This window comes from Azolla caroliniana, unplaced genomic scaffold, assembly GCF_043228905.1.
Source record: "Azolla caroliniana isolate FFs.n. ecotype wild unplaced genomic scaffold, voAzoCaro1.0.p SCAF_4, whole genome shotgun sequence".
Taxonomy (NCBI): Eukaryota; Viridiplantae; Streptophyta; class Polypodiopsida; order Salviniales; family Salviniaceae; genus Azolla; species Azolla caroliniana.
In genome coordinates, this window is record NW_028230439.1 from 19,993,800 (window position 1) to 20,136,550 (window position 142,751).

The 142,751-nt window shown below is 39.2% G+C and overlaps 11 protein-coding genes, 1 long non-coding RNA gene, 2 other non-coding genes and 1 pseudogene across 21 annotated transcripts; 7 read left to right on the top strand and 8 right to left on the bottom strand.

Moving 5' to 3' along the window:
• The first annotated feature begins 7,317 nt into the window (after window positions 1–7,317).
• On the top strand, window positions 7,318–14,006 carry LOC147865295 (cyclin-dependent kinase C-2-like). Its single transcript, XM_087318073.1, has 12 exons — window positions 7,318–7,483; window positions 8,836–8,917; window positions 8,995–9,085; window positions 9,263–9,292; window positions 9,383–9,492; window positions 9,596–9,668; window positions 11,439–11,559; window positions 11,674–11,791; window positions 11,987–12,126; window positions 12,228–12,285; window positions 12,392–12,462; window positions 13,150–14,006. The coding sequence occupies exons 1-12, from the start codon at window positions 7,374–7,376 to the stop codon at window positions 13,616–13,618; spliced, it is 1,473 nt and encodes a 490-aa protein (XP_087174199.1). The 5' UTR covers window positions 7,318–7,373; the 3' UTR covers window positions 13,619–14,006.
• Window positions 14,007–14,932: 926 nt separating this feature from the next.
• LOC147865296 (U6 spliceosomal RNA) lies at window positions 14,933–15,037 on the bottom strand. Its single transcript, XR_015529736.1, has one exon. It is a non-coding gene; the product is annotated as a U6 spliceosomal RNA (small nuclear RNA).
• Window positions 15,038–16,769: 1,732 nt separating this feature from the next.
• On the top strand, window positions 16,770–20,590 carry LOC147865297 (4/1 protein short form protein). 2 transcript variants are annotated; one of them, XM_087318075.1, is made up of 8 exons: window positions 16,770–16,996; window positions 17,130–17,235; window positions 18,513–18,568; window positions 18,812–18,889; window positions 18,972–19,045; window positions 19,221–19,354; window positions 19,642–19,803; window positions 20,231–20,590. In XM_087318075.1, exons 1-8 carry the CDS (start codon window positions 16,919–16,921, stop codon window positions 20,389–20,391), a joined length of 849 nt encoding a protein of 282 aa, XP_087174201.1. In that variant the 5' UTR covers window positions 16,770–16,918; the 3' UTR covers window positions 20,392–20,590. The 2 variants fall into 2 exon arrangements, with proteins under 2 accessions (XP_087174201.1, XP_087174202.1); XM_087318076.1 differs by lacking the exon at window positions 18,812–18,889.
• Window positions 20,591–23,321: 2,731 nt separating this feature from the next.
• Window positions 23,322–33,186, top strand: LOC147865298 (arginine-specific demethylase JMJ20-like). 3 transcript variants are annotated; one of them, XM_087318077.1, is made up of 8 exons: window positions 23,322–23,628; window positions 30,403–30,558; window positions 31,150–31,306; window positions 31,624–31,747; window positions 31,859–32,009; window positions 32,098–32,154; window positions 32,242–32,353; window positions 32,541–33,186. In XM_087318077.1, exons 1-8 carry the CDS (start codon window positions 23,410–23,412, stop codon window positions 33,149–33,151), a joined length of 1,587 nt encoding a protein of 528 aa, XP_087174203.1. In that variant the 5' UTR covers window positions 23,322–23,409; the 3' UTR covers window positions 33,152–33,186. The 3 variants fall into 3 exon arrangements, with proteins under 3 accessions (XP_087174203.1, XP_087174204.1, XP_087174205.1); XM_087318078.1 differs by having other exon boundaries at window positions 23,323–23,628; window positions 31,630–31,747; XM_087318079.1 differs by lacking the exon at window positions 23,322–23,628 and adding an exon at window positions 29,586–29,925.
• Window positions 33,187–35,128: 1,942 nt separating this feature from the next.
• LOC147865299 (uncharacterized) lies at window positions 35,129–42,819 on the bottom strand. Its single transcript, XM_087318080.1, has 9 exons — window positions 42,577–42,819; window positions 41,036–41,213; window positions 40,648–40,735; window positions 40,405–40,577; window positions 39,358–39,445; window positions 38,997–39,206; window positions 37,560–37,630; window positions 36,739–37,106; window positions 35,129–35,972 (listed from the first exon to the last, which is right to left on the bottom strand). The coding sequence occupies exons 1-9, from the start codon at window positions 42,692–42,694 to the stop codon at window positions 35,554–35,556; spliced, it is 1,713 nt and encodes a 570-aa protein (XP_087174206.1). The 5' UTR covers window positions 42,695–42,819; the 3' UTR covers window positions 35,129–35,553.
• Window positions 42,820–48,587: 5,768 nt separating this feature from the next.
• On the top strand, window positions 48,588–55,322 carry BRCA1 (breast cancer susceptibility1). Its single transcript, XM_087318657.1, has 16 exons — window positions 48,588–48,725; window positions 48,972–49,025; window positions 49,127–49,197; window positions 49,802–49,957; window positions 50,095–50,153; window positions 50,289–50,316; window positions 50,358–51,085; window positions 51,161–51,229; window positions 51,307–51,423; window positions 51,534–52,127; window positions 52,214–52,314; window positions 52,418–52,601; window positions 53,083–53,313; window positions 53,507–53,672; window positions 53,853–53,971; window positions 54,669–55,322. Exons 1-16 carry the CDS (start codon window positions 48,658–48,660, stop codon window positions 55,008–55,010), a joined length of 3,087 nt encoding a protein of 1,028 aa, XP_087174783.1. The 5' UTR covers window positions 48,588–48,657; the 3' UTR covers window positions 55,011–55,322.
• A 1,068-nt stretch (window positions 55,323–56,390) lies between these two features.
• Window positions 56,391–59,990, top strand: LOC147865301 (tyrosine-protein phosphatase RLPH2-like). Its single transcript, XM_087318081.1, has 4 exons — window positions 56,391–57,069; window positions 58,488–58,555; window positions 58,642–58,809; window positions 59,689–59,990. Exons 1-4 carry the CDS (start codon window positions 56,475–56,477, stop codon window positions 59,887–59,889), a joined length of 1,032 nt encoding a protein of 343 aa, XP_087174207.1. The 5' UTR covers window positions 56,391–56,474; the 3' UTR covers window positions 59,890–59,990.
• Window positions 59,991–62,604: 2,614 nt separating this feature from the next.
• LOC147865302 (ATG8-interacting protein 2-like) lies at window positions 62,605–65,159 on the bottom strand. Its single transcript, XM_087318082.1, has 4 exons — window positions 64,836–65,159; window positions 63,568–63,776; window positions 62,974–63,076; window positions 62,605–62,886 (listed from the first exon to the last, which is right to left on the bottom strand). The coding sequence occupies exons 1-3, from the start codon at window positions 65,122–65,124 to the stop codon at window positions 62,984–62,986; spliced, it is 591 nt and encodes a 196-aa protein (XP_087174208.1). The 5' UTR covers window positions 65,125–65,159; the 3' UTR covers window positions 62,605–62,886; window positions 62,974–62,983.
• Window positions 65,160–68,907: 3,748 nt separating this feature from the next.
• LOC147865303 (RNA polymerase Rpb7 N-terminal domain-containing protein) lies at window positions 68,908–74,491 on the bottom strand. Of its 3 annotated transcripts, none has more exons than XM_087318085.1 (8): window positions 72,574–72,682; window positions 71,734–71,881; window positions 71,544–71,639; window positions 71,118–71,205; window positions 69,782–69,845; window positions 69,617–69,686; window positions 69,431–69,520; window positions 68,908–69,083 (listed from the first exon to the last, which is right to left on the bottom strand). In XM_087318085.1, exons 2-8 carry the CDS (start codon window positions 71,842–71,844, stop codon window positions 69,036–69,038), a joined length of 567 nt encoding a protein of 188 aa, XP_087174211.1. In that variant the 5' UTR covers window positions 71,845–71,881; window positions 72,574–72,682; the 3' UTR covers window positions 68,908–69,035. The 3 variants fall into 3 exon arrangements, with proteins under 3 accessions (XP_087174211.1, XP_087174210.1, XP_087174209.1); XM_087318084.1 differs by lacking the exon at window positions 72,574–72,682 and adding an exon at window positions 74,404–74,491 and having other exon boundaries at window positions 68,909–69,083; XM_087318083.1 differs by lacking the exon at window positions 72,574–72,682 and adding an exon at window positions 74,404–74,491 and having other exon boundaries at window positions 68,909–69,083; window positions 71,734–71,897.
• A 1,322-nt stretch (window positions 74,492–75,813) lies between these two features.
• LOC147865304 (uncharacterized) lies at window positions 75,814–77,994 on the bottom strand. Its single transcript, XM_087318681.1, has 2 exons — window positions 77,896–77,994; window positions 75,814–77,725 (listed from the first exon to the last, which is right to left on the bottom strand). The coding sequence occupies exon 2, from the start codon at window positions 77,692–77,694 to the stop codon at window positions 76,042–76,044; it is 1,653 nt and encodes a 550-aa protein (XP_087174807.1). The 5' UTR covers window positions 77,695–77,725; window positions 77,896–77,994; the 3' UTR covers window positions 75,814–76,041.
• Window positions 77,995–85,327: 7,333 nt separating this feature from the next.
• LOC147865305 (uncharacterized) lies at window positions 85,328–90,652 on the bottom strand. Of its 2 annotated transcripts, XM_087318088.1 has the most exons (4): window positions 90,155–90,652; window positions 87,227–89,837; window positions 87,056–87,132; window positions 85,328–86,256 (listed from the first exon to the last, which is right to left on the bottom strand). In XM_087318088.1, the coding sequence occupies exons 1-2, from the start codon at window positions 90,585–90,587 to the stop codon at window positions 87,880–87,882; spliced, it is 2,391 nt and encodes a 796-aa protein (XP_087174214.1). In that variant the 5' UTR covers window positions 90,588–90,652; the 3' UTR covers window positions 85,328–86,256; window positions 87,056–87,132; window positions 87,227–87,879. The 2 variants fall into 2 exon arrangements, with proteins under 2 accessions (XP_087174214.1, XP_087174212.1); XM_087318086.1 differs by lacking the exon at window positions 85,328–86,256 and having other exon boundaries at window positions 86,715–87,132.
• A 17,428-nt stretch (window positions 90,653–108,080) lies between these two features.
• On the bottom strand, window positions 108,081–108,153 carry TRNAR-UCU (transfer RNA arginine (anticodon UCU)). Its single transcript has one exon. It is a non-coding gene; the product is annotated as a tRNA-Arg (tRNA).
• A 12,703-nt stretch (window positions 108,154–120,856) lies between these two features.
• LOC147865307 (uncharacterized) lies at window positions 120,857–121,615 on the top strand. Its single transcript, XR_015529733.1, has 3 exons — window positions 120,857–121,065; window positions 121,163–121,228; window positions 121,329–121,615. It is a non-coding gene; the product is annotated as an uncharacterized LOC147865307 (long non-coding RNA).
• A 5,439-nt stretch (window positions 121,616–127,054) lies between these two features.
• On the top strand, window positions 127,055–131,281 carry LOC147865308 (protein disulfide-isomerase like 2-1-like). Its single transcript, XM_087318089.1, has 11 exons — window positions 127,055–127,296; window positions 128,426–128,510; window positions 128,589–128,686; window positions 128,784–128,839; window positions 129,734–129,851; window positions 129,952–129,979; window positions 130,054–130,145; window positions 130,281–130,437; window positions 130,566–130,690; window positions 130,865–130,964; window positions 131,044–131,281. The coding sequence occupies exons 1-11, from the start codon at window positions 127,118–127,120 to the stop codon at window positions 131,110–131,112; spliced, it is 1,107 nt and encodes a 368-aa protein (XP_087174215.1). The 5' UTR covers window positions 127,055–127,117; the 3' UTR covers window positions 131,113–131,281.
• Window positions 131,282–134,453: 3,172 nt separating this feature from the next.
• Window positions 134,454–141,076, bottom strand: LOC147865309 (cyclin-L1-1-like; annotated as a pseudogene). Its single transcript, XR_015529639.1, has 11 exons — window positions 140,696–141,076; window positions 138,611–138,692; window positions 138,367–138,507; window positions 138,095–138,264; window positions 137,614–137,881; window positions 137,078–137,531; window positions 135,867–135,905; window positions 135,634–135,770; window positions 135,418–135,518; window positions 135,040–135,155; window positions 134,454–134,900 (listed from the first exon to the last, which is right to left on the bottom strand). The product of XR_015529639.1 is annotated as a cyclin-L1-1-like (transcript).
• Between the last annotated feature and the right edge of the window lie 1,675 nt (window positions 141,077–142,751).

A 142,751-nucleotide genomic window follows, 5' to 3' on the forward strand; every position in this document is an offset into this window, starting at 1 on the left:
ACCCGACTGAGGAGAGTCGGATGGTGCAGGCCCGGTATGAACCGGATGAGGAGTACCCGACTGCGGAGAGTCGGATGGTGCAGGCCCGGTATGAACCGGATGAGGAGTACCCGACTGCGGAGAGTCGGATGGAGCCCATCGAGGCTACATTTGTAAATAGCCGAAAAGTCATATTAGTATAAATATGACTTAGGGCAAACCTTTTGGATGTTGTTGTCATTCTTGTTGTTATTCTTTCTTGTTGGTGCAAGAAGAAATAAGAGCGCGTAATTGTACAGAGAGAGTGAGAGAGAAAGAGAGAGAGAGACGAGGTCGTTGCCTCTGTTGTAACCGCGCCGCCTGTGGTGAAGATCTGAGAACACGAGGTCGTTGCCTCAGTGATCTCACTGTTGTATACTTCTGCATAGTGACAGTTTGCAGCTCGTGGGCTGCCGTGGTTTTTCCCCCTATTTTGGGGTTTTCCACGTATACCTCCTGTGCACCATTTCTCCTCTTTTGTGTCGCGTTTCATTACCTGTTTTCTGTGTATGAAAAGAATCTCGGTTGTGGCCGAGCATCGGACATAAGGAACGTCGAGTTCTCTACAAGTGGTATCAGAGCGAAATCGACACAGAAAATGGACGAATCGTTTGGCGGCATGTTCAAGCTCACCGGCTCCAACTATTCAGTGTGGAAGTCGAAGATGAGGGACATGCTCGTGGTTAAAGACCTCTGGCTGCCGGTTCAGTTCGGGGACAAGAGACCGGACAAAATCGACGCCGCGATATGGGAGGTGATGCACATGAAGACAACGGCGTACATACGGTGCTTCATCGACATGAGCCTGTACAACAACTTCAATGAAGAGAGTAAGGCTCATGAGCTCTGGGAGAAGATCGGCACAATGTTCCAGAACAAAAATGCTGTCAATCAGGCGTCGGTATTCCGGAAGCTTGTAAGACTCCGGTACCAAGACGGCCACAGCATGGCGGAGCATATGAATGCCTTCCAGGGGCTGATTCACCAGGCAACGTCATTGGAAGTACCTCTTGCCGATGAGGTCCTAGCGCTACTCCTGCTCGGTTCCCTCCCGGATAGCTGGGAGACGTTGGTTGTCACTTTGGGCAACGCCGGGCCGGAAGGAAAACGGCTATCCCTAGCAAGAGTAAAGTCGAGCTTGCTAGATGAGGAGGCTCGTCGGAAAGACAAAGATACGAGCTCCGACTCCAAAGCGCTCCTTACCGAATCGGAACGCGGAAGACATAGAAACCGTAGTCCCCAGAACCGGGAGAAGTCGGGGACACGATCAAAGTCAAGGGGGAGACCGACTTGCTTCTATTGCGGCAAGCCGGGACACTTCCAAAAGAACTGTCGGCATTTCTGTAAAGACAAGGAAACCGATGGTACCGATTCGAAGCAAACCCCGAACCGGAACGGTACAGACCGGAACGGTAAAGACCGGAGGGGTCCGGACCGGAAGGGAACGACGGCAATTGCGGCAAGTGAAGAGGAGTTGATGCTCATCACCGAGGAGAGTGAGATAAACCATGCCGGCGATGAGATGACCTGGGTGGTAGACTCCGGAGCGTCGTTCCACCTTACCCCGGACCGGAAATGCTTCTCATCCTACTCAGCCGGTGATCACGGCTGTGTCCGGATGGGGAATGAAGGAACATGCCGAATTGTCGGCATAGGAGACGTGTGGCTGACAACACCAACCGGATGCAAGTTGCTGTTGAAAGATGTCCGACACGTTCCGGAAGTACGTCTGAACCTGATATCAGCCGATCGGCTAGATGATGAAGGCTACACGGGTAGCATCCGGAACGGTGTCATGAAGTTCAGCAAAGGGAGCCTGATTGTGGCTCGGGCCCGGAAGGTAAACACACTGTACCTGATGAATGCCCGATTATGTCCGGAAGAAGTGAACGTGGCTTCCGACACTGCCGGTGAGCTGTGGCACAAGAGGCTATGTCACATGAGTGAGAAGGGGATGAAGAGGCTTGGAGACGACAACCTCATTCCAGTGAAGAACGTGCATTTAGAGAAGTGCACTGATTGTCTGGCCGGCAAGCAGAACCGGACCTCCTTCCGACCAAGGCCACCGATGAGACGTAATGCACCACTGGAGCTGGTGCATACGGATGTGTGTCAAGTAGACACGAAGTCACATGCCGGAGCGCAGTACTTCGTGACGTTCATAGATGACCACAGCCGGAAGCTGTGGGCCACACCGCTGAAGACGAAGGATCAGGTGTTATCCGTCTTCAAAGAGCTCCACGCGAGAGTGGAAAGAGAAACCGGTCGGAAGCTGAAGGCGGTTCGAGCAGATAACAGAGGTGAGTACCGGGGGCAGTTCGGGGAGTACTGTCGCTCGAAGGGAATCCGGCTCGAATTTACCGTGCCGAAGACGCCGGAGCTAAACGGACTGGCCGAGAGGATGAACCGGACCATAATAGAGAGGGTCCGGAGTATGCTAGCGCATGCAAAACTACCCAAGGAGTTTTGGGCTGAGGCACTGTCGACGGCGACATATGTGATAAACAGATCACCCTCAGTACCCTTGGACGGAGACACGCCACAGAGAGTATGGACCGGTAAGGAAGTGTCCTACCGGCATCTAAGGGTGTTCGGGTGTCTCGCGTACGTGCATGTAGCAAAGGACCGGAGAGGAAAGCTAGATCCAAAGACCCGGCCATGCATATTCCTCGGTTACGGTGACGACGAGTTCGGCTACCGAGTGTGGGACCCGGTCGACAAGAAGGTATTCCGGAGTCGAGATATTATCTTCATGGAGGACAAGACGCTCGCCGACTGGGAGTCGGAGAAGAAGATAGTGAACTCCGAGTCGACCGGTAAGGATAGACTCTACAATGAGCAGGCCCAACCGGCAAGAGACCGGTTAGCACTCGAGGAACCAGCCGGTTACGGTGAGGATACCGAACCGGCAGAAGAAGTAGAGGAAGCTGAGACCGGAACCGGTCAAGACCCCGAATCGGATTCAGATGAAGAGCAAATGGAGGAACCGATTACCGAAGCCCGAAGACGTAGATATCCTCTCAGAGAGAGAAGGGCACCCCGGAGATTTCCGGATGCAGAGCATGTCCTGCTAACCGATGAGGGGGAGCCGGAAAGCTTCGAAGAAGCGAAGGAAGACACCCACAGCAGAAAATGGTTAAGTGCCATGCAGGATGAGATGGATTCCCTGCATGAGAACCATACGTACGAATTGGTGGAGCTGCCGAAAGGAAAGCGGGCACTCCGAAACAAGTGGGTATTCAAGTTGAAACCGGGAGATGCCGGCAACCCCCCGAGATACAAAGCCAGGATCGTGGTGAAGGGGTTCCAGCAGAAGAAGGGCGTGGACTTCGACGAAATATTCGCCCCGGTAGTAAAGATGACCTCCATCCGGACGGTGCTGAGTATAGCAGCAAACTTGGATCTCGAGGTAGAGCAGCTGGACGTGAAGACGGCATTCCTTCACGGCGACCTCAAAGAGGAGATCTACATGCAGCAACCGGAAGGATTTGTGGAGAAAGGGAAGGAGCACCTGGTATGCCAGTTGAAGAAGAGCCTGTACGGACTAAAGCAGGCTCCCCGGCAATGGTATCGGAAGTTCGACTCCTTCATGACCGATCAAGGGTACCACAAGATGCAGGCCGATCACTGCGTGTTTGTGAAGAAGTTCGAAGGAGGGGACTTCCTGATACTCCTCCTGTACGTGGATGACATGTTGATCGTCGGACGAGACCAAGGAAAAATACGGATGCTGAAGAAGGCTCTCAACCGGACCTTCTCAATGAAGGACTTGGGTCCGGCAAGACAGATGTTGGGGATGCACATCATTTGGGACCGGTCAGTGAAGCAACTATGGCTGTCACAGGAGAAGTATGTGACAAAGGTGCTCCACCGGTTCAACATGTCAGATGCAAAATCGGTCGGATCGACACTTCCGGCAAACTGCAAGTTGTCCGGCAAGCAAAGCCCGAAGACAAAGGGAGAGAAGGCAGATATGATGAAGATTCCATATGCCTCTGCCGTCGGGAGCTTGATGTACGCCATGGTTTGTACCCGACCGGACATTGGATACGCAGTCGGAGTGGTGAGCCGGTTCATGAGTAATCCCGGCAAGCAGCATTGGAACGCGGTCAAATGGATACTCCGGTATTTGAAGGGCACTTCAAATATGTGTCTCCGATTCGGCTCCGGAAAACCCCAACTGGACGGTTTCACCGATTCGGACATGTCGGCTGATGTGGATACCAGCCGGTCTACATCCGGGTATGTGATGACATATGTAGGGGGAGCTGTCTCATGGCAGTCGAGGCTGCAGAAGACGGTTGCATTGTCAACCACAGAGGCGGAGTACATGGCGGCTGTGGAAGCCGGCAAGGAAATATTATGGATGAAGGACTTCATCGGGGAGCTCGGTATCCGGCAAGAAGAATACCGACTCTACTGCGACAGTCAAAGTGCCATCCACCTTGCTAAGAATGCGGCCTACCATTCCCGGACAAAGCATATCCAGCGGAGGTATCACTGGATCCGGGAAAGGGTAGATGACCAGGAGTTCACATTGGCGAAGATCCACACGGCCGAGAACGGGTCAGATATGCTGACCAAAGTGCTGACACCCGACAAGCTGGACGCATGCCGGAAGAGGATCGGGCTGAGAAGACACCCCATGCCGGAGTGAAGGGGGAGTTTGTTGGGAAACAGGTCCCTCCGGATGGGAAGAACAGTGCCGACGAACAAACTCGGCCAAGGCCGACAGGCCGAGGCCGACCCGGTATGAACCGGATGAGGAGTACCCGACTGAGGAGAGTCGGATGGTGCAGGCCCGGTATGAACCGGATGAGGAGTACCCGACTGAGGAGAGTCGGATGGTGCAGGCCCGGTATGAACCGGATGAGGAGTACCCGACTGCGGAGAGTCGGATGGTGCAGGCCCGGTATGAACCGGATGAGGAGTACCCGACTGCGGAGAGTCGGATGGAGCCCATCGAGGCTACATTTGTAAATAGCCGAAAAGTCATATTAGTATAAATATGACTTAGGGCAAACCTTTTGGATGTTGTTGTCATTCTTGTTGTTATTCTTTCTTGTTGGTGCAAGAAGAAATAAGAGCGCGTAATTGTACAGAGAGAGTGAGAGAGAAAGAGAGAGAGAGACGAGGTCGTTGCCTCTGTTGTAACCGCCGCCTGTGGCGAAGATCTGAGAACACGAGGTCGTTGCCTCAGTGATCTCACTGTTGTATACTTCTGCATAGTGACAGTTTGCAGCTCGTGGGCTGCCGTGGTTTTTCCCCCTATTTTGGGGTTTTCCACGTATACCTCCTGTGCACCATTTCTCCTCTTTTGTGTCGCGTTTCATTACCTGTTTTCTGTGTATGAAAAGAATCTCGGTTGTGGCCGAGCATCGGACATAAGGAACGTCGAGTTCTCTACAACAGGGGGGGGGGGGAGGGATCAACGTTACAATGTGACAGTTATGAAAACCCCTTTTCTTGTCAGGGATATCTCTTCCACGATCTCCTCTTTGATTACCTCACCTACCCATCACGATCCTTTCCTACGTGCGACTTAAAGTACACAATAAATTCTACCTTTCATGTCCTATTTGCACTTTCTATTTACACTTTGTTTTCCCGACTTTCCTAATGTGCATACGAACAAATCCCCTTTATGTGTGCACATGTGCACATGCCCAATTCTCCCACTTTTGGTAGATTTTCTTGCCATTGCCCAAAATCTTCACGACAATGCATGACGATCAAACGTGGGAACCCGAAGAAAATGTCATTAATGCCCTTGAATTTATATAAAAGTTTCATCTTCGATACCCCTATAAACCAAATCCTAGTTCATGCATTGTGACTCGTGGAACTCGTCATCTAAGGAGGGGATGATGTCACAAAATGTCAATATCAATATTCAAACATGTAACCATTAAACAAAAGTCTTATACTCTAACCATCACACCAACTTATTTAAATTCAAATGTTTTCATATTATTATTATCTAGACTTATGGCACTAGACACAATGGATAACCGCCAAATGGCATACAAGTACACCAAGTGGCACATAGTGTGTATGCCAAGTGGTGATCATGTGTAATCCTATGCGTGCTATATAAGTGGTAGATCTGCTTAGTGTTGAACCATTCCAATTCAATGCCAGTCTTCAACACCCTTGTCATCTTGGCCTTTGGGTAATACAAATTCTTGCCTTCTTGTTTTGCTATTGTCTTCATTTCTTCGAAATCGACGTTGTCTTCGAAGCTTCGGTAGTGACAAGTGATACACGAGAACAAAGTGAAAGCCAAAACAAGAATGCAAGAAGAGATGAGAATTGTCTAATTTGAAGGGTTATGTCTAGAAAATAGTGGAGGTCAAGGTCTAAGATGATCTAATTGGGTGTTCAATATCGATTTAATGGGAAGAATGATTGTGTTGGATTAAGAAGGCAATGTGAAAATTGATTGAACCTCATGGGTTCATTGTATGATTAGCTAGGATATCATTGTATTCGGAGAAGATTGTAGAACTCTTGCTTGGTGTGGGTCAAAGTAACAATGGGCCGCATTTGTATGCTCTCAATCGGAAATTGCGAGAACTCATTTCCCCCTCCATTGAGAATTTTCCGAGCACTAACCAAATATTTATACACTTCTCGAGTGACAAGTACTTCAACCACCAACCTAGTCTAGCGACGATCCCAACGAAATTCTTGGTGCAAAAATCCAAGCATCCAGAAGTGTTTCTTTCTGTTGACTTGATAGGGCAGGAGAATTTGTGAATGCGGAGGAGAAGGGCCGACTAAGGACGAAACTTAAGAAGTTTGGCCATAAGCCAAAATTTGTCGATTTAAATCGAGCCTAGGGGTTTCCTAAATCGGCACAGCCCTAAAGGAAGGATCTTGTGAAAGGAAGAAGTGGATATAGAGCTGAGGCCATTTGTTTGTTGAGGAGAAGGCGTTGTTTTAGTCTTTAGATATATATGTACATACATACATTCATTATTTCGTACATATACATATATCAAGCATAGTACGTAATATACTCGAATGCATTGGCAAACATTCGTCTTCGTACGAATTCAAAAGAATGCGTATGATATAAAAACATTCTTATATATTTTTTTTACACTTTTTACGTTTAACTTTCTTACCTTAAAAAAATAAAACTTTACCTTACCATACTCGAATGATGGAAACATTCGCGAATGTGTATGAACGTATGGTGCGTATGGTTCATACTATGCTGATATATGTACGTATATATTTAGTTTCGGTAAATCTCTCAAAATCAAAAGACCAAGCAAAGCTTGTGATGAGAGAGCGGGTCTGAACATTCTATCACACACACACACACAGAGACACACGCAGAGAGCGCCATGGCTTCGGCGTCTGCAGGACAGCTGAATTTAGAAGAGGCAACGTCGTGGGGCTCAAGGAGCGTTAACGTTTTCGAGAAGCTGGAGCAGATAGGAGAGGGCACTTACGGGTGAGTCATTCCACTCTGTTTCTTCTTCGACTCTCTCTCTTTTGATTTGATCTATGTGTATACACACATACACACACTTGGCACAGTGTATTGGACTTCTTAGAATGACATCCCCACCTGATAGGGAAAACACAAATTCTTTGCAATTGAAGGTGTTGGGAAACATCTCATCATTTGGGATGGGAGGATAAAGTCTATATTTGAACTCACTCTAAGCATATGGCACACATGGGCTTAGTTAGTATACAGATACCAGGTTGGGATCCCAAAGAAGAATGCTGGTTTTTTTAGACAGCTAGGATAAAGATGCATTTTCCTAGAAATTCCCAAACTACATGATCTCAATTGCAAGAAATGTCAACGTTGCCATATCCAATTTCAGAAGGTAGATTGGACATTTGCATATCATTAAAAACTTCTCCTAAGTGAATATGACTTATGTAAATCACAAACTAATTGGTATCCATACATGGATGGTAGTATGGATTAGTAAAAAAGGGGGATTCCCAAGCTTCAATAGTTGGGTGCAGATGGTAGTGCTGGTGGTGTGCCTGTCTCGTCTTCCTTTAAAGCTATTTATTTGGAAGGTTATCTTGGGTGGATTACCTCTAGAGTTTGTGTTATGGCAAAGGGGTATTGCTTATGTAATGCATTTGTTTTTATATGGTTATAGTGGAACATAATTGACATTGCTTCACCAGTTATCTGGTGTCAATATCTATTTGGAAATTTACATTGTGGTGCGGGACTCTTTAATTGGAATGTCAAAGCCCCCTTTCCAATGGGTGTTTTCTGAAGTGGAGTTAGGATTGTCTTCTCTACATTTTCAGATTGTATTTGAGTTCATAAGATATTATGGATTATGACATTGTTTGTGTATGCGGAATGTCCCCTTTGTCTTTGATGTCCAATATGGGGTTCAGAGACTCATTGGTGGTTAAAATGCATATTGATGTGGTAATTCTTGTTGGAGAGTTTAGGGTGGTTGATTCAAGAGAAACCAAATATTTATAGATTTGGAAGGTCTCATATATACCATTTTCATGTGATTTTATCCCACATGAAGTTATACATCCATAATAATGTAACTAGAGACAAGGGATGTCATGGTGTCCCTAATGGGTTTTGTGGTGGGTCGATAGGATCTTGTTGTCCTATCAATTATTGTTCTACATTTCATAACCACTACAGTACTATTTATCAAAGAGCACGGGGAAGCTGTGTGGCATTGATGCATGAAGTTATGATGCTAGATGATGGAAATCATTGTCAAATGGCTGAGAAATTAGTGTGATTTGAGCTCAGATGTATGAGTAAATGAAATTATGCCTTATGTTTCCTTCTTGTTACAGGCAGGTTTATATGGCCAAAGAGATCGCTACCGGTGAAATTGTGGCTTTAAAAAAAGTTAGAATGGACAATGAAAGAGAAGGGGTAGTTGTAAAATCTGTATATAAAATGGTTATGAGGCAGTGATAATTTTGATAAGAGGTTTGTGATTTTCTTTGTAGTTTCCGATTACCGCAATTCGAGAAATAAAAATTTTAAAGAAGCTGGAACATGACAATGTGATCAAATTGAAAGAAATAGTAACTTCTCCAGGTTATTTTTACGTTCTTTGAAAGATTTCTGAGATTGCTAAAGTTTTGGATCTTATGTGTAATTTAAAGAATGATTGCCTGTGGCATCTCCTGTCATTCATTTAATGACATGGGAGATAAGGGGGGGGGGGGTAACTACTTGCCATGAAGGAAAGAGATATTTACTTTCTGTTTTCAGGTCCTGAAAGGGACGAAAAAGGAAATTCAGGTAGATTATATGTGATATATTTTGTTCTGATTTCATGTTCTATGGGCTGCCATATGATTGTAATGGATTATGTATGGAGGTACATTACAGAGGGGAGCAAATACAAGGGTAGCATATACATGGTGTTCGAATACATGGACCATGATCTTACAGGCTTGTCTGATCGTCCAGGGATGCGATTTTCTGTGCCGCAAGTAAAGGTATACAGTCTTTTATATCATTTATTATCTAATAAATAAACATGATGTATTCTTAGTAACAGATTATGAAGGATTCTGTTGCCAATGTTGCAACATACTGCAGTGTTACATGAAACAATTGCTGACTGGACTTCACTATTGTCACATAAATCAAGTCCTACATCGGGATATAAAAGGCAAGCAGATTAAAAAATAGAATAAAGATTTATATTGAATCTCTAGATATTATGATCCTAAATGAACTTCTTTGTAATGGGACTGCTACTTTTATTTTGTTCCAAATTTGTAGAGGCACATAGTAAATCAATTCGTAAAACTTGGGATTCCATTCATAAAACTGCTGGATGTTGTGTTATGATAAATATCTGGTTGAGAAAACATGATATAACTGATGCTTGGAAAGGTGTAACTTTATGTTATTACTTTGTGTAAAATATTTAAAGTTCAAAGCAATGCAAAATCTATTAATTCAATCAACTGCTGAAGTTGGAATGGTAAGTAGTTGCATTTGAGTTTTTTAATTTGTAGATGTTTGCTATCTTTAGCTCTGGATTAAGTTTTCGTTTGGATAGGTAGAAACTGCGTCAACCTCCAATGTATGAAAATTAATTGATATAAACTTCAATTTTTTGACATAGGAATAAATGACATGATTTGCAGATATTGAAATAAATTAAGAGAAACTGACGCAAGGTTTTCTTGTTAACCTTGGTAGCTACCAAGCACGAAATAATCTGTTCTATGTCATATTTACTTTTTCTTGAAAGGTCATAAATAGAAAAGTAGAAATTAAAGCTAGCTCCCAACAGAAGTTAAAGCTGGCTCCCAACATACTCCTGAAGCTAATGCTATGGTGTTTGTGTCAACTTGTTACAGTTTTGGTATGGGATTTGCCCTGGACTAAACCCTAAACTCTTCATAAACATACTCTCTGCTATCTCCTACGTCCACACCACCTTACCTCTCACAACCCACTATATCCTATGTAATAATAGTTCCCTCATTCTTGTCCCTTAGGATATATTTGTTCACTGACGACACTAATAAATATATAGTTTGTTATATATTTTGGCAAATGGAAATGTATTGCAAAATTAAAAATATCACTTTTATTGAAAAGGATAGTTTCTTTAATGAATTATTAATGTTTTAGCTCATCTTTGAAGAGGAATATCCTGGTACATAATTTTCGTTCCATGGAGGTTTTGAAAGTGTTAGTAAGTGCTAGATTTCACTCATATCACTTTTTAGAGAAGTGATGGAATCTGTGTTCATTACTTCATTTAGAATTATATGAACCTTGGCCTACTCGTGAGTAGGGATGCCTTGCCATAACATCTTTTCCTCATTGACAATTGAGTTTCTCGTGTAGCATAGATTTGCATCGCCATGGCTGTGACTAGTTTTTATAAGTAGATTCTTTAATTTCTACTTTTTGTGATATTATGTAGATTGTTTTATTTTGGCAAATGGAAATATATTGCAAAATAAAAATATCAGTTTTATTGGAAAGGAGAGTTTCTTTAATGAATTGTTAATGTTTTAGCTCATCTTTGAAGAGGAATATCCTGGTATGTAATTTTCGTTCCTTGGAGGTTTTTAGAAGTGTTAGTAAGTGCTAGATTTCACTCATATCACTTTTTAGAGAAGTGATGGAATCTGTGTCATTACTTCATATAGAATTATATGAACCTTGGTTTTTAGAAGTGTTAGTAAGTGCTAGATTTCACTTATATCACTTTTTAGAGAAGTGATGGACTCTATGCTCATTACTTCATATAGAATTATATGAACCTTGGCCTACTCATGAGTTGGGATGCCTTGCCATAACATCTTTTCCTCATTGTCAATTGAGTTTCTCGTGTAGCATAGATTTGCATCGCCATAGCTGTGACTAGTTTCTATAAGCTGATTGTTTAATTTCTACTTTTTGTAATATTACGTAGGTTCGAATTTACTCATCGACAACAATGGAATCTTAAAGCTTGCTGATTTTGGGCTTGCAAGGTCATATACAGGGGATCAACAAGCAAAATTAACAAATCGTGTCATAACACTTTGGTACAGGTGCAATATTGTGGGTGTATGTTCCGTTTCTCTGAATTTTACATTTTCTAGCTATGTGTTCTAAGCTCCTCTTCGAAGATCACCCCGTTGAAATATCGCTCAATCTGTGCATAGACCACCAGAGCTTCTGATGGGGTCAACAAAATATGGTCCAGCTGTTGATATGTGGTCAGTTGGTTGTATATTTGCTGAACTTCTCTATGGAAAGCCTATTTTGCCAGGGAAAGATGAGGTACAATTAAAAATGTATCCTATCATTTTCTTCATAGATTTTTAATGTTTTGTTATTGCATTTTCCTTGGCATATAAAAAAAATCCCATTTTGCATGAGAAATATGAGGCATGAGTAAAAGCATATATCTTGTTGTTTGTTGTAGATTCTTGTCTGTTGTTAAAGCTGATGCATCTTTCTTTGATGTTATTGCAGATAGAGCAGCTAAATAAGATATTCGAGCTTTGTGGGTCTCCAGATGAGACAAACTGGCCAGGTGTTTCCAAACTTCCTTGGTTTAGTCAGTTTAAGCCGGACAGAGTTATGAGACGGCGAGTGAGAGATGCTTTCAAACAGTATGTGCTCAGTAAATCATGCTGAATAAGTTAGCATATATTTTGAAGGATCCTTTTGATTAGGAGTGCCTTTCTGAAACTAGAGTTGGATGTTAGGACAGTTTTGACCGGCATGCTCTTGATCTCGTGGAGCGTCTTCTCACACTTGATCCATCACAGGTTCAATTATGGAATAAATTATACATTGGCATTTATTATCTCGGGCTATTTTATTGTTTCTTGATGGGTTTTTATCATCAATTCCTCTTCATTTAAATTCAAACAGAGAATGTCAGCAAAGGATGCCCTTGATGCAGAATACTTTTGGAATGATCCCTTGCCATGTTTACCAAGCAGGTTTTTGGCCATCTTCTTGAAGTATTAAATAAATAATTTATTTCTTTAAGCCAATTTAACTTGCTAGTTACGTAGAAGTTTTAAAACATATTCTTATCTATAACTAAGAGGGGAATCCGAATGGCATGGCGTGAAAGGTGTGCGTCTTTATGCCATCCTGATTTACACTTGCTTTTAAACCATTTGGACCCAGGCGTCTTTCACATTAGGGCGAAGGAATTAGGTAAAAATATGTTGGTTCAATCAGAAATCTTTCATTTTAAAAGACTCACTGATGCTAGCTGGTAGAAAAACTTCTTTTCCATTACCTCCGGCCACACCACTTTATGCCTTGGTAGAAAAACTGTTCGTGTGGAAGTGGTACCTTTTTTGTTTTTAATTCATTGTTTATGTAGGGAGAGCAGAGAGAAAGTGTAAATGAAAAATAGAGATGGAAAGAGTATGGTTCTTCTTACCCATCATGTGTGAAATATATGGTGATGGAAGGTGTTTTTTCCACCCGTAAGTGCTCATAAAGTGATGCAATTTCCTGCGTTGTAAGCTTTGTAGTAGAAACGGGAATTATGGAGGGTGTGGACATAAATACGTTTTGGATTTAAGTTATGCAGCCTTATAAATATCTTTAATGCCAGGATAGCTTAAGTAATTAAGACTTTGTTTTTCACTTGAATGGATATTTCTGTTCAGCCTTCCAAAATATGAAGCATCACACGAGTTCCAAACCAAGAAAAAGCGTCAACAACAAAGGCAACAAGAAGAGCTATCAAAGCGGCAAAAGACACAGCATTCTCAGATGCACACTCGGCTTCCACCAGTACAAGGCCATTTACCAATGAGATCAGGAGGCCAAACTACTGTTGCTGGTGGTCATCATCATTATACTGGACAAAGGGGCAGTGGGCCTCAAAATAGATATGTACAGCCTGGGAACCGAGGTCCCACTGGTGGAAGCTATAATCAGAACAGGGGGGGGGGTTCACTTAGTGGATTTGGTCCAGTTCCAGGTGGTAATTATGGCAGTGCTCCTTTGAGTGGTCCACCAGGACGAGGTAATAATCCTGGTGGCTATGGGCAGGGTGGAGCTTCTTATTCAGGTAACACTTCAGGTAGGGGACCGAATATCCCCAGTAGTGGACGCTCCCAGCCATATACATAATGGCAGGAAGAGGACAGCCATATGGATGAAGACTACGAAAGAAGACATATTGAACACTTTGATTTGGACAAAACAATTCATGGAATAGGTGATGTTTCCGGTTGGAGTGTGGGCTGGAGGAGTTGGGAAGAAAAAGGTCACTACCTGTACTATGTAGTATCTCGACTTGGACGTTTATTTGTTTATTTTGCACTTAATTCTTCTAATTTGTATAAACAACAAATATCCCAGCCATATGGATAAAAATAAAAGCAAAACATATTTGAACACTGCAATTCGGATAAACAGGAAGTGAGTGGTGTTGTTGGAAGACTCGCTGGAGTAGTTGATAATAATTTGTACAATGTGAAAAACTGACTTGGAATTTGAAAATTTGCCCATTTTTGGTTGTCGGGTTCAATTTTTCTGATTTTTTTAAGTACATATGGATGTAAAGGAAAAAAAATACACTTTTTAAACACTTGAATTTTTATAAAAAGGTAGTGCGACTAAAAAGGTTTTTTGGATCTATGAGGATTACTTTTGTGTGTTATATGACCTACTGTATAGTTGGTGAAACTTGCAGAACAAAACATATTAAGGCTATAGGTGATTGTTAGTACTACTCATAGTTGTATCATATGATGGTAAGTGTTCTTGGATTTTTGTGCTATTTCTTGTTTCTTCTAACTATTTCTATTTGCAGATTTTATATTTGTATATTTTCACATTTGTTTGTTTATAAGAATAAGAGATCTAATTGTAGGTTTATTGACAAACAAGAAGCTGCCCAAGTTTGGTTTATATCTTGAGCATGCAAGAATTAAGTGTTGTTCATCATATACTAGTTTTTTGTTGCATGCCAATATCATCATACTTGCATGATGATGATGTCATGAAGCTGCCTCAACACCTAACTTGTGTGAGCAAGTTAGAAGAGTGTTAAGGCTGATTGGCCTTTGAAGATGGGGGAATAACATGAAGGTTACGTGAATTTGGTTGGTTGGCCTAAAAATGAAACCCGTTTAGTCTTTCTTTAATGATTCTACACTTTGCTTGGAAGGTCCAATTTCCCTGTGTTTCTTTGCCATTGAAAGAAAGGAAGAGGGGAAGAAAGGTGCAAGAGAGAGAGAAGAGAGCCTAGATGGATGTAGTTTAGTTGGTAAGGTCACCTAATGTAGACTAGGAGGTCATGGGTTCAACCCATCACATTCTATAGTGCCATCTAGTGAATAAAGAGATATGTATGAAGTATGTAATAGAGAGGTGAGAAAATTGTGTTCAAACCCAAATGTAGTGCTTGTAGTGACTTACCTCTAGGGTAAGCTAATTATGATAAAGAGATTGATTGATTGATTTTTGCATGTCATCCTTGCGTAGCACCCATGCTAATCTTCTCTATATCGTTCCAAATTTATCAATGTCCCAAATATTGTTGCAACCTCTCCGGTTCATGTTGTGGAGGAAAGGAGAAACGATGGGAGTTAAATGGATTTCAAGGGACCATATGGCTACTCCTAAACGGTTAGGTAGTATACCAATACTCCATTAGGAAATGCATTTGATGGTTCATAGAGTTGCTTTATTATGAGATGTGTCAACAAGATAACCATGGATATCTATGATGCAATATTTTATTGAGCATGAAGGATTAGTGCATGTGAAAACAAAGTTTCAAGCATCGTAATGGCCATTACTCAATGGATGTATTCCTCTAAAGAGTCAACATTTTGTATGCTGACAACAGTGGTAAGGTCATAGCTAGATGGATTATTGTTTTTTCAGTGAGCACCATCAAGTGATAGAGAATTTTGTAATTCATTACAAAATGAATTGCTCGTTTCTTCTCAAGTGTTGTATTGGCAAAGGAAAGAGATGCTAAGATCTCAATTCAATCTTTTATTTCGATTGGGAGTTGTACATCTGGGATGTGGTTGATAATGAATCTCAAAGGTTGTCGGAATTTGAAGTTGCCAAACGATGGTTATGTATTCCCCCAAATTATGGATATATTTGGGAGAAATTACAAGATATATCATTATTGTTTGCATACTTGCCATTGAAGACGAATGTTGCACCTTGGGTGGATTGGCAGTTACATGATGGTACACGCTTGTTATAGGTCACTACAAATATATTGTATCATGATCATGTAATGGCATCATTATCTTGGATATCTCCGAAAGCAGAAAATATGTGGAATGTATGTAAGTCGAATGGTAGGTGGTGGCAAATATTACAACGTGGTTGGCATTCCTATTTCCCATTTCGTGCAAAGGTATTCATATAGAGAGTCATGATTGGTGGGCGTCCATTAGATTCAGCCTTAAAGAGACAAGGACTAGGGTCAAGCAACACGTGTTTCTTTTGCACCATTCCGTTGGAGGACAAAACACATAGATTCATCAAATGTCCTATAACGTGTATCATTTTGAAGTACTTATCAGACATTTGGCAAGTTTTAAGCCGTTGTTATTTGAGGGCCTCAACAATGGGTTTTTTCTCGGTATGTTCAAAATGGTCCAAATGACGCGATGGAGATATTATTCAATTGATACGATATTGGGGATTGCAACACAATTGGAATATGTGTAATGCTTTCATGTTTGATAGTAGACATGGGGTGAAGGCCTATCTATATGAAGAAGTTGAAAGGTAGAGTCTTATTGGGAAGATATATATGAAGAAATTGGAAAGATGCGCCTCACTTAAACAAGGGCAGACAAAAATTTTGGGAAACTGGGGAGCATTTTGAGAAGATAATAAATCGGACAAATCCAGGGGTATTTAGGGGAATAAGGAAAATCTCAGGGGCATTTGGCGGGAAAACGATGGAGATCATGATTCATAATACGTAATATACTCGAATGCATTGGCAAACCTTCTTCTTCATACGAATGCACACGAATGCGTATGTTATCAAAACATAGAATGTTTTTTTTTTTTTTTAACACTTTTTACCTTAAAAAAAACTTTATCTTATAATAAATAATCGATACAAAAGTGTGGTATTTACCATATATACAAAAGTGTGGTATTTACAGAACTTTGAGGGTGTTTTCCATACGCGAAAGATTGAAAACATTCGCGAATGTTTCATGCTATGATGGAGATGACTCAGGAGTTGGTTCTTCTTCTTCTTCTTCTTCGAAGCTCCCCCATGGCTGCTACTACTGTTTCTCTGGTCCACTTCTTCGCCGGAAATCTTCATGTTTTGGCTCTGAATTTCTGCCATCGTTGATCAGAAATCCTCATTTATTATTATTATTATTCTTCTTCCTTCTGTTTCGTGTTTCTTCTTTCTTCTCCTCAGGCGTGCAAATGAGCTGCTCTACGCTATTGGCGCCATCTGATGAAGAAATGACATCTCTCCTTTGTCAATTCGACGTCTTGCAGGAAGTAATACGAAGAAAATATTTGATATATCCAGTGTTTGATTAAGAGCGCGAAATCCTCCTCGAATGTGTTAAATGTTGATATGGAACGCCATACTGAATCTCAATTCTATCTCCTTGTTTTCTTAATTAAGCAGAGGTACAAGGAAGCCATGGTTGAAGCTCGTACCTTGAGATTGAAAATTTCACTGGAAACTCAGAGACGTGAAGCTGCTGAGACGTTGTGCAGTGACACTGAGCTAGGTAATCAATAGAGTCCATGATCAATCTGTTCATGGAAAATTATCAGAAGGTTGATGATGAAGCAGTACTGTTTACTGCAGGAAACTGCAATAATCAATGAATCTGTTCATGAAACCTCAGAAAATGGATGATTTAGTAGGAAAACATGAAAGACAGTGAGTCTGTTCACAAACAAATTTGAGTCCTCAAATTTCATTTCTTATTTCTAAAGAAAATCAATGTATAACAGTCCTCATTCTGTTGATTGAAAAACCACAAAAATATGATGACCAAATACTAGTTATTATCGATTGTTAACAATGTTGCTACCTGTTAATGAAAAACTCAGAAGACCAATGGTTAAATAGTCCTTAATTGTGGGTAAGAATCTTTCCTTCAATAACTCAGAAAACGATGGTTAAGTAATCTTCTTGTAAGTAAGAAACTGTTCATGAAATACTAAGAAAATGGATGACCAAGTAGTCGTTGTGTTTGTAGATTATAATAGGCCATGGAATCTGTTCTTGAAAAGCTAAGAAAATGGATGATTGAGTAGTTTTCTTGATTGTAAGTAGGAAACTGCTAATGAAACACCTAGAAAACTGTTGAGGTTAGAATATGGTTATCTGTTTTTCTCAGATTAATGTTTTTAACCGTTGCTGTAGTATGCGAGAACCCTTGGCTTCACTTCTTTGCGTCTGTTCTGGAGTTGTAATTAGCCTGTCTTTGCCATATTGTTCCACCCATTCCATTACTTATGTTACAAATGAAGTGAAATTCTTATGTTTTATTGCCAAGCCGAACTTATTTGAAGCTATCTAGGGATTATTTGTCACCTGCTATCATATCTGCTATCCACATGGAAGGATTAGGTTGCATATAATGGTGTTTTTTGTGTGTCTGAGTTGTTTTTTTAAGTTTTACTTACATCTTTTCCTATTTTAGAGGGATTCTATAGGTCTTTGAGTGTATGACTTCATGTGTTTGTCTTGTTATCGTCCAAGTTTATGTGAGTATGATTATAATCTAGCCAAAAAACAACCATGGTTTACTGGTTTGTCTTGCGGATTCTTATGTTTAGATGGTTTGAAGCTAATGTATAAATTTCTTCCATGTTAGTTTATTGTTTAAGTCTCTCATTTAAGCTTCATAGATAGTTTTGTGTAACTTTTGTGTGTTTTTTATTACAGGTTTTGTATATCTTTATAAATTTTACACTAGAACTCTATAGATAGCAAAATAATTTGCTTGATCGCGAATATGATGAAAGTACTCATAATTAATTGTTTCCTCTACAGAAAAGCAGAGGCTGCTGAGAACCCAGGCAGAGACATTCAACAAATTGTTGCAACAGGTGAGCTTTCATCTTCAATTTGTTTCCATTCTGCATAAGCTGTAAATGTCTCTATTTTGGTCGTAAAGTTGCGAGTGTTTTTTAGGCATAATCCTGAGGTCTAGATTACTTGCAAAATTAAACATATCAATTGTTTGCATCGTTTATGTGAATATATGGATAACGCTGTAGGATGTTCTGTATACAGCTTACTAACTCATATGATCTGATATGACAACACATTTTTTCTCAATTTAACTTCAGCTAGAGTTCCGCTCGAAGCTTGAGGATGTTGTAAAGGAGTTGAACTCTTTGAAGCTACAACTTGCAAAGAAAGAAGAAGTATATGAAATTGGATTAATCTTGAGCCTGATGTTCGATTCCATGAATAACTCTTGTATCTATTCGCTGCTTAAATCTATAGGAACATAAGGGCATCCTAGATGCGGTTAGTGAAGAATATCGAGCAGAAAATAGTGCACTTCACAACCAAATAAGGTAACAGTTATTTGAAAGTGCACCTTTGAGAGACCATAAATCAGTAATGCATGAACAGAATCAGTAAAATCCAAACAGAAATCAGGACCTAAGATATATAGTATGTGGCAAATCCTCATTTGAAGTGATTAGTGAGTGATCCACCCATGAAATAGCTTAATGTTGATCTCATCAGGCATAGCCAAGAAGAACTAACACTAAGGGATGCGGCCGTTGCTCATCTTGAGCAAGAGCTTTCATGTGTTCATTCTGCCATGAATGAGCTTCGCCAAAGCTCGTTAAAAACATTGGATGACCAGGCATTAACATGTATGGTAATTAAAAAATCTCTTTTTCGGGAGTGAATCTTGAAGGAAACATCTTTGATTGATGATATAATTACTTACATAGTACATGTTATTGAGAAAAGAGGGATGAACTGACCATAGAATAGTTCATATAGAATATACGATTGCACTTTCGGGGATATTACCAAGGGCATTTGGGGAAATAAGAAAGATTAAGGGGTATTTCTGAATTTTCTCTTTCTGCCATACTTTTGCACGCTTGTGCAGATAAAAATCTAGCTAATGCTGCCATATATTTTGCATCGTCAGATCAAGCTGAGATACAAAATCTGAATCAGAAACTTCAACATCTTGTGAGAGAGAAGGACATGCTAGAGAAACATCTTTTACAAGAGAAGAATATTGTAGAAGACCGTCTTCTGCAGGAAAAGGATGTTCTTCAACAGCGGCTTTTTGATGTGGAGAAACAGCGTAAGAAGGCCATTCCCTACACCATTTTTTATTGAAGGATTGCATTGAGTTTTTCTGCATCCTATTTTGATGTATTATGTTTCTCTAAATTCCTATTTTGATATCTGGTTACCCTCATTTGATATGTATTAGCTCTTTTCCATCCTTTAAATAAATTAGCCTTCATTCGAATCTTATTCTAATATATATTTTCGGCCAAACACTGAAATACCCCTGGGTTTTCATTATGCCCCCCCCCCAACCTACTTCCCTGAACAAACCATACATTGGTTAACGCCTGAAAAAGAGAAAATGGGATTGAATCCATAAAGGGCAGTTAGAGGAAATAAAGAAAAAGTTGGGGATGATGCCAAGTTTTTTTTGACATATTTGTTAGGTGCTGTTGTTTTGCCTATTCTGATGATATATGTTAGGCTTTTTTGTGCAGTCATGATTGAGAGAGCAGATCATGAGAAGCGACTGGTGGAATCGAACTTCAGCAGGCATGCTGAAATCTATAAACATAAGATTATGAAACTCAGAAAAGAGAATGAGAGTTTGAGGTTGCAGCTGCTTGGTAACAATAGTCATCATTTAGATGATAGATAACGGTGAAAAGGTTAGAGGTTTTAGAGAGCAATTTTGTAGTGGTTTTGCTTGCTACATGATTGTGTTTTTTTGTTTCCCTTTGGTAGATATACCTTAGGTCATACATAATATCTGAACATCAATTCTTATTTTGCACATTTGTGTGTGCGTTTGTTTGAGAGATCATCATTCTTATAACCTAAATACTAGATTTTAAGTAGATGGGTTAAGAAACTTATTCTTTTGCCATGAGATTTTCTAGTTTATGCGCAGTTAGTAAGATAGGTTGTATGTTTATGGATAAAGAAACTTAAAATCTTATGGCAAAATGTTTAAAGTCTATAGGGTTTATGTATATTGTTAAGAAACATAACATTGTTATGCTTTAAGGCTTTCTAATTTATCCAGTCACTTGATATAGGGTTTTATGCATATGGTTTGAGAAACTAAAAACCTCATGCTGTAAGGTAATATAGTTATGGACCATGGTATCCGTATTCATTGAATATAGGGTTATATATATACATATATATATATATACATATATATATATATACATATATATATATGTTTTGTAATTGATCCATAATCTCAATACAGGGTTTTATGTAAGAGTTTCTCAAGCTTTGTTTAACATATCCATGCATTCTATTTGTTAAAACAATGCATTCAAATCTAACTAGTGTTGTTAAGTTAAATCCCCGGTACAACATCATGATTTTAATTTATGCATCTGAGGATTGTGGCATTTTTATTGTGTTGTAGGACATGCTTATAAATCAATTTTGGTGTTGAAATATGTTTGTGACGAGTACTAGAAGTTTCCTTTGAAGCTTGTATATTGTTAAGATGTGGGATATTTATTCCATTTGCCTAAATTTTTGTTGTTGTAAATGCTTTTCAGTAGGGATATGATTTGCAAGGTTTAAACATGAAGAAAGTATCAATGTTGTATTTAGGGCTTGGTTAAAATTTTAATGACATGAAATACATTGTAAAAGTAAAATGGACATAGATGTGATAATTTGGTCGTGCAAGTGTATACAAAAACTTGCACATGCATAGACTTACCCAAAAAGTTTATGGTAACATTGAATGAGATATAAAACAATCCTTGTACATAGTTGAAGGACCATGGTTTGGATCATGGAGATAGCTCATTATATAGTATGTCTTGGGTTAACATATGATTATATTCACTTCAAATTTGTTTTGTCGATAAAATCTATTCTTTTATGCATTACATGATCATGCAAACACTAGGAAGTGGGAAATTTGCAATTTTGTTTCAAGATATTGGAATCCACACTCTTGCATCTACACCCTTGCTCCCTGTTTACAAAAGGATTCAACTTTATATTGGTGTGAGAATTGCTCCTACATCTCATCCATGATTCAAGCGCTATTGTCAAATGCTAAATTTTAGTTCACATAATAATGTGAAATTGTTGTTCTCCTCCCACATGTAGAGCAAATATATATTGGCCTATACCCATTGCCACCATGCCACCAATCCATGTTGGATTGCATGTTTTGAGAAGGCTAGATGAGGGTGAGCACAAGGACATTTCGATGAAAGCTGAACAAAAGTACATTATCATAGTAAATTTGAAGAACATAATGCTCTAGAGTGGAATTTGTAATAGCTTTTATGGAAATCCATTTCTCCTTACTATAAGAAAAGGGATAAAGCCATCAATCCCTTTATTTGCTATCTTTGCTAGTTTTGAACTAGAAAATATAATATTTTCCCCATTTTCTTTGCAAATGACAGATTTTCCCATTTTAGTGAGGTATTTCCCATATCTTTCTCTCCCTTGCAAAAATAATGTCTTGCACCACATGCGTCTTTGGGGGTTCCTCATGATTATAGTTTCAACTCAAGGACTACGAATAAGTGAATGAAGCGGAAAACTTTGAAAATTATCCTGAGGCTCTTCATTTTTTCTAGCTTTTTTTTTTTCCAAAAACATTTTTTCTAGTTTTCCATTAGTTGAATTTTGATAAAGGAAAATGATACAAAATGACCAATATATATATGTATCATGTATGTATGTATGTATTTGCTCAAGTAGCATTGGAAAGGATGTGAATCATGATTAATGGCATTCTCGGAAATAAAGAGGATTGTAGTACATTTGCGAGAGTATGGGACAGAGTCACTCGCCTCCTTGCGGCATGTGAAGTGGAAGGAACAACCTTGTGGAGTGTTGCGGCATGGATTGACCACTCGGCTAATAGGTGGACGGACACCTTCAATGCGGATAGTTGGTGCTATGTATGCACAAGAGGCAAAATCGTCAAGATCCGCTTTGAGAGAGACTTGTTGTCCGCATCCCCTAGGTTCCTGGAAATTTGGAGGTTGATCGCAGGCTTCACCTTGTGGTATGTCTGGAAAGCACGATGCCTAAAGGTTTTCCAAGATATGGTACAACCCCCAAAGGAAGTGATCATGCATATATGGTTCGCGCTTATCAGCTGCCTACGAGGGCAATTGGACGAGGTTTGCAACCACTCCAATGATGTGGCCATTGCCCGTTTGCGCTTTTGGCAAAAATGGCAGAACACGCCTATGGTGACGCTAGGAGGAAGTGGCCCGAGGTGGAACTACCAGCCCCCACGCTGGTTGTTTCCTTCTCACATGCCACCCTCCCTTCGTTGTAGGCCCCAGGAGTCGGCTCATACTGACCGACACTAAAGGCCACTGCTTTTAGTTATAGGTATCTACTTACTTTAGGTAGTCGGTTTGAAAGACTATGTAAGTAGTCTCATTTTCTTGATCTTGATCGGAGGGAGATTCCCCGTTTTGTGTATAAGCTTCCTTGTATAGTCTCATTGTAATCACCCTTCCTAACTAAGGGGAAAGTAGCTTCATTTTGAAACAAAAAAAAAAACGAACTAAGATCCTAAGGTCATTTTTGTAGATGAAGAAAAATTCAAGGGCAATTTGAGAGTTTGCGCAATTAAAACAGACTATGTATTCTCACAGAAGCAAAGAACCTCCTCGTACTATTCAATCAGCATCATCAGACCATAATTATGGAGAAGCTTAAAGTTGTGGCTGATGTACCTGTTATTGATGGTAGGTCTACTTCATACGACGAATTTAGAGAGAAATTCATGAAGCCCAACCTCCCTGTTCTCATTACTGGTCTTCAACTTATGCATCAATGGCGAGCTTGTAAGGAGTGGGTCACTCAAAGTGGTCGTCCAGATCTCGACTATCTCTCCACCCATTTTGGCAGCTCCAGAGTACAGGTATTATGTTTCCTTCTTTTTGCCTCGTTTCTTTTTACAAATATTGGTTCTTGTTGAGTTTTAATCATTTTCTTTTGCACCAATTTGCTCTTTAGTAAAGAGAAATCATTTCCTTTCCAATGGATACAAGTTAATCTAGGGATAACAGGCTGAAAAATCGTTCTTGAATGTCTGTTAACAAATTTGTTCTTAAATATGATTTTTTTTCACAAAGTTTTTCTTATGAGAATGATTATTTTACACATTGTTCTTACATGAGACCATTTCCTTCTCAAGAATACGGGTTTTTTCTCTTCATTGGCCTCATTTCCTTTCACAAAATTTATGAATTTCCTTTGAGACTTTAAGTCTATCCTTTTGGCATCATTTCCTAATGTATTCTATATGAGATGTCTTCTTCACGAGATTTGTTATTAAACTTCTTAGTGAGATTTATGGTCTATGCATTTTTCCTCATGTTTGAAATTTTGTAATATTGTGACTTATTTTGTAGGTAAATTGCTTTTGTCATATTATAATATGCCTTCTTAATGAGATTTTTGGTCAAATTCTTTTTTACTCATTTCTTTTACAGAATTCCTTTTTTATTATCTCATTCTCTTCAATGTGTGTTGCTAATGAGAATATTTTCGCATCAATTTCCTTTATAATTACCTTGATATGACTTTATGTCTATTCCATGTGATATTCAATATGCTAATGAGAATATTTTTGCATCAATTTCCTTTATAATTACCTTGATATGACTGTATGTCTATTCCATGTGATATTTTAGTCTTGGGAATCACAAGGGCATGGGATCGTAAAATATCATGGAAACATTGGATCCTAATAGCATGAATCTAAGCTAGTGTAAATATATATCATGCTTGTTAGATATAATAAGAGGACAATCAAAGAGCTATGATTTTGTGCATGTGGTACTGCCCTCCCAAATCCCTAAACTCCAAGAGAAAATGGACATTGGACTCCCTTCACGTCATACAGCCAATAAAAGCCAATTCAGAACTATAGTTGGGATAGCCCGTTCCTGAGGGACTTGTATATTCTGATGCACTATTAAAAGGTATATATGACACATCGGAGTAAAGAAAATTTGGAATTCAAAGATCTTAATTTTAAGCTTGGAAAAACTCAAATAGAACATGGTAAATTTAGTCCTCAAGTTAATGCAATTTGGGAAACCCTACTTTTTGGCAGATTTAGTACTGTGGAGTTTCTTCGGCAAAATAATCTTTAATAAGATGGAATATGTAGAATACTATTAATTGCCACATACATGCTTTTCAGTTTCAAATAGACACCATCTTATCACCAAGTTCAAAAGCATGTATCAAATCAATCCTCGCTAAAAGCATGATGCAAAATTATACTTGTAGATGATGACAATGACAATGATGATGATATTGACCGACCAAGCAATGTAGTGTTGACAACAATGAAGGTTTGGCGAAGTAGCATTGATGAAGACAACAAGAGGTGCTAAAAATGATGATATCAAAGATGAGGCAATGAAGTCGATGATGATGAGGACGCGTCTCTGGAAGCAAGGACTATGACTATGGTGACCATGGCATTTCTAGAAGCAACGACTAGTATGATGACGATGTCTCTAAAACCAAGGATGCATTACAATATTCTCCAGAATATTCTAGAACCCTCTAGAACCTTCTAGTTCTACAACTTTCTAAAGATATGTGACCAGAGAGTATTTCTAGATCAAGTACATTATATACAAATACATTCTCATATCACGATGGTTGAGCATGACATTTTCTTGATGTGAGGTTGCAGGTTCAATCCTCACCAACTATGTATTTTATGTCACTATATCGTGACACTGAACACCCACGAAAATGCTCCTTGGATAGAGGTAGTGAAAAAGATAAAAGGAACATCAGTGGATAGAATGGAAATGATGAATGATACATTAGAAGAAGCCAAGAGGAAAGCTTGTGCGTTGCATGTAGGAGTGCCCACAAGAAGATGCCAAGAATCTTGGAACAAAGATTGGGGCATCAGATATTCCATTTGCTTTGGCGTGGAGGATGGGAAGAGATGAGTCTCGAGCTAAAGCCCTTATTATCCGATTCATGGATATTGACAAAAAAAAGCTTTCTTATCTAAAAGAAAGGCACTCAAGGGTGAGAAAATATGCTTAGATGATGATCTCACTCCAGCTCAAGTGGCACACCGCAACGAAAATGTACCACGAGTACTTGATGCAAGAAAGGAAGCAAAATGGGATATATATATAGGTGGTAAGTTCATTATTATGGGGAAGAGAACTGCGTGACCATATATGGCCTATGAGACCCTACACATGACTATATAGAATCGCAACAACTCTCTACAAACACATGTCGGGTAGTTTGAAGATAACTTCAAAAACACAGATATTGTTATGGCTACAGAGACCCACCAATGCATGGCTAGCAAACTCCCTAATGTACAAGGATATATACGGGAGTCAATATGTCGTCCCCAACCTCAAACACCGGGAAGCACTAGAGGTTTGGGCTCCATGATAGAGTGCATGTTGTGCATAAGGACATAGATGCATGTATCATGTGGATACGAATCAAAAGTGGGAAGCTTAGGGAGCTATATATTGCAATTTGCTACTTTCCACCTGCCTACTCAAGGTTTACACCTCTCGGTGAATCACCATATTTGCCATTATATGATATTATCATAAGATTTGCTACTATGGGGGACATAATACTATAAGGAAACTTCAATGCACGAACTAAGGATGAACAAACAACTACGTTTGAAGCCAACAATGTTGTTTATGGAGAAGTTATGGCAGAAGAGGTTGGTCTAAAGCGACAAGCTCAAGATATGAGTATAACTGAACATGGCAAACACTTTCTAGCCTTAGGAAGTGCACATGGATTTGTGATATATAATGGATTGTCACAATGACCTGGATTGGATGCTTTGACATGTTGGAACCCAAAAGGAGGTGCAAGGATAGTCGATTATCTAATGGGATCTCCATCTCTTATACCTGAAATAAGAGAGTTCACTATATCTGGTAGACCTATTGGCTTGGTAGCAGATCATGCATATCTATGCTTTGAGGTAAAGGAGGTTAATATATCTTTCTTCTTTCTTTCTTTCTCCCCGCGTATAGTAGAAACTTGACTTCCACTCTATGTCATAGAAGCTTCCAGCTTCCAGTATAGTCTTGTTGTGTCTTATTGATCTTCACATGCTTCCACACATGAAAAACCCCAACGTAAGCTCTCCAACAAATGATAGAAGAGCTTCCCACAAGAGGTACCATAGTTACCCACAAGTTCTATGAGAGCAGTTTGCCAAAAGGAATGACCAGATCCAGAGAAGTAAGTCTGCATCCGGCCATCAAGAAAACTGCCGACAGAAGAAGAGAAGATCTTACACTCTCTGTTTCCCAACAACATACCGAAGAGGACCTGTGGAATGGCTTCCACTAGCAACATCTTCGAAGTCGAGAAGTTTGATGGAAAGAACTTTGCATTGTGGAAGGAAATGATACAAGATGCGATGATCCAGTCACTTTCCGTTCATGTAAATTTGAAGCAATGAAAATTAATTATGAGATTCATGACGAGGAGCTTTTGGCTATCGTGGGCTCTTTTGAACGTTGGGGCCATTTATGGAGGGTTCTCCGTATCAGATCATTATCTACAATGATCACAAGAAGTGACATTTCCATAATGCTCAAGTCTTGAATCGTCAACAAGCTCATTGGGCACAATTTCTTACACACTTTGATTTCTTGATTGTGTATCACCCTAGAATACATCAAGGAAAGTAGATTGTCTATCTTGGCACTCTTACATGGCACTTTAACAGAACCTACTTTTGAGCATCAAAAGCAAGTGTTCCTTGGTTCTAATTGTTTATGGGTGATGGCAACTAATGCCTTATTCAACTAACGCCTACATGCACCCATAGATTCCATGATTATTGATTCAATTTGCGGTGATCTTGATGCAAATCAATTCACACAAGATATCTTGAATCATATGATTCTAGATTGTGCTTCTTGTTCGAGGTTTGAGGGTTCTTGTAAAGATTATAATTAGTTTTGTTGGCATGACAATTTACATTTTCGAATAATTTACTTTATGTCCCTAATGGTTGTTCCTAACTCCTAATTTCACAACATTACCATGACATGCCAATGGTCGGACATTTTGGAGTCATCAAGACTTCGGAATTAGTTTCTCGAAGCTATTGATGGTCGCATCTTCATAACTTTGTTGAGGAGTTCATTCGTAGTTGTGATGTATATTGTTGGTCCAAGTGTCCTTGACATTGACCATATGGGTTACTCCAACCCGTACGAGTTCTTGATGTTCCATGGAAGTCTATCTCTTGGATTTCATCATTGATCTTCCATCTTCCAAAGGTTTTGATGTCATTCTTACTATTGTGGATGGCATTTCCTTCCATGTACAAAGGCTATCAATAGTCAAGAGATAGCATATAATGTTATGCATGAAGTATTTTGGCATCATGGTCTTCTTGATTACATGATTAGTGTTTAAGGCCCAGAATTTGTTTTGAAATTCTGGAAAAACTTGCATGTGCTACTCCAAATTGATTGTAAACACTATTCGAGCTATCATCTAAAGCTTGATGGTCAAACCAAATATACCAATCAAACCTTGAAATAGTATCTTCATTGTTTCATCAATTACCAATAGGATGATTGGGTTAACTAATTGCATTTTGCGGAGCTTGCTTACGATAATTCAATTCATTCGCCATCATGACTGTCCGTCCCCATTGGACAATGCTTGAGCATCGAAAATTCTCGAAAATGCAGAGGATCATCTACGTCAGCTCCAAAAGATTCACAATACTCTTTCTCGTCATTTACATCATGCTTAAGTCACACATAAGAAATTTGCAAATCGTCATCATCTCGACTAATCACCAAAAAGACCCAAGTTTCATGTTGAAGATCATGTATGGCTCTTACGACGTGATGTAAATACCACAGGCCTTGCAACAAGTTGGATTATCATCGTATTGGTCCATATGTAATCTCTGACCAGATCAATAACATTTCTTTTCATCTTGATCTCCCTCCTCATATGCGTCTTCATCCGATGTTCCATGTATCACTTTTGGAACCTTATGCTTTGAATTGTATTCTAGAATCATGGTGCTCCTCCACCTCCTATTGAACTTGATAAAGGTTCAGAATATTCGGTGAAAACCATTTTGGACTCAAAAGTTGTGCGCCAAAAATTATATTATTTTGGTATTTGTTAGGTCATACACGTGTGCATCGAAGATGGGAGCTTGTTGAGAATCTCCCTAATGTCATAGAGTTTCATCATTGATATCCTAATAAGGCAAGCCTAGTTTGTAGATTGCGATTTGTGGAACTTGTTATCCAGAAAAGGGGATGATATTATGAACATATACCAAAACTCTAAAAACATAATAGAGATTTGAACCCATGAACTCTTCAAAGATGTGTAAACTTAACCATTAGGATAAATCATATTATATTTTATATTTTTATAACTTGTATTTGATCAATTAGAGTATAAATGTAATACTATGAAATGTCACCACCTCGCACAAGCTGATCATAATGCATGATCACCAAGTTCATGCTTGCACGAATGCCAAGTGGCAATCATGCATACTTGCTAGGTGGTGAATATGCATGTGTACAAACCATGCTATATAAGCATGTGTTCGAGCATTGATGAACCATTTCGGTTCAATACTAGTCTTCGGCATCTTCTTGTAATCCTTGTTCTTATTGTTGATGCATTGTCAATCTCCTCTTATTTCTCTATTCTCATTATCTTCTTCAACTCGATCTTGTACTTGGCTACGGCCTTGACAATAGCTACTCCTCATTTGGGGTGCTATCACAAAATGTGCACTCTAAGAAAAAATGTGGGGATAAACTAACAACTTGGGGTTGATTATTGATTATATCTAACACACTTTCAACCACCTAGTTATGAAGATATTGCACTCATGGACTATTGAATGAAAACTAAAGAAAGCACTCTTTAGATTGAAGCAAGTGCCATTAGCGTGATACTAGAAGACCATAGAGCATTTGGATACATGGTATTGCTTAGACAAATAGTCAAGAAGTGCATATATTTTATCACTCGGAAGTGTTCAGTGACCTAGAACATTGCATTATATGCTACAGAATCCACCTCAGCATTCTAGTGACATATCTTAGAATCCATCTCAGCAGTATTCATATAGCCAGAAACAAAGACCAAGCACACAGAGGTGTATTACCACTTTGTTCAGGAGAAGGTCCTAGCAGGTGTCATTGACTTGCAATACATAGGCACATATGAGTAGTTGACCTATATTTTTATGAAGACTGTAACTGCAGATAAATTTCGAGCATTCAAAGTTTTGGGTCTTTGGGTCAGTGTGCATAGAGACAGGGTCTTTGGATCAGCCCAAAGTTTTGGAGACTTAATACATATTTAATGCATACGTTGCTTGGAGTTAATACTCAATATTCCATTGTACTCAAATATCTTTGGAACATTAACATATACCTTTGTATTTTGCATAGTAATAAATGGATTTTGTCCTTTTTGAATCACCTAGTCTTCTTCTTAACCTATCTGAGTGTTCTGTGTTTTTAGTTTTCTGGTCGTGTTGTATCAGAGCATTGAGCTACATCGGTCTAACTTCTTACATATATATAAATGAGGACCACACTATTATTAAAAAGTTTTCTTAAGATATGTTTGCATAGAAAGCTTTAAATTTTGACAGGTTGCTGAATGCTCCATCAGAGAGTTCACAGACCAGAAAAGATTGGACATGAATGTTGCAGAATTCATCAGTTACTGGAAGGAATGTCATGTAAAACTACAGAAGAAAGATAGGTTGTCCTCCTTGCTGTACTTGAAAGATTGGCATTTTTTAAAGGTTTGCACTTGGTTTCTTTGTCAAAATTTTCTGATTCAAATATGTCAGATGAAATTTTATGAAGCATAAGCTCTATAACCCTTCAAAGCATGAAGAACCACATGTATGTGCAGCCTCATTTTCATCTTACATTTTGTTAACAATGAAGAGTAAATCTTGCAAACATCATTCCACTGTTCTGAACCCAGGCAGTGAATCCTTTGTAGTAGGTTGAGAATGGCAATAGAAATTGTGGTTCAATTACTTATAGCCTTCTAATGGAACATAGGGAGCTTTTTCATTCTCATGGCCTCACCTTGAACTGCAGATTCATCAAAGTTCAAGAAACTCGCCAACTTCATTTAGTTTTTGCTGTTTCATTGGGCCCCAATTCCTGAGCTAAGTGATTTTTTAAATCCTTCTTGTATATCATGTATTGTGCCCCTTATTCATTTGAAAACATTTTGAGATAAATTCAAAAATGTGGTAAGTAAACAAAATCCTTTTGTAGATTGTAACTCAAAAACTTCTTTGAAATTTTATTAATTTCCTCAGTTCGATTAAACTGCTTAATAATGATGTTGCAATGAATATAATCAAACATTTTTCCAGGACTATCCTGAGTATTTCCCATATACAACACCAACATTTTTCATGGATGATTGGTTAAATTTCTACTTGGAGAATTACCAGCTACATTTATCTAAAGATGGAGTTGAGAAAGATGCATGCTCATCAGACTATCGTTTTGTATACATGGGGCCTAAAGGTATCTAACAAAAGATAATTAATATCATGTGTACTACATAGATGATAATCTACAATTATGATCTTTTGCTAATCAAACATTAGGTCTTAAATAATAAAGCCTCATTTTGGTCTATCTTGATAAGATCTAGAATAGAAACGTGTTTATTTAGGCTATTTAGTATTGCACCTTCCAGTTTAAAACAATTCTTTTTTATTTGAAGATTATAGTTAAACTTTTTAAGTACCTGTAGTGAAAAATAATCATTAGAATTGATTGCTTGTCTAACTTGGAGACTTTTGTCAATATAGTTGTTGATACTTCCTAATTCTCGCAAGTTGCAGGAACATGGACACCATTGCATGCAGATGTCTTAAGATCATTTAGCTGGTCAGCAAATGTATGTGGTAGAAAACTGTGGCATCTTCTTCCTCCATCAGAAACTCGTTTTATCTATGACAAGTAAGCATACTTGCTTTATGTTAACTTTTGATGGTCATAAAATATCATATATTATAGTTTGACATCACAAGCTATTTAGATGATGCTTTCTCCTCATTGTGCTGTGTTTAGACATGGACGAAATACAGTTTATGATATTTATGGGGATGTGTCCGTAGAAGAGTTTCCTAAGTTTCAGCAAGCAAGCTGGCTAGAGTGTAGACAGGAAGCAGGACAGATTCTATTTGTCCCAAGTGGATGGTATCATCAAGTGACAAATCTTGTATGACCTTATTTTTCGCTAAATTATCTAATTTAAGATGATTTGTAACACGTGCATGTGTAACCTTAACTGCTATCTTCTGAAACAGGAAGATACCATATCTATCAACCATAATTGGTTCAATGGATACAATCTTGATTGGGTGGTTTGTGTTTGATTCTATATGTTTGTGCTCCTTGAAAACTCATTGATCTTTCCTTGTTATGGTATCCCTCTGTGTTGTATGGTGTAGAAGAAACTACTTTTGGCTGATGCCGAGGAGACAATGGCGTCAATTGAGGATATAAGATCAATTTCAGACAACTTTGAAGAGCTCTGTGAGAGGAATTTGGCAGCAAACTCAGGTTGGCTTTTGATGAGATAATGTATTCCAGGTTTTGTTTCTGACCCTACGAATGTTTCTGATGTTAAACCTTTTTTCTTTATTCTTTGTAAGTTCTATATTATTTGTATTTTTATCTCATATGCCATTATGGTTTTTGGAGACATTAATATATCTTTTTTCATTTGTTTCTTTGTCTTCGTTTGCAGGGATGAACCTGACTGATTTTTTTGTGTTTTTAAGAAGAATGTCATTCTTCTTCTTCTCATTCATCAGGAATAGCAATATGGAGAGCGAAGACGATGAATTAGAAAGAGAGAATTGTTGTATAGAGTCATTCTCTACTAATCATATTTGCATGAATTTGCTTTCAGAAGTTCTGTTTAACATTAAAGCAATTGGTGGAGTGGTCGACTTCCTTTGTTCATCCAAAGTTTATCGACCCTGGGATAATCTGGATGATAGACCAGCTGAAAAGAAAAAGGAAGACTACTTCATTGGCAGTGAAAAGGAAGAGTGTATCTTCTCTATGGATTCCCTTGAGCATTCAGAATACTTCAATTTTTTGATAGACCTATGCGTAGGTCACAGCAATCAAGAAAGCACAATGGAATGTTCAAAGTTGTACAGGATTGTTTCACTCAAAAATGAAAGATTGAAGAAAAGAGTTTTTTATAATCTTGGTAACACGATTAATGGTACCATCCATCTTACTAAAAATATCGCTATTGAGAACAGGGGAATGTCACCCCAACAGTTAGCTCAGCTAATTAGTACTATTTTAGATCATCTCCATCAAAGCAACCCAAGGATGCGTTAAATGAATTTAATTACATTTAAAATAATCATTTTTTTAACATTTCTGAAGGAGGTCTATTGTGATATTGTGGATTAGTTGTGCTGGTTCTCAAGAGGAAATTTTAGTTTTTAGATATAATTCTGACATTTTTCCAACTTAGTTGTAGCACAAGGATAACATGGGATTGCAGAGTTCTCATTGAATTTTAGCTCTAGCAAGCCTGAATTGATAAATGGGTCAATTTTGTCCTTTAAGAGTGCAACAAGTCCTTTCTTTCAATTGTTAACTAGATTTATTAGCTCAAGAATGTCTTATCCTTTGCAGTGAGCTTGCTCATGCTACATGTTTTAAGAAATAATTAATTAAATGATGGAAAGGACAAGATTTGGCACATTTCTTGAACATAAGATAACTTTATTCTGATGGATAGCTCATACCTCTTTACACTTGAACTTGAATTCAATCATCTTTGGCCATTGATCATGGGTATATATTCCACAATATACAATTAGACTTTTTTATATTCAACAGAATCTAAACAGCATACGAAGTTGTGACAACCTAACAAAGTTGTGTCTAGCATTTTGATTTTTCTTTGCAGCATACAAAGTTGTGTCAACATAACGCTATGCATTAAAGTTTAGAAATTCAGTAAAAAAGAGGCAAGTATCTTGTGAGATAACATGGGCATCCCTACCAACTTTCTCACCTTGAGAAGGAGGGGTGTAACCTAGTGACAATGCATACGCCACATGAGATTCTGATTGACTTGCATCTTATGTTACATAACCTTTGTTTTATGGTAAAGCAAACGTAAAGAGAGCCTCACAAGCTGTAGTTATCTTAGATTATGTCTTTTCTTGCTTTATGCTACTTAAAGTTGAGAATTTTGCACTTCTGAACTATAGAGTACAGGATTAATCATAAAAGAGGCATGACAATAGTACAAGTTCAAATTTTCAATTAAGTATTTGGAATAAAAATATTTCGTTTAGTGTCTTCAAATTATAACTTTCTGATCAAATTCTTTGGGTTTGCAGTGATCTGTTCATCTACCTTTGAAGGAATGCCATTATTGGATGGCCCATTATGTTTTTCTTGCGTGTGTGGTTAACCTCAAATAGTGTTATGTATGTATTTGCATTAAGTTATTTTACCAAGAAAATGTGAGTGGACTGTTGTTTGAGCTATGCTAATCTTTTGAAAATACTTCACAACCGGCATCTTAAAAGCATGTACAACAGAGAATGGCTGCTATCAAATAATTGAGGAACATGAGCAAGACTGTATGTAGAGCTCTTATGTTCTTGGATCGTATAAATGTTCCATTGATGAGGACTTTTGACTCATTCTTAGAGGTTTTTCAAAATTCATGGTAGTATAATAGGCATCATGTTGAGCTGCAATTTTCATCTAGAGTTCCTAGATTGTTTATATATTGCATAGAATCTTCATATGCTACCATGGCCAGCTCCGCATCTGCTTAAGATAGTGATGAAACTAGAGTCTAGAAGTTCAGGGCTATCTTAACCAAGACAAGTAGATGTGTCCTTGGTTTTTTTGGTGGTCCAGGTGAGGGATTGAGACACCAAAATCAATGAAACTTACAAGGAGCACTATGGAGAAGATAAATTTGTGAGGCTCAGAATGAAAGGTAAACCACTGGTCATAATATATGATGTGGTGGATAATGCCTTATGCTCTGCTTCACATGTAGAAATAGATGAACACTGCCTTTTGCTTCTTACTACTGCATGAATGTGCTCGGATCCAAGCGAAATGATATTATGATGTACGTTTTTTGTCCTCTTATTTTTGGCACAATCTAGAGTCACTGTAATGAAGCAAGCATAATGTCGTATGCTGTAAATAAACTAAGTATTGTACCTTTGACATAATTTATAGCTCTTTCATTTACCCTAACAAATCAACACTTTCTTCACTGGGCATGCTTGACCAATAGCAATTATTGCAATCGAAGACAGGATCACCTTCATATCTATACAATACACATACATTAATAAAGTAGAGTGAGTTATTGCATTACAATCATCATCAATACAGAAAGAGCCAATGCAAAATATTACTAGTGAAGTGCTGATAAATCATTAAGTTAGAGAAAATGCAAAGAGCGGCTCATTTCGACTACTCTCCATGAACACTAACCATATGATACAGTTTGCCCATTTGTATTCCACTTGAATAAACGGGATAGTGGGGAAAACAAGAGATCTAAACCCTGGTCTTTCGTATGAGATATCACAGCCACAGTAAGATTCATTGGTTTCCATGAGGGCATCAAATAAAAGGTCCGTCCAGTGAATAGAGGGAAAGAATGTGGTTTGAATATCATAATAAAAGGTCAGGGATTTCATCAGGCATTATCATGGACATGTAGCTAGCAGCACATTCCATGCACATTATCAGGGGTGGCAACTCCAATGCAATGCATCTTTGATCCCATCTTTGTAGGCTCCTAGACTATGGTCTGATAAAAGAGACTTGGACAAAATGATCTTCCTAAACCTTGATTTCGGGTTCAATCCCTTGATAACATTATGCCGCATTGAAGCTGAAACGTCTTTCTCAGAAACTCTTTTGCTTGTGATTTTACTCTCTGCAGCTGTAATCTTCTTCGCATCTGCAACAAGTTGCAAGGAGCGGCCACTTGAACTTGATGATGATGTGTTTGCTTCTTCAATAGGAGTTCGTCTTATATGATATAGAATACCTGGAACGACCAGACTGCAAGGTTTGATGGGAGCTCCATCACTTTTGATTGTGCATGTATTTGAAGACGCTGGTTCATCCACAGGAAAATCTGGTGATTGTCTAGCAGAAGCTGAAAAGCACAATTTGAATCACTTGTCAGGAACAATGTCACTTCCATTCATTTGGTTTTATAGCTGACACTACTGTAAATTATAGACATGTGAAAAGCTACAGCAAGCCCCTAGATTTGGATTGTAAATACATCACTATTTATTAAGTTTAATGTTGAATGATCATAAAGAATTAGATAACAAAATGAAGTGAAACTTATTTTATGATGAGAGATTCATGTGAGTGAATAAAAGCAATGTCTCAAAAATATTAGGTAGTGGAAACTATGCAACACCACTCATTTGAATACTGAGGTTTAAAATGCTAGAATGACAAATTAGGGAACTATATATTGATAAAATCATTTGAGAAATAATGAGTTGATGTTAGAATTTATTTTAAGCTACAAACTCAAGAAAGAAAATATCATTTAAAGAGGACAGTTAACCAATGAGAGCACTTTTCTCATTGTCAAGACTTGACTCCTTAGGTGCTGCCATAGCAAAAAATGGGACAAATATGATTTGTCATACAGACCACAATTTGAAACACGCTCAAATACAATTGATTCACTGAATTAGTTAGCCAGATTGCAACGCAAAACTGTTCAACAAAACTCTGTGCTTTTCAGAATGAGGTTTCGTGACTACATATTAGTTTTCAAAAGACAAGCGGAAGCGTGTACAACCCAAGGCTACAGTAAAATACCACTACCAGCACAGTTTAAGTCTTATCTTCAAGGGCAACTTAAAAAATGAGGTTCAATAGTATTTCATGAATATTACCTGGTGTATTTAAGTATGACCTGATTGCAGATGATCCTATTGATGACACCAATCCCAGAAAGGTTTGAGGTCTAGGAGTTTGAATGCCCCAGGTAGGTGGGGGGGCATAGTATCCTTGTGCGTATCCATTCATATATTGCCCAGGTGGAGCATAGTATCCTCCTGTAGGATATGGACCAGGACGAGGTCCGTTTATACCAGCAATAAAGGATTCCACCATGGCAGCGTAGCTTGCACTCTTTGCATGTTGGATGAACGTTCCAGGTGTATAGCCCAGAGAACGTTCCATGTTACCTAATGCAGAGTTTGTACTGTTAACCAAAGAAAGCATCTTTTTTGCAATGCCACCATCTTCTAAAACATGATCCCTGCATAAGAATTATAAGAACTTCACATACCTTTTGGAACAAAATGGTTGACACGGATGTTTTAGACATACAACAACAGCAAAACGAGTTGAATGGTTTTTCTCTTTCACAAGAAATGCAAAAAACAAAAAAATTGATGAGATTCCATTTGTAGAAAACATCAAACAGATCCTGACCTAGACCTATAGGGACTAGGATATCCATTGCTTTTAACCCTGTTTATATAGGTTTGTGGACAGATTTACATGCCATAATCCCAGAGACTTTGACTTCTTAAACCATCTTGAAGGAGGAAAGACTTCCTAGCCTAGTCTTGCAGCAATTACAAAGCAAAACATTTTATTGATGAAATTAAGGCTGAGTAGTTTTTGTTATATAAATGGAAACAGGTATCATTTAAAAAAGCCTGTGAGCATTTAGGTACTTGGTAAGTTCCAGACGTATGCGCTATACCAGTCTGTTTCCAATATCTCCGAACGCAATTCTTCTAAGGCTGCTACACTTACACGAGTAACAATATCATCCTGTAAATCAAAAAAATGGATTATATATGTCAATAGACCCCAAAAAATGTGCTAAATATTAACTCAAATAGTGCATTCTATTAATGTTTCTTCGAAATAAACTGAACTTTCAGTGTGAAAATCCAATGCAAGAGAGAGCCTGCATTTTTTCATCAGATGGTCATGATTGAGAATAACAGTGAAATGGAGTAATTAAAATCATCGGAGCAAGAACACTTGGAGAACAAAGCAACGTAAGAGAATCAGTGGAAAAAGCAGATGGAAGGAAGTAGCGAAGGTGGAAATTTCATATAGGCAAACAACAAGTTCCTCAAAGAATCTGAATACTCAGAATATCAAAAAATAGAAATAGGAAATTAACAAACAGGACGAAATGTTGACTCACCCCATGAAACATGAGTACTATTAACTACAACACTAACAGACAACATTACGACCATGAAGGCAAAGGAAGCCCAAACTGACCACATTTGGTTCCAAAGAGAAGCTACATGGCAGGGTTTGCAGTTGAAAACAGTTAGTTCACTGGTTGGAAAAGAAAAAGAAGATTGACATGAGCTTACTGCTACAGTTGCGGTTGAGAACAGTTAGTTCCCGACTGATTCCAAAATAAAAAGAAGATCAAAATGAGCTTACAGTCGGTCATGTCATCAAAAGTAGGGGGTACGAGTGGTCACCTGAGCCCAGAAAATTGCAAAATAGATCAAACAGCGTGTATAGGGAAAATAGACTACAATAAAATGAAAAGAAAACCAGAGGAATGGACCTTCCAATGGGAGGCAACAGTTCCAAAAAGAGAAATTTACAGTAGATAAAAGGAGCATCAATTGTGCATCATGACCTGACAGCAAGGGTGTCCCAAACCCTGACATGACAAATGTAAAGTTGAAGATCTAGGATTCTCTCATTCATTACCTATCCGAGACATCGTGATCACATCCTGAATCCTAGTACCTGCTTTAGTATTTCAACATGCATCTATCTCTAGCATCTTCATGACAGGAATCTTCTGAGGTTCTTCAGCCTCCATCTGGAAAGGAATTCATATCTGATACTCTTCTAAGCTTAGAGTAAGAATTATGATCATCTAATTGCTTGGAATCGTTGTGTTCTTTTAACAGTTAAGGATCGCCTCTATGATCATCAATTCTCACCCCTTAATTGGAATAATGTCAGTAAATTTTGTTTAAAACGGCAACAATCAAAGGCACACAACATATAGAAATATTTGCAACAACATGGTTCTATTTCTTGCTGTGTCCTAACATACACATTAACAAATTAAAATCGATGCAGAATGTAATGCACATCAATAAATAAAACTGCAGAGTCTACGAATTTCAGCCAGACATTTTTCATCATAAACCTGAAGGACTACATTCTTTATGAAGGGTGCATGTTCAGAAAGAAGCTTGTCTACACAGGGTGGACATCCAAATCCCCAGCATTCAATCATAGAAGTTGGAATCTCGAGCCTTGATGATATACCACCATCAACATGCTCATAGAATAGAAATGCCAGCAAACATGCAGCACCTGCTCCAAGGGAATGCCCAGTCAGAACCAATTTGTATCCCTGTTGATAAAATTAAAAAAATGGAGAAGATATCAAAGCCTATAATTTTATGAAAAGAAGAATCTATGTCACGGAAAATCTGCCCCTCATTTTTATGAAGAGAACAACTTATTTACAGGATAATAATCAAATATGTGTCAATGATACTTACTTGATTCTCCCACATTAGATTTTTGAGGTTTTCAGTCTCATTATCTGCAATCCAGCGAGCTGCAGACAGTATCCCAGAATGTGCATACCTGTAAAGATAACATTTTCCATACTTGATGAGATGGAATATCAAGTGAATACAGCAATTGCAATACAATCATTATTTCACTATAAACTAGAAGGTCTGATTATGACAGTGAAGTAATATCCACCCTTTTTGGGATGTACAGGTATCATATCATGCTTGCTTTTCTGCCTATTGTGATTTTGCAACTAGAATTGATTTTACTGATCCCTTACGGATGAATGCCTTTTGCAAATGTGGACATGAACTTGATTCAGTTTAGTGGTAGGAAACCTCGAATTTCAGAGAGAAACCACAGAAATAGTATCAGAAAGGGTAGGTTTGAAAGGCAAGATTACCCAACTATTGCAGTAATTTCGTTTACAAATTCATTTAAATATTTATAACATGAGATAGTCAAGGGTGCACATTCAATCATAGTAATTTTGGACATTATAACTCTTTGCACAACATGATGATCAAATTTTATCTACAAAATGACATGCTACAAGTGTATCTACATTTGCAAATCTTGTGTTTCTTTAACATCATCATCTTGCACACATGTTCATCACAATTTATCGACAAAATGACATGCTACAAGTGTATCTATAGTTGCAAATCTTGTGTTTTCTTAATATCAGCATCTCGCACACATGTTCATCACACACACATATCAAACTTATGCACTTCATGAGAAGTAACACAATGTGATTTCTTTTAGGTAGTAGTCCAATGCAGAGATTTTCTTTTAGGTAGTAGTCTAATGCAGAAATGTGCAGCAGGCCTACACGTTACAGCAATATCATGACTTTATCTGCAGTAGGTTTCCATACCCTAATATAATACAGGGCTCCCTCATATGAATCCATTCAAGATATTCCTCTGGTATAAGTAACACATCACTCATACCATCCAGTTATATTAATAAAATCAAACCTATATGATTTTCTGGGCACATTCTGAATTATAACTGAGACCTACCCGCCTTCGAAGGCCTCACTATGAGGTTGAAGATCCGTTAACACATCAGTGGCAGCATAAGTACCACGGATACTCAGCACCACACGCCTTCTAGCACTATCAACAGCAATAAAATATGATGGCTTTGATACAGAAGACTTGCTCACATGTTTCCTTATCTGTTCCTTTTCAATCTGCTTAGAATAAAACCAACATGTTAGAAAAATACCCAAAAAACAGAACCTGTTAAGAACAAGGACTCGCCTTCAAGAAATCGATGATAGACTTCTCATCAGCAAGATAAGATGCCCACGCCCAGTCCAACCAATACAATAGCTCTTCAAGTTCCTTTCTATAAGCATACCAAAATAACAATAAGATGAAGCAGCAATAACAAATTAATTATTAATTTATGCTGAACAAAGCAAAATGCCATCATGACTGCCTGTGTATTCAAGTAATTACACATGTTATCGTTTGTGGGTGCAACTACCCTTTCAGGGGATGGATTAAAGGAGTGACATATAAAAGATTAAATGCAAAATGTGTGCACCACATGTGGATATGCATGCGAAAGCTCTAAGTGGTTTTGCAAACCTTGGATCAACAACATTCATAAGAACCCTTAGGAGTACAAGAAGTCAAAACTTACTTTTCTGAAACAATACATCCATCAATGGTATCTGTGCTTTGTTCAAGTGCATGTCGTGTCGCTATTTTATATAGACCTAGGGTTAGATCTGATAAATCCCATCGACTCATTCCAGAAACACAATTTCTGATGCTCTTTGCGACTGCAACAAGCGAGCCATCATCTGAAGTTCTATCTCCTGACATGAAAATAAGAAGATCTGAGACAAATCTTCAAACTCCAAAAAGAAAAGACTGGGGATTCGAACAGTGCAAACATGCATTGCCAACACAAACGTCCTTTGTCAAAAAATCCTTAATCGAGAAATAAGCTAGAAATACATAGCCTGCAATCAGTGGCTGAAAATTAAGAATTCCATGAAGTTTGTTCAAATTATTCATTAAAAGAATATCACAACGGTCTAAAGATTTTTCTCTAAAACATTTTATAATTTAGAGATTGATGTACCTTCAATTTCAAAATTGAAGGTTATCTTCAATGGTATGAGAAATTCTCGTATCTTATCTACTCTCTTTATAAATCCATTCATCAAAAAGGCATCATCATGCCACAATGCACAAGAATTATCTGACTACATATTACTATTGCAAGGTGTTCAAATTTTCAAAGTCCTTATGAATTTCATCAATTAACTACATAAATACGATCATTTAAAAAATCATGACACAATTGAGGATCCATTCCATCGTCTTCAATATTATAACATACTCACAAATTTTATCCACTATGCTTATGTATCATCATACCATGATTATCTTACATGGTATTTATAATTTCTACTATATCATCACCAATCTGAACACAGAAAGCATCATTTGAGGACAAGTACCTTAACAGAGATGGCCATTCCATGGTCACAATGCCCTCATGGACCACACCTACTTTAATATCAAAACAATCATGCCTTACTGTCCATGATATTCACCTTAAAAAATATCCCTATTCAATGGTGTACAATGTCCTCGTGGATCTCATCTACAATATCATAAAAAAGCATCATCCCCTACCATTTCTAAAAATAATTACCTTAACAAAGATCATCACTCCATTATATACAGAGTTTCAATGTCCTCAAGCCCCATGGTCACAATGCCCTCATGGACCACACCTACTTTAATATCAAAACAATCATGCCTTACTGTCCATGATATTCACCTTAAAAAATATCCCTATTCAATGGTGTACAATGTCCTCGTGGATCTAATCTACAATATCATAAAAAAGCATCATCCCCTACCATTTCTAAAAATAATTACCTTAACAAAGATCATCACTCCATTATATACAGAGTTTCAATGTCCTCAAGCTAGTCATGACTATCATTACCAATTTCGAGGTTATTACCATGACAGATACTATCATTAAAAATGTATGACAAACTATCCCTTTCAGCATTGGAACTTATATTTAATGTCGTACCATTCCATGATGGTATGGAATGTTCTTGTGGATCTCATATAATTTATCATCACAAGGCATCGTGCCTTACAGTTTCATGACGATTACCTTTAGATAGATGATTATTCAAGAAAAGAATATACCTGAGAGGTAGGAAGAGAGGGCAGGCTGAAGGCATTCCAGGATCGATGGCGCAGGAGGAGGAGGAGGAGGAGGAGGAATCTGAGGTTGAGCCTGAGGTCGACGAAAAAAGAAGTCCATAGCTCCTTCCTTCTGATTCTTCTTCTCCTGCTCCTCCTCGTCTGCTTCTTCTTCTACTTCTTATTCTGTGACTGATACGCTTCCGTCTGTGTCTGTGTCTGTGTCTGTGTCTGTGTCTGTGTCTGAGTCTGTGTCTTCTCCCTCTTCCTTCGCTGTGGCCGCAGCGGGGATGATCGCGTGCGGAAGAAGCCCAGTTCAAATTCTCACCATCACATTCCTCCCACATATGTTTTTATTTTTTTGTTTATTTATTTATTTATTTATTTATTTATTTATTTGTCTATTTAATATTTATTTATTGATTTATGTGTCTATTTATTATCATTTTTAATCTTCTTTTCTTTTTGTTTATTTATTTATTTATGGGGTTCCTAGATCACGTGGAATAGCACCACAATATGTTGTTCTTTGTTGTTATGGGGGGGGGGGGGGGGGGGGGGTTAACACCACTGTTGGTTTTTGTTGATGACCGACCTCCATTCGGGTTGTGCCCGCAGTGCAAGTTGGAGCTTCCTATCCGATTCTCATTCGTGACCTTTCTTCGGATTCATGCTGCTTTTCTTATGCACGACCCACGCATCGCTTAGTTGTTCATGACAAGGCATCCATATCGATACGATATATTTTTGTACAACAAATGGGTCATAGAAGAAGCGTCTACGTTATCTAATGGTCCCTTCTACTTCCTCCCGTTTACTTTGCTAGTTAGTGAACATGATTCCTAAATTGGATAGGTGTTGGGGTTAAAAAGGTCTACCAAGGCAAGGCCCCGTTTTTTTTAATGGTTCTAGTTAGAGGATGGATTGGTAGAGCATTGGAACATTGGTTATTGCCTACCCCAATCGTTGGCACTTGGCAAAGCACCTTGCAAATATAGGTGATGTCCTTTTGTATCATGAGCCAATCGAAGGAAGTTCTAACATGTTTTCCAAGCTATGTCTTTGTAGATGACATGCTCGCCCATAGCCCATTGTGTGCTTCCTTATAGACGTTATTTCTTGTGGTCGAAGATATATCAATGCTAGATATTGTCCTTTCATTTGTAGTATAGGGTCTCTTCGAAAATACAACTTATTTTGGTTGTGTATTACAAGGCATTTGCTCTCATCTCTTCACGAGCCTAACAAGTATTGAGTCAGTTTCTGAAAGCCCAATCATTTCCAAAATCCATTAGTTTGGGTCATCACTAAACATTGTGGTATAGTTGTCGAGTATGGTACTATGAAGAAGGTGTCATTTACTCTCTTGCATGTTTCAACTTACTAGAGTAATGATAATAGTCCACAACAACTCTTGGACATGTAGAAGATTGAGAATCGAGTTCATGTAGGACTGACATCGAACATGTGAACATCATACTATTGGTGCTTTTGCTATCATGTACAAAAAAGAAGAGTGATCAACGAAGAAGGTGAATTTCTAACACAAGAGGCAATGGTGAAAGAAGGCATTATAGCTTGAAGTATCGTTGAAATGCACCTAATCACTAAACCAATAATAAACATGTTTGTCTTAATGAAATAAATAACTACTAGATAGAGACATTTCATATGTCTCAATTAAATATATATTTGATAAGTGAAAAACATTACATAGCTAAAAAAAAATTTAGTGAAGAATCTTCGTGACAAAAGTTGCTCTTGGTGGATGAAAATGGAAGAGAATGAGAATTAAGATGTAGCCTCATAAGGTTGGCGCCCCCAAAGGTCTCTTCCACGTAAGAGCTTCTACCCCTTTACACAAGTTGGAAACTCTAAAAGGTCCCTTGCACATTACTAGCCCATTGGACATTCGCCATTACTACACAATAAAGGGTAATTTCCCACAAATTACACTACAATAATGTTTTTTGCATACAGTTAGGTAATGATCAATATTAAAGTTTGGAAATATTATACCTTATAGGATATTAAAGCCAATGAATATGATGTTATCTTCCTTAACACAAAATTGGAGAGTGTTCATCCAACGGGATTGTTGGTGCATTTCATCAAGGCCATATTGATAAATTCTTCTTCCTTTTCAAGGAGTGAGTGATGTAAAGAGACCAAACTGAACATGAGATTCTTGTACAATAGAATAAAACAAATAATTATGAGAGAGGGAGAGAGAGATCGTGTATGCAAGACAATATTTATAATAGCAACAAGGCAGAATTGTCAATAAATCAATCAACATCACAAAAGTGGAGAAGGGGTGCATTATATTGGGATACCCTCTCATCACCTTCTCACTAACTTTTTGCATCGATGAAAGTAGGAGCATCATCAATAGACAAGCATACATTAGCTTTGCTCTTTGCATCATTCATGTGGCCCCATAGGTCATTGTACTTGTATGACACAATTCACTCGTGGAAGCTATTGACATTCAATGCAAGTGCATAAAAACATATGACATTTGAACAAATATGCCCAAGTGTTTTTATGTGTCTCAACATGGGCCCAACATGTTAACTTGTCCTTATCATAAGAGCGCAAGTGTCATTGGTTGATTGGTGTGGCCCATCTCATTGTTATTGCCAAATACATTGTCTTTTTGTTGATATGTAGTAGTTCTATTGTGGTCAGTGAGCGTTGTCAATCCTTCTCATGTTAACGCCATGTTGATTTTATGTATCGAGTTCTATTTGATCTCCCAACAATGCAATACAAGTTACAATGTTTGTAAATGACAAGTATTATCGTATGATATTGACCAATTATGATGTACTCCACCTATATCATTGGATTATGTGACTTACCCATCTATTCATATGCCATTAACGGATTTTGGTGGAATATTGCATGAAATTCAGGAGACGTGTGGAGATTCTACATAATGTTTAGAGCTAAAAGGTTAATATACAATTATCTAGATGCATTTTTAGCATATTGTCCTTAATCCTCATTGATTTTTATGTTATACACTTGGTGCCTCTCGAAGTTTCAGAAATGTTGCACTTAGTATTTTGTGCATTGATGTATGTATGCGTGATAGAGATAAAAATGCAACCAATGGGAGCACAATGGCCAACTATGTGTTATTGGGTTGAGCATTGCACTCCTTATTTCTAGAGTTAGTAATGACGATGAAAAATACATCAAACTTACGGGTTTATTGACTCGATTTGTTTGATGCCAAGTCTCTAAGTTAGGTAATTTCAAGTGTGTAAGATGTTAGGACAACCATAAAGGTAATGCAAATTGTGAAATATATGTAAGCATGCATCTTTATTTCAAGGTTCCATGTAACTAAGAGTCGATTTAAAAAGGGTTTATTTGCAAATGTTGAATTGCATTTACAATACATGGATGTTTCGTGATTGTCCTCGTTGGGACAAATACTCAAATGGTGTATGTGGTTAAGCTTGTGATCAAGGTTTAGTCGTGTCTTGAGCGACAAGGTTAATGTTATGTCTATTATTTAAGCTATCATTTCTAGATCATGCATGACCTAAGATTTTGCTTCTTAAGTATTTCACAACATCAACACTAATAACTTTTGGTCATGCAATATGGATGAGATTTAAATGAACACATGGGACGGATAGGTCTTTCTATCACAAATTGGAATACCTTCAAGCAATCGGTGTTCCAAATATACCAAACGATAGTGTTACTTGTCATTTGCCATATTTGAAATTCACATGGCGCTATTAGTGGATTCAAGAGTATAGTTGTTATTTGCATCATAATGTGTCTTAGAGAAAGAGCATATGCAACATCCTCCTACTCATATAACATTGGATGGTCTTGTATAATTGCTCACAATACAACCCCCCATGTATACACCACTCGGGGAGGTACAAGTATTTATAGTTTTAAGGTTCTTTTCCATATTTCCATCACAAAATCACAACTCCACAAGCAATGGTTAGGAGTCTCCGATGGATGCACACAAAACAAAGTTTACCAGAAAGTTGGATAGAGATGGTGCATTCATGTAAGAGGTTCTTCAGACAACATAAAGGGGCAACACTCGACGTGCGGGTTATCATGGTGTAGACAAAAAGAAACACTCGAAGAGAAAAGACATCAAAATGTATGGGGGAGGTACATACACACACATGTGTATAGAGAGGGAGAGAGAGAAAGAAAGGTATATTACGTCTTCTAAGGTCAAATTTGGGCCATGAGCCAATTGGTTTACAACAAAATAGAATATTTACCCATTCATCGAAAATATAAAAAATAAAAAATAAAAATAGAGCTTAAGCTAAATAGTTCTAGTAAAATAACAAACATGTTCTATGATGAAATAGCTTTATACTAGGCCTAGTTTCATTTCTATCAAAATCTCTCGAAAAGAAACAGGAGGTCAAAGGGTTTCGATGTGGATGTGGCCCCCCGTGGTCCCAATGTAGAAGGTACCCCAACCATAGCTTCTAGTTGGCATAGCTCACGCTCCCTTATCTTTGTAATCGTTTCTACTCCACGTCGAGTTGTTTTGAAGCCCAACATCCGAGGGTATTTGGTTGTTCTTTGCATTTATGCTTCCTCAAGAGAGAGATTGAGTGGTGTAAGTGTACCCACATCCATCGTCTCCCCTTGTTCCTGAAAAATTACACTACTTACATGTTGATGAATATTAAAAGGGTTATGGTTAACACTTTGTAGCTTATTCTCCCTATGTTGTTTTAGCTCTAAGATATCCTTACCTAGTCTCTTTATATCTGGGGTATCTAATAGTTTGGAGAGGGTCCTAATATGTCTTGGTATTCCACCCTTATCTTGGTATAGGTTGGACGCTTGCGCGTAAAGTGATACTCATCCTCTATCTCTATGTGACATAATCTACAGAGCCTTTCCTCTCTAGGGACTCGATTAGCCCAACCATTCTCAATCTCAAGTTAGTGAGATGATATCCTAAGTTGTCCAATGGCCACCCTTAGTGCATTTGATAAGAATGTATCTAGATATCTTGGTTGTGTAATAAAACCTAACTCGGAGAAGCGCAAGAAGTGTTCCGTATAGTACACCATTTTAGATGGGAGTGGCTCTCGTGGGGTGATCAATGTATATCAGGTGTAAATTTGCCATATATTCTTGGTGTATTACTTTATTATGGTCTTCATAAGATATACGGTTTGATCAACCCATGATTGTACTTAAGGGGAGGTAGGTTATTAATGTCTATGTCATTTGCAAGTAACCAACTCACTATAGTGCTATACCAAGAGTTAGAGTTTCTAGACACATATAGGGATCGGGATGCCTCAAAGGCTCGACTGGAGATCCTATATTGTGGTTGGCTATGTATCCGATGAATAAAAACTACCACTTGGAAAAGTGCTTCTACTAACATCAGGGGCAAACTGAACTTTGCTGTAATAAAGTCATGCGGTACTGTCGATTTGCTTCGGAGTTGACGTGATCGCATCGTCACCAAAGGTCTCTCTAATTGCGTCCACATGAAAGATGGTAGACCTGGAGCCCATACTATTGATGCATACACGAGGGAAGGGGTCACTAATGAGTCGAAGAGCCATCCCTTAGTCCGTGGCTCTTGAAAGTATGCTTGGTGGCATTGTCTCTCTAAAAGTGAGAGGGATGCATAGCCTCTCGTTGGCCTATCTTTGGCTGCCTGGGTCATCAAGAATTTACCAGAACGAGCACTAAAAGTGACTCCCAAGTATATATATGATCCGACTACCTCAACTGGTTTATGAGAGAGGAGTAGGTGACATTTACTCCTAACTCGGGACGATGTATGAGAGCAAAAGCATACATGTACGTATACTGCTATACATATACATATGCGTATGCGTATGCGTATACGTATGCGTATACGAATGAGAGAGGAGAGAGGAAGGCATTGGAATTGGAATTTGGAGGGAAGGGAAGACTGAAAGAGATAAAAAGAGTTTCAAATTTCAAAGCCATATTTCCTCTCCCTCTCTTCTACAGCTTCTTCTTCTTCTTCTTCCTCCTCCTCTCACTCACTCACTCTGTCTGTCTCTTTCTGTCTCTTTGTATCCTGCGATGGCTGCTGTGCTACCCGATTCAAATCAACTAGATCGTCTCGGACGCGAGCTCAAGTGCTCTATCTGGTAGATCTCTTCGTCTTCTTCTTTAATCCCCACACAGACCCAGACACTCACACACAGACACACACACATTGTTAACTTAGAGGGAAGGGAAGAGAACAAAAGAGACCGTGGAGTAGAAATGAACACAAGTTAAAGCGAAAGGAACCAAAATGAAGGGAAAGGGAGAGAGAGAACCGATTGATCTTTTTGAGACAGAAATGAGTGAGAATCTATATTCATGATAGATCTGATTTGTTGATGTTGCAGCTTAAGCTTATTCAAACAAGCTTCTTCTCTCTCTTGCAATCATACCTTCTGCAGGTAATGCTATTTTCCGAAAACAACTCCTTTTGTCTATTTTATCCGTGCTATGTTACACAAAATGTAAAAATTATAATCTGATGACAAATATATGCTTCCAGGTCTTGTATTTTGCAATCTGTAAAGAGTAGGCCTACATGTCCTCTGTGCAAAGTTCCAACCACTCGTAGAGGTGAGTCTTTCTTTACTTCTGGGAAACCTTGGGATTTTACTAGTCCTAATTTAGAGTTTGAATTTGTATATCTTTTATAAGGTTTCTTATCACCATTTAGGGTTTTTAAGGGGTCAAGAATTATGATGTGTAAGAGATATTTAAATTTTCTTAGGGTCTGTAAGGGGATTCTTCTATCTTCTGTTAAAAGTAGAATTGTGCGAGATGAATCTTCATTCCTTTTGTTTAGAAATCAGAGTTTGCAATCGTTCAAGAAATAAAATAACGGTTTTGCAAGTGACTTAAAAGATGAAATTAGGGTTTAATCAGATCCCAAAAGATGATTATGGGTTTGTAAATGTTGAAAAACTCAAATTAGGATTTGTAGACGTAAAGGGACGAAATTAGGGTTTGTGAGAGGTAAAATGAGGGTTCACAACAGGATGGAAAGTGACAATGTCGTTTGTGAGAAGCGAAGATATAGAAATAAAGTTGCTAGAGAAAATAAATATGAAACGAAAGAGATCAATATATCTTTCAAGGTTTTTTTTATGGGTCAAAAGATGGGAATTGAGCGTTTTTCCTGTTTGTTTTTTATAACCTTTGTGCGTTTTTTCTTCTTCAGAAATTCGGCAGGCTCCTCATATGGACTCTCTGGTTGCAATTTATGTTAGTATGGGAAATGCTGCTGGAATGGATTTTATGGCATCTCAAGCTGCACCAGATACTTCAATAAATCCAGGCAAGTATAACATTCTTGGATTTATCTTGACTTTACCTTGAAAATTTGTGATGGATTTTTCACAAGCTAGGTTAACTTGGTGTTTATGAGTTCTCAGTATTTAAATTTCGGTTTGCAATATTTTTGCGTTCAACTAGCTTTGCAGTAGAAATATATGTTTTCCACAATTTCCCCAGTGACAGATGAATTTCTACAAACTTTAGTGTCTTTATCAGTTCCCAGTATGCAACTTAAGGTGTGATTTAGCTGTTTAAAATTTCAGGGTTCATTTTTTGTTTTTACATATTTCTTAAGCTTTACATAGCTTTATGATAAAAATGTTGCTAGAAGTTTTTTAATCTTATAGTTTAAGTTCTGTTTTAAAATTTAGAATCATCATTTCATTACATTTATAACAGGTATGCATTAATGTCAATATGTCAGTAATATTCTCCTTTTCTAATTGCTGATTATCCAGATACAACGAGACCTGAGCCCTCTAATAAGAAGAGGAAAGTTCTTTCCAACATCACCAATAATGAAAAGCGAATGAAAAGCAAAACACAAGGTGAACAAAAATCTCCAGAGATTTCATTTAAAGGGCATATTCTGGCGAAAAAACGGGTTCAAGTTCCTAAGCCCTCCTCCATGAAAGGGGAATTTGGATTAAACAAAGACGAGAGTACTCCCAAAGAATGTTCAGCTAAAAAGTGTGAATTTCCTGATTATCATGATTTGATGAGTCTACAAGGCATTAATGTCAAAGGGAAAGAAGAATCAGAAGATTTGGATACTGTTGCATTAGATATTGAAATGCCCAAATGCAAGAAGGCACCTAAAGGAAGGAAGAGCAAAAAAGCTTGTGGAAATAAGAGAATAACTAAGAAAAATGAACAAAAAAAAGCCGATGAAGTGAATGCCTATAGTGAAAGTGAAAGGAAAATGAATGGTCTTGACGAAGAATATACGGAACCACCAAAAATTAATATTAAAACTAGTCAGTTAGGCAGTTCTCCAACAGAAGAAGACACCAGGAGAATCAAACTTGATCCTTTCTTTTGGTTAAGAGATGAGAATTCACAAGACAGCGAGGAAATACATGGTACTCAACCCATGGCAAGCCTTTCTGTTGCTCAACCTACTTTCAGTGATCTGAAGGATAGTGATGATGATATGGATTTTGATGAGGTAAGCCATGCAATCCTGCAGATATAAAATTTGAATTTCAAAGTGTCAAATTGACAGAGCATTTGTTGTATTCAGGAAATTGCTTTAGTACGACCTGCTTTCAGTGATCTGAAGGATAGTGATGATGATGTAGCTGTAGATGAGGTAAGTTGTGGTGAGGTTATAAAGTTACTGAATTTAAGTTAAGAGAGATTCATTGATAGGTCTTTTGATTCATTTAGGAAATTATCAAGGATGATGCTACTGTGAATGCTGGTGATGGTTTTGCTGATCACTTCAACTCTAACTGTACAGAACAGACCCCAGAAGCACTCAAAGGCAACTGTCCAAAAGAAATTGTATGTTGATATGGTTATATTACCTTTTATGAATCTAATTGACCTCTAATAGTACATTCATTCCTGCGCACACACATTCAATGACTGATGTTGACATAATTCAACTACAGAATTCAAATAAAGAAGCTATAGCTGGCATTTCACTGGAGAATAAGGAACACCATGTGTGTGAAGTAGAACTTTCATGTAATAGTGGAGAATTTGATTCTCAGGACAAGTTCCTGTCACCATGTGAAAGCAATGGCAAGCAACGGCATTTGAATTCAACAATGAAAGATCTTACTCTACGGGGATGTATATCATTAAACAAAAATACTCTACAAAAGCAAGATGATATTGCTTTAGGGGGCTTGAGGGATGCTCTGAAGACAAAATGTTCTGAGACATTTTTCGATGAATCTCTAAAGACAGAAACAACTTCAAACTGTAAAAGGAAAGCCAAGACATGTGAAGCATCAGGGAAGAGAAGAAAATGTGCTTTGATAGAGAAAGCTATTTCTATTGAAAAGAAGGATGCACTAGCTACCAATGGAAAGAGAAAATTAAATGAGAAAAGTGCCCAAGTTTCTTCTCAGACTGGGCAAGCTCACCCCGATAAGTTGGAGACAGAGAAATCAATGATTCAAGGTCCAATTCTTGAGATGAACAAATCCAACATTTATCACCCTGAATGTATTTTTTGTGGAAGCTCAAAAGATTCTGAGGTAAGAATCAAAATAGGTCTTTGTGCTCTTTTCAAAGATGATTTGTAGCAATGTAAGTATACCTGGTCTTACTCTATGGTATGCAGGTCACAGGTCCAATGAAACATTATAGTCGGAATGGAGTTCCTGTGAAAAAAGTGAATGCTGAAGCTAAAATAATTCATGTGCATACCAACTGTGCTGAATGGTATAATGATCATCCCACCGCCCTCCTTCAAATTTGTAATATCTCTTTTGCTTTAGGTTAGTTCTTTCTTAAATACTTCTGACGTTTCTTGGAAATTATTCAGGGCACCTGATGTTTACTTTGTTAATGACGTGGCCAAGAATCTTACAGCAGAGTCTGTGAGAGGTCAAAAGATGAAATGCAATTTTTGTGGAAAGAAGGGTGCAGCATTGGGTTGCTGTATTAAACGCTGTAAAAAGAGTTACCATTATCCTTGTGCAAGAACTCTCACATGTAAATGGAATGAGGTATGCATTCGCTGATACCTCGCTAGACAACTTTTCTTCGTTGTTATTTCTAGTTTGTAATTTATCTTACTCCTAGTTTGTAACTTATCTTACTCTGAACCTTTACAAATGAATAAGGCAGGAATTTCTATAGTTTGCTGACTTTTCTTTATTGACATATTTTGTTTGTAACTACTTGATCTTATCGTTTGTGATGGAATGAGGTAGGAATAGCATTGAACTCCATAGCTGCCTAACTTTTTTCGTTGTTATTTCTTGTTTGTAACTTATCTTACTCTGAAACTTTGTAAATGGAATGAGTTAGGCAGCTCCAAATTTATGTAAGTAGCATTTCATTATAAACATATCTAATTTATAACTTGTCTTGCTTCTGACTTTTGCAAATAGAAAGAAGTATTATTCATAGCATTGAAGTCCTTCGCCAGCTTCTTCATTACCATTTCTAGTTTGTAACTTATCTTACCCAAACATTTTGTTGTAGGACAAGTTTATCATGCTATGTCCTGAGCATGCATCTGAGAAGTTCCCTGGGAAAAATCAGAAAGAAATCTCAGATGTCACCGAGCAGAAAACCAATGCAACCAAGAAAAGGAATGCAATAAGTCTAGCAGAAAAAACTCAAACTGATAATAGCTTACAAACTCTGAAATGGCAGTGTGGGGCAACTAATAAGTGGGTTCTCTGTGGATCTGCTTTAGACAGTGCAGGAAAGGTATGGGAAGATACTATTTATTAACTAGATTAATTTGAAAAATGCTAACCTAATAACATTCTGTATGTCAAACATTTAATGTTGTCTATAATGTGATCTGTATATAGTTGTGTATTGTGTGATTCTTATTAAAGTTTTTTTTTATGGAATTTCATGACCTTTAGATGCCTTTCAAAATCTGTGTGCATTTCAGGAACAAGTAGCATCATTTGCAAAGCTCACGGGTGCGAGTGTCACCAAAACTTGGAATAGCCATGTGACACATGTAATTGCTGGTACCGATGAGCATGGTGCTGCCCGTAGAACATTGAAATTCTTGTTAGCAATCTTAGAGGGAAAATGGATTCTGAAATTAGATTGTAAGAACTCCACCACTGTTCTTGGTTGATTATTTTGAAGTTGATTATACTTTCACTATACCCATCTCATGCTCAATATATTTTTATCATTGCTGATTACACTCAAAATTTGATTGTTAATTAGGATTTTCATGCATTATTGCCATTGTTTCTGCTTACTCTATTGTGCAATGTAATTAGGGTTGAAAGCCTGCACAGAAGCAAGCAAACCTGTGAACGAGGAAGCTTATGAGGTACCAAGTGACATCCATGGTGTGCTTGAAGGACCAAAGAAAGCTCGGTTGCGTGCGTCTCTCAAGGTATTTTGCACTGTCTATATTCTGTGTTTACCATTATTTTTTTAAAGCCTATCATATAGGAATCAGCCCTGATTTGGTTTGAGGGGAAGCGAAGCGTTAAACGTGGTTTTGCCATTGGAGTTTTGGTTTGGTTTAAGTTCCTAGTTTTTTAGATGGTTTAGTTTGGTTTGGCTGACCCAGTTTGGTTTCTATTTAGTTTGACTAGGTTTATACAATTTCAAACATTTTTATTAGTGAATTCTTAATTTTAATATTTAAAATAATGTGAAGACTTTAGTTTAGTTTTTTAGGTTATATTTAGTTTAGTTTTTTATTAATGGTTTGACGTAATAGTTTAATGGTTTGGTTTGGATCTAAATATGTTGTGAGCATTTGAGTTTAAGTTTGAAGCTTTTGAAGAGGCTATGTTTGAACGGCTTAGGTGTAGATAGTTCGGTTTAAACGGTTTCAATAGGTTCAGTTCAGTTTGGTTTAGGTTCATGTTTGATGTTGATGGTTTGGTTGAACCGTACCAAATCGGGCTGATTACCAGTATCATACTGTCCATTTTCTACTTTTCCTTCATTTGTCAAAGTAATGCATTGTCTTTCTTCCACTTGTTCATGGTCATGTTAAGGCATTTTTCACTGTTGATATTGTATGTTTATCATTATTCGAAAGACAAAATCCTAACCAAAATACTGCAAATTTTGTTTAGGGCACTAAGCTCTTTGAAGAGTTCCAATTCTACTTCATGGGAGATTTTTTGCCAGATTATAGAGGTGATCTGCAAACATTGGTCACAGCTGGTGGAGGTGTGGTTCTCCATAGAAAACCAGTTACCTCAGTTGATGAAGCCTTACAGAAAGAAACAGTCATTGTGTATAATAATGAAGCTTCTATAGGCATTAGCAAAGCTGAGGTAACAAAAGTTTTATGTAGAAGACAGGTAGAGGCAAAGGAGCTAGGCATGTTAGTGAAGAATGCCCATGTTGTTCCTCATCACTGGATTCTAGATTCCATAGCTTCTTCTGAAGTACATGCATTCCCGTTGAAATGAAGGAAATCCTTCATTTTTACTACTTGTGGGCAAAGTAAACAACTCCTTATTTTGTATACAATTACATTTTGCCTAGCCTTGTTTCGGAAATACATTAGGATGGTCCATCTCTACCAGAAAAGAACCTCAAAGCCACCCATTTGTTTTCTTAATTGGGCACAGCTTAGGTAACTACTACATACGTATTTGTCTTGTTCTAGACACCGATTGGGGAGAAGTTCTAATAGCTGATCATTTTGTAATGTTATAACTTATAATGATAACCGATAAACTTGATTTATTGTAATATTAACCTTGCTATATTGAAGGGTTTCAATGAGCATAGAGTAAGTAAACTTGTGTATAATTGATTAACATAATGTTGAATATCTTTAGGTACGACATGGCGTAAGAGATTTTTGTATGTGTTGTATCCTACCTACCTATCTCTATTCTTTAACTATGCGTTTCCTTTGCTCATTTGCATGACAACAAACACTCAGGAACCTTGAGCTTGACCCAAGGTATGAACACATTGCCATCTCCATAACAAAAAACACAAGAGTAACCTTGAGCTTGATGCATATATTGAGACATTGCCTTATCAACATGGATTTAGATGTATGTTTCCATTCCTAATTTGGAAACGTATATAAAAAATGGAGGTGCTCACTGTGCAGATCAATAGTCAATGGAGAGGTTTATTGTGCAGCTCAACAATAGACAATGTGTCTTGTCAATTAAAAATTTGATGCCAAGATGTTTGATTCACTTAGCAATCACGTTGCTTTCACCCAACAACAGATTAAAGAACCATATGTTCACTCTTGTGAGGCCATCACATCTCTTGTTCACAAGTAGGTCATCCATGCCTACAATTGTAGAGATGAATGTGCTTTCAATGTTTCATAAGTTCACAACTATACAGTCCGTCACCACACTCCAAGGGGTGCTTTCACATCTGATTCATGATATATCTATCTCATAACTAAGGTCTAAACAAAGAATGTGTATAGATCTTAGAAGCATCATTATATAAACGTCAATATTATGTGGAAGTACATTGAAGTATATAAAAAATGCCTTATGAATGCAAAGATAACTTTTCATTACTGTCTAAAGCGCAATGTTCTTTTGGAAACTCTTTTTATACATGATACAAAGCACAATCTCTTTTGATGTAGGTATATATGCTTCAACTTGTACATTCTTTCGCTATTATTATTATTATTGTTTGTTTGTTTGTTTGTGTGTGTGTTTTACGTCAAATTGAGGTAATACATGTATTGATAAAAAAACCAAGAGAAAAGTTGTTGAAGGTGGGCCTTGAACTCATGACCTTCCTATTCCTCTTCTCTTCTCTTCTCTTCACTTCCTCTCCTCTCTCAAGAAACAGAGACGTAACACTCTGCACCTCTGCTCTTCTCTCCTCCTTCCGCTTTTCTTCTCTTAACACGAGAGAGAGAGAGAGAGAGAGAGAGAGAGATGGGGCCCGAGGCCAGCCCGATCGTCTGTATCGGAGATATCCACGGATACTTTGGAAAGCTAGAGAGGCTATGGAGAAACCTTGAACTCCGCCTTGGGGCCTCCTTCCACAACTCCACAGTCATCTTCCTAGGTGACTATTGTGACCGAGGACCTGACACTTCCCGCGTCCTTGATTTCCTTTGTGATCTCCCGACTCTTTACCCTTCACAGAAACACGTCTACCTTTGCGGCAACCACGACCTCGCATTCGCATACTTCTTGAAGCTTCTTCCGTCACCTAAGCCACCTCTTCCTCGACGTGATTCCTGTAACGAGTCTTCGATCGATCGTGGTTTTGGTATTGAGTCTCTTCTTGATCGTGATTTTGGTCTTGGCCTTGAACTTTCCTCTACTTGGGATGAATTCTCTCACAATGAGGTGAGAGAAGGATGGTGGTCAGGCCCTGGTTATGAATCAATGCATGTACAAGGTCGACGCTGGGCAGGCATTATGCAAGAGAAGGTGAATGTGAAGAAAGGGACAGAGTACCAGGGATCCACCTACGATGCAGCATCCACCTTTGCTTCTTATGGCTTGCCACATGGAGATCCGGGTATGTATGTCATTGACTAATGATTATAGTGGATACCATACGTGTATGTGTGATCATTTTTTTATGTTTGTTCTACTTCACATGGAGCTTCCCCCACTAGTATAATCTATCACAAAAGATAAATATATATATGTACGTATGTATTTGATTGTTGATACAAGATGAAGCTGATAGCTTGCTTTATCTTGGGGATTTTATTTCAGGAGAGGGGGAGGAAATGGGGTTCACTAAATGGAACCCCTTTTTATTGCAATCATTCAAGGGCTATATAAAAAACTCTGTTTTTGTTGCTTTTTCAAGAACAAAATTCACCTTTTACTATCACTCTCATGTCTTTTAAGTGGTTCATTGTTTAAATACTTGGAGCAAGGATGTTGGGAGAGAAGACGTTAGGCACTTTTGAAGATCAATATGATGAGAGAGAAAACTTCAGCCATCTTCAAGCATCAATATGCAAGTATAAGTTCATATGTGGGTCTTGATGGAGTTCAAAAACCTGATGTGGATTGAAGATCTTTGATGATCCACATTAGAACATTTCTCCAGGGAGTCATGGGGACAATTAAAACCTATTTAGGTAGGGGCCAATGCATATGACTTTATACATAGCATGCAGTCAAAAGTAGCATTCTCGGTCTAGTAACAGAGATCAACATGGCATCATTACCATCTCCACACTATTATTTTGAATATGTCTTCAAAAATAAGTATGAAAGCACATGTTATTTTGCTAACAAGCTCAAAGAAAGTATGTAGCTGCATTTTGGTCTCATCAATAAACAATCGAGAGATGGATTGAGCAAACTTTGTAGTTATACTTATGCAAGCTTATGAAAGGAGTTTATCTGCCATTCATTATCATTGGTTGGAACACCAATGTCCGCTGGGCTTACCAATACTCCTTTAGTTTTAATGTATATAATGAATGATATCTGTCTATCACTTTTATGGTAAGTTATTTTGATATCATCCTGATCTACTCCAAAATGAAGAACATAGAGAAAGTTTACCGGAGAAAGGATCATATGCCACATTAGAGAAATCATATTTCCATCAAAACCAAACTCTAGTTCTTTTGATATTACACTTCTATGGATCGTCAAGAATAATATAAGAGATTGAATCCATGAAGGAGATTATAGAACCACCTATTGAAAATACCTTTTTTAGTGGTCAAAATTTGTTCTAGGCAGGAGTATAGTTGATATATGATCTTTACTGAACTTGGCTTCTCTTCACAAAATCTGGACAATGAATACAGCTAGTCACAGAACTGAAAATGCATTTGTTATTCGGGGTAATCAAACTTCTAAAGAGTCTTGTTATTCCATGTATTTCTGAAGTGTTAAGAGCAATATAATGTGCATATGCAGAGGATTGATACTACTTAGAAAACACTCGGGTACATTTTCCTGCAGGTCTTAAAGACACCATGCCAGCAAAACACAAGAAATTTCTTCAAGAACTAGTGTGGGTTTATGAGCAGGTATATTTTGGAAATATTATTCAATGGCTGATTTAGTACAAGATAAGTAATGTTTATATTCATCTAGATGTGTCATCTAATGCTAGGATGTGGATGAAGAAGTATTTGGCTTTAAAAAATTGATTGCGGTTCATGCTGGTCTGGAGAAGTCAAAACCTGTGGAAAGCCAGATGAACATCCTTCGTGAGAGAGATGTTAAACTGCCTAGAGTTGAACCTCTTAGTGGAAGGAAGAATGTATGGAATACTCCACCTGTAAGTATGTCATGTTTTCTTGAGCTGCATTAATGTGCTTTGCATGCTAAGCACATAAAAAGGCATATGTTGGTATGCATGGCATTGGACACAACCACTGTATGGCTCTAATATGTATGGGTGTACAGAAAAGCATAGCACGTCCTTTGTATGTTTCTAGTATGGATGGGTATGAAACATCCATTGTATGGCATGCATGGGCAGGTAGCATGGCATTCATATGTGCATGGGATGTATGGGTATGACACAACACCATTGTCTGGCATGCATGAGTACATGGGAAGGAAGTGATATAGGTGCATGTCATGTATCCTATCCATGGGCATTGAGTTTGGCTTTAGATGCTTTGTCAGGTAATGTTGAAGTTGTTACACAGGCATAGCAATGGGCACGGTTCGGTTTCAAGGCAAAGAAACTGAACCGTCTATATAAAACAAAAACCAAACCAAACCGTTTAGGGAAAAATTGAAACCAAACTGAACCATTTAATAAATAATTTAAACCTAACCATCTAAATCAAACTAATTAAAACATTTAAATAAACAAAAATACATTAAATTAAATAAGCATTTAAGTTAAATTTATTAAATCAATAAAAGAAACTTTAATTGAACCATTAAATTAATAAACTATTAAGTTAAAAAAAAGTTAACCAAAAACCTATAAACCTTTAAACCAAACCTATAAACACAAGTTTTAGAACCGAACCGAACCGTTTATTGAAAATCCAAACCAAACTAAACCACTAAATTTTTTTGGAACCAATAAACCGTTATGGTTTAACGGTTCTGTTTGGTTCGAGCCGAAACTGTGCCCGTTGCTACACATGCACATTATAATACTTGCTGTAAGTTTGATGGTAAAAATACTAATTTGCAGGAACTGGCTGAACAAAGAGTAATGGTTGTGAGTGGACATCATGGTACAATCCATATAGATGAGCTTAGACTCATAATTGATGAGGGAGGTGGACTTCTCCACCTTCCAGTTACAGCCATTATTCTTCCTTCAAGGGAAATGGTTCGGGACACCGATAAAAGTAACAAAGGAGAAAGTAACAAAGGAGCAAGCTCATGTTGATGGTTGCACTGGGATAGCTTGTAATAATACAAGGTTAAAATATACTGAAAATTTATACGGATGCTATCTTTGTATGAAGAAAACCTGCAAGTTTGATCCTACACAGATCTGTCATCCAAAATTAAGTTAAAAAAATTTAATTTTGCTAATTCAGGAGAAACTTTTAGGGCCGTGAAGATAAGTGTTTCCTTTATAATTAAAATTTTGATGGCGAATTAGAAATTCAATGCAAGCCTGAGAAAAGATAAGCATGCAGTTTTTGACAAAAAATTGAGTAAACTTTTGTAAAATTCCAATAGGAAACTGCTGATGCTGATTAAGTTCCAACTCTATGTAGCTACTATGTCCAACTGTCCATGTACGACATATTATCTCAAAATTTCTTCTTAAATGGTATGTCAGGATGTTTACTGTGGCTCTGCATGATTGCTCTATGAATGTTTGATGAAACTTCCAAAGTTTGAATGTACACCTTATCTTCGTAACAATAGATTCTGGTTGTATTTAGGTGCTTCAATTTGCTTGACATTGTCAAATACCTTTATCATCATTAACTTACATACTATAATTATATGCCTAACTGATCTATGGTTTGCATGGATGCAGTTCAGACCGTGGCACATACTGACCGGCCTAGTAATGCCTTTATTCTTGACAGGATCAACTGTGTATTATTAGACGAGTTGCACTATCAAACATGAAGCTGGAGAATTTTTTCACCTACTTAAAACCAAGTGCCTAGCCATTACAAAGATTCTGGGTGACATTAGTTCCTTAATTCTGGTAAGTGGTGATTAACAAGGTAACCAAACGAAGTGCTTGTGGCATAATGGACAAGGCACTTGACTTCTAATAAAGGGATTGTGGGTTCAAATCCCACCTTGCGTGCTACACCAATGAGAGGAAAACATGCTTGTCTTAAAATAGACAATAACATGACATCCAATTCACACCATGCTTGTCTTAAAATAGACAATAATATGACATCCAATTCACACCGAGACTAAATAATAACATAACCTTGAATTTCTTGCAAGGTAACCGGTGATTAACAAGGTAACTAAACCAAGCCCTTGTGGCCTAATGGACATGCCACTTGACTTCTAATCAAGGGATCGTGGGTTCAAGTTCCACCAGGCTTGCTACACCAAGGAGATGTAAATGTGATCCAATTCCTCATTGAAATCCATACACCAAGACTAAACTCTAACATGAACCAAATCAGGCGCTTGACTTCTAATAGACAATACCATGACATCCAATCCATTGTGTAACAACCCTCGCAGAGATTGAATAATAGCATAACGCCGAATTCCTTGCAAGGTAAGTGGTGATCAACGAGGTAACTAAATCAAGGGATTGTGGGTTCAAGTTCCACCAAGCGACACCAAAGAGATAATAGACAATAATGTGACATCCAATCCCTTGTGCAACAGCCCACACTAAGACTGAATAGTATCATAACACCGAATTCCTTGCAAGGTAAGAACTTGTCTCGGGAAGGATTTCCTGCTTAGATGCTTTCAGTGGTTCTTCCTTGCCAACTTAGCTACCCGGTGCTGTTGCTGGCACACAACCAGAACACCATAGGTTGACCCAACCTAGTCCTCTTGTACTAGGGTAAGCTTATCATAGTTCTCGGCAAACCAACGGTAGATAGGAACCAAACTGTCTCACGATGTTCTAAACCCAACTCACGTACCACTTTCATCAGTGAACAGCTGAACCCTTGGGAACTTATTCACCCCTAGGATATGATGAGTGGATGTCGAGGTGCCAAATGACTGCATCGATAAGAGCTCTTGGGAGTCATCAGCCTGTTATGCCCAGCGTACCTTTGATCCGTTGAGCAAGAGCCCTTCCTGATTACCAAGATAACCAAACCAAGCCCTTGACTTCTAATAGACAATACCGTGACATCCAATCCCTTGTGTAACAACCCTCATTGAGACTGAATAATAACGTAACACCAAATTCCTTGCAAGGTAAGTGGTGATTAACAAGGTATCTGAACCTAGTGCTTGTGGCCTAATGCACAAGGCACTTGACTTCTAATTAAGTTGAACTTCATGAGTAACTGCACTCCTTTTCATGCTCAACATGAATATAAACCTAGAATATAGTGATCATTATTTCCTTCATTCCAAGATGAACTGTTAGTAACTGCACTCCGTAATTGTTATTAGGAAACACTTGAAACATTTTTGCTGTAAATTTGAAGGACTACAACAGTAGTAACCATGATTTTTCCACAAGTTTTAAGACAGTACCCATGATAAAACCCACCATTTGGAATGTATATAAACCATAAGCAAGATAGGTTATTAACTCCACGTTTCACTGTCCATTCAAATCCGGTTTCTTTGCAAAAAAATACAGTTCAAGCTTATCAAAATTATTTAACATCCAAAACTTCACACACAATCTTGATTCAATCATACAACAAGAGAGAATCTGACACCAATCTCGAGTTGCTACCACATCTATTGGAGCTCAAATTTATTGGAAACTTGTGCCAGATTCAATCATATACAGAGAGGAAGAATCCAAATCTTTTTAGAACCCAATGTTATTTTCTCAATATTAGAATTTCTTATTCAAACGAATTGCCTTGCGAGAATGACCTTTTTGTACCTTAACATAAATCCCAAACAAACATGTATAACGTTATAGACAGAGAGACAGATAGAGAAGCAGAGAAAGACAGAGGCATGCTCCATACAATAGCTGAGATATTTTTACATACCATTTCCAGTTTACATGTGTATGTAAATATATCAAAGTGAATTCATATTGAGCATATGTAGGTTATTCTTAATTGATGAACATCTGATTAGAATATCTACAGTTCAATCTATTTTTCACTGGGCAAAAAAACATGAGCTATATACTGAGCAGCTATATATATATTCTGTACACCAGAAAAAGACTATCTACCAATATGATTGCCCTGTCAGCAACTTGCCAACATATAGCAGAGTCGATGCATGAGCTATTCTGCATCAAATTATCACCCAATCATGATGTATCCTTAGAAATCTTCAAAGTACCTAATCTAGTTAGAAAAGAAGAAAAGATGCATACCTTTTTTTAATTAGAAGAAGGAATTTCTGGTCAGACCCACCCTACGGCGTCCAGTCATTGCTTCCTTGAGACGGTTTACTTGGTATGTCAGGTCATTCAGCTTCTACAGAAACGTACCTATAGTTAGAGCTGAATGATTTAAAAAAAAACTTATTCATTGTGCAGATTAATTCATCCTGTGAACAATGATGACTCAAACAGTTTCAGCATGCTATACTGGCAGGAGTAGATCTAGCTCAAGTGAGTCATAATATTGATACATGAAAATTAAATGCAATAGAGAGAGAGAGAGAGAGAGTTAATATCCTTAGAACGCATTCAGATAAATTCACAGTTGCAACACTGGTTAAGAAGACTGTTTATGTGGTTGCTAATTTTTTACAAGGGTTTTTATGATAGTGCAAACCTTGAAATATTTCACCACTCACAAAGCCACTCATCTAAAATTTTCTTTGTTAACCACCAAAAACTTCAAAAAATCCACATCTATAATAAAATGGCATTACAACACTGGTCCCTCTTCATTGACCATTAGAGAAAATGCAAAAAGTATAAAGACATAAACAAATTCTTAAATTTCAGATCCTCATTTACCTCTTCTTTGGCATAGAGATCAAGTTTTAACTGTTGGTTGTGGGATCGCTCCCGTTGCAATCTATATCCTACAACCACAATGCCGAAAAAAGCAGCCACGAGAGCAATAGACCAGACAGCATTTGATTTTGACTGAGTGCCTTGCAAATTAAGAAGTATTGAAGGTCGTCTCCACCATGAAACCTTTGAATTCTTATATGGAACACGATCTGCATGCAAGTTGAAAACAAAAGCAAAAGCTTTGATTGAAAAAAGTTCCATGGCTATGCTTAGGTTATTAAATTTAGCTTGCATTCATGTCACAAAGAGCGCCCCGGAACCCCAGCCAGTACACCAGTTTTAGACATCTATCTATCATCCTTTATCACATGTCCTATCATCAATATCACCCTGAATTTTCTAGGTCCAATGGCAATATTCACTGCACAAAGTTTATCCAGAACCTTTCGCTGATAAACAGGTTCTCATATTTACCGAAAATAACGACTTTTAAAGAGTTTCTGTTTTCTGAAACAAAGTTATCTGCTTTTAGGATCTGTGACTATATTTAGCTTATTTCCCTGGTAAATATATCCTAGTCTTCTGTGCCAAATAGTGTGTGGTAGCCATACCTCTCTTTAAGCCGAGATTTTGTCCTCAAAAACAAAATTACTTGTGACATAACAAAACCGAAGAAGACATGCTCTTCTAAAGATCAATGAATAAGGCACTTCTTCTAACTGGTTGATCATTCCAAAGAATAACATGCTTCTTCTGTACAATTCAATTTAAAAATGAAACCACTGCACCCTAGGTAGGCAGGCAATCCCTTCCTATTTTTCTACTGTAAACAATGGGTTTGTGCCTGTAACAGTAGCTCCCTTTCAAGAAGTACTACAAAAGGCTCTCCATACAACCTTCCGATCAATACTTTAGAAGAAGACAAAAAGTGCTTCTTCCTCTGAATTATTGTCAGGTATTACGAAAAAAAGACTGCAAACAACAGATTCTCTTTGCAAACAGTCAAGAAGATCCTTATTCTGACCACTTTCTTAAGCCGTAAAATCTAATTCTCGTGTAGTGATCCTTGCGAACTGTGAAGAATATCGTTATTCTAGCCTATTCATTAACAGCAATATGCTTCTTCTGCAGAACTCTTCATCATCAAGGGTGTGACATATCTTAACAAAAAGGAGAATCAAAGGATCTCAGAAAGAGAAGAGCAGTACTGCTCCTTTTACACAGAGACTCCATATCATAAAAGCATCCACATAGTTTACTCATTCTACCTGAAACCTCGACGTTCAACAGCGCTTTCTCTTCCAATGGAACATCGATATCTTCTTGAGCCAAATCCTGAGGCTGAAACGGAGGATCTTTATGAGTAGTAGGAAACTGTAAAGCTTCAGCTTCTGTTCCGGTGGCTGGTAATTGATCGCTGCGTTTCTGAACGGGATCGTCTTCTGGAAGCGAAGGAAGAGCTAAAGACGATGCAGACATGGTGGACATGGACAGGACCTCCCATTCGTTGGGATTCTGGGAAGAGGAGGAGGAAGAAGAAGAAGAAGAAGAAGCCATTTTCTGTGACAGAGGAGGAGAAGAGGCAGCAGAAGAGGAAGAGGCAGAGGCAGAGGAGTCTTTTTTGTTTGTTTAATTAAAATTTTACATAATTCAGTTATGTATGTATTTAGTTTGTACATATGTACTAGCAATGGGCCCAGTTTCGGCTCAAACCGAACCGAACATACATATTATGTACAGACATTACATACATACATATTTTTCTTCAATGAGACAAAAGAAATGAACAGATTTTACCAACATTTGTGTGTGTGTGTGTCTTTGATTTGTGTGTGATTGATTGTGTGTGATGGGTAGGCATGGGGGGGGGGGGGGGGGGGGGGAGCTACAAGAGCACAGAATGGACTGTAGAGAAGGAGAGTTGGACGGGAATAATATATGGTGAGAGTTGGACGACAATTTTTGTTCATTGAAGCAGGCCCCAAGTCTTGCCCTCATTGCACTCCTTGTCTCGCCTCTGGGCGGCCCGAAGGAGGATTCGGTCCGAACCTTCCCTCTCTCTCTCTCTCTATGGAAGAATATATATCTCGTTGGTAATTACCTAGGTTAGATGATAGGTTTGCTTGATCTGAACTCACATACAAAGCAAAAAAAAACTTGTTGGGGGTGAGTTTGTCAAGGTAACATGTTGCTTCCTCATTCTTGCTTCGTGCTATGGTTCAGAAAGGAGAAAGTTTGCTGAATTACAGAAATTTGCCAAGCATGTTGAAGGGATTTTTGTGTGGAGAATTCAAGTCAACCTTATCCTTATGAAAGTAAAATTAGGGAACATTTTGAGGATCCATTCCTTCCACAGTGTAGAGAATTCTTCAGCTAATTTGAATGCACCAGCATGTGTTGATTGTTCAATTGAAGAAGGTCAGGATGAATCATCCTCAAAAAGGGGTTTTGCTAGACGTTCATTACATGTAGGATGGCCAATGTCATTCTTTTTAGTCTTTCACTCTGCTTCTTTGTGGTTTGTTATAGGTTATCATGGCTAGAGCCATTGTAATGTTTTCCGCCTAAACATTTCGATATGTATGTAGAAGTTCTACTAATGAAGAATAATTTTTTTGGAAAAAAGGAGAAAGTTTGCTTTATGGATGGACGAAGGAGTCTATTCATACCTAAACTCATTTTTAGGGCATGGATGTTGTGTGGATTTATTTGGAACAATATGGTCTCTATATACCATACCATATTTATGGAATGTTCTATGACAAAAATTTAGGTGGAACACTTCCAATAAGCAATTGTTATCGTGATACCTTAATTGTTGTCCTCCCATGTGTTACAAATAAGTCTCATATGCATAAATAAGCCCAATATTATAATTTACAACCCTCCCTTTTGGTTCTCATTCTCTCCTCGTTGCATTCCCTAAGAGCCATGTTCCTCCATTTAGCTTTTCCACACTAACTTATTGACATATACATATTTTATACTAAATAATTATCTATTTAATTGAGACACCTCATATATTTCTCATGTATTAACTATCTAGTTAATTAATACAAACATATTTCTTAATTGTTGTAGTGATTAGATGTATGGTAATTTTAGTTTAGCTTAAGAAACCCTCAAATCTTTCACAATTGCATGGAGTGGAGAGGTATGTGCTTTTATATTTTGAAGTTTGTAGTGGTCTCTTTACCATTGGGGAGCGACATTGTCGTATAGTTCGTGCTCGATGTGTCGAATGTTTTTATATCGTGAGGCAATTGATTTACGACAACTTCCCCCAATTCCTTAGTTAGCCCATCATGAAGAAGGCAATCCCTTGGGGACTTGGTGGTGACCTCTTTGGAAGTGAAACATGACAAGGTATGAGTCGTATTGGTCCCTTTGGGCAAACTTGATTTGACAGTCCAATCCCTCTCAATACACAAGATGAAGCAAACCTTTGTCTAATTTTTATGTAATCCAAACTTAAAGGTGAAATGGTCTCATACATGCATCCCTCAAGATTCTCATACGAAGCTTGTAGAAACGTGAAATAATCATCTACTGAAGCATGCACTACTAGTTGTCAGGCAGATGGAAAACGTAGAACCACATTATCACCATTAGTTACTACTATAATGGGATTAATAATTATAGAAATAGCTTGTAGAAACGTGAAATAATCATCTATTGAAGCTTGCACTACTAGTTGTCAGGTGGATGGAAAACGTAGATGCACATTGTCACCATTAGTTACTACTATAATGGGATTAATAAGTATAGAAAAAAGCAATGGGCTAAGTGAGTATCATTGGCGAATATATCTTCTGGGGGAAATATATGATGTAACTCCATTAAGTATTAGTTGGGATACAACATCTTTCTCTAATCAAAATGTAAGGCATTACTTAGGTGAATCAACTTTGCAAATACTTTTTTAATATATATTCGAAAACCCTTGTAAATACCTATTATAAACCCCACCCCAATCAAAGAAATAGGTTACCCATCCTTAAGTTGTTGCATCTTAGCATGATCATTGATGATAGCTTTGACATTACAACGAAGAAATAATTGCTTGCAATTGAATTTTGTTAACCAGAATCTTCCCATCTCTAGTGGTGCATGAATTAATAACGCAATACAACTAGAGAGGAAGTGAGAATTGTTGAAGAAACCCTCATCTCCATTGGGCATCAATTAACCAATGCCTTGAATGAATAAACTTTATGTTTTGTGGAGTTATATTCCATGCATCTAAGTTCCTCAATGAGAGAATTAAAATGAGATTGAAGGAAGAGAGAAGAGTTAAAGCATAATGGGTTTTGCAAATCAATGATTTATACATGCCAACTAAATGATTGCAAACCTCCAAACAAATAGGGAAGTGACCGGAAGACCACACATCTTGTAGAATTCTCATACCAACTAATGATAGTAAAAAGGAAGCATTGTGCATCACATAAATTCTATCCAATAGATTCCATGTTTGTTTGCATTATTCAAATTGGAAGGTAAAACATGGATCACTCCCCGTGCATCTAACTGAAGAACCTCAACAACCATGTGCCCCAAGTAGTTGCTTGTGATCATCCATGATTAAAGGTTGTAATGTAGATTGTGATGCATCAGCGTATGTTAAAATCACTCATTCGTAACCTTGGGCAAGCCACACGTGAACCACATGGGCCATTACGCAATACATTCAATAGTATGGTTAGGAGCATAAACCCCCCACTGACCATACCGTCTCACCAAAATGAGTGATTTCTATTGTCAAAAGTGAAAACACAAATTTATAGTTATTGTATATAAAACCCATTGTTACAACTTTTGTGGCCTTTCTATGTAGGTAGAGGGACATCTTTTAAAGCCATTAGAAAACCTAAATATGAATGATCGCCACACGCTCCAACATCCAAAAATTTCAAATGAGAATGCCTTTCAACTTCTTAACATAGGCTCTCACCCCATGTCCCCATGTCGTTGCTGCAACATCCAAACGTTTCACATGAGAATGCCATTCAACTTCTTAACATAGGCTTTCACCCCATGTCCCCATGTCGTTGCTGCAACATCCAAACGTTTCACATGAGAATGCCATTCAACTTCTTAACATAGGCTTTCACCCCATGTCCTCATGTCGTGTGTGTGTGTGTGATGCACACACAAACACATGAGTTGAATACATATTATAACTACTTTTTGACTCCTCCATGCTAGGGAAAAGAAATTGAAATAATTAGCAACACATTATAACATTAGATGTAGAAAAAAATTTGCAAATCTATTTGAACAATAATGATCTTCTTTTTCAATTTCTTTTTACTTAGTATTAGTAACATTTATTTTGGTTTGTTATTCTCAAAGATGAGACAACACATAAGATATAATCTCTTGTTTGGTTTAGGTACTAATGACTAACTACTATATTGGGTGTTTCCGAAATAGTTATCACAATAAAGGTCATGATGCCAAGCATCCTAGCTCCACCATGAAACAAGTCCCAACCCATCAGCATTGATTAGCCCCTATATAAAACAAACCAACAACACAGTAAAAAATAACCCATTATTAACAATGAATCTGAAACATCATATTATAGCATTTTGACCACTTCAGTGTTATCAAAACACAACTCAGAGAACCTTGCATTGAACAGAGGTTGTTAGATATCATTCATTCATTCATATATTTCATATACAATTCATGCCTTCTTATTTCCCTAAAAGAATCTCACACGATGCTTTGATGCTACACCGAATGTGGATATATATATCAATACATGCATTTATAGTGAACCTCACACCATGCAACTACACAAGTATAACTAAGCTTTTGACTGTTATATAGGAATTAAAAACATCATATAACATACATGTATTTCCATTGGAGCAAATGGTTTGGCATTGCTTTCTTGTTCAATAGGTATTGGAGGATACTTTATTTGCTCCACTCGGAATCGAACCTTGAAATCCACATGGAAAATTTACACATAAGGAAAAGCTGAGAAGATTTCATAACCCTCTCCAAAATCTTTATAATGTATCAAATAACTACAAACCTCCTCTTCCAAATCCATGAACATGTCTGTATCTTGGTAGCTCCACACCCATAACTTCTCCTCTTCATCACTGCAGTAAATAAGATATTTGGGTGATGAGAGAAAGGCAAGTAGAAGCAGCATTATAAGTATCCATATTCTTATTATGAATGCGTTATATCTTACAATTTTGATGGATGTTGCAAGAGGTGCTCTGGAACATGTATATCCTCAAAAAACCCTAAAGACACTGTAATATACAACAAAAATAGGAATTCAATATTGAAAAACATGTGGTTCCTGTTCAGTTCTCATTCTATAAATCTGCACATGATTTGTTATTATTGTTCCTCATTGGATTGGTCATGCTAATAAATCAACATGGAACCAATTTATTCACATCATGCATCATACTACCTTCTACAAACTACTAAGGCTTTCCATCTTATTTCTTATTTCTTATTTCTAGACATATACCCTTATTCCTTACAAAGGCATACATTTCCAGATTATACAATAGAATCTTTAGTTTTATCCATATTCTTTGCAAATGAAGATACAAAGACCTTTCAAATTCTTCTATTTCAGGGATGTAACATGTCCTTCTCTTCGTCTTCATTGTAACACGGTGGCCTATGAGACGAGCATTACAACCATGTGAATACTCCAGAATCCTAATAAAATAAAGGAAATTAAATCATATCTAAACTAGATAGATCTGTATGTAACTAGGCTGTGATTGAGGTACAATGATGTAGGGACATTGGTACAAAATATGCGGAGGATATAACGTATAAAATAAACACATATCTAGGAGAGGAAGAACATGAGTGGATCAGCCCATGAATGCTCTCATAATATGATCCTGTATGACATCAATGTCCTCTGTTGTCAGCCAATCAGCTGGGGGGATCATGCTCAATTTTGGGTAATGATAAATCCCACGGGGAATGTTTAAAGACAAATGAGAATCAGCTTTTTATATTGCCAAATAGTACAAGAGGGTGTGCCACAGGTAGATGACTATGGGTTATCATCCCTCATCCATCCTCAGCTCCACTAGGTTTTGTGAAATTTGAACATTTCTGACATTAAATTTAGATGCTTTTATATGCCGTTGTAACATTATACATATTCCTCTATGATATACTATACATGGTACTCCAAGATAATTTTGATCTACATTTGTTTTTACTAAATTATTGCTACATGCAAATGTTCTACACAGTTGATGTTGGAAAAAACTAGGAATAATATCACTAAAGCATCTAAATAAGCGCTCATGGTGTAAATTGTCGATGAATAACAATAGCATCTTGAATTGTATTTGGCTTCTATTAAGATTCGATGCACATAACAAAGTAATCACGCCAAACGGATGAAGGTCGCATTTTTCATTACTGCATTGAAGCTATATAAATCACTGGTTCTTTTTATTGAGACATTACCATAAAAAATCGGAGATGTTTCCTACATTAACATAAAGTACATTTGACATTGAAACGCGGTTTAAGGATATTACAGTGTAATCCTGTTTTGTCACATTTCTTCAGCTTGGCAACCAAGATTTCTCCAACAAAAGGTTTGAACATCACCAATCGGAATTCCACCTGAACCACATGATTACAACATTCATTAAGTTTTCAAATGAACACTATGATCACAACATACATTCAAGACTTCAAATGCTCTCATGGAAAAAGGATAAAGAAGTTGTTATTCATTCCTTTTTAATTCAGACAATAATAACTACCTAAGTAAATGCCATTAGCACAGCATATGTTTAGGATGTGAAATGTTCACATGCAAAAGGGATAAGAAAAAGTTATTTTCCTTTACTGTTAATGAAACTCAGTTACACCAACCTAGCCCTATAGATAATGGGGAAATGGCTTCTCATTAAGTTGCATGCAGAAATCAATTCATGAAAGTGTAAAAAAGAAACTACCGTATATGTTGGAGCGCCATCTCCTGGGAAAACAAAGCCACCTTCTAGTGATTTGATATCATAAAGAGTGACCACAAGCCCTAAATCTTTGATAACCTTGAAGAGAATGTAGATACAATCTTGATATTATGAAACATTAACTTATGCAAAAGGATAGCTAAAGTACCAAATAATTTAAAGCATCACAGACCTTGTTAAGGAAGAGCTTCTCAATTTGTCGCTTGATTGCATCAATCAAAGGAAGGCTAAGGTCATGTGGAGGTACACGAATGGTGTCTTGAATTGTTGAAATTTGAAACATCCTCCTCCTTCCTTTGCAAGAGGGAGCTCAATACCCCCTAGTAGGCCATACCACTATCTATCCTTAAAATATGCCTGAAAATCCAAGATATTTTCAGATAAAGTATAAACTATTATACTAACTTAATTTTGAGAAGGGGAATGATAGATTTCCAAACCCATTCATCCCCTATCTCATCATGAGAAGTTTGGGACCAATTCTTATTGATACGTAACTTTTAGGTCATTTGGGCATTGTCCACACATGGCCAATGGCCAAACGTTATAAAGATAATGTAAATGCCTATAACCCCCCAAATTGGGGCAAAAAATATAGTAAAGATGTGTCTAGAATCCTCTTGAAGGGAGCTTTCACATGGAAGGGTCAAAATATACAAAAAAAGAGTCCTTGGGACCCTTATCCCCAACACATCTCTCCAACAAATGGTACTAGATCATTGCCTTGACTAACATTGTTGTTTAATGGGCCATTGAATTCACCATGGAGAAAATATAAAGATTTCGTTGTTTGGGAATTATGCATGATAAGCCCTCATCCAATAATACATTAATGTCTAAATTTCTGATTAGAAAACTTGAAAGGGAACAAAAACAGATAAACATACACAAATTTTCTTCTACAGCCTAGAAACCTGTAAATTAGTTATATCCTGTTATTTCATGCATAAATGGGAAACTCTAAAGATTTAATTATACTCCTGTTATTTCATTAATGAACAGGAAATTCAACTGATTAGTAAATAAATATTTTCTGTGCAAGTTTAAGTCATCTCACTCTAAGCAAGGCTCATGACGATTAGCATCAAGAGACTAGAATCTTAGAGCTTTTAAGTCATCCAAAATAAAATATTAATAATACTTAATATATATCTTCTAAAAATGACATGTAATGTTGGATCCAAACTGAAGGAGGCAGAAAAGGAAGCACTTTCTGTCACTATCAGATGGAAGAAACTCTCCCGCCATCAAACATTTTGCATAAAGTGATAGAAAGTCACAGGAAACTGCAAAAATATACTGATGCGACTGTCGATCCCCTTTCAAGCTGACATAAAGGTAATAACAACAAATCCTAAACTCTGATTCACAAATTTAGGAATAGAACCTATGCACTCCAAGCATCCTCAGTATGATAGACATACTTACCCTAAGTCATATCTAGTACAAATGACACCTAAGGCCTTGATTCAAACTAAGAAGAACAATGAAGAAGCCTTTTTTCATCACGAATGTGTAGACAAAACATCTACAACCATCACACACTTCAGATGAGGTGGTTTGGAGTGAAAGTGGAAAATTTTAGATTAGTACAACTGTCAATCACTTTTCACACAGACATAAACATAATAAGATATATTAGTTGGCCTGGTTGAGATGGGGGAGATGTCTCTTTTTTCTTGTGAACCTCTATATGCTTTGGGAATCTCTACAGGACACATCTATTGGGGAGCCGTTTTGTGGTTACAGCATAAACCAAGTGTGCATTTATTCTATGAGAGGTTTCTTCTAACCCAATCTTCATGCCCACCACTGCCAGATACTCTAGAGGCACCATGGATATGTTGTCTTCTGATGAGACAGATCATTACCATAGGCATACTATTTTCTGTACAGTTGCTAGCTATTATTACTCCGTTGTGTATTAGGAAGATTCATTGTTCTCATATTCTAGGCGGTGACATCATCTACCTTGGCAATTCCAGTAAATGTATGGCATGTGGTGATTCACACCACAAGGAGTCAATGGGATGCTTCGGGCAGATCATCAAGGCCAGCATATGAAAGATGGTAGAGTTTCTTTGCTTCCCCTTAATGGTTTGTTCAACATGGTTTCCATCAGCAATGACTGATAATTGAGAAATTGTAGTTAGTATCTACTACTTCTGTATGCTGATCAGAATTTTGGGGCACCACAGTTTCGAATAGCTAATGTCAATACAGAGTCCTGCAACAAAAGGCACATAAAATAGGTTGATGCCAATGTCTATCGATTTCCAGACCTGCATAATGGTAATCAGAATAAGACCTAAGACCGGAATCTCAATGGGGGATTGAAAACACCATGTAAATCTAGTTTGTTGAAACTTCAGGCTGCATAGGTTTCATTAAGCTTAACACCTTTCCAGCTTGAATACAGCATCCTCACCAAGTGTTTGAGTTTCATGGAAAACGCCAAATGATCTATCACAGATGTAACGGCTATCAATCCTTCTACAAAATACATTGAGAAGAAAAAGAAAGCAAAGCCAACAACTTGGGACACCTCCAAGACAAATATTATTCATGAAGTGGAATGACAAAGGAACAACGGAGAATCAAACTTCATTTGTTTGTAGAATCTATCCAGTGGAATTTTATGTTTCAAAAGCAAAAACATGCTTACATATATGTACATTACATACAAATTATGATTCGGGGCCTAAGAGACAAATTATGATTCGACATATGGGTGAATTCATCGTTATTCATACTGAAACAAAAGTAAAAGCTTTAGCTTTCCTAAACATTCATGACAATGATCTTAATGCATGAGAGAGAGAGAGAGAGAGAGATGGCACACCTTATATTGTTTGTCTGACGTTTTTAGGTTGGAAAGACAGACAGAGAGCGCTCAGAGGCGTTTGTTTACATATCCAAAGTGTAGCTAGTTAAAGAACAATACAGACAGACACACATACACAGAACAGAGTATGTATGTATGTACATATATGTTGTGTCATACATACAGACAGACAGTGTGTGTGTGTGTGTGTGTGTGTTTGTGTGTTAATTTGTGTCTCAATGCCCATTTGGTTAAACCCCAAAAACAAACACAAATAACTCATAATTTGGTGAATTATTCATCACAAATCCCTTTTGTATTTTCAAGCTTTCCGCAAAGTCCCCACATCAGCAAGCTCTACGACCCGGAGATGATTGTTATCATCTCATTCGAAACCCTTTTCGAGTTCTATGCAACGGGGAACTCGATGAAGAAAACCAACCCCATATGTTTTTCTCATACTAGAGACACGTGTATGAAGACAATGAGGTATTGGTGTGAACCAATGGTCTCTTCTGTCATCGGTAACTCTTGGGATGATTTAAATGCACCAAATTCGGTGTTTGTTGATGTACGATACCATATCGGAAGACATTAGAGGTAGTAATGAATTGTCCAACAACCCCCATATTGTTAATGTCATTGAACAACTTCATAAACGAAAGTATTACTAGTTTTTATCTTCTTCTTTTTCTTTTGTTTGAGGAAATCCTCTTCCTCAATTTGATTCTTGAGAGGAGGCTTGTAATAAAGGGGCTTTTAACTTAAGTAAATCATTTTTTCCATCAAATACTCTTGATAATGTATGTTTCGTCACATTCTTTATTTGTTGGAAGGACACTACGGAAGTATGCTTAAATTGGCACTTGCCTAACCTTAGTAGTGTTCTCAAACATTCTCTAAACAAGCAGAATGGATAACAATTCTTTAGTGGGCCTTGGCACGGTTTACATACTAATGGCAACTTCTCATGATCCTAGAGAACCAAGATATTGCAATTTTTTTACTTAGGCTATCTAGTCATTGAAACATTTGCAAAATAAGGATATGGTTTATACATTTGCAGTTTTTGGAGATTTGAATGGACAATAATATTGTGGTATTATCAACTTAGAAAGATCAATGTCACGAGTGATTAATGTCACAATCTTACAAGATGATATTGCATTATAGACTCGACATTATATCATTGTTTAATGTCTTACAAGATGATATTGCATTATAGAGTCGATATTATATCATTGTTTAATGTCTTACAAGATGATATTGCATTATAGACTCGATATCAACTCCACAAACCATGTAATGAAGAACTCTATTTGTCTCCACCATATCTTTCCCATAGAATGACCTTACAACTATAATGTAATCATCATCTCTTTGGCTTCATGGGAACATAATTTCAAAACAAAAGCTTCTTGCGAAAGTACAAAAGCTTCTTGCAAATCTCGAGCTTTAGTATCACGTGTTAGCTTCTTACAAAATCTTGAGATTTAATATCACACTTGAGCTTGTTGCAAAGCTAATCGAGTTTGGGTATGAATATTTAATTAAATTTGGATAACATTGACAATTTTATATTTCCAAATTTATGAAGTTTGAACCTAGCATTTGTCATCTCAAACCCATAAAAACTCATTTTCATATTTATTTTTCTCAAAAGGGGGCTCTATCCAATGATTGTTGTAAAAGTTCAATGACAACATTTGCTCGTTGCCTACCATACACTCGGATGCATTCATCCATTGCCATCTTAAAGGCCTCATTACTAAGCTCCAAGAGCGCCTCTTCTCTAGACCCAATTGCCCCTAGTAATGTGGCAAACGATAATGTGTGAGGCATGCCAGGCACAGTTTCCCTCATGGCCTCAACAAGTTCCATCGCGATTGAGTTCACATACTCGGCTGGAGGATTGAAATCCTTAGAAAGCCCCTTGGTAAACCACTTCCCTAGGAAGGCAGATGAATACCCACCAAGAATCCATTGTTTTTGAACACTAGTTAGGTTCTCGAACCCCGTGGTCTTCTTCCGCACTATCTCATAGACATTGGCAAGTTCCTCGCATGCCGGGAAGGATGAACCCGCTCTCATTGAGACCATCTCACGAACTTCCTCAAATGCCTTATCATATAGATCTATGAACTTTTCACTACATTCTTCCAAGTGTTCTTGTACCGACCTCTCAAGCATACACCTCTCACATTGGCACCAAAGTCCATAACCTGTATATTGTAGATACTCTTCCCTCTTCTTGAGTGGCAACAGGGTATCAGTATATTCCATGGTGATCTCTTCATTCTCTCTGATGCCCCTTCCTGCAAAGACAAACATAGCGTCTCCGACAAAGAGACGACTTGCATTCGGAGTACAAGAATGGTTGATGAAAGATGGGAGCAAATACATGGCATTAAGTCGGATAGGCGCCTCACTATCTGATGACACCAATCTGCTCTCGAACGAATTGATATGCATAATGTCAAAGATTCGTCTCTCATCGAATGGATCCATATGCATAATAGATGCCGGTGATACCGATCGGCTCTCCAAGGAACTTGTATTCATAATATCCGATGAAGAGGATCGACGCCCAAATGAATTCCCGTCCATATTTTTGGCCGTTTGTCTTTCATCATTGACATTCGAACCGGAACAAGAACCCGGATTCGAATCCAAATTCAAACTCAAACTCAAACCCAAGCTTGAACGAGAATCGAAAAGCTCTATAGAAGGCACATCTTGACCATTCTGATCTTCTCTATCCGCAAGCAAGTAATATAGAAATAGGTTCCGCGGGGATTTTCGGAGGGACCCACATATATTTGCAAAGAGATTTTCACAATGTGAGTCGTCGTGAGAAGATGCAAGAGCATTGGAGATGAGTAAGAGGTGTCCCGGAGTGACATTGGTAGTGGCGAAGAGGCCTCGGCCTCGGCCATCATGGGTCTTCTTGATTGTGACCGGACCGATGTGGTCATTAATGTGTTTGGGCGCGGTTAGTATGTCACAACGAGAGAGGAGAAAGTTAGTTATGTCCACATTTGAAGAAGAAGCACAGCACCTGAAGTGGTGGCCACAAGACCCGGATGGACGGCCGAGATGGACCCCGAGATTGCGGAATGGACTGCCGAGATGAGACCTGAAACATGGGGATGGACGGCCAAGATGGAGCCCGAGAGATCGGAATGGACGCCCGGGATGGACATGAGAGGTCGTCCATAGTCTGGAGATTGGAGAGATGATGAAGCCTTTTGGTAATAATATAATGCTGAGGTCTCCTCTTGATGAGTTATATGGGGATACAGGGTCCATGGCATTCTCATCTACTGCCCAAGCTTTCTTCCTAGCAAAATACAAAAACACAGAAAATAAGGATTAAAAAAACAGGCAAGCACTCCTTTGAGAAGATTAAACAGGCCAAATTTTGGTCTTAGAAGACTTAAATATATCTTTTTATCTATCTATCTATCTATCTATCTATCTATCTATCTATCTATCTAAGCCACCACTCACCCTTACAACATGGTTGTGCTCATCCCTTGGTCAAGCATCCACACCATTGCTTCCATACAACTTAACCTAGCTCACCATCTCTTCGATACGAGACTTGGGAGGTGCAAGCAAAGAGACTTGTCCGACTATGCATATTTCTCCACCAACAAGTCTGTGAGTATCACATTTTGATACAATGTTGTGTGTGTCTTTGACCACTTTTGAGTTTCCACACATTGCCGATCTATGTTGTGTGTGTCTTTGACCTATTGCTCGTTCACATTTTTTTAGAGATAATCCTAAAGGAAACCCCCCATCAATATTCTCCAAATGAAGATTTTTGCTACAATTGGCAATTTAGAATGGCCACTACATTCCAAAATAAGACATCGTCCATAATCAGACTTACATACCTTCCGTTATTGTTTAGCCTTAGACAATAGCCATTGAAGAAACTCAATTGAGCAATGATACAAGCGATTAGTAGTCACTTGTAAAAATGGCTTCTTACCCCATAAATATTAATAACCCCATTATTTCTTGTTTAGCCTTAGATGATAACCATTGAAGCGGCTCAATTGAGCAATGATACAAGCGATTAGTAGTCACTTGTAAAAATGGCTTCTTACCCCATAAATATTAATGAAACCATTATTTCCTTTTAGTTTTAGAGGTAAAGAACCTTGATCAATGTTATATTTTTTAGTTGTCAAATAAATCCATAATTGGGTGGGATGCGTAATAATAGTCATGCTTCAATAACTCCAAAATACTTTGAGATAGAGCCTCAACTATATCTCCTACCTCTTTGATCCCCAAATGGAACAATTGATTAAACTAACATTGCAATCTTTCCTTTGCAAGCCAACATTATAATCGAGAAGACACAAATAACTCTTATTGCAAAAATTTACAATGCTCTCTACTAGATGATGGTGTCCACTCAAATAAGGATAACTCTTCATGCCATGAGGCAACCAAGTTTTGAACACATAAAGAACGATAAATTTTAAGTGGAATACTTTTGTTCAATAATTGTGCCACCATGATGCCTTAATTGTTGTTTGCCCATGTGTTATACCCTCATTGTCAATGAAATTTTGAACAATAGATATCCATGATTGTGAGTGTAAACGCATATTCTTGTAATAACGAAAATCAATGTGCCATCATGTGTATAGAAAAGTCTAATATTGTAGTTGTCCTCAAGTGTGGGTTGTTAAATGGTTGTGGGCAACCCATATAGTTCCCATCTTATCCCTCTTTGTTCACAACAAATATCGAGGAGGTTGCAATACAGAATGCAAAACTTTTTTTGTCCATAATAGGAATGACAAATGATATAACATCATGGGTTCCATAATACATTGTACAACCTCCAAGTATGTATGAAATGGTCAAGATTGTGACTTCTATTACATAAACTTACCACTTAACTTGCTAGTCATCAATTCAATCAATTAGGCATTCGTTATATTTACTCTTAATGTATACCAATAGTATTGAAATACAAATACAAATGCAAATTGGTTATATATGAGCATGCTCTTCTTAAGATTTTTGTGTAAAAGAATCATTTATCAAAGTCTATGTTGCCATTTGCCCCCAAGATTTGAACTGAAATCCCTCTCTACATAGTGAATAGCTTAAACCATTTGACCAAAGCCTACACTACTACATTCTATATATGAAAAATGATTTCGTATGCCCCACTTAACACAATCCTCCAAACCTCATGCATTCTAAATCTAGAACACAATCCCTTCACATTCCATGTGGTGATCTTGATATGTTATTTTTTCCTTTTATTCGCAAAATCTCCTTCTCCTTCACTGCTAATGTTTTTGCCATATCCTGAAATAAATCCCCTAAGATTGCATATGAATTACTATGGGAATGTAAAACTCCAAACCCGATGGCTCCTCATGTGAACAAGGCACCGATTTTCGTTTATTCCAAGGAACATACAAATTACCTTTATTATCAAACAATAATTTCTTTGGATAGTCCTCTTGATGAGCCCATGGTTTATTCTGCATGAGATTTGTCAGTGTGACCTTCTCTATAAATACATTATGCCCAACATTCTTATTAGACTTTTGCATCTTTCCAAAAACCATTGACATTTGTCCTTCATCCTCTAGAGTCTTTCCATCCTTCTCATTCACAATTTGTGGTTCCTTTGTTTGCTCTGAAATTGTCAAAGCTTGAATTTGATCGTGAGTTGTAGGCTCTTCATGTACCACTTCCACTACATTATTTCTTTTTTGAGGACACTCAACCATAAAATACCCCAACACACCACAATGGAAACGATGTCCTGCAAGTGTACCCCATTTAAGCCGAGAATACATAGGCGGCATACCAGAGCATGTAATCTGTAAACAACTTGGCCTCTTTATAGCAATATATAAAGAGGCACATCCGATATCGATTTTGAGCATTAGCACTAGGAGGCACCAAGATCTTTCCCAACTTTTCCATCGTTGACCGTAATATTGGCCAAACCACTGAATATGTGCACTCTACCTCAACCCATATGGGACACTCTTGCTTTAATATATCTTGGTATTCCACTAGTGGAATCCACATAACAAAATGAACAAAGGAAACAGACATTGTAGCAAGAAGATACATCAAAATTAGTGTTTGTCCTTCTCCAACATCTCCCAACTTTGCGTTTCTGTGTGTGCGTGTGTTAATCTTCTTCCTATCTCTTGTGTTATTGCTTGATTTCTTACATAGTATTAGAGCAAAATTAGAGACATCAATCAAAACACAAAACATTTTGTTCTTGGATTGATCCGGACGATCTAAGCAAGATGGAGTTCGAAGAAGAATCCAAAAACCAAGGGTCTCATCCCATGCACGAAACATACCAATAGTACAACTACAAATGTTACTCTCACCAAATACCAAATCAACCTCAACATATTCCACTAATATCCACATCCACATGGAGACTCATTTTGGCTTGATTTTGATTGTTGACTTATGCTCAAATATAACATCGATGAGACAATGACCTTTTTCTTTATTTTGGTATTCCCAATCATCTCGTTCACCTTCATCCAAGGAAGGGTACCTGACAACAAGCCCATCAATAAAATATAGATGAAATCCATGGACAGCAGGAAAACGATAACGTCCAGCATCACCCAATTCTTCTTGGCTCTTACAATTCAACTACATCATCGGTTTGGTTTTGTCATTGAGGTAAGCTTCCATTTTGCTTCAACTTTAATAAAGGGATTACCTTTGCTTAATTCTGGCACATTTTCCTATTTAATTGACATCACCATCACCATCTTCTTCGCTGGAACCCACAATATTCTCGTCATACAACTATCAAAGTTTGTCCCAATCGATGGACGAGTGTTTTTCTTAGGAGTAGCTAGAGAAGCAACAATTCCAAATGTACAAAAAATTGACATTCTCCCTCATCACATCCCCCTGACATCCGATTGCCCTAGGTGCACAACCCAAAAATGGATTGGTATAGCCTCTCCATCACTTTTAGCCAACATACATGTTCCCATAAACCAATAATAAGAGAGTTGGTGGGAATCATTTCCGACTTGACTGCTCGCTCTTTGATTCCCGTGTGGATTTATTCTGATTTATTGCAGTCACAATACCAAGTCTTTAATAATGTAGTCAAGAAAAGGATCACATATTGCTTGTCCAAACATTGACCCTACAATTGCCTAATCGATTTACATGATGGCTCCCATCCACCCTTTAGTCCATATCTGGGTTGTCTGAACTGGAACTTGAGGCGCTTCAAACATATCTTGATGAGAATCTCAAGAAAAGTTTCATTAAGTCCTCCAAGTCGCAAGTCGGGGCCAGGCCAGGGCCCCAATCTTGTTTGTAAAGAAGATTTAGGACAAGTCATTGCATTTATATGCTAATTATCGGGTTATTAGCAAAGTCATGTTGTGTAATTGTTACCTATTGCCCCTTATCCTAGAGCTCCTCAACAATCTTCGAACTAGGTGTGCCTTCCCCAAGATTGACCTTTGGGAACTTATAATATAGTGGACATTAAACATGACAATGAATTTAGAATACAATATGACCATTTCAAATACAATGCAATGCCATTTGGCTTCATCTGAAATGCTTTGACGATTTTCCAACACATGATGAATGACATATTTCGGGAGTATCTAAATCAATTTGTCGTTATCTAACACGATGACTTTATGGTTTTCTCATTGAACATGGAAGCGCATAACCCATAGGTCAAGTTGGTTCTAGCAAAACTTGGTGACCATGGGCTTTATATCAAGAATGAGAGAGATGTGAATTCGGCCGTACCTTGAATGGCCTGACCCAACACAATTGAAGGATGCACAATCGTTCCTCGACTTTACAAATTTCTACAAGGCTTTTTCAACTCTTGCACAACCCATGATTGTGCTTACTCAAAAATTAATTAAGAATTACTTGAGACTTATTAACTCCACAACTAAGAATTACTCTGAAACCACATCTTGTCCTGATAAAAATATGAGGCAAGATATACATGGTCTTATCTTTTATTGAACGAAAAAAATAACTAAATGGCATTGCCCTCTTTAGTTAAGTATAGTTAAGTATAACAACAAGGAAAGCAAATAAAATGAAGCTACAAATTGTTTGACAAAATACTTTAGATTAAAATAAAAGTATAATATACTTTCATACTCCTTTGAATTAGAGCTTAATGGGTTTTCTGCTTGAAAACAAGGGTACGAATAGTGCAATGCATCTTCATGTTAGATCTTAATGTCTATGTCACAACTTATGTCATTTTATATTTCTTCAAATAAGAGGTTCATCAGTGTTCTTCTTGAATTTTTTTTGAGGGTACAGATCATACATGTCTATGCTTAGTTTATGTATTTATATAAACGTCAAGGAATACATAAACAACAATCAGTGGCAACGAGAATAATTCATCTCAAGTAAAAATATAAAACCTAGATCCATGAGGACAAGCCATAAATCTCCTCGATTTTTAGAATGATTGGCCCAAAGCAATTTTGTATGCATAAAAATTCTAATTAACTCAATGAAGGTGGTTGAGATTAACAACCCATAGTACGACCTAATTTAGTAGCACATTTTGAATGATTATAATCAAGGAAGGGTTCAATAAGCATTGATTCAAGGACCATATTTCTCACACATCATTCTTACATGCTAAGAAAACTTTCAGAACATTTAACAAGATCACACCATCTTTTTATCCAAATCATTGATTTCTAAAACATCATAAAGGACCATATTTTATTAAAACCCACAAGAATGATTAGCTAGCTACTTTGTTAATTTGATAGGCTCTAGTATTCAAGATTTCAATGTTCAAAATCCTCGATTTAAAAACTTCAATACTTGATTAATTAAAATGTTTGCCTTGTCCACATTAAATTACCTCACGTTTCTTGACAAAAATAAATGAATTTCTTGTCAAATCTAATAATACACAATGCCAAATGAAAATTGAATCAAATTAAGGAGTCCAAAGAAGAGGATGGTGGCAAAAAGGTCATGAATCTACAAGTGTAAAAAGAGTGAGTTCCCTAACCATTCTTTTTTTAACTACTTTACCACCACATTTTCACTTACCATAGATCTATAAAGAGAAATTGTACGACGAAGCAAAATTGAGAAAAAATAGCGAAGAAAAGCATGGCTTCCTTTTCTTTCTTCAAGGTCCCCTTTCTTACCTTGATGCTCCTCATTTTGTTCCTGCTCCTCTCACATCCTTATGAGACAATGGCAAATGGCAATCCTCAAGACTTGCTTGGTCACCTTCTACCTAAAGTCTCAAGCAAACCTCATCGAAAAAATTTCCATGGGTTTCACCACAAAGAGCACATTGAAAAATGCAAACACCCAATCAAATGCCACACTAAAAAGTGTGAACACCCTCCTAAGTGCAAAAAACACATTGGCAAGCTCTGAGAAGTAAGCATCCAAATGTACAACCATTGTTTCCTGTTTTCTTCAATTCATCATTATTACTTTAAATTTTGGGGCAAAACGATTTATGTGTATTATTTGGGTTGCTTACACTGTGTATGAATCCATGTCAAAGTTTTCATGTTCATACTCATCAACTCATTCAATTCCTATTTCATCATTTATTGAGTGAACTAGATTATTTTCATGAAATATAACATTGTAAAATTTCTTACAACAAAGATTTATTGCAAATTAGCAAAACAAGAACCTTAACTGTCGAATTTCAGTTCCATTCTAAAACTTGGTAGGTTGATCAATTGGATATTGCTATCATATTCATGTTTCTCAACTGTTGCAAACTTCTTGTCATTCATTTGTTTAATAATAAAGTTTCCTATTTTGCCTTATTCTTTGCTAATATTTGAATACTTTCTATGAAGACTTACACCAAGCATCCATCAAGATTCACTCCATTCATTTGAGAGCTATACCTAGTGGTTCAAATCGCCCTCACAACACTTATTTACTTGATGCATCCTCTCTTTTCATCCTTCGTCCTCACCATGAAATCAATTATCTATAACACAATAGAATGTGAAGCATTCATGCCAAAGCCAAGACTTCACTTTATCAATTTTTGCATCCATCAATGCATTGATTTGCCAACTTAGAACACCAAGCCATGCCTCTCTGAGACATCATTTTTCCCTCTACTCAACCATAAGGGTGATCCTTACAAAACACATGAGTTGTGACAATTTTTTGCTATCTTTTCAAGCATAGGAGTGATCATAAGAAAATACATGATCCTCAAGTGGTTGCTCCCTTTGCTCACAAAGGAGGTTGCCTTTAACATTCTTTTGGTGTATAGATCATGCTTTTAACCTTCTGTGGATGTTCCAATATCATCATCACAATCATTCAACTTTCATCTATTTGAGCATTCATTTGTTCATTTCAAGGAAAGTCACCAATTCATTGTTGTTTCTCTTTTACTTTTGCAGGTTTCCAAGAGTTTCATAAATACAAAGCTACATAAATAAAAGTTTGTAGTGATACATTGAATGTAATCGACTTCAAAAGCCTAATATTTTAACAAACAGCACCACATTGTACAAGTGTAGTAACAAACACTTTATTTTCATTACATGATAAGGTGCCATCACATTGGGTATTGATCAATATTGTGCTTTCCTTTTATGTCATCCAATTAGAAGTTAAATCAATTGATCCCAAAAATATTCGAACATGAGATTAATTGGTTAGTACAATAATAATATCAACACAATTACGTTGAATATATGAAAGTTTTCCCCACATGCTATATGGTTTGGACATACTCATATTAAAACTAGAACCAATTGCTCTTTTGTTTATAGTTTCTTTGTTAATATGACACAATTAAGATCAACCAATAATAATAGAGATATAATGTTTGGCCTTAAACATTGCCATTAGAGGCACATTTTCATCCAAGTGGCAAAGGTTTATTGTAATGTGAAGCACACAAGTTGGGGCCTTCATTAGTGATGTTACATGCTTGCATGGGTATAAATGCAATATTAGCCCTATAGTAGTCTCTAATACTAAATTCATAAAGGGAGCAAATTAATTGCACATAACCTCATTATAGTCTCTTATAATAAAAACCATTTCCATAATTGAACATGAGTTATACATTCCTGAATTTACAACATGCTCAATATATTCAGACTTTTCGCATCATATACAAGATTTAGATCATATCACATAGTAATCAATTAACTACATTATCAACAAAGCATGTTTTCCCTTGGCTTATATCTTATGATTAATAGTTTTACTCCTCCAATTATCAGCCTCAAAGATAACACTTCTCCTTGATAGCTTCCATTGTACTTGTCACTGGATCCTGTTCTGATGAAATATTTCACAAATTTACTCTTTGGTAGTATCCATTATAAAGCTTGCAACAGAATAATGGACTAGGTAATGCAAGAAAAACATTCAAATGTCTGATTTTTGGATTGAACATTGGAATTCTATCAATTTCTTTCATCACTCTGATGGAATGGATCAACTTGGTTGTTTCTAAGCACCATAATGATAAGTTTAAAATCCTAGCTAGAGTCTCCTTCCAATGAGTCCCTAATTAAACGAAAACAGAACCATCATCATCCAAGAATATTGAGGCCAGTCTTTTAATGAAGAGAAGAAGCATAGCAAGGATTAGGGTTCATATTTTCCTTCAAAAGAGTAGCATTCCGTCCATGACGATATGATGTGTCCATGTGATGTGTTTTCCATGAGGGGTCTCTTCCTAGCAAACACAATTCTAATTATAGCGATAATATTCTTGAATCTTAGGAAGTAGGTGAAAAATGACACACAATTTTAGATACAGGTGAAAAGTGACACACAAGCCTCCCAATACTCGAGAAAATGGAACTGAAGGTATTACATAGGCCAGATTTATGATTATATATTAAATAACTAGAAAGATAAACTACCAAATCCATGATCCCAACATTAATGTGTATCACAATGAGGGCAACCAAATAACTTTCTGATGGTTGTAGCATTCTTCTACATCACTCTTACAAGTTCAATAAATGGTTAGATTGTTTATTTGCTCAGTGGGTTGAGTGATTCTCAACAAATAGAACAATATGCTTTTTTTCTCCTCTACACCTAGCTCTTTTAGTGTCTCAAATCAACTTCAATCAAGACCTTTCTGCCTCTTCTTGCTCAACTCACAAAAGAGAATTTATCGTTAAACCAATTCTGTGTTGCATGAGACAGTTCATTAGAAAAGATTGGCCCAATTCAATACATATGAAAAGTGCATGGATTTGATTGCTGGTTATATCAATAACATAAAACTAAATGATTTTGCATCTACATAAAACAGCTAAAAAATATTCAAATTGATTAAAAGCACAGCTATGCATTTTCCTGTCTTAAAACGAAATTGATATATATGTCTGATCAAGCATACATGTGTTCCCAAGAACATTAACCTTAGCATAAGTTCTTTACAAGAATGATTGAGTGGTTATACTTACCTTGATCATTTCAGCCCACCAGAAAGGATGGCTAAGTTACCTTTGAATCCACAAGAACGTATGCCTAGATCTGCTTTTTCTCATCTATGTAAAAACTTAACTTGAGGAACAAACATTTCAATCCACAAGAAAATATGACTCAATTTGTTTTCCATGATCTGACTTCGTGTAAATATGCTTACCTTGTGGCACATGCATTTCAACCCACAATATTGCTTCGCTGAAGGGTTTGTCATCCTCCAATTTTCTTCTCAAAAATCTGAAACGCAACACAAATATTTTTACTTCCATGAGAACATCTCTTTCAAACCACATGCAGTAAAGTATATATCATTAAGTGCAATCATCGATACCATATCAAGATAGAGATTCTAGTCAGAAGTACTGTCACAAGAATCACTTTGATTTGTACATTACAATTCCGTGTCTTTAGTTATATATCTTTCTTTGCTTGGAACTCAGAAGATGGACACAAATCCACACAAATACAATGGGAAAACTTGACATACAGTAGACCATTATCCACATTACCACAGAAGGATATGATACCTCTACATCTGCAATGTCTTGTATCTTTCAATATCCATACACAATATGCATATATAAAGTCTCATCATCCTGTACAGCATCTGAACTACATTCAAGCTGTGTTTTCCATATATTGTAATTGCTCCAAAGAACAAACACAAACAGCATTTAGTCAGTATCATAAGAAGCATGTTCAATAGTAGAAGGGGAGGGGGGGAAGGGAGAGAGCATGTTTTACATCTTGCTTCTCACATACTTCATCACTAGAGCATATTCTACATCTTGCTACTCACATACTTCATCACTAGGCATGTTTTACATCTTGCTTCTCACATACGTCATCACTAGAGCATATTCTACATCTTGCTACTCACATACTTCATCACTAGGCATATTCTACATCTTGCTACTCACATACTTCATCACGACGCATGTTTTATACATCTTGCTTCTCACATACTTCATCACTAGGCATGTTTTACATCTTGCTTCTCACATACTTCATCACTAGAGCATGTTCACTAGTCTTTCCAGCTTGTTTTAGTACATTGATAAGGGTATATGATGTCTTTGGACAAGGATGACCATTTCCTTGAATAAGGAGTCTGAAGATCCTGACAGCATCATCAATCTTGCTCTGATTACAGAGATTCTCAATTAATATATTAAAAGTGATAGGTTCAGGAACTAATGCTCTGTCAACCATATCCTGTAATACTTGAAGACCTTCTTCCAGCCTTCCCAACTTGCAGAGTCCAACAATCACTCTTGTATATGATGTTTCTCCAACACTGAAACCTCTCTTTGTAATTTCGTCTAGCAACAGAGATCCTTGAGATACTTTCCCAGCTACAAAATAATTCTGAAGTAAAATATCAATCGTGATATCATCAGTTAGCAAACATCCCATTGGCATTACTGCAAGCACATCATGGATGGTGTCACAAAATCCTAGTTTGCTTAAGCTGCTAAGGAATATGTTTAATGTGACTACGTTAGGAGAAAATCCACCATCAACTAGATTTTGAAGTCTTGTCAGTGCTTCATCCACATTACCAATCTTCAAAACCAGGGAAAGAAAGGTATTATGGGTGAACGAATCCGTCTTCACACCATCCCTGACCATTTTCAACAATAAATTTCTAGCCTTATCTATCTCACCTCCTTGACAAAAACCATCAAGGACAGTGTTGTAAGTAGCAACGGTAGGATGGCACCCCTTCCTTTTCATTTTTTGCAAGATTTCATAGCCTTTTGTCACTCTTCCCACTAGACAAAGACCATGGATAAGACAATTATATGTGACTGTATCAGGCTGCATGTTCTCCCTCCACATCTCATGATAGAGTGTGAATGCTTTAGATAATTGAGCATTCCGACAATATGCACCTATAAGAATATTGTAAGTTTCTACCGTCGGGACACAACCATGTCGCAGAGCCTCTTGAAATATCCTCCAAGACTCATCGAGTCTGTTCACTTTACAAAGTCCATTAATGAGTGTATTGTATGTGATAATGGTGGGAACACAACAATGGTCCAACATTTCATTGAAAAGCCGATATGCTTCATCAATCTTTAACTCTTTACAGAGACCATCAATCAAAATGCTATATGTAAATACATTTGGGATGCAACCCTTAGTTTTGAGCTTGGAGAAGAGTGACATTGATTTTTCAAGTTGACCTGCTTTACACAAGCCATCCATTAAAGCACTATAAGTCACAATATCAGGAAAAATCCCTGCCTTCTCCATATCTTCGAGAGCATGATGAGCCTCATTCATGTGACCTGCCTTGCACAGACCAGAAATTAGCGATGTATATGAGATTCTATCTGCAAAGAACAACATTTCTTCACATTTCTTGAGATAATTCCGTGCTTCTTGCAATTTTCCACCCCTGCCTAGTCCAAAGAGGAACGCATTCATAGAGATTTTGTCAGGTCTAAGGTTAGCAGATAATATTCCTTGATAGATCTTCTCTGCATCTTTCAATAGATTAGCTTTACAAGCTATTTCCAGAGCAGCATTGAAAGTAGCCAATGAAGGATTACAGTTAAAATCAGACATTTTTTCGAATGTTTGCAAAGCTTCGAATACCATAGAGGCTTGGCCATAACTCTTGATCAAGACAGTGAAAGCTTCAGAAGGAATAGGAACAGATTTCTTCCTCATTCCCTTGAGAACGAGCCAAAATTCATCAAATTGTCGTTTCTTTCCAACTCTCCGGATCAGAAGGTCACAAACTCGCATGAACTTCCGACAACAAGCATGGCCAGATGTACATTCATATACATTTCTACAAACTGACCAGATAAAGAAACGTACACAAACACGAATGTCGTTATGGATCCTCAGAGTTTCAAACACGTGATCTGAAGTAAGCTTTGCAGCAACATTGCTTAAGTTATTTTCGAGGCGAGAAGTCCATTTACCTGAAGTTAGAAAGAATGGATGAATGGAAGGTGTATTATCTTCTCTTAGGGGTCAAAATGGTTCATGAGAACCATGAAAAGCTTCTGAATTTAGAATTCTTAGGGTTTTCAACTACATAATAGATTGAGGGAGAAAGAGAAAGAAAGGAAGAAATTATATTTTAAGAGAGAATGGGTGTCAGATTAACAAAGAAATTATTGTCACACAGAAGGAGAGAGAAGTAATAATACATTTCTGAATCCTTACGTATTTTCCAACACATAATCTAAAGCAAAAAAATTGGTTTTCCTTAAAAACATGAGAGAGGTCCACTTACCTGGAGAAAGAAGTTCGTGCAGAGACTGAACCTCACGAAGAAGAAGCTCTGAAGAAGACAAAGAAGAAGCGCATTCGTCAAATGTTTTGTTGTTTTGTTGGGGTCTATGTCTATGGCAGTCCATCTGGTCTGAAGCAGAAGAAGAAGATTCCTGAAATATGTTGCTTTTTCTATTGTTTTGTGGAGATCCATGGACATGGCTATGGCGGGGCATCCAGCCAAAAGTTTCTCTCCTGTAAGACTGGAAGCTGCGAGGCGTGTCCACAGCTAGCACGGATCCATGAAAGGAGGAAGTAGAAGAAGGAGAATATGAAGAATTCAGAGAAGAGAAGAACTTGGCGAAGAAGAAGTTTTGCCATGGAGATGGCGATGGCGATGGCGATGGCGATGGCGACTTGAAGCGTCTGCATCTGCAGATATTGGACATGGCCATGAGAGTGACAGTAACATTTGGAGAAAATTATGAAAGTAGCCCCACCTCGCTCTCCCTTCATTCATTTTGCTCTATGATTGGATATGTATGTATGTACATACATACATATATACATATATACATACATACATACATACATACATACATGGACACTTATAAATTATAATAGAGAGGTTTGTTGATGATGATATGTGTTTGTGATAGATGTCCATCCCAAGGCTAAATAGTGAAGGAATGTTTGCTTCTTCGGGAGGGTTTGGACGTGTGTGCCACGATACATTATCCTTTGGCGGTTTCTAATGTCCATGTGTCCCACATTAATTGTAAGGGTGCCAGAGGGGGAGGGGGGGTTACACCTTGTCGTGCCCTTCGGCAACCACACTCTTGGCTCAAATCCAAGACTAATACCACCGCTTTCTGCTTCAAACAGAATTCTGACTTTGTTACCTCACCATGCCATGCAACCCGAGAACCCAGTGAGTTTTGGGAATTCTATTTGTGAAGATTTAGTCCCAAGCTTTTGGGATTCTATGTATGCACGGATCAACCATATATGCCAAGTCCCCACAACCATTGGAACAATACAAGGTTGTCAACCTTCAATTGGCCCTCCCCACAACCCACAAAGCCTAGGTAAGAGTACACAATAAGCAAATTAGCTCACCTACAAGGAATCACTCAGCAAAGAGTTGACGAACATGTGACTGAGAGAGACACCCAATATCAACCAAAAGAATAATGAGACATGGTCTCCACGAACAGGAATAGTGAATCTTTTGCAGCACGTGTGCATAATCGCAATGGACATATGTATGATAGATTTAGACTAATGATCATAAGAAACCACAGACAATGTGTGTGTGTGTAGATAGAGAGAGAGAAAGAGAGAGATAGAATGTAAGCACACATAAATTTATACTCTTCTCTTATTTCTTAAAACATAACATTACAAGCCTATGTATCTAAAACACAACGTAGGGTTAACTTAACCATTTGGCTACAAAGCTCATTAAGTGTATGTGGCCATTACCACACGCACTACAATTTAACATTTCCTCGTGATTGACATATACAATGTGACCAACATAGCTCATCAATGGGGAATTAGCTTCAAGCCCATTTAAGTGCACAAAGATCAACATCAATATGTTAGAAGACTTTTGGTTGTGGCATCGAATATTTTGTTGAGTGTCTAAATCTTCTCGATGGCAAGTCTCTTCTTGGTGCACATTCCCAAACAAGTGATATCAAACCTCTATGTATTAAGGTGTCAAAGGATGGACTAGCTTCTTTGTCAAAGATATGGCATCTTGACTATCACTATATAAGGTCAAAGCCAAATTCATATAGATTTGTCAAAACATGTCCGTTAATTGACTAAGCCACAATGCTTCCTTAGCTAGGTCTGATGTAGCTACATATATTACTTATTTTGTCAGGGTCGTTGTGCACTCATGAAGTTTTGATCTACATGAGTTACTCCAATTGCAAATTGGAAGGAATGGCCAAAGGTTGATTTTCAATTGTCCACACATCTTGCATAGGTTTAATTTGTATAGCTGACTAAGTCAATTGTGCCGAATTGAGGGTTTGTCAAGCTAAATTTGAAGCATAAGTTTTGCATGTTCATCAATATATATGAAATATGCTTTACTTCATTCTAATGTAGTCGACCAAGATTGTGCATAAATATTCATGCTATGCCCATCGCATGTGCTAAGTTTGGTCAAGTTGCAATCATCGCGTACATCAAAAGAGCCAACAATCGATGTGTATGGTACCCACTTCATATGATAACCCTTTGCATTGAATGTAAGACAATCAACATATTTTGTTTGACATCACGTTATTGCCCCATCAAGTTGTATAAATTGAATGCCAAATAGCAATGCAAATGCCCCAAATTCAACACCTCGAAGGAAGCATGGAAATCAACCTAAAAATCAACAATATGCTTTCTCGTTTGGATTTAGGGTTTAGGAACCAGTGAGCAACGTGACATCAACATATAAACTTGGGCCACTTAGATTTCCATGAGAGATTTGTTTTTCCTCTTAGCCACACAATTAATTTGAGGTGTATACACATGTTTAGGTGGAGATGAACCCATATTTAATTTTTGCAACCACAATAAACTAACAATAATTTCCATTTGAAACAATTTGTGAATCATAGTATGAAAAATACATACCATATGTGCATTCGCATTGGAGAATGTTTCAATTATTCGAGTATGGTAAACACCCTCGAAGTATGGTAAATACCATACTTTTGTATTGATTCTTTATTATAAGGTAAAAAGTGTATAAAAAAACCATAAGAATGTCTTGATAACATACTCATTCGTATGAAAAAGAATGTTTGCCAATGCATTCGAGTATATTACGTACTATGTTGTGAATCATGTACTTTGCATGTTGAATCACCCATATCCTTGTTTTAATTTGTGAGTTTATACAACCCAACAAAGCATACTAGATGCAATGACGATATCACCGTGAGGCACCATGAGAGAGACTATGCATGGTACATCCAACATCAACAAATTTTTAGACAAAGCCAATCTTGGATAGTGCTAAAATAGTGAATAGATTTTTCTTGATCCTTGGGACATATAATGAAAGAGTGGAAATACTACCATTTGCCACAATAAACTTGACTTTGCGAATGCCCATGGTGAGAATATGATGCATTATTAGCACAAACACCATGAGAGAGACTATGCATGGTACATCCAACATCAACAAATTTTTAGACAGAGCCAATCTTGGATAGTGCTAAAATAGTGAATATGTTTTTCTTGATCCGGGACATATAATGCAAGAGTGGAAATACTACCATTTGCTACAATAAACTTGACTTTGCGAATGCCCATGGTGAGAATACGATGCATTATTAGCACATGTGACAATATTGAATCGAGTTTTCCTAAGGGACCAACAATACTCATGTCTTGGAATGTTGCGCTTCCAAGGTTCACTAATGAGTCCCAAAGGGTTGCCTTCCTCAATATGCGTTAACCGAGGAATTGACGAACGTCACTCCCAAATGGCAAAGACTATGTCATACTTTGACACATAAAGTATTTAGGTTTCCACTACATGCAACAAACATTATTTTACCAATACACATGACAAGATATTATGCATGATTAGCACTTTTAACAATATTGAATCAAGTTTCGCGAAAGGGACTAACATGACTCGTACCTTGGAGATTTGCACTTCCAAAAGTCACTATCGAGTTCCGAGGGGTTACGTTCCTCATCGTGGGCTAACCAAGGTATTGGGGAACATCATTTCCCAATGGCAAAGATCATGTCATACTTCAACACATAAAAGTACTTATCTTTGCACTAGATATAAAACCTTGGAAGCCTCAAAGGCGTACTATATTAAAAACTAAAGGCCCTTTTTTATATGAGAGCTCTTCCCCTTTTTCCCAAGTTGGAACCCTAAGGAGTTCCTTTCACATTACAAACCCATTGGGCATTAGCCATGGCTACCTAATCATGGGCAATTCCCCACATATTATAATATGTGAATGTTTCTTGTAGACATTTGACCTATGACCAATATTTTTTTAACCTGTCCCATGGTTTCATGAACATGCAAATGCATTATGGAACCTACCCAAAACGCAGTCCTACTGGAAAAACAAGCTTACAAGATTATGGAGCTCTGGCATTCCACTTAAGCAACGGGTATTCCTATGGAGATGCCTATTGGGTGTGCTCCCGACTAGGTGGTATATTCAAAAGAGATTGATAGCCTTGCCACATTGTGCAAGATGTGGTGGACGATTGGAATGGATATTTGGACAAATTTTGTGCTCCCTATCCAACAATGCCTATTTTCTCCAATGGATACGATTTTGGGCATTCTGAACCATTTGGACAATCCGCAATAATAAGGTCTTTGATCGAAACCAACTGCATGAAGTTAGCTTCTTTAATCAATCCCTCAGGCAACCTCTATTTGATTGTCTGCAACTTAGAGACATCACACTGCAAATTTACAATTTACTTTGAGTGCTTTTAAGCTCTTTAGTGTCTAATTAACACTTGTATATTTTTCTTTATTCTTTGTGGGTTTTCACCTCACTTTGAGGTTTCCCACTAGTAATAAAGTGTTACTAAAAGAAAAAATATGACCAATATATTAGATTTGAAATATTAATCCTCATGGTGTTATTGGAACTAAGAAATATGACATTCAAGTACTTAATGTAAGTACCTATAGCCAAAACACCCAATCTTCTTTTTAATCAAGATTATAAGTACATTCAACTTTAGAAGTAGAAGCTTTTGCAACAACTATTCCAACCGTCGTCTATGTCTCTTTTGCTTCAAGCTTAGGAAATTTTTGTGCTCCATATTGTAAAACATTCACGATTTTTGCCTATTAACATAAAGCTCCATCTAGCTTTGCTTTTCTAAATAGGTACAAAAGGTTGATCCAGAACACACACAATATACTTGTTTTGCGTAGCTTGATTGTCCTACAACAAAATAAAGAAGAACTCTTGAAATGGCAAAGTATTTGGGTTGCCTTTTAGGAAGACCATTAAAAATAGTTTGCATAGGGGAATTGTGACAATATTTTATAAGCATAAATACAATGGTCTTTCAAATCCTTCTTATAATAAAAAAATGCACCCATAGAATAATTTTCATTCGTATGCTCACTCTCCAATTGTTTTCAAAGGTAAGCAGCAGAAAGCCTCAATTCTTGTTTGATACAATGTGGTCAGAGTATCCATGAGCGAATGTGAGGAATAATAGCATGTTTGAGGGACAACATTATCAATACATGTTTGGTCAGATGCTTATATTGCCTTTGTATCATAATAGAAGTGAGATGAAATGTCTCCTTCTATTTTCTCTATATACAGTTCTCAAATAATATACTAAGGTGCATATTTCTTTTATAAAAAACATTATCAATGCATGTGTTTGTGCATCTTTGCCATCCCAACATATCTATTTTGCAATATGTGCAATTGGAACATCAACAAGACCAAGAAGTTGAAGATCATCATCTTTAACACCACCTACGTCACCTATTATCATTATATTTGTAGGGTTGGCAAAGCTTGCAAATTATTTTAAATTTTGTGTGAATCATAAGAAAGTAACCAAAATATTAAACCATCCTCAAAGGACATGAATCTTGTTCAAGTCATATCTACGAAATAAAACATGACTTCCTTGAGATGTTTGTTTCTCCTCAATGAGCTTTGTGTGATTTGAAAACCTAAATGTTTGAATAGAAAATATGCATGACAAAAATCAATTTCAACATTGAATTTGATAAATGCCATCTAGAAAAATGAGTAATATCGCTCTTTGTTTCACAGAGAACTATACAAGATGTTGTTGAATGTTGCGATAAAACGAATTAAATTGATGTAAGGATGGCATATAGAAACCAATTGTGCTTACAAACCAATATAAGTTGTTATGGAAAGTACAATACATAATAGTGTGGAATGAAACAATGGGCAGTGATACCTCACAAACACCTACAACTATGTTACCCCAAAAATGGAGGAACTTCACTTCTGCATTCTATAGGACTGGTACCAATAGCGTGTTGTTGGTTGCCATTAGGCGCCCCTCCTTTCGACTACAATGCTCAATGAGGCAGGGTTGTCCCATGCTCCATATCTTTGTCTATTTATAACCGAGGTTTTCTCTGCCTTTTTACAAGAACCAAGCATCAGATTGAGGGAACTGCCCATCCCCGATGCATCTAAAGATCTTCTGTTGTCAGACGGTCCTCTTCCTACAACGGACAAAACAACTTGTCGAAGATTTTTGCCAGGCCTCTGGAGCCAAGGTCAATTGGGATAAAAGTCAGGGCCTCTGGATCTGCAAACAAGAAAAACCAAAGTGGGAACCCCACGTTGATTTTAACTAGGTTCTAGACAGGAAGAGCTTAAAGTACCTAGGGTTTATGATGGGGAGGGGGATACCCAAGGGGACGCAATTGTCACATGTGCAATCCAAAATAAGCAGGAAGTAGAACTAGTGGAGCATATATAAACTATCATTTGCTGGCATGGTACTTGTTGTGAACCAGGTGATGCTTGCCACCATGTGGCATTCGATGTCATGTTGGATTATGGACCCTGCAAGTGTGCATGTGATTAAGGCCGCCATTAGGGGCTTTCTATGGTTATGTAAGGAGAAACCAACAACGATGCCAAAGTGTCATGGCATTAGATAACGCAACCACGGGCCAAAGGGGGACTTGGCGTCATAGATCCCTTAATGCAGAGCCGAGCATTTCTCGCAAAAATGGTGGCTTGCTGCCTCCTGCTAGGTAAGGAGTGCTGGAAGGTACTCCTTCATAATAGGTTGCAAGCAAGGACTCCCAAGTATGGCAGACCTTGGCATGACTCCTTAAACTAGTGTTACACAAACCCAAGATGGCATGTCACCCGGAGGATAGGGTAACGAACTCCATCTTGCAGGCATGGTGTCACATGCAACAACATTTGGTCAAGCACACCCCAAAGACACTACTCGAGTGGACTAGAGAACCATTATTTTGGAATCCACAAGTGCGAACAAGTGACAACATGATGATAGGGCTCCTCAAGGGCCTGGTGTGGGGAAAGTTGGCGTAGATAGGGCTCCATTCTATCGACGATTGGAGACACATTGTGGCTCAGGAGGGGAAACGGAGGACCCAATCCCTCTCCTCAAGGGAGTTAAGAAAATGAGGAGAGTGATAACTGGGGCGGTTGATAGGGTTCATGTGGGGGATGCGAGAGGAGATACATGGTTTGATCTCTTTGATGAGCCTGCTAGAATGATTAATTTGCTGAAGGACATGAGTGGATATGGAAGGGCTACATGATTTGGGGAGAGCCAGAGTAGTGGCACTTGGCACCCGATCCGCGTGGTGGCACAGGCTGACAACAACTGGAAGATGCACCTTGATGTTGCTAAGGTGGATCCCCACTAGAAGTTGTGGGTTTACGGTAATCATCCTGTTGGAGGTGAAGCCGTTAGTGCTGAATAAGAAACAACACTTAGGTGTTGAAGAACAACAAGTTGATGATAGATTAACAAGATGAACAAATTAAAGCTGATAGTTGTAAGACAACTTAACTAGAATACAAGAAGAAGACAGAGTGAGAGAGAGAGACTCGGAGGGAAGAACTGTAACTGTATTATTCAAAAATTACACTATAATGAATGGCAACACCATGAACTAGGTTACAAAGTCAGTTATATAATAACTAAACTAGGGTAACTACCCCTTGGCTTTATTGTAAATATGTCTTAACCTAGTATGTCCAAATGCGACAATGTAAATACGGCCATTATACACCCATATTCAACACTCTCCCATAATGGGTGTATACAACAAATATTTCCAGTAAAAGAATAAACAAATTATAGATAGTTTTATACAACGAGATGTTTAAGACAATTCAATTGGTAAAGGCTAAATAACGAAAGCCGAATCAACTAGTACGAAAGATTGAGGCCGGATCATGACTAATTGTCCAAAGTGTCCGAAGCCGATTGTCAAAGGCCATCTATGTGTCTGACTCAATCAAACTGATTTCTCCTTAAGCCCATATGGTGCATTAGTGACTGGAATCGATCAACGGAAAGACACTTGGTCATCCCGTCTGCTACGTTGTCGGTTGTAGAGATGTTCTCGAGGTTGAGCTTACCTGTGTTGTCCATGGGACAAAAAGATAAATTAGTTAAATGTAATACGCCGGTAGGTAAGGCTAGTAGGTGAGGAAGGTAGAGTTTAGGAAAACGCCGAGTTTTGAGCCTCATAGTCAGCCGATGGCTCGGCTCTGTATGAAGAAAAAGTATATAAACCGAGGTTTGCGTACCTCGGCAGAGAGAGATATCTAGAGTATAAGCAAGGTCGTTTTCATAGTTACAAAAGCTCTGTAAGGTCACTAGCAGCGAGCCGTGTTTTGTAATAATCGATAACTGTTTGCAGTAATACATATCTATTAGCTCTTATTGTTTTCATCTGTGTTCCTTCATTCCTACGATCTCAACTACGTATACGCCCTCGGGTTATATTCTGGGTATGCTCTCCGTTCTCTTCCCCTAACGACACCTCCGTGTACAAGTCTTCACGTTACACTTCCCTTGATACCGATAGCCTGTAGGCCTATCAAAGGTGTTTCCAAAGGAACGGATAACACAATTTGGCACGCCCGGTTACAGCTGTGAGATCACAACAAACTACATTGAAGGCAACCTTCAACTGCCATCACGATGCCCAATCGCACCACGCGGTCTCGGCCACCTGCCTGACGCCCTGAACCAATCGAAGGAACTTCTGACTCGGTAGTCACGGACTAGTCTTTCCAAGAAATATCGGAGGCTTACTGGTTGCAATCCTCGACACCTGATACTCGGTCGCGAGTTGATTCCACACCAACCTCTCCACCAAGCCCTCCAGAGGTCACCCTCCCTGACCCTAACCCTTTCCCGGTTTTACCTGAAGATCCAGATTTCGATACCATGCCGTATCCTTACCCACGATACACCGACAACCCCGATGCGGAGTCGCACATCCGTGCCTTCGTGTCCACCTGGCAAGCCAACCACTCAACGCAGTGACTCTCGCCTGCCGAAATCGATGCCTCAAAAATCGCCGAGTTTACACTATCTGTTGAGAATCAAGCTCAACTTGGTCTAGTGTGTGAACTCACCTTGAGAGTGAAGAGACACTCCAACGGTCAAGAGTCACCATTATGTCACCACTTTGTATTCTAGCATTTAGTATGAGTCATAGAATCATATTCTATGACACATAACTTATGAGCTTTCACATTCCCCATGCTTCATGAGGAATGTAGTTAATGAAGAGAGAGGGTGACTACATAAAGCACCCTCCTCCCACCTTGTAATATGTTGTTGAGTCTTTCTCCTTTGTCAATATACTTTTAACCTTGCGTATACTCTGTCTCTCTCTCTCTATCTCTCACACACACAGTTCACACCTATTCCGCTTCACAAGAATCCATCTCTTGATTCTTTACATGGTATCAGAGCGATTTGGTAGCTCGACCTAGCCCATTCCCCTCATTGTGATCGTGTGTTGTGCTCCACGCCGACGACCAAGAACCGGCTCATCGCTATCGTAGTTTCGCTACATAGCTCGCATTCAAAGAGAGAAGAAGAAGAATCGACATAATGAATACTCAAATGGGGAGCGCTCTCCCTACCGAGAAGTTGGATCGAAACAACTTCGCATCTTGGGAGTACAAGATGCACCAATACCTTGTCGGAAAAGGCTATTGGAGCTATATCAAAGGAGCGCATGAAGACCGACTAGCCGAAGCGGCTCTCGGATACGCGACATGGGAGCAAGCCGCAAGCCGCGTGATGTATTGTTTGGCGACTTGTGTTCACGACCACATGCTCGGTTACATTCGAGAAGCCAAGACGCCAAAGGAAGCGTGGGAAAATCTACGAAAGATTTTCGCCGCCAACACGACCGCGAGGAAGCTCCAACTCCGCCAAGAGTTGAACAACATTCAACAACGGGATATGTCCATCACAACATACACCTTGAAGATCAAGGAGCTTTGCGACTCACTCGGCTCAATAAGCGTAAGTATAGATGATGATGAGATGGTGCAAATATGCCTCGACGGCCTCGCACCACGGTTCGGCGCGATGCGAACCGCTGTTCTAGCACGACAGAAATCTTCCTCCTTCTTCGAGCTCCAATCAATGCTATTGGTCGAAGAAAACCATGTGCGTACAAGGAGCAATGAGTCGGAAGGCCACATGCTCTACACACACTCTAATGGAGGAAGAGGACGCGGACGAGCGAGAGGCCGATTCGGCCAAGGACAAGGCGGACAAGGTCCGACCTACGACAACAACTCCCAATTTCGGCCACAAAACGGAGGCCAACGAGGAACCTTCGCAAGAAGGGGGAGCTTCCACTCCGGCCCGAGCCGTCAAAACGCAACCGAATGCGGATATTGCGTAAAGCTCGGCCACCACGAAGAAGAGTGCCGAAAGAAGATGCGTGAATCGGCTTCCACAAGCCGACAACTCAGGAATTACGCGCACAATTCCGACTACGAAGAGTATAGCGGAATGTACGGGCACAACTCTGACTACGAGGATCGAGGCGGAATGTACACATACAACTCCGACCGTGGCGGAATGTTTATGATGAAACATAGGGCAAACTCTATGTTGGCCTCTACCTCAACTAGTGCCCTCAATCCGGAGGATGTATGGTTTGTTGACTCCGGAGCCTCAAACCATATGACATCCCACAAAGCATGGTTTCTCGAACTTCGAGAGCCAAAGCGACCCGGCTATGTCGAAATCGGAGATGACACTACGCACCCGATTCGGCACATCGGCAATGTTCCGTTCGGCGAAAGAGGTAAGCAAACATACATTAACAATATCTTGCATGTTCCCACCATCACGAAGAATTTGGTCTCGGTCGGCCAAATGGTTGAGCAAGGGATGCAAGTACGATTCGATCAAGAAGGGTGCATCATCGAAAAAGAAGGCCGAATCATTGCACACAGAAGAAGAGAGGGCCGGATGTTCATTCTCGATTCGCACGACATGAAATCCGCCATGTTCGCGAAAAGCACGAAAGCCGACTCCGACATAGAGCTATGGCATAAACGAATCAGCCACATCAATCTCAACAAACTCAAAGCAATGAAATTGAAAGGAGTCGTCATCGAACTCCCGACATTCAAAGAGAAGGAGATTGAAGGTGTATGCGAAGCGTGCCAATTCGGCAAGCAACACCGACACCCATTTCTGAAGGAGCGGAACGTGAGCAAAGGCGTACTCGACGTAATTCATTCCGATGTATGGGGTCCGGCTCAAACGGCAACATTCGGCGGATGCCGATATTACGTGCTCTTCATCAACGACTTCTCTAGGCACACTTGGATCTACCCGATGCGACAAAAGAGTGAAGTGTTTGGACACTTCCAAAAATTCAAGAATGAAGTCGAGAAAGCCACGGGCCGACATGTACGATGCCTTCGATCGGATTGCGGCAAGGAGTACTTCTCCGACGATTTCACGGCGTATCTCCGAAAGGAAGGAATTCGGTGAGAATTCACTTGCCGACACACTCCGCAACAAAACGGAGTAGCCGAGCGCAAAAATCGGCACATCCTCGAAGTAGCACGGGCCATGATGAACGAGAAGCATATGCCCAAGTAATATTGGGCCGAAGCGGCAAATACGGCCGTCTACCTAATGAACCGGTGCACAACATCCGGCGTGCATGAGGTCACTCCGCACGAAAGATTCTTCGGAAAGAAGCCGAACCTATCACATGTTCGGATATTCGGCTCTATTGCATACGTGCACATCCCCGACGAGAAGCGTCAAAAGCTTGACCCGAAGTCGGAGAAATGTATCCTCGTAGGATACTCATTGGAGCAAAAGGGGTACAAGTGCTACAACCCCTCAACTCGAAAATCTCGAGTAAGTCGAGACGTCGTTTTTGATGAGTCCGCATCCTGGTACGCACCAGAGACAACTCCAACTCCGACTCCACTCGTCCCGGAATCTGCCGAACAAGAGATCAAGGATGAAGATCGCCCTACGCGCATGATCGAAGAAAGTCCGATCACGACCCGACTGAGCGGACCACAAGAGCCTTTGAGCAATCAAAGCACATCACGGCCTAGCCCGAAGATGGACAAAGGCAAGGCGAAAATGGCGGAATATGAAGACGACCGATTTGACGACGATGAATCGACTCACTCACTCGATAGTGAGTTCGGCGGCTTCGATGTACCAATCGGAGCTAAGAAAGCCCTCATCTCTGCAAATGAAAAGCTCCGCCGATCCACTCGTGAAAAGAACCCCATAAGCCGATTCGGATACAACGATTATATGGCGTACCATTACGCCTTTATGATGAAGGTAGCGACAGTACGGGACCCGGAAACCTTTTTGGAAGCCGCGAAGGACCCGCGATGGATCGAAGCAATGAACGAGGAGATGCAGGCACTACGGAAGAACGAGACGTGGGATCTTGTTCCCACCTCACCACACAAAAAGGCGATGGATGCGGATGGATCTACAAGGTGAAGTATAACGCCGATGGCTCCGTAAACCGCTACAAAGCTCGACTCGTAGCGAAAGGATACGCTCAGACGCAAGGTGTCGACTACGAAGAGACCTTTGCCCCGGTGGCAAAGATGACGACGGTATGGACCGTAATTGCGATTGCCACGGCGAAAGGGTGGCACCTCCATCAAATGGACGTCAAGAACGCCTTTCTACAAGGTGAATTAGAAGAGGAGGTGTACATGATCCAACCACCCGGCTTCAACTCGAGCACTCATCCAAAAGCTGTATGCCGACTCAAGAAGCCACTCTACGGCCTCAAGCAAGCACCGCGTGCTTGACATTCGAAGATAACGCAATATCTTCATCAAATCGGCTTCCGTATGTCAAAATCGGACAACTCCCTCTACATACGAAGCGATTTCGCAAGTCCGATCGTCATCATCTTATGTGTGGATGACCTAGTTATTGGAGGTGAGCATCTCGTCGAAATCAATAAGGTCAAATCCCTCCTTTCCGACAAGTTCGAGATGACGGACATGCAGGAGCTCCACTACTTCCTCGGCATCGAGGTAATTCAGACTCTGGCCGGAATCATGATCTCTCAACGGCACTACATCCTCAACTTGCTATACAAGTTCGGGATGGCTGAGTGCAAATCCGTGGCAACCCCGCTCGATCGTAATCTCAAACTAGATGCGAACTCCGGCACCAAAGCGTGTGAGCCGACTCAGTATCGACAACTCATCGGGAGTCTCATCTACCTCACAATCACACGACCCGATCTCAGTTATCCGGTCGGTCTCCTTAACCAATTTATGCAAACAACGCGTGATACTCACTTGGATTGCGCTAAGCAAGTTCTACGCTATGTGAGCGGCACAATGGATTGGGGCGTCCTCTACAAGACCGCTATGCCAATACGACTCGAGGGGTACACCGACGCCGATTGGGCCGGCTACAAAGCTGATAGAAGATCAACCTCCATATTTGTTTTCTCCCTCGGCAGCGGAGCAATATCCTAGAGTAGCAAGAAGCAGCCTACCGTCGCTCTTTCAAGGACGGAGGCAGAATATAGGGGCGCAGCCGTAGCTGCATGTGAAGCCGTATGGCTTAAGAGGATTTTGAAGGATTTGGGCATTCCCATCAAGGATCCGACTCCCCTTTACTGCGACAACATGAGCAATATTTATCTGGCTCGGAACCTGGTGTTCCACGTGCGGACAAAGCACATCGAAGTGCACTATCACTTCATTCGAGAGCGCGTTCTGGCTGGCGATGTCGACCTACAACACATTAGGACCAATCTTCAAACGACCGACATCTTCACCAAAGCCTTAGGAGCCGACAAGCTATGGCAATTCATGACCGATCTCGGATTGACGATCCCTGACCTGCCAAGCTTGAGGGGGAGTACTGAAGACACTACACAATAACGCGTGGATTCCGCAACCACGCAACAAAGCAGCGAAGAGCCGATCTACCGCGCAAAGCCGCGAAGAAAGACGCAAGCCGAAGCACAGACTTCGTAACTACGCACGCAAGCCGAAGCACAGACTTCACACAACGCAAACTGGAGCACGGATTCCGCAACTCCGCATAAAGCGAGCCGACGCGGACTCTAGAACGCAAGTTGAAGCGGATTTCGGATACCGTCTGAAACCGACCCGACTTGAGCTTGAGGGGGCGTGTTGAGAATCAAGCTCAACTTGGTCTAGTGTGTGAACTCACCTTGACAGTGAAGAGACACTCTAACGGTCAAGAGTCACCATTATGTCACCACTTTGTATTCTAGCATTTAGTATGAGTCATAGAATCATATTCTATGACACATAACTTATGAGCTTTCACATTCCCCATGCTTCATGAGGAATGTAGTTAATGAAGAGAGAGGGTGACTACATAAAGCACCCTCCTCCCACCTTGTAATATGTTGTTGAGTCTTTCTCCTTTGTCAATATACTTTTAACCTTGCGTATACTCTGTCTTTGTCTCTGTCTCTTTGTCTCTCTCTCTCTCTCTCACACACACACACACACACACACACACACAGTTCACACCTATTCCACTTCACAAGAATCCATCTCTTGATTCTTTACACTATCCCTCGATGGACCAGCTGCGTGATGGTATTCTTGCCTCGACGTAGGGGAGTTTATCACCTTCCAAGACGTTCGCACGAAGTTCCTAGAACTTTTCCATCGCGAGGTGCCCAAACGAGAACTGCTCCGACAGTTCTTTTCCATGAGCCAAGAACCGCACGAGACGATCGCACAGTTCACGATCCGGTTCTAGGATCTCTACAGACAAGTGGTCGACGATGTCTCTGCACAACACATTCCGGACGCATTCCTATCCAGCTTAGAGGAGCCTCTACGGACAACTCTCGCACTTACTAATTTTGCCAACCAAATGATCGAGCAAGTCATAGTGCGCGTCCTCCCCCTCGATCGGACACAACAAAGCACGACTTTCTCTATGAGTTCACTACAAAGTGCCCTTCCCCAAGAAGACAATCGCTTCCGCCAAGCCCTCCAATGCATAGTTTGTTCGGGATCGGGCCATCTGGCCCTCAAATGTCCTCACCGGCCACAATGTTCGATCTGCCAGTCTCGCTCTCACACTGTCGAGCAATGTGAATACAATATGCTCAACCGCACAACGACGGCCCCCGTTCGCCAGATTGAGCCCAGGGATAGATACTCTCCTCAGGACGAGCGACAATCCTACCAGAGCCAGGATAATCAACGACCCCGATCGCCAGATAGGTGGCGTCGTGATGACGATTACCATCGAGACGACGACGTTACCGAAACGACAACCGATGGAGATCGAACGACCGCTGTGATCGCTATCACGATGACCAGTATCGGGCAAACAACGATTATGATCGGTATGACGATGATCGGGATGACCGATCCTGTACTGATCGGCACAACTCTCACCGAGGATCGTGCAACAATAGAAGGAATAACGACAAACGTCGTCGGGAACCCCCTCAAAATGAACCGTGCAGCTTGAACGCGCCCCGGACCAACTCTCCAACACACGAGGCCGGGAATCAATCGCACTCCCCCCCCCCACAGACAGATCGGGCTGGCACCAGCAACTCGGCCGCCGTTACCTGCTTCAAGTGCAACCAACCCGGGCACTACGTTACGCAATGCCCAACAACAGACCACGGAAAGGCTCCTACCGTGAATAGTATTACGGCCGACGTGCAAAACGTCACAACACGTAGTAAAGCCCAGACCAGTCCATGGCAAGTACAAGATGAAGTCCAGCAAGCAGCCAAAGAATGGATTGATACGGCCAACAAAAACAATGTGGTGCAGATGCAAACAGAAATGCAAGACGCGACCATCGCAGCACCACAGTCCTCGGCACCATCCAACGTCGACAGAAGATGACTAGTTATGGGGCGCCCTTACCAGTTCCAGGATCTCGCTGCCTCTGCATAAACTCTTACCACTCATGCCGCGTTTTCGGGACACCTTGGCTACACTCACGGCCAACACCCATTCTACCACGCCACCTGTGCACCTAACCAAGCCAGGAACGGGTCCACCCCTCATGGATTCTTAGAATCCAACCATAAAAATTATGATTAAAGGATGGGACCTGCACGGGTGCATAATCGATGACGACTCTGGCGTGAATGTCATCAGTGAGGCTACCTGTCATAAACTCGGTCTGAATCAATGGGAACCTCGCCCCTTTTGGCTTCGGATGGCCGATACACGATCAGTTCGCCCCATTGGATTAATCCGCCACCTCGACTTTACTCTAGGAGGCCACATGTTCACTATCTCAGCCGTTGTATTATGACTCGAAGCACAGGGCGCCTACCCAATGTTACTTGGCAGGCCATGGTTGCGCACAACAAATATCAAACAACATTGGCAACACACCATGATCTCGTTTCGCCGAGGAAAGACCAAGGTCCGGATCATAACCGAAGAACGCGTAACCACGCCCCACAACACCTCGTCGTTATACGCGGAAGGGGTGCACATGCTCGACGGGTTAGCCGATGACGAGGTGGATGACTTCCTAGAAGACCATCCCACTATCATACCGCTCTTCAAAATCGACGCCATATCGACCGTCGGCACACCTCTAGATGAGGAGGTCACGGAGATTACACCTCCCCAGGACGAGCCAGATCCCACCACCATCGCAGAATTACGACACGCTCGGGACGCTTTTGAACGTGAACTTGGCATCTCCCAATGAGTGAAGGCATCAACGCTCGAAACACTGAACCTTGGTTCGGACGAGAACCCTCGCACCCTACAGATTGCTAATAACTTACCAGCCGGCGAACGAGTAGCCCTCATACGCCTACTCACCGATTACTAGGATGTATTCGCATGGTCTTACACGGATATGAAGGGTCGCACTCCGAATCCACCCGGACACAGTCACCAACAATATGATTCGTGCTGCCTTGGACCTGAAGTGAGGAGGTGATCATGAAGTAGAGATTCCCCCTTCCACGACCTTGAAGGAATACTGAAATGGTTCCAATGGAAGAATGGGTTGGTGTGGCATTCGAGCTTGTTCCATCGGTTGTCCCAACCGTTGGCACAAGTCGTACTACCGACAGAACTTGTGGGCATCCTTTTTCGTTGTAGGCCACCATAACCCACTATGCCATACTTTCCTTGCCGTGGACTCTCCGGCGTAGTGTCCACCGGCGATTCCTAGGTGGGCCTCTTGGAGGATGGCCTTCTTCTCGAATTGTCGAATTGCTCGGCGCCATATTCCATCCGAGCCTTTATGGTAGAGGATGTCGGAAACGAGACAAAAGTTTCGGCTTCGTACTGCGAGTCGTTTCCGCGCATTGAGGGGCATGTGGTCGGGAGGCAGGCCAATACTAGGGAAATGGGTCATCTCCGTGATCCATTCATCTTCTTTGTCGTCTAGTAGCATTGTGAGATTAAATAGGCCGGCATCGGGTAAATCGTCATATGTTGTTGTCCGCTGGAATAGTAACTGACGGACAAAAGCGTAGGAATAAGAAATAATATAAGATCATAACGCATGTAACGGTTCACGCAGGAAGTGTGAACGGCTAAATAGACCCTGCGTATATAAAGGGCAAAAAACCTCTGATAGATGGGGCGTGTAATTTTGGGAATGTAAGAAACGTCTCATAATAGAATTCTATCTTCTCTGATTCTCTGTGTGTAGCTACGACTAATCTAGTGTGTGTATCTTGAAGACCTAAGCGTGTAAGAACGTAAGTGTAACCTTTCCTAAGGATTCAGTTGTGGTCGTCTCCCTTATACGTTGATAGGTTACAGGGAACATTCCCCGACGCATTACGCTTAGACGCTTATTCGTTGTTCCACACCCACTTGGAGGTCTAGGTCGAAGGAATGATCGCGGACCGTGTTCCTAATCGGCAACACTTTTGGCACGCCTGGTGGGACTCGAACCCACAATCCCTTAATTAGAAGTCAAGTGCCTTATCCATTAGGCCACAAGCGCTTGGTGATCTATGTCTTCTCACAAACGAACAACGACGAATGGATGTTTAGCCGCAGACGCCCCAGAACCAACACGACAATACCGGCCAATAACAAGGTCCGTCACACGCCAGGCAAAAGAACGCGCCCGACAAAAGCCGCGCCTCAGCAACCTCAGTACTACTTGCCGTGAGTACAAAGGTGATTCTTCGCTCTCCAAATACCTCGACAAGACGCGGAGACTACGCTTACCACAACCACCCGGTGGTCTTTCCCGACCCGTCGTAGCCCCCACCATGGCCTTTGCCTACCCCCGCTTTAACGGCGAAACCGACGCCGCAATGCATATTCGCATGTTCCTGAATGTCTGGAATGCGAACCACATGGCGCAGAGCCTTTCAGAGGCAGTAGCACACCAGTCGAAAATGACGGAGTTCTGGTTAACATTAGATGGGCGAGCGGCGTTTTGGCATTCACAGATGGATTTACCAGCAATAACAACCTTCGATCAGCTGCAGTCCGCGTTCGTGCGATTCTTCCATCAGAGGGTTCTACAACGCGAAATCCTCGGACAGTTTTATACAATTAAGCAACTGACTTCAGCTTACGTTTCCAAAATTTACGACGGAAACTGGAATGGAGCCCCGCGGAAGACGAGGCTCGGGAAACATTTCTGGCAGCTTTACACCGGCCCATCCGGGCAACGCTCAACAACAATAGCGTGAAAGGGGAAACGACGGATATGGTAATTGAACGAGCGTTACAACTCGAGTTGGATGACGAGCAGGAAAGGTTTTCTATGTCCTCCTTACGGCAAGCGTTACCTCATGTTGGGAGACAGGTCCCTCCGGATGGGAAGGGAGAAGAACCGGAAGAGGAGTACCCGGCTACGGAGAGCCGGATGGTGCAGACCCGGTGTGAACCGGATGAAGAGTACCCGGCTACGGAGAGCCGGATGGTGCAGACCCGGTGTGAACCGAATGAAGAGTACCCGGCTACGGAGAGCCGGATGGTGCAGACCCGATATGAACCGAATGAAGAGTACCCGGCTACAGAGAGCCAGATGGTACAGACCCGGTATGAACCGGATGAAGAGACATATTAGTAAATATGTTTCTTATAGTCCATTGCGGCTACATTTGTAAATAGCCGAAAAGTCATATTAGTATAAATATGACTTAGGGCAAACTTTTTAGAAATAGTTGTTGTCATTCTTGTTGGTGCAAGAATAGAGAGTGTGCGTAACTGTACAGAGAGAGAGAGAGAGAGAAAGAGGTCGTTGCCTCTGTTGTAACCGCCGCCTGTGGCGAAGATCTGTGAGCACGAGGTCGGTGCCTCAGTGAACTCACTGTTGTACATACTTACATAGTGACAGTTTGCAGCTTGTGGGCTGCCGTGGTTTTTCCCCCTAGTTTGGGGTTTTCCACGCAAACATTTTGTGTACCTTGTCTCTTCTTTGTGTCGCGTTTTATTTCCCGTTTTCTGTGTATCATTCTAAGCTCGGTTGTGGCCGAGCGTTGCACATAAGGAACGTTGTAGTTCCCATCACCTCAGGATGAGGAACGCCAGTTTCGTCAAGCAATCTAGTGCACGATTTGCTTGAACTCGGGGCATTCCGCAGTGGACTGCAATATGCGAATCCACTGCCCAATCTGCCACTCGAAGGCTCACATAGTCGACCAATGCGAGTACAATATGTTAAACTGAGCCACTCCCGCAGTTTGCAGCATGGACACACAATGTCAACCACACTGGACTGAACAAAGGAGGCAAGAAGACCGACCCCGGTATAAGGATCGCAACCCACAGGAGGACCGCACCGGAATCGCCGAAATCACAACGATTCCGAGGAGGACGAACCAGAGGACAAAGATTATCGTGGACATCCGAGTTACGCCAAAGGGGGTCGGCGCTACGAGAATCAACGGCCGACAAACAAACGGGGCGACTTCAATGGTTATCGTGGTAAGCCACGGCAATATCGGGATCATCGGCGTTACGACGAAAGCTCGGGGGATGAGCAGCACCAGGAACAACGACGGGACCAACAGCAGCCACCGCGTACGTTCCGACAAACGAGGCCGGACCGTGAGGAGCAAGTAGCACCAGGGGAGCGGCACACACCACCAGGAGCCGAGAAGGGTGAATCAAGCATCCATTGTTTTATTTGTTAGCAACCTGGACATTATGCCACACAATGCCACGCACGCAAGGGAAAGGGGCCCGTTGTCAATACGATTACGGCGGAGGTGCAGCAAGTCACGACACGCCAGCAAACAAAAATGGTTGATTGGGTTGCACAAGACGAGGTACGCCGACAAGCCCAAGCGTGGGTGGAAAAAGCAAACGCGACAAATACGGAACGTATGTGGAAGGAGTCCGCGAACACAATGGAGCGAGCAGAGGACGAAAGACCGGTCCTAGACCCCATTTGGCAGGCGTCAGCGGGCTGTCAGATAATGTTAACCATGGAGAAACTGTTACAGCTAGTCCCATGCTTCCGCCAGACCATGGAAGAACGGGCGACAGGCATACCCGAGGTGAGTATCACTACAAACCTTATAGACGTTAGCAGTGGACCGCCGGTAGTGGATCAACACAACCCGGCTATTACATTAATATCACACGGACAGGAAATTCCTGGATGTGTAATCCACGGCGGCTCAGGCGTCAATGTAATTAGCGCGAAAACTTGCGAGCAGTTAGGCATTTCAGAATGGGAGGCTTGCCCATTCTGGCTCCGAATGGCAGATACCCGCTCAGTACGACAATTAGGGTTAATTCGCAAAATCGGCATTATCGTGGGCGGACACCGATTCGACATCTCGGCGGTCGTCCTCGCCTTGGACGCCCCAGGGGCGTACCCAGTGCTTCTGGGCAGACCATGGCTTCGGGCAGCAAATATCAAGCAGAGCTGGCAACACAAGTGTATTAGTTTCCGACACGGATGCACCAAGGTTCGCGTACCTACGGAAGGAAGCACGCCACAAGCGAAGGGTATAACACCATTATACGCATAAGATATAAATATGTTGGCTGGGGTGGAGGATGCAAAATTAGAGGCCTACCTCGACGAGCACCCTCGGATTATTCCGTTGTTTGAAATAGACGTCATCGCAACCGCGACAGAATATGCCATGGCCACTGTTCTCCACGACGAGCCTTACGAACCAAACCCAGAGTCCATATTGGAACTCAGCAGAGCACGGGTGGCAATCGAAAGGGAAATGGAGATTTCACGACGAGTCACCGCTTCCGCCCTCGAAGAAGTAAATATGGGTACGGAATCGGAGCCTTGTTTCCTCTCCATCGCAAAGGAATTAAGGCCGGACCAACGAAAAACGATGATCGCACTACTCACGAAATATAAGGATGTGTTCGCTTGGGCTCACGAGAACATGAAGGGGTTAGATCCCAAGTTTTATCAGCATAAGATCAATTTAGCAACCGACGCGAAACCCGTCCAGCAGTGCCGCTACCACATGAAAGAAGAAATTGACAAGCTCTTGAAGGCGGGGTTCATACGACCAGTTAAACAAACGACATGGTTAAGCCCAATAGTGGTCGTTCCAAAGAAAAACGGCAAAATACGGGTATGTGTAGATTGCCGAAAATTAAACGTCGTCACCATTACGGACGCATTTCCCTTACCCTTCACCGATAGTGTACTGGACGCCGTCGCAGGCCATGAGATGTACAGTTTTTTAGATGGCTTCAGTGGCTATAATCAGGTACGCATGCATCCCGAGGACCAAGAAAAGACGGCATTTGTCACAAACTGGGGAGTATATGTGGTAGTCGTCATGATGTTCGGGCTAAAGACAACGCCGACAACATTTTCAACGGACAATTACAGAGATCTTTGGGGAATACATTCCGGCGTTCATGCAAGTTTTTTTAGACGACTTTGCGGTATATGGGAGAACAATAGACCATTTTTCGCACTTACAATTGTGCCTAGAACGTTGCCGCACCGCACGCTTAAGCCTGAATCCCACGAAATGTGCTTTCGGCGTGACCAGCGGGACTCTCTTGGGCCATATAGTCAGCAAGGAGGGAATAGCGGTTAACCCGAACAAAATCTCCGCGATTACACAAGCCAACACTCCGACAAACGCCAAATCACTCAGCCGGTTTTTGGGACAAATACCGTGGCATAGTCGGATGATACGGTATTTGGCGGACTTCGCCACGCCGTTACACGTTGTCGTACATCGGACTCCTTTCCAATGGACTGCAACGGAGGATAAGGCCTAGGAGGCACTTAAGATAATGCTCACTCAAGCTCCCGTCGTACAACCACCAGTTTGGGCGAAGCCATTCCATGTGTTCGTCGACCCCTCGGACATAGCAATAGGAAGTGCACTAATGCAACTCACCGAACCAAGCTGGTACCGGCCAATATACTACGCTACTCGCAAATTATCAACAGCAGAGCGTAACTACTCCACAACGGAGCGGGAGGCGCTAGGGATGATCTATAGCATCAATAAATTCCAGCACTATTTATTAGGAAGGAAATTCACATTCCATGTGGATCATTCGGCATTGCTGTATTTGGTGGAGAAGCAAGCCCTGACAGGGAAATTGGCATGGTGAATGTTGTTGCTCCAGGAATTCGATTTCGTAATCCAACACCGACCAGGGAAGCAACACGCAGCGGCGGATTTTTTTAGCAGACTCGAGAATGGAGAAACAATACAGAAAGATGACGACGATTTTCCGGACGCCGATATCTTGCGGGTAGCGACACTAACAGAAAGAACGGAATCGACCTTTTCGGACCAGTGGCTTATGGAAATGATGTACTTTTTGACTACGGGACTGCCTCCACCACAATTACGCACGGACGAGACGAAACGACTAGCCGTCTGAAGCCGTCACTTCTGTCTCGTCGAAGGCGTTTTATATCACAAAGGAAGTGACGGCATTTGGTGACGTGGGGTACAACAGGATGAGAAGAAAGCAGTTTTACGAGAGGCACACTGCGGCACGGCAGGCGGCCATTACGCGGGCGATGTTACAGCCCGGAAAGTATGGCAGGTGGGCCTATGGTGGCCAACAACGCAGAAGGACGCATCCGCGTATTGTAGAAAGTGTGATTTGTGTCAACGGATGGGACAGCCCGCGGAGGGCGCAAGGATGCCACACCAGCCCGTATTACTGCTAGACCCCTTCCAAAAGTAGGGATTGGATTTTGTGGGGCCCTTCACACCGGCGGCAACCCGTACGAGCAATAAATACATATTGGTAGCCACGGATTATTGCACAAAATGGGTAGAAGCAAAGGCACTACGTGAAAATACGGCGGCCATCACAGCCAAATTCCTTTACGAGCACATCTGGTGCCGGTTCGGCTATTTGATTGAGCTTATCAGTGACCAAGGGAGCCACTTTCTCAATACGGTTGTTTGATAATTAACACATCATTACGCCGTAGTCCATAAGAAGAGTACGCCATATTATCCGCAGGCGAATGGATTAGCAGAATCCACCAACAAGACGTTGCAGACCATTTTGAAGAAAATCGTCAATGAAAATAGAACGGACTAGGATACCAAACTACAGAGTGCATTATGGGCGTACAAAACCAACTATAAAACAAGCATACAGTCAACACCGTTTCGACTAGCATTTGGGCTGGAGGCCGTGATGCTGGTCAAATTTCAGGTACCTAGTTTGCGAATTCAGGTACGGAACCGACTATCAGAAGCCAAGTCGGAGGAGGTACAACTCCACCAACTCCTCGAACTAGGGGAAAAACGCGTCCACAACATGGCTATGTTGGAACAGGAACTACGACGGCGTAAAGCGTTTGTGGATCGACATTGGAACGCAAGGGAAAAGGAGTTCGCCGTTGGTCGATCAGTGCTGGTTTTCCAAACTCGCATGGGCCATATGCCGGGGAAGTTACGATTCCGCTGGACCGGCCCATACTGGATAATTAGAGCGGAACAAGGCACGTTCCAACTAGGTACGCTGGCCGGGGAAGTAGTCCGGCAAAAGGTGAATGGGTTTCGGCTCAAACCTTACATGGGCCCTACGCCACCGAACCCATTTACCGCCGAATAGGACAAAGCCGGAGAACTCGCACCGTAAATGAGCGGCGACCCCACTTGTACCATAATGTAAAAATAGGTTGTAGATAACCGTTATGAAAAAAAAAAAGGAGAAGATAGCGACTATTAAAACGACTAAAGACATGCACAAACTCCTCGTTCAAGAACACGCGGCACCACGATGGTTCATCGCCCAATGAACCCTAAGCCACAAAAAGAAGGAAACAGAAGATTTTCTGCACAAAACAGAAACTCATCTTCTAGCTATCAGCGCTTCCATCGCTCCTCCCCCTCACCTTCTCCTCCATCTTATCACACAGCTACAGCCCACCGCAACCACCAGTCTCCTTCCCACGAACCTCCTCTGGCGATGACGATCTTCATCTCCATTGCCTTACGCCGATGGCTCATGGAGAAACGCTTGGATGGATACATCCGGGTCGCAGAAGCACCCCCACACCCGAATGCCATGGACATCGCCAGGAAGCTTAACATCGACACGGTCACCAACTCCTCCATCCGGAAGAAGTTGGACCTGTCATCGCTAGGCGAAAGGCATTTCGACATCCCTCCTACAGAGGCGTTGCAGCAATATTTCGGGCCATATTCCTCCTCCGCCAAGGCCTATAGAACCAAGCAAATTCCGGATCCCTTCTTCCGTGAAGTTGCCAAGTTCCTGCTAGAAGTCGGTTGCGTACATGTCAACGCATATGGGATGCCTAAGCAGAAGGCATGCATCATTATCGATACCTTTGAGGGGCGCGCGGTCGATTGGGGGGTCATCATAGGGCCGGCGTTAAGGGAAGGCTTGCATGCGTACCAGGCCGGCAAAAAGCTCAAGCCGATCATACAACAGTACCTTACGGTACTATTTCCACCCCGAGGCCTGCCGGCACCACAGCCCAGCCAGCCCACGCCCCCGCCCCGATCTGCGAAGCGCAGATTAGCAGAGTTATCGGCCCCAGAGTGGGAAGAGGAACCCCAAACCGCCCAGCCCGACCCAAGGACAACACCACCTACTGACCAGCCGGACACACGGACAACGCAAGAGGAATAGCCGGCACGTTCCATGGAGGCAGCCCTAGAGCCAGACACCGAAACACGGCAGGATAGCCCTAGACCGAAACGGCTTAGATTGGACAGGAAAGATGGGCGGGGGTTGTTCAAAAACGTTTCCACGGCGACAGAAACACCAACCGAAGGCGATGGCTCCGCAGCTACGGAACCCAATACCACCTTCGAAATCATTCGGGAGCCACGACCAATCATTACGACCCAGTCCCAACGAGGGAAAGCCGTATTGACGGCGGAAAACAAGGTTTTGGCATATCCGGATATCCCGGATACGTCCCACGAGTTCAGCACCCTCTTATAGTTCGGCACTTCTTTTGAGCTCATGGAGTTCCTGGCAACACAACATGTAAAAACCGCCCAATGAATGGCCGAAGAGCATGCGGAACGCCAGATGATTGAGCGTGCCCTAACACAAACCACAGAGAGCGACGATGAGGACCAGTTAGCCAGGGTCGGCAGACAGAGGAACGTCGGGGTACGCCAAGTGGGGATGGAGATACCCCCATTAAACACGGCCCTAGTCGAAGTCCATCAGGAACTGGCAAAGGTCAGCACGGGCGCCAAGGAGATGGCCATAAAAAATAAGAATGTGTGGAAGAAGGTGAAACTGACCCAAGTGGAACTACAAAAATCCAACGAACACATCGCGGAGTTGGAAGCCCACGCGGCTACGGCGCAACACGCAACTCCGCTACCAAACCAGGCCATCGACGCTTTAAAGGAAGAAATTGAGGCTCAGACCACCATTGCCTCAAAAGCAAAAAGGGTCGTGCAACTAGCGGAATCAGAAATTGACCGCCTTCGAGCGGAACTACGCCAATCCTCAGACAGAGAAAAGGAGATACAGGCTAACGGCCGGAAGGCAGTAAAAACCCTTGAAGAGAAACTCGCTACGGAGGTAGCTCAGCACATCCAAACAAAAGACGACAACGCCCAATTACGGGAGGACGCGAAGAAATCGGAGGCGGCTATCGCGGGACTGCTGACCTTATTAGAAAAAAAGAAGGTATGGTTCGACGAGCAGTTGGTGGTCGAACAAGACAAGAGGCATCAACTCGAAATCTGCCTAAACAATGAAATGGGGAAATTAGAACAACAACATGCAAAGGAATCCCAACTATGGGTGGGCCTGAAGGCCACGTACGAGGAAGCGGCGGCGGTTAAACAGCAAGAAATCGCAAATCTCCAGAAGTCGATGGAAGACGCACGCAACCGTTGCCAGGCCATCACAGATAACGTGCGTATCCTTCTCCAAACAAATCGGGAGAGGTTCACAACGCAATTGAAAACGGCGTTGGACAAAGGATGGATGGCGTGGGCAATCCAAGCAACGGAATTGCACGCGTATCATGCGGACTGGGAGAACCGGCGAAAAGACGGTCGAGGGTTCTATAAACTAAATGAGGAGAGCATTGCGGCCATACGAGAGGACCTAGCGCAAGACTATCGTGCGCTAGCAGACCAACACTCCGAAGAACTCGCACAGCTCTTAGATGATTTTGGTGAAAGCTAGGAGGAGCTATTTCACCAGATCACACAAGTCAGCAACATGCGCACAAACGAGGAATCCAGTGCAACGCCAATTCCGGGCACGACCGAAGAAGAGGAACCTCAAGCCCGATCACCAGAAATGACAACAATGGAGAACAATAGGGACCGACGAGCAGAGTTCCCCACAGGACCAGACAACGAAACCACTGCACAAAAAGAGGTTCATCCGAACGAGCCCACGCTAGCATCAGACCACACGGAGAACGGTGCGGGCCAGGTGGAATCTCCGCCCCACTCCCCGGAACGTACAAAAACGACCGACACCACGGAGGACGTAACAATTAGCAATGGGCACGGTTTCGGCTCAAACCGAACCGAACCGTTAAACCGTGGCTTAACGGTTTATCGGTTCAAAATTAAATAATGAGTTTGGTTTGGTTTAAAGAATGAAAGTTCGGTTTGGTTTCGGTTCGGTTCGGTTTAACATTTATCGGTTTATCGGTTTATCGGTTTATCGGTTTTATCGGTTTAACGGTTTCTATTAATTTGGTTCGGTTTATAGGTTTATAGGTTCTTACCCTAGCCCTAAATTTTCAATTTTATAAATTATACCCTTCCTAAATTTTCTATTTTATAAATTATACCCTTCTTATTTTTACTATGGACCTAATACTAGTTAGTAGTAGTAAGTACATACTACATACTACAAACTATAGGGTATGATACAGACAGACTACAGTCTACAGACACAACTATCGAACAGACACACTGTGTATCTACTGTTAACTACAGACAGACACAATTATCGAACAGAAACACAGGCGGCATTGTGCAGGCTGAGGCGGCAACCACCAATCACCACTTCATTGCTCTTCAGACTCCAAACTCTCCATAACACAGGTATGAATCATGATCCATAACACAGGCTGAGACACTCCAAACTTTTTTTATAGATGTGTGGTTTGCATATATGAGAATATGGGTATGTGAGTTAACGTGTGTGCATACATGTGAGAGAAGAGAGATTTGTATGTAAGCAAATATGAGATCAATACGAGTATGTGAGTTTATGCTCGATTGAATAATCAGTAATATATGTATATGTATGTGTTTGTGAGCGAGTATCTTGAACTGGTATAATGTTTAAATCTATACTGGACTCCTGCAACTATGTTCTCTTTCGAATACTTGTTGCTTATCTCGAATAGCTTCAACTATGTTCTCTTTCGATATTTCTGTGATCTGTTTTGACATGATCTTAATGTACACCAATGCTCGTTAGATTTTCATTGAAAGGAATAATATTTCTTGGAGTTCTCAGTCCACGCTATCTGACTGAAGGAGTATCAATTGTATATGCTGAAATTAGAACACCTGCAAATACACCTGCAAGAACATAACTAACTTAGAAAGACTGTATCATTATATTATAAAGTACTGAAAGTCTTCACCATTCATATCAAACATTGATGTTCATTGCTCATTTTCTGAGCCATTAAGATTGCATGTTTATTGTTTATTTTCTGGGTGGAGTAAACATAGATGATCATTATTTATCTTCAGAGTAGAGTAAATATGGTTATCCACTGTTTATCTGGTTATTGATGTTAACATAAATGCACATTCTATATTTTGTGAGTAGAAAAACATGGATATCGAGTATTTATGTGGTGAATGGAGCATTTTAAACATGGACGTCCATTGTTTATTTTGTGAGCAGAGTAAACAATAACATCTATTATTTACCTTATGAGCATTGGGGGCATGAGTGTCAGTTGTTTATCCTGTCAGAAAATATGGATGTCCATGGATTATCCTGTTAATGAGAGTAAACATGGGTATCCATTGTTTATTTAATGATTGGAGTAAAGTAAACATGGATGTCCAATTTATCTGGTGATTAAGGTAAACATGGGTGCGCGGTCATGGGTTAACTTGACAACTTGGATTTGCATCGTTTATCTTGTGAGTAGAGTAAACGGTGGTGTCCATTGTTTATCTGGTTAGTGAAGTTAACACGAATGTTTTATTGAGTGATTAGAGTAATGGGCATGTCTATCTTTCTATGTTTGCCATTGGACATAATGGTCGTTTTACTGTTCTTAGCTAACTTAGCAAACTTTCTACTTCATTTATTTTTCTCATTATAATGTACATATTTGAAATGTGCTAATTGAGTTAATTGAATTTTATAGGACACCATAAAATGGAATCATCATCTCAAACTGATGCTGCAATGAACTCATCTTCATTTGATGTTAGTCGTGGGTCAACAAGTAGCTCAAGAAAAAGGCTACGCACATCATGGACAGATGCTCACATCATATTTTATATGGATAATGGCACACCTCGACGACGATGCCATCATTGCCATGTTTGTTGGTCTTCTACAACATCCACAGGCACTATAGCCAAACATTTAGCAGAAAAGCATCGTTTATCAAGCGACCCAGACCAAAATTCAGGTATATCACATCACATTCAATCTTCAATTGAGTCAGCTAGAGTATCTCATGTTTTAGAGAAGAAAATTGATGCTGCCATCGTGAAGTATATTGTGAAGGGAACATTGCCCCATGCACATGTGGAATCACCTGAATTTAAGGAATTCATGCAACAAATTGTACCTGGATATCAAGTAAAGTCAAGACGTACAATTAAGCGTTCTATCCTAGAAATGTATGTGGTGTTGCGTCGTCAGGTGATAGATTTGCTATCAAAATGCCAATCAAGATTTTCCATAACATTTGATGGTTGGTCAAATAGTAGTTTGAAGGGCTTCTACTCAGTGACACTTCATTGGGTATGTCATGAGACAGCAAGGTCAAGGTCAATGTTATTGGATTTTGTGCATGTATTTCCAGGTGTTGGATCAGGGAAGCGTTGTGCACATGCCCTTTTTGCTCGACTTCGATCCTTTGATATTTCTAGTCGACTCTTAGCTACAATTTTTGATGGAGCGAGTGATGCACAAGTAGCTGCAAAAGAGTTGAGCATGTTGTTACAAGATGAGCATGGTAAGGAAATTTTGGCTCCATCACATATGTTAAGATGTATGGTTCACACTTTTCAGTTGGGTATCAAGGCAGCATTAGAGGTTATCTCACCCTCAACAGAAAAGTTGAGAACAGTGCTCCATACTATTAGATCTAGCAAGGTTCGAAGGGAAGTGTTTAGGAAGTATGCTAGGATGGTTGAGCATCATGAAAGGGAACCCCCAAGGCTCGATGTTGTTACAAGATGGAATTCTACCTTGGAAATGTTTAGGCAATCTATCAAAGATAAAGATGTATTGAACTTTACAATTTCAGATTTAACAATATCAAGTGATTTCAATGGTAATGTCTTGACCAGAGAAGATTGGAGTCACATACATGCCATGGCGGAATGGCTAGATACACCGGCCGAGGTTTCTACTTTTTTGGGAGGCTCAAAATATCCTACATTATCACTAGCATCGCTAGCATATAATTGTTTACTAAATCATTGCAATCAATTTTTAGATTCTTCGCTTCCAGGATCATCTAGATTTACACAAGAGGTGCTTCAAAGAGCATCTGAGAACTGCTTGCAATATTTAATTAAGTATCAAGAATCGTTAAAGTCTATTCCATCTCGCATAGCAATGTTTCTTGATCCCAGGTAATGCTTACCTTTATATCGTACAATTATCATCATGATTTCTGATTTTTTATTTGAGTTTAAAACCGTTTTATTTGTTTGATAGATTGCCTCTTCCAAATAATCATACAGAAAGAGAGTTAGATATTAAGTTGGTTGAAAGCATGATTGAGTCCCACTATCACTCGTTCTCGAGTGATGTTGAACCACGTTCGGCTTCAACCACAATACATGAAAATGATAAGAACTCTAAAATTTGGACGTTAATGGGTGTAAATAATAAAAGTCTTATTTCCGATTCACAGTCAGAAATTCAGCACTTTATGAGACTTCCTTCGGCTAGCACGGATAAGGATCCTTTACAATGGTGGAATGAAAATAAATCGGCAATGCCTTCACTATATAGGATGGCATGTGATTACCTCAGTATACCAGCATCATCAGTACCTGCTGAAGAGGCTAACTCGGCAGCAAAAATGACCTTTGATAATAGGATAAAACTACATTCATGCACTTTCAAAGCTGAAATGTGCGTTCGATCATGGATGAATGTTTTAAAAGAATGTAATGTTCAAATGTTAGATAATTTTCACATCAGTTATGCGGAACTAACAATGAATTTGGATGATCTTGTTGCTGAAGACGAGGTAATAGATTACATATCGCATGATAGTCAAAGGAAGATTAAGGTATGCATACTTGTTACTTGGTTGTTTTTTGTTTGAGTCTTTACTTAAAGTTTTATTAATAATTACTTACTTGTTTTTATGTATTTTATATGTACAGGAATCATGTTGATTTTTGACATGTTAACGACAATAGTGGTTGCAATTGGAGATCTTCAAAGTCATTGTAATTTTTATTACATGTTGTTTACTATTTTGTTTTTAGTCGATTCTTTAAATTTGTTATTATGAATTACTTAATTCTTTTGTATATTTTATGCTTTCAGAAATCCCTTATTCAAATATTGGAAACAAAAAGCTGGATTAAGTCCTATGGTCCATGGATTTGGAAAATTGGAACTCTATTATATGGATTGTTGTTCTTAATTGGAAAATTGGAACTCTACTGAATGGAAATTTGGAACTCTATTGTATGGAATTTCGGAACTCTATTGTATGGAATTTTGGAACTCTATTGTATGGAATTTTGGAACTCTATTGTATGGATTTTTGTTATCATTCCAAAAAACATTTATCTTTTTATGTAATATCTTATCATGTTTCACAAATTAACAATTTTCAGAAAATGTGTTGTGAATTTCTGTTATTTTATAGTGTTATAGTCTTTGATTTGGTACAATTTATTGTTTCGTGTTGGTTGGATTATGTCAAAACCAATTTGGTTTGGTTTGGTTTTGATGTTTGATACACTGGTTTGGTTTTGATTTTTGGTAAACCGGTTCGGTTTGGTTCTACATTTTACATAAACGGTTTGGTTTTAAATGGTTTGGTTTCTCATACCTATTAAACGGTTTGGTTTAAATGGTTTGGCTTAAATAGTTTGGTTTAAATGGCTTCAAATTTTTTAAATGGTTTGGTTTGGTTTTTTTTATGAATAACCGGTTTGGTTTGGTTTGGTTTGGTTTCAAGGTCAAGAAACCGAACCGAACCGAAACCGAACCGCGCCCATTGCTAGTAACAATGGAGGTAGAGTCGCAGCAAACTGCAAGCACGACAACGGCGGAGCCCAACCCACTAGCTCAAGAAGAGCCCATCGTACCTGGACCGCCCACACACGGCGACTGGGACTCCGAGGGAAACCAGCCTGACCAGACAAGGGAGCCACACCACGATGCACCTACGAGCCCTACGTCACCGCCGGACGCGGACACCGCAGCAGAGCCAAACATCTGGGCCATTTTGGAAGAGGATTAACGGGATGGGTCCAACGTGCCAGGGCACTGTCCCACAGGCGTGCCAGGTATTGTCCGCCGGAATAGTAACAGACAGACAAAAGCGTAGGAATAAGAAATATTATAAGATCATAACGCATGTAACGGTTCACGCATGAAGCGTGAACAGCTAAATAGACCCTGCGTATATAAAGGGCAAAAAACCTCTGATAGACAGGGCGTGTAATTTTGGGAATGTAAGAAACGTCTCATAATAGAATTCTATCTTCTCTGATTCTCTGTGTGTAGCTACGGCTAATCCAGTGTGTGTATCTTGAAGACCTAAGCGTGTAAGAATGTAAGTGTAACCTTTGCTAAGGATTCGGTTGTAGTCGTCTCCCTTATACGCTGATAGGTTACAGGGAACATTCCCCGACGCATTATGCTTAGACGCCTATTTGTTGTTCCACACCCATTTGGAGGTCTAGGTCGAAGGACTGACCGCGGACCGTGTTCCTAATCGGCAACATACGTGGACTCAGTAGGGTCCCCTCACTCGAGGCAACTTAGGTAGTCAGCGACGACGTGTTGGACTCTGGGTTGATGTTGTATATGAAAATCAAACTCTTGTAACAGGAGCATCCATCGAGCCAGTCGACCTATCAGGGCTTGTTTATTGACCAGGTAAAGGAGGGCCGAGTGATCGACGTGAAATGTGAATTTTCGGCCTAAGAGGTAATGCCGAAATTTACTGATGTTGTAGATCATACCGAGGGCCTCTCGTTCGATGGTTGAATAGTTCTTTTCCGCGGCCGAGAGACGTCGGCTAGCATAATACACTGGCCGATACCAATTTGGGGGCGTGCATTGCATAAGTGCGCTCCCGATGGCGATATCTAATGCGTCCACGAAGACGTGAAAAGGTTCCGACCATATCGGGGGTTGTACAATTGGGGCATGTGAGAGCATTAATTTCAAAGCTTGGTAAGACTCGTCCTCGATTGAAGTCCATTGAAAGGGAAGTCGATGCACCGCCGCGTGTAGTGGTGTCGCAAAATCGGCTAGGTGGCGTATCATCCGGCTGTGCCATCTGATTTGTCCCAGAAATCGGCTGAGGGCCTTTGCATTCGAGGGTGCGGGGGCGTTTAGGATGGCTTGTACTTTATCCAGGTCCATGGCAATACCTTCTTGACTAACGATGTGCCCGAGTAGGTTGCCACTTGTGACCAAGAACGCGCATTTTGCCGGGTTTAAACTTTACCGAGCCTGGCAACATCGACCAAGACAGAGACGTAACTGGGTCATGTGTTCCAGTCGCTGGCCATACACAGCGAAGTCGTCGAGAAAGACTTGCATGAACGTCGGGATGTACACTTTTTGAAATCCTAACCTTTTGATGGATCTTGGTGTTGTCCTCTTCGAGGTTACTATGGAATGGAAAGTTGTGCTGCAATGGTACATTATTGTATGATCGCCTAATAAGCCATTCAAATGTCAATACAATTGTTATAGGTTCAACAAAAAACCTTTATTATAACATTATGACATCATTAGAAAAAACGTCCTCATGATGCCCAACTTCTTTGTGGTACATGTAAACGATGCTTGATAATTAGTTTTCTTTATAAGAATAGACCTTTTTCCTTGTGAGTTGCGCTATTGTCAAGCATGACAACCATCAATTTCAACTTCTCTAGGATATTCAAAGTGTACTTGTCTAGTATTAATCAATTAACTCCCTGATCAACTGAAAAACTTGAAAAGTTGAAAGTACAGAATAGTAGTAAATTAGAATATGGATCTATCATTTGTATTCTTTCGCATGCCCCACCATCATTCAATAGACCAAACAACATAATCACATTTATATCCCATTCATAACAGATGGATTATATAGACATTATTTGTAAGAAATGCATGAGACCTAAAATAAACTTAAGAGTGAATCGATGAATTAAAGCTCAGAAAAACCCCCATCTTATTATCAATTTGTCAAAGAATATATGAATTAATTAATATTATTTATTGTGTTAGAAATCAATCAAGGAAGAAACAATAACATTGATTTAGTTTCTTAGATGGGCACACACGTTCTTTTTGTTGCAATACTTGCAACAATTAAAATATTTGTCCCTAACAATCCAATTCACATTCCTTTCCACAAAAAGAAGACACTTTATATAAAAGTCCAACCATATCAAGTGCAACGCTTATCTTAAAAATAACAAGAAAGTCATTCCAATTAGAAATTTCGCACTGTTGGTTAACTTTTTATGAAAAAAATAGCAACTACAATCAAATAAATTTAAACATTGATTCAAATGTCTAGGAGTTTCAACGGAGTGCTTCATTGAGAGCAAATACCTTTATCACATTTATGGATACTCATATATGCATGCTTTATCATGACATTGATTTGGATTGACTTTTAAAGTTCAACATTATCACTTTCACTCCCAATGTTGAAAAAATGTCAATTGCAATGTGTGAAACCATTCCTTTATGTGCAAAAGTTAGTGTACATTTCTCAAGTTAAAATGGCAAAGAGTTCTTACAATGAGTACAACGTCAAGCCATTGTTGGGGACATGAACCCACATGCTTAATGTTGTACCACCATATTGCCATGATTGTATGTTGCAATTTAAGAATTTTAATAGGGTAGTCGCATGGATATATAAGTAATAATGAGTGGTTCATCTAATGTATCCATAATTTATGGGGCCAGTGAAAAAGAGAAAGAGAACACTCTCGCTCACATATCATGATCAACATACAATACACAAAGCTTCACTTCTGGAGACAACAATAGATATGTATATGCAAAATAATTGGGGGCGTGTTACAGGAACTCCTCTCTAAGCAAATCAGCGTCATCGCAAACAAGCCAAACGAGGTTGGGAGGCAACAAAGGAGGGCAATGTCAAACAACGAGTTTCGGGATGGTGGTATGAGACCAACAAAGAGCCAACCACCCATGGTGTGAAGAATCCGTTAGCTTTGGTGACAGATTGGCTTTACATGAGGAATCTGGAGGCGGATGAGACAAGCAATAAAAGAAGAAGAGGGGGGTGAGGGGTTATCATGGAGAGTATCTTGTCTTGGTTAGTTAAAATAAGTGAGCTTTCAAAAGGTTTCAGGGTTTGGACAAAATTCCCCAAATACCTCTCTCTCTCTCTCTCTCTCTCTCTCTCTCTCTCTCTCTCTCTCTCTCTCTCTTAGAGAGACAATGCAACCGGGCATACTTCCAAGAGCCACAAACAAAGAGGTGGCTCTTTGACTAATTAGTAAACCCTTCCCTCGTGTATGCAACAATGATTTGAGCTTTGGGGCTAACACCTTCATGTGGTCACAATTAGAGAGACCATTGGTTATGTTGTTATTATATAAAATCTGAAGCAAATCAACAATGTCGTAGGAAATATAGAGCAAAGTTAAATTTACCTCATATGTTGCTAGACGCACTTTTAAGTAATAGTTTTTATTAATAGGATACAAGTCAATTGGCTTTCCACAAACAACCTATACGTCAGTTGGTTTTTCACAACAACTTTAATCTTTCATGAGAACTATAATAAAGTGATATGCTAAGAAATATGGCAAATTTATACTCGAACAAATGGATCAACCCACTAGAGACATTCTTATCTAATATGTTGTATTATAAGGAAAACTTCATGTATTTCTCTGAGCTTTGTTTTATTATATGACCAAAATGTCTAGATACGTTCTTACCAAATGGACTAAGGGTTGTCATTGGACAACTTAGAGTATCATCCCACTGACTTGAGATTGAAAATGGACACGCTAATGGACTTTCTATAGAGGAAAGGGTAAGTAGATCATGACACATGGAGATAGAGGATGAGTATCATTTTACATGCAAATGTCTAACTTACGTTGAGATACAGGGAAAATCCAAAGACGTACTTGGACCCTCTCCCAACTATTGGATACCTCGAATATAAAGACATTAGGTAGGTATATCTTAAAGTTAAAATGACGTAAAGAGAATAAACTACAAAATGTTAACAATAACCTTTCTAATATTCACCAATACATCACCACTGATTTTTTTTTAGGGACAGGGGACATGAACACACCTGCAACACTCGGTGTCTCCCTCGTTGAAGCAGAAAACCAAAGAACAAACAAACACCCTCAAATACGAGGCTTCAAAGTTACTTGTCATCGTTCAATGGCAATTAAGAAGGTAAGGGAATGTGAGTTACCCTACCCTGCCTAGAAGCTATGGACGGAATACCATTTACATCGACGAGACAACGAGCCATACATACATGCACCATAACCCTTCGTCCCCCCCCCCCCTGCTCCTTTTGGAGAGAGTTAGATGGAAATGAAACTATAGTCTCAGGCCAAGGGTCGACAACGGCCTGACTCAAGCTTGAGTTGAGTCGTTAAACGGTTTGGCGGTTCATAGCTAGTTTGAGCTTGGTTTGGGATAGTTCCCAAATTGAGCTCAAACCAGTTCCCAAGCTAGTTAAGTCTAATTGGTTTGGCCAAACCGGTTAAAGCATTAACAGGTTTAGGAGCCAGTTCGGTTCAAGTTTGAAAACTCCCAAACCGGTTAAGACTTAACCCGTTTGGTCTGGAGTCTGGACAATGCCAAACTAGTTAAGCTGAAACCAAACCGTTTGGCGATTCCTCGTCTCAGCACATATAGCCCATCACCTTTCCTTCTTTCTTTCTTTCATTCTTTCTCTTTATGGAGACATTTCTTTTATTTCGTCCTTATACCCTCCCTGCCCCCCACACAACATTTCCTTTTTTCGTCTTTTAAGGTTTTCCCATCTCCTCTTTCTTTCTCTCTTCTGTTCTGTCGGAAGAAGACTCGACGACGAGAAGAATCATAGAAATCAGTGTTTTCTCGCGTGGCCCTTTCTGATGGCGATGGCCTCTCTTCAGCTCTTTTCTCTCGTTCTCGTTCTCGTTCTTCTCCCTCTGTTCTCTTCCACCTTCTTCGCCATCGCTTCCGCGGAAGATGTTGTTGCTCTCACTGACGACACATTCGAAGAAGAGATCGGCAAAGAGAAAGACGCTCTCGTCGAATTCTATGCACCGTGGTATAATTCTTCTTCCTCCCCTTCCTCTCCCTTTATCTCAGCAACAACTATCTCTTTTGCATAAGATTATTTGCAGGAAAAGTTGTTTCTTTCTCTTTCTTCTTCTTCTTCTTCTAGAAATCTTGTTTTCAGATCCACTTTTTTCTATCTGATGCTAGAAATTAGATCTTGACAAAATGTGACATGTCGAGATCATACTTTAGTTTCTGTTGTAAGCAGGTGATGCTTTACACATTCTTATCAATTTTGTTATTTGCTACGATACATAGTCAGGATAATGAACATTACTTCGAGATCTCATCATTCATGCCAGTTTCTATAGAAGATCACGCACTTATAAATGTTGCATTTCTATCTTAGCTATAACTAAGACAGAAAAAACTAGGTTTTCAAAATCTGTAATGCAGCACATGCTGCATAAATGGTACTATGGCGATGAACATCATCTAAGGGAGAATCAAAATGCTGTCTTTGGTCTAGCACAAGTTTCCACCTATCTTGATTGAATCTAATGTATCATTTTCGTCACCTCAACTACATAGAACGACTTGGAGAATCATGAGATTTGAGATCTTATTATTGTTTCCTTGAAATATCCATAATTTTCTTACACTTTGATTACATTGCATTTTCCTCATAGCCTTAGCCAGGAACATCGTATAAATTGTGTGCGTTTACCATTGAATCTGTAATCAACGACCAAGACTATCAAATATGAGAAACAGGAAAGTATATCATGGTGAAGGCTAAAACACTGTATTTTATCTAGCACAACTTGTGTCCTATTTAAAGTACATTTGCCTAGAAAGTCTATGGATGTTACCTCAGCAGAAAATAATGGTTATTGCCGAAGCACCATACTTGCTTTAACACACATTTGCATAGAAATGCAATGGATGTTATCTCCGAGGAAATCATGGTTAATGGTAAAGTATTGGATAACATTTGTTACATATACTATGTGCATTTACATATAAAAGAACATTGAAAATGTCTTGGGCAAAATCACGGTGAAGGCACATATTTTTCTCTTGTATTTAGGACATATTGTGAGACATGCTGTGAAATAATTGAAAATATGTCATGGAAATTCAAGTGATAGAACTCCTCATGTTATTGTTATTTGCAGGTGTGGTCATTGCAAGAAGTTGGCTCCAGAATATGAGAAGTTGGGTTCTTCTTTCAAGAAATCGAAATCAGTGTTGATAGCGAAGGTTTATTCAAGGAGATAGATCCGTAATTTTCATGCCAATGATATCGATTTTCCCTCTTATGTACTGTTTGCCCTGTAGGTTGACTGTGATGTACATAAAAGCACTTGTTCGAAGTATGGGGTGTCTGGTTTTCCCACGATCAAGTGGTTTCCCAAAGGATCATTGGAGCCAATAGAGTAAGTAGAACATGTTTTAACTTCAAGTTCAGGGAATGAGAAATTTATCTGTGCTCTCAGATGAATTATGATTGAATTTTGTTGCTGTACATATCAGCTATTCTGGGGGTCGTACTGTAGAATCTTTGGTGGAATTTGTCAACCAAGAAGCAGGTACGCAAGCTTTTATGAAATTTTAATGATAGCTTTATATCTATTTTTGTTAAGCTTTCCAACTGCGCAAGCAATGGGATAATTACCAAAAGCTTTAATGCTGAAGCAAGGGCATTGAAATATTGGACTGGAACATGCTAATCCCCAAGCTATACTTCATCATAGTTGAGAAAAATGGGAGAAACTTGTGAAAAGAGACACATTGGGCAGAAATGTTTGCTAAGTGTTTTCGGGTGTTTCATATTTTAGGCTGCCATAACATATGTTTAATGGTGACTGGTTTTGTGGCTTGTGCTACCCTGATATATCTAGGAGGATGGATTCAAAGTACAAATGCCTAAGGTTGATACTGATGCTTTTGGTAATTAAATAGAGGATATAACCCCCAGGTTGTTTTGTAGATATACCTACTCATGGACAAAACCCTGATATATCTAGGAGGATGGATTCAAAGTACAAATGCCTAAGGTTGATACTGATGCTTTTGGTAATTAAATAGAGGATATAAGCCCCGGCTTGTTTTGTAGATATACCTACTCATGGACAAAACCCTGATATATCTAGGAGGATGGATTCAAAGTACAAATGCCTAAGGTTGATACTGATGCTTTTGGTAATTAAATAGAGGATATAAGCCCCAGCTTGTTTTGTAGATATACCTACTCATGGACAAAACCCTGATATATCTAGGAGGATGGATTCAAAGTACAAATGCCTAAGGTTGATACTGATGCTTTTGGTAATTAAATAGAGGATATAAGCCCCAGCTTGTTTTGTAGATATACCTACTCATGGACCAAAGCAGTCTTATAGGATTACTTACTCAAGGCCAGCATCTTGTCCATCAAATTTAGAAAACATTTCAGAAAGTGCTCATGATAAAGAGTTGTGCAGGTACACATATCAAAGTGAGCACGCCAGTATCTGATGTGCTAATCCTAACTCCTGAGAATTTCGATGAGTTTGTTCTTGATAATTCCAAGGATGTACTTGTTGAATTCTATGCCCCTTGGTAAGATAAGATTTTCAATTGCCAGTTCTCACATCATTACATTATTTTCTGAACATCACCTTTCTTTGTTTTCTGAGATTTCATTTCTATCTTTTTGCAGGTGTGGACATTGCAAAAGCCTTGCTCCGGTGAGTTTGCAATGTTGTCATTAGCTGTCATGTGTATGATAAACTATTCCTCAATGTTGTCATGTTAAATGCAGGTATATGACCAAGTAGCAACAGCTTTTAAGGGGGATAAACATGTTGTGATTGCTAAAGTTGATGCAGATAACCATAAAAGTCTAGGTGAAAGGTAAGTCTGCTGCCCCGTTCCACCCCCCAAACCAAATGTGCTGCTGAGAGACCTGTAATAGAAGAAACACAACATTTTTATTCCTGTTTCTTTTGTGCTTATACTGCTCACTGTAAAAGAAATGTGAATTTCCAGGTATGGTGTTAGTGGTTATCCCACATTGAAGTTCTTCCCCAAAGAAAACAAAGAAGGAGAAGATTATAATGGGGGTAGAGATGTTGATGCTTTCATTGCCTTCATTAACGAGCGCACAGGCACCAATCGTAACAGCAAGGGACAACTTACACAAGAGGTAATATTACGTCTTGGCTACCTTGACATTGTCAAGAATCCTACCTGCACGTTAGATTTTAGCAATTGTTTATAAAATAGAGTCGGCTATAGCATTACAGATGAAAACATGTTCTTATGTGCTCTCAGGCAGGTAAGGTGGATAGTCTAATATCTTTGGTAGAAGAATTTTTGAGTGCCAAAGCTGAAGATCGAAAGCAAGTTCTTCAAAAGTTGGAGGAAGAGTCAGGATCATTGAAGGGTGTTACAGCCAGGTTTGTTTTTTCTTGTAACATATTTTGATTTTCAAATGTTAGTCACGAGCTTCTTGTCAATAACAAGTGTTTTAATCTGCATTGTTTTTTATTACTTACAAAAATTTGACATACAAACTTGAACAGTGTCTTTATGGCAAGTTGAATAAGTCTTTTGTTTCTACTTTATGCCAGCTATGGAAAATTATATGTGAAAGCTGCTAATAAAGTCTTGGAAAAAGGTGAAGAATATGCAAAGAAAGAAGTTGAACGACTGGAACGCCTTCTTTCAGGGGTGAGTGTTTTTCCATACGATATTTTCTAATATTTGAAGGATAAATATTCTAATTAATAATATGGTTCCCTCTCTGCAGCATGTGAGCCCGTCTAAAGCTGATGAATTGACATTAAAGAAGAATGTGATTTCTTTGTTCGTGATTTAAAACGAGCAATTGTAAAACATTTCCTTAAGAAGGAAAGAAATGCGGAATGTTTACTATAGTGACATGTTTGGACACATTGGGCAATGAGTTTATAGTTGTTTTTTATTTGGAACTTCACTTTTTTGTTTTGGAACAACAAATTGCAAAATTAAAGCTAAATTTTCACTTATTAGTTTGGATATTTGTGCATTTTCTGATCTATGACTAAGATTTACTAAGCTGTTTAAGGTGGACCTTTTTCTCTTTCTAAAACGAATGAGCAGAGTAGAATGGAAATTGAAAAAATATATATATAAGAGTCCACATAATAAATGAGAAAGCAAGAATTATTTTAGGAGATTGCAAGGTGTCATAAGAAATTTTGGGAGCTCTGAATTTCAACTAGCTAGGTATCAAACATATTCAATACTGAAAATCTGATGGAATTCAGAACTTATTAGACAAAAGTTAGATGAGATATGCAATCTAGTGTTCTATTTTTGTGGGATTCTTATTGCTGAGAACCAAGATAACAAACTTACAAAAAAAGAAGAACCAAAGGTTCAGGGTTGCTAATCATGCTGATGGTAAAGGGAATAACTTGATTAACCAAAATACTTGGAATACACTTTACATATCCCTGGCTTGCCTGAATTATCCCAATTTTAAATTTGATTGCTTATTTGGAACACACTTTACATACTTGTCTTCTAGTCCACTTAAAACGTTAAATATAACTAACAAACCAAGGTTAATGAACCTGATAGGAATGATAGATGTAACAAGAAAATTGACTTCACTGTTATGTGAGAGGATAATTCATCATTGCATGTCCACGCACCTACAACTAAGGTAGAAGTTTGCTCTAATCTAGGGCATGGCATTTCCAACCGTTGAGAATGCCACTTAACAAATTATTGTTCTATAACAGTGCCCAAGTAATAGCCTATGTAAGCTCTATAACATGATCTTGTTGACCCAAATTTGAAGTGATGGTTCACATTACCCATATTTCCAATGAATGCTTGAAATTTCTTAATCAAACTATAAAATTCCTTTAGCATTCCGAATTTCAGATCTGAATCATATTCACTTGATATATGAATTACATGCATATTATATATATATATATATTAGATACAAAGATAGATGAAACAGACATACAGATTGCCCATTTCTTGAACTTGACTGAACCAGTTGTTACTGATGATAGAGAACTGGCAACTTTTTAGTAGAACGTAGCCAGACTTTTCTACACCTCTTCACTCAATAGCTTTTACTACTTGATACCCTCAAGTATGTGTGGTTTGATTTTATCGGGGAGTTCCTTCTCATATTAAGCAATCTATGTCAAAAGGAATGAATGAAGAGGGAAGCGGCTGGAAAGAACCATATCTTCGCAATGTTGAATTCCATCTCCTAGCACATTCTTTACTCATTCTATCATTGAAACAAGGGAAAACAACCGATAATGTAGATAGAGTAATTAGGGCAACGTCCGATGAGTATATGAAAGCAACGAAGTTGCTTTGACTACTGAACCATGTGTGTTTGTTAAACAGTTTTATGCATAGTTGGAACTTGGTACTATAGCCTCAATCATGGCTACTAATAAAATCAGACTAAACACCAGGAACAAAAACAGATAGTTGGTATGAAGTAAATCGCCTGACGTTTCCAAATTAGTCCAACTTTATATTCTTTCCGCATAAACCGTACATCAAGATTTGGACGTTTCAAATTAAATCATACTCTCAATTGCGTCATATATAAGATGTAATACCTGTGCACAATCATGATTTGTCCACATTACTATCAAAAGAGAAACTGTTACTTGATAATGATTTTTCATTGAATAAAAAACATTCATGGGGATTTACTAAGAATGTGGAATTTCAATATGCTGGAAGTTGGTGAGAACTTGATTTTTAGAATATTGCAGAGAATGTTGGAAATCAAATTTTCCTCCAAATATTGCAATTTCAATAACTCTGATTTTGGCATACACAGACAGACATTGCCAAGGAATTTTCCTACACAAAGGATAGAAGGTTGCATTGGACACAATTTTACAATGTCATTCATTGGTCTTTACAACTGTGTCTTTGCAATTGTCATATTGAATCTTTATTAGTGTCATGTATGAGACTAAGAAAGAGTACTAATCTTGATTTCTAGCTTCCTCATTAAAGGCATGCGGCATACAATTTCCAACAAGATCAAGCAACTACCCAAATCTTACAAATTAAACCTTTTCACCATCATTTTACAACGGTACATGATGATATGGGTCTCTCCTATACATTATTTAAACTAGAATGCATTATTAAACTAGAAGCTTAAAGAAATAAATAAATAATTATCTAAAAATCAATAACTAGAATGCATCTTATAGCCTCAGATTTCACAATTCTATGAGTAATAGCTTCAGACTTCCCAATTTTATACATGCTACAGAAAGAGATCCAGAAAGATTCCAAAAAGTTCCCTATATAATAATCAAGAAAATTTCTTGAGTTGAGCACGAAAACCATTTTTAAAGAATATGGAAAACATGAATCTTGTTTTCTAGCATATATCAACAGGGCACAACTGATAGTTTCCAATCCTTTCTTCTGCAGAATCTAGTATTATAAACAAGAGAAAAACTATGAAATATCTGGGTTTTTTAATTTCCTAAATGCCCCCAAAGTTCAGTATTTCAAAGATATACTGGTGTGAGTATTTCAGAGTTTTCTCCAATAGCCTAAGACTTTTAGATTGGTCAGGAATTGATGACCATTTTTATACAATACAGGGAACATAAATTACAATACATTTTCTGGCATGTATGAATCACAAGCTAATGGACAAGAAATAAGAAATCATTTGTGTCACAAATTCTTCCACATACTGCTGATGTAACAAGAAGTAGAAATATTTTGATACCATCTCTTGGATGTTGATGTAACAATGTACCTTTACTAATAATATATTAAGCCTATATTTTCCCTTTCTGAGTCAATTTCTAACCCAAATAATGAGCAGACACATGAATGTAGACCATTTTAACATGCACCACCAAAATGATCCCAAATTTGTATGTATCCTCGTGGATATTGTCAAGTAGGACTATAAGCATAAGTTTGGAACCCTCTTAATGAATGCACAAATACAATTAGTATCCTCAGAACTTTATAACTTGCACACAAAATTTGGGAATCTTCTGCACACCTATCTGAGTACTATTTTCTGCTTGTCAACAGATTCCAAGCACTACTCTAGGACTTTGGGGCTAGAAAACTTGCAGTGTGAAAGAAAAACAATCTTTAAACAGAACACAAATGCAAATGATTATACAATGTTTGAAAATAGGTGCGAAGTAAAAGAAAAATACCAAAATAATTCACGGTTCATATAGTGTGGGACAACACATACAAGTTCCATTTCCGATTAATCCAAAAAGGAGAATTGAAGTTTTACCAGGTTTTCTTGCACAAGTTCCATGCTAGCCAGCAGGGATCCAATTCCATCAAAAAAATGTCATCATCCCTGTTACTTTTGACCACACCAAAAGGCTTAAAAATTAAAATTTTCAAAATACAAGAAATCAACTATTCTGACATTTGCCATCCAGTTACTTCCGTATCCAAATTACCATTAATAGGTTAATGCCCATCATATCATAAATTTTGAACCACTTACTGAACAGTCTGAATTGTTCTTTATATCCTACAAAAAGAGCATGAAAATATCAATGCCAATTATGTCATTTATCTTGAAAATAAAGTTTCACTTACAGAAACCCATCTGATTTCTTTTCTTATATCCTACAAAAATAGAAAACACTCAGTGAAGGCTGGTTTTCCAGGATTAGAACACACAAAAGAGCACAAAGATGCAAAACTTCATTGCTATAGAAAGCTTCTGTGTGTTCTCAAGCATAGGCTAGTGTGTATTTGATAATACCTGCTGCATTGCTGGATTGCAGCACTTGCTCGACTGCACTTACCACCAAATAACGGTAACATCTACCTTCCACAGTTCCCCTCATGAGCACAGTGTGCTATGTTGTTAACATGGGGCTGTTACAGTTATGTGCACATGCAGCACACTCCACATCAGTATATACGCAAGAATTATAACATTATTAATTGAATGCTTATATGCCGCATTAGAAAGATAAATGCATAATCATAAATGGGGAGAACATTTTTTCTGTCATAATATTTATCAGGTTGATACAATTGAAGGTCTGTGTCTTCACCATTCATTTAAATTACACTCCATATGTTTTAGTTCAAAAGCTATATATAGCTCCAAGACTACATGGGTCTAGAAACCGACCGTGAAGTTATGAAGCAGTTCCTCAAGTCAGCTTGATACAGCAAATCCTCTCCAAATCTGGCTTAATTTTATCCAGAGTTTCTCGCCACGCAAAGTCACCTCTACAATAAATCCCCACTCAGGGTAACAGTAAGCAAAAGATGGAAGAGTGAAAGGAATGTTTAGCATTGGCTTATGGATATCAAACACTTTTGGATCAAGATTCAAAAGTTATGCATTAAATGAAGTAAAAGGCTGAGAGAGAAATGCTGGTATTTTTCTTCATGAGTATGGATGATGTCGATGTCGTTCTTTGTCTCTTGCTAGTTTGTATGAGCTATGATAATCCCTTTCAGAGCTGTGGTACTCCCTCTCTGTTCAAAATACAATGATTTTGATACTTTGGCATGAGTTTTACAAAACAAAAACATTCACTCCACCACATAATGTTATTTGAATTTTAAACTCACCTCGATTAGATCTGTGATGCCTGACCTTCTCTGAGTAACCTAATAAATTGAATAACACATTGTCAACTGCACAATTGCATTTGATTTCCAATATTAAAAGCAAGGTTCTAGACCAAAATAAAAAAAGAGAACTGCAAATAGCAAAACATGTACAAAGTCGCCACTTTTGCTTCCCCCAACTCAAGCAACAACGGGCATCCTTTTTGTTGAGAGACTTTTTGTACAAATCACATCCCACATTGAGGTTTGATATGCTATCATAAATGTACATACAGATATAAGTTATACACCTTATTAATATGAATAAAATACATTAACCCAGTAGTTTGATAATAGCCTTATAACATGTCAAAAAACTCAAAAGAAAATGTCAGGCAATTGTGGTTACAGCATTACAAATCTATCCAGCTACAAGACTATAAGCTTTTTGGATACAGTAATTAAATACTAGATTTTTTGTCATTTGAATTGTACATCCCCCTCAATTGTAGCACCTGATCACACAATGAGTGACTGACGATTATAAAACCTATTTCATGACTGACAAGGGATAAAGGATCGGACCTATCTTTCGTAACAATACAACCCATTTATCCCACATTTCTTTGCCGTCACTGATCATTGAAGGTTTGAATGGTAGATGGTGCAAACCCTACCAAGCAATATCTAGTTTCTTGCACTCTTGGAGCTAATAAGCAAAACTTCATCAACCATAGCCTTGGCATTGGACAAAAATTACATTTATATGCCACAGTATCTTAATATCTAAGTTATAATATTTAGGAAACAAACTTATAAACATAATGGAGAGTATTTTTCAGAAAAAATGCAAAATAAACGGACTCCAAAGATTCATGTACATATTTTTTCTTCTCATAAACAGCCAGAAAGGATATGTGGGCATCAAATATTTGCCTGGTGTTTTGCAATTTTTAGGATCAATGATTTTTAACTTGGAACCCTAATTTTGACTGATGTTTGCTCATAGACACAACTTTAACAAGGAGTCAAAAGGGAGGAAAGTTCATAGATTTGGGGTGCATGTTAAGCAATTTGAACAATCAAGTGTGTATGTGTAACCTTGAGGGTTTTAACGTAGATATATTCAGAATTTTATGTAATGAAAGCAAACTGTGACTGAAGTGTCTACTACCAAAAAGGCTCTGCAGTCATGAAAATTAAATATTAAGAGTCATGGGCAGCTTAGGCACCTGTGTCTTTACTCCGTTGGTTGAGATGATATCTATCCTTCAAATGTTGCCTATCTCTGTCATACTCATTGTCTTGGTCCTTGCTTTGGTTTCTATTTTGCATCTTCTCCTGGTCTCTCTCCCAATCACTGCCAATTTCCCTTCCTTTCTCTGGAAACTTTGGCCTGCCTTTTTCCTTCTCTTTAATTTTCTTGTCGGTATTACTTGCTTCCTTACTTCTACCAGATGAAGCTTCTTCATCCTCATGGGCAGTTTCCTTTGCCTCGTCCGATTCATCTCTATTGAGTGTACAGGCAATTATCTCATCATATAGTCTCTTTGAGTCTTGTAATGATGAAGAGTTCTTCAGCTTGTCAACTGCTACTTTCACCAGGATCTCACAAGAATTTACATTTGATATAGAACCCTGCTCTGGTTTAGCTCCATTAGCAGAAATATTACCTATCAAACAGTCCTGCAGTTACAATGCCAAAGAATACATAACAAAATTGAGAAGAAAAATAACATATATAAATATGAGGTAAAATGTGACTTACCTTACCAATTGATAGAGGTTCCCATGCCTTACTTGTCAATACAAAGGACTTGGAATCTTTGGAAACCTCAATATAGCTGGGCTTTGGCTGACTATAAAGGTTTGCCAGAACTCTGCACACTTCATCAATATCCTCTTTCTCAGCGTCAAATACCTTCCACCAGGGTGGAGATTCTGGCAAGCTCACACTGAACCTCCTAGCAGCAGCATATACAACACCACATGCAACTACTTCACTTTTGAAACGCGTGGAGAGAGTAGTCCTTAAGCTACAGTCAAGAAGATGAAATTTCAAACAAAAAACCTAAGATCACAAACACCCAATCAATCATATAGCCATGCATGCATCACAGTCTAAGGGGATGGACAAGGGTAGTCATTATGCTGGGCACAAAACAATACCAAATTACCATTATAAAATCTACCAATACAATAATCAAGTGATCTTATACTCATATATGAATCATATTCCAAGTGTTTACCTGTCATTTGCTAAATTCCATGCTTCTTGCATCATTTTCGCTGGTGCATGCAGTTGAAGTAAATAATTGATAATGAATTTATGTGGATGCTCTACATGACAGATAAATCCCATCTCTTTTAGAAGATGACGTTCTGTTCTTATGAGGTCAATTTTTAATTCTTCATATTTCTGCACAGCAGGAAAGATTCCAATTAGAATGCAGCCTTGGAGGCAACCTTTGACTGTCTTATGATTACTCATGCATGGACAGCCTAAGAGATATGAAATAACCTTGGAGAAAGGATCCAAGAAGTCAAGAGGTTTGTTTTCTCGACGACATTCCATCCTATAAAAGACATTCAGGACATGCTGAGCTTTCTTTGGACTTTCCTCAAGTTTTGCAGCAAGCCACAAGCAACTAGCAGCTACTCTCTACATAGAACGAGAAGGCGTCATGATTTAAATCAATAACTATTAGACTCCCAATATGAAAAATTCAGAAAGGGAAAAGTAGAAATATAAGCACAGTGTAAACCTTAACATTGAATCTTGCAAATTATTTCTTGCAGAAAAAACGTTGAAGTAGCACCTGGCCAGTTGCCATGACTGCTTGGGGCCTGCAATTCAGAAATAGTATAACACATAAGCAAACACAATCCTTGAAATAAAACTTACATTATGCAAATTTAGATCTCATTCAAAGTTATAGTTACAAATGATAAATATGTCAACATCAATCCTTATGCCAGAATGGCGTTATCTATAAATTGTAATAAGTCATGAACTTTAATGAAAGGTAGGAGTACATTTTCGTAAAAACAATAGACAAGCATGATCCTTGATATAGAACCACCTTATCTATACCTGGGCCTCACATGAAGGAATAACAACAAGGGGTGAACACATTAGCATACATGATCCTTGAAGCAGGAACACATTACACATGAAAGTTGGTATTGAACACTATCCATGGAATGGAACTTCACATTAGAGGTGTGTGACCCTAAAACCTTATATCGAGTGCTCCAAAAATATCTAGCTGATGATTATATGCCTCTAATACAAAGCTAATAGATTCACACTTGATCCTTGAAATGGAATTCAAATTAATCATAAATGTTGTTGACCTCGCAGAAAAGTGCGATTCAATATAAGATGGATGGCAAGTATGTTACCCAAACACTGTCATCCATGAGCTTGATTGGAGTCAAATTTGGTAAAAATAAAAAGGGTGACATAATTCTTGATAAGAACCGCCTTATTCATAAATGTTGGCCTTGTATAAGGGCACAGTAACAAACGGTGAACAGAATTGAAGCAGAAACACGCTATACATCAATGTCAGTTGCAAACACTATCCTTGTGATGCCTAAAACCTGATATCATGTGCGCCAGAAATACAGCCTAATGATTCTATACTTTCTATACAAAGATAGCAATGAATCTTAGTATCATATTACAGATTTCCATAACCCATGGAACTCAAATTATTCATTAATGTTGATGTTACAGGAAGTACACTTCGATATAACAAGAATGACAGGTATGCTACCCTAAACCCTACCATCAGGTGCTCAAAGAAATCTCTAGCTCGTGTCTCCTGTAGCATAGAAGCTGAACAAAAATCTCAAGCGTTAATCAGTTAAAATATGTCTCTTTCGGATGGAATAGCACACAGTATATCCATGAATATTCACCTCGCGCAATGGTGCATTCTACAGTTACACAACTAAGAGGTATTTTACCCTAAAACTTCTAATAATGTGTTCTAGAAATTTTTACCTGATGATTCTACAGATCGTGCCTCTTAAGGAAAACATATATGGCGATAATATAAACCTGTGTATTTCTGCGGAAATGTTACATGGCCAACTAGCATGTTACACTAAAACCTGCAATCAGGTGCACTAGGAATTCTTAGCGCTTGAGATCGTACCGCCTCCGAGCAATGCTATAGATAGATAACATAAAATATTGCTTGAGAAGCGTTGTTTAGAGATAACATGAATCTTAAAGTGTTGATTCCGAAATATTACAATGCTAAGAGTTATGATGCAATCACATGTTTTTTAGAGACCTGTATCTGATGATTCTGTGCATCTGCAAGTCAACATTATACAAAGATAACATAAATCTTAGTGTATCTTCTGCAGTGTTTCAGAAGCTAACAAATTGTAATGATAGAACTCTGGTTTACCACACACACACACGCATAAACAAACAAACTCTTGCAGATTTTCAGAATCTAGAAAATTAAGAACAAAAGATAAATCCAACACACACAAGATATTGATGCACAAACACATTTCTGTATAGCTTGAGATGAGCAATAAAAACCTAATCTTCAGGCACAACATAGAAACTAGAGAATGGATGATTGTACAGAGAGAGAGAGAGAGAGAGATAACAAACGAATTCCTGCAAATTTTCTAAAATTTCAAATTCCTGAAACAAGAAAAATGTGTGTGTGTGTGTGTGTGTGTGTGTGTGTGTGTGTGTGTGTGTGTGTTTGTGTGTGTCTGTAAACACGGGATATCCAATAATGCAAAATATTTCTGAGACAAAACAAGTAAATCCACAGAACATGAAAAGAAAGAATATATGTTGAGAAGAAAATTACAGTTTTAGGAGTATCCCAGCTTCTTGAATGAGCTCACATCCGAAGAGACGAAGAGTGTTCTCCGTCAGCTCGTCAATGGAATCCTTCCGAGAAGGAGAATTGAGGAGCTGCTCCGGTGTCAGGTAAAACGTGTCGATGGCCGTATAGATCATGAGGTCGAACGGAAGAAGATGTGAAGGAGAAGGTAAAGGAATAAAGATGAGAAGGAGTGAAAGATGATGACGATGATGATGATGATGGAGGAGGAGGAGGAGGAGGAGGAGACGAAGAAGAAGAAACAGAAAGAAGGATGAAAAAGAAAAGAGCAGAAAGCAGGAGAAGGAGAATAAAGAGCAATGCGAGGAAGAAGAAGAAGCTCGACAGGACGTTTGAGGAAAAAGAAGACAAAGAAAAAGCAGCGGACGAATAAGAAGGATGGAAGCAGAAGATTTGTGGATTGTACTTCTCTTTTTTGCTTTTCCTGTTTCTTAGGTTCCCTGTCTGCAGAGAAGAAGAAGAAGAAGAAGAAGCCGATGAAAAAAGAGAGCTCCTCCGCCCGTCATGTTTAGCGGCGTTGGGACGCTATCTTTAGCGGCGCTCCGCCTCTCTCCCATCCGTAAATAAATGTTTACATATATCATACGGGAATGAATGAATGTTTTGCGTTATGTTTTTCTCCTCCTCCTAGCGAGAGAAGCGGATCAATTGACTAATTATTTCACTTCACTCCCAGACCAAACTTGAGTGTGCACATTTACACGGGATCATCAATTTTTTTTCTAGGTGTTCTACATATCCAAACCATGGGCATTTGTTGCTGAGATTACAATAGTTCCAGACCAAACTGGAGTGTGCACATCCATGCGGGATCAGTATTTCGTCTGGGTGTTCCACATTTCCAAACCATTGGCATTTGTTGGTGAGATTACGATAGTCCACTAAAAGTGTTTGAATGGGTGTTGGTGTTGGAAGAAGGTGAATGGTTCGGTGGGTGTGGAATGTTTGAGGAGTGGCAAGGGTCCTTCTTGTATAAGATTGATGGTATTGAATAAACCCGTTGAGACCAAATGATAATTATATGCGAGTAGCATTGACACTGATTGTTTGCATCCAAAGGGGACAAAAACAAGGAATATTATTTCGTTGTTTGCTATCTCAATGTCTTGTTTGCTAAGGCACAAACTTTATGGGTTTTGTTAAGGTTAAAGTAGAGGCGTGAGTGAGTGAGTTCATGTTTCTAGAACCATTGGTGTCACAAAAAAAGTGAGCTCCACAAGGGAAGCTCGAGTACCATGAAGATGGTGATGGGGGTTGGGGATGTTGATAGATTCCTTAGATTATGTATTCATGTCCTAAACCACTATAGGACCAATTGTTCAATGTGATGGATCACTCTTTTTTCGTAGAGGCAATGATGGTGAGTGGCCTATTGTTAGAGATCATTTCTAATGTCAGCATAAAATGAGGAAAAAGAGGATAGATAATAAAGAGAAAGAGAGAGATAAAGACAGAGAAAGGTGTCGATCCACTTGACCGCCCTCAAGCAAAGGGATCGAGACGTGCCCTGGAGGGTTGTCTCAATACTAGGATTAGAAGCAACACACCCTTCTTTATGCTCTCGATTAGCCCTCACACTTTTACCCTTGCGTATAAAATACTACAATGTAGACTATATGTGGGATAAATTATGGTTATGCTCGTAACACCTAGCAATGTTAGTATGGTGGTGAAGGCATATTATCATGGACATCATTTCTCATGTTGTTTACTATTGTTGTTTGTGACAGTGGTGATACCATGACATCTCATTCGTATGTTGTAGGATTCTTTAAAAGAGATGCATGGATGATCTTGATATTTTGTCTTGTGTAGGTTGACAAGATTTTAGAGTGTGAATGACCAATTGAAAATGTCATTGGCAATGATTGGAACTAACGATGTAGATGCAACATTTGAGAAAGAAACCAATGTTTTTTTCAAGATTTTGAACCCGTCAACATGGATTGGGTGTGTTAATGTGGGAGAAAGATCACACAATTTCTACGTTAGTACATGGGTGGTGCAATGTTGGGACACG

Bases quoted from the DNA above. Each gene is read 5' to 3' on its own strand.
- LOC147865295 (XM_087318073.1), top strand. From the start codon at position 7,374: ATGGCTTCGGCGTCTGCAGGACAGCTGAATTTAGAAGAGGCAACGTCG. The intron at 9,086-9,262 runs GTTATTTTTACG...TTCTGTTTTCAG, and splicing joins AGAAATAGTAACTTCTCCAG to GTCCTGAAAGGGACGAAAAA. The intron at 12,127-12,227 runs GTATGTGCTCAG...ATGTTAGGACAG, and splicing joins GTGAGAGATGCTTTCAAACA to TTTTGACCGGCATGCTCTTG.
- LOC147865297 (XM_087318075.1), top strand. From the start codon at position 16,919: ATGAGCTGCTCTACGCTATTGGCGCCATCTGATGAAGAAATGACATCT. The intron at 18,890-18,971 runs GTATATGAAATT...TTAAATCTATAG, and splicing joins AACTTGCAAAGAAAGAAGAA to GAACATAAGGGCATCCTAGA. The intron at 19,804-20,230 runs GTAAGAAGGCCA...TTTTTTGTGCAG, and splicing joins TTTTGATGTGGAGAAACAGC to TCATGATTGAGAGAGCAGAT.
- LOC147865298 (XM_087318077.1), top strand. From the start codon at position 23,410: ATGGAGAAGCTTAAAGTTGTGGCTGATGTACCTGTTATTGATGGTAGG. The intron at 23,629-30,402 runs GTATTATGTTTC...AAATTTTGACAG, and splicing joins TTGGCAGCTCCAGAGTACAG to GTTGCTGAATGCTCCATCAG. The intron at 32,354-32,540 runs GTTGGCTTTTGA...CTTCGTTTGCAG, and splicing joins GAATTTGGCAGCAAACTCAG to GGATGAACCTGACTGATTTT.
- LOC147865299 (XM_087318080.1), bottom strand. From the start codon at position 42,694: ATGGACTTCTTTTTTCGTCGACCTCAGGCTCAACCTCAGATTCCTCCT. The intron at 40,578-40,647 runs GCGAGTCCTTGT...TATTCTAAGCAG, and splicing joins CTATCATCGATTTCTTGAAG to ATTGAAAAGGAACAGATAAG. The intron at 35,973-36,738 runs GTAATATTCATG...TGTGCTTTTCAG, and splicing joins GTCATACTTAAATACACCAG to CTTCTGCTAGACAATCACCA.
- BRCA1 (XM_087318657.1), top strand. From the start codon at position 48,658: ATGGCTGCTGTGCTACCCGATTCAAATCAACTAGATCGTCTCGGACGC. The intron at 49,026-49,126 runs GTAATGCTATTT...ATATGCTTCCAG, and splicing joins TGCAATCATACCTTCTGCAG to GTCTTGTATTTTGCAATCTG. The intron at 53,972-54,668 runs GTATTTTGCACT...AATTTTGTTTAG, and splicing joins GGTTGCGTGCGTCTCTCAAG to GGCACTAAGCTCTTTGAAGA.
- LOC147865301 (XM_087318081.1), top strand. From the start codon at position 56,475: ATGGGGCCCGAGGCCAGCCCGATCGTCTGTATCGGAGATATCCACGGA. The intron at 57,070-58,487 runs GTATGTATGTCA...ATTTTCCTGCAG, and splicing joins CTTGCCACATGGAGATCCGG to GTCTTAAAGACACCATGCCA. The intron at 58,810-59,688 runs GTAAGTATGTCA...ACTAATTTGCAG, and splicing joins ATGTATGGAATACTCCACCT to GAACTGGCTGAACAAAGAGT.
- LOC147865302 (XM_087318082.1), bottom strand. From the start codon at position 65,124: ATGGCTTCTTCTTCTTCTTCTTCTTCCTCCTCCTCTTCCCAGAATCCC. The intron at 63,777-64,835 runs GTAGAATGAGTA...ACTTGCATGCAG, and splicing joins GTTGAACGTCGAGGTTTCAG to ATCGTGTTCCATATAAGAAT. The intron at 63,077-63,567 runs GTAAATGAGGAT...ACGTTTCTGTAG, and splicing joins ATCTCTATGCCAAAGAAGAG to AAGCTGAATGACCTGACATA.
- LOC147865303 (XM_087318085.1), bottom strand. From the start codon at position 71,844: ATGTTTCAAATTTCAACAATTCAAGACACCATTCGTGTACCTCCACAT. The intron at 69,521-69,616 runs GTTTGTAGTTAT...GTGGATTTCAAG, and splicing joins TCATGGATTTGGAAGAGGAG to GTTCGATTCCGAGTGGAGCA. The intron at 69,084-69,430 runs GTATGTTATATG...TGTTTTATATAG, and splicing joins TTGCTCCAATGGAAATACAT to GGGCTAATCAATGCTGATGG.
- LOC147865304 (XM_087318681.1), bottom strand. From the start codon at position 77,694: ATGGACCCTGTATCCCCATATAACTCATCAAGAGGAGACCTCAGCATT.
- LOC147865305 (XM_087318088.1), bottom strand. From the start codon at position 90,587: ATGGCCATGTCCAATATCTGCAGATGCAGACGCTTCAAGTCGCCATCG. The intron at 89,838-90,154 runs GTAAGTGGACCT...TTCTAACTTCAG, and splicing joins GCACGAACTTCTTTCTCCAG to GTAAATGGACTTCTCGCCTC.
- LOC147865308 (XM_087318089.1), top strand. From the start codon at position 127,118: ATGGCGATGGCCTCTCTTCAGCTCTTTTCTCTCGTTCTCGTTCTCGTT. The intron at 127,297-128,425 runs GTATAATTCTTC...TGTTATTTGCAG, and splicing joins GTCGAATTCTATGCACCGTG to GTGTGGTCATTGCAAGAAGT. The intron at 128,687-128,783 runs GTAAGTAGAACA...TGTACATATCAG, and splicing joins GGATCATTGGAGCCAATAGA to CTATTCTGGGGGTCGTACTG.